At 45.0% G+C, this 114,822-nt stretch overlaps 2 protein-coding genes across 2 annotated transcripts; one reads left to right on the plus strand and one right to left on the minus strand.

The window, feature by feature from the left end:
- Positions 1-7,997: 7,997 nt before the first annotated feature.
- On the minus strand, positions 7,998-13,485 carry Pigp (phosphatidylinositol glycan anchor biosynthesis class P). The gene is given in 6 exon segments (XM_051150288.1): positions 7,998-8,222; positions 8,785-8,903; positions 10,958-11,030; positions 13,300-13,402; positions 13,404-13,451; positions 13,453-13,485. Coding segments are annotated over 6 exon segments (507 nt in total). The 3' UTR covers positions 7,998-8,091.
- Positions 13,486-26,146: 12,661 nt separating this feature from the next.
- Positions 26,147-114,540, plus strand: Ttc3 (tetratricopeptide repeat domain 3). Its single transcript, XM_051150282.1, has 45 exons — positions 26,147-26,299; positions 26,579-26,621; positions 27,447-27,597; positions 27,966-28,053; positions 29,884-29,937; positions 30,842-30,962; positions 32,855-32,940; positions 34,111-34,205; positions 35,110-35,172; positions 46,363-46,417; positions 51,731-51,893; positions 52,996-53,041; positions 54,015-54,138; positions 55,167-55,230; positions 59,353-59,413; positions 59,636-59,720; positions 61,417-61,551; positions 62,184-62,264; positions 65,246-65,358; positions 67,229-67,349; positions 68,996-69,118; positions 69,850-69,951; positions 70,805-70,897; positions 71,451-71,515; positions 72,470-72,606; positions 74,134-74,460; positions 77,327-77,578; positions 78,659-78,705; positions 79,679-79,735; positions 80,667-80,737; positions 85,848-86,012; positions 87,549-88,590; positions 89,715-89,780; positions 94,525-94,674; positions 98,895-99,034; positions 100,640-100,708; positions 101,934-102,030; positions 103,611-103,711; positions 104,475-104,565; positions 105,338-105,439; positions 107,398-107,735; positions 109,957-110,083; positions 110,228-110,362; positions 113,188-113,280; positions 114,145-114,540. Exons 1-45 carry the CDS (start codon positions 26,156-26,158, stop codon positions 114,217-114,219), a joined length of 5,958 nt encoding a protein of 1,985 aa, XP_051006239.1. The 5' UTR covers positions 26,147-26,155; the 3' UTR covers positions 114,220-114,540.
- Positions 114,541-114,822: the final 282 nt, after the last annotated feature.

Genomic DNA, 114,822 nt, shown 5'->3' on the forward strand with positions numbered 1-114,822 from the left:
GTCTCTGAGTTTGAGGTCAGCCTGGTCTACAAAGTGAGTTCAGGACAGCCTGGACTACACAGAGAGACTTTGTCTTGAAAAACAAACAAACAACAACAAAAAGTCAAAATAAAAGATGTTAATGGAACTACACTAAAGTTGCAGCTGCTGCCCCAGGAAGTCAGCAGTAGGCAATGAGGATATTTGAAGATGTCTTTCCTGAGGATATAATGAGCTAGAAGGAGAGAGATTTTAATTTAAAAATATTTTATGACATTTATAAAAATCTCAGCTTAGGCGGGGTGGTGGTGGCACACCTTTAATTCCAGCACTTGGGAGGCAGAGGCAGGCAGATCTCTGTGAGTTTGAGGCCAGCCTGGTCTACAGAGAGAGTTCCAGGACAGCCAGGGCTACATAAGGAAACCCTGTCTCAAAAAACAACCAACCAACAAACAAAAACAAAAAAGAAAGACAAACCCTAAATAAATAAATCTCAGCTCAGACATAATAATAAGGACTTTAGGAAGTAAGTTACAGAGTATGGAAAGCAGTATTAGATATTGTTAAATGGTTGCAATGCAGTGTCACATAAAGTTATAATTATTATAAAGGCATCACACTTTGTTAACTACACAGACACAGACATGTACATCCACTAAAAAGTGGTTATTTTGGGGGTGATTTTAGTATTACTGTTATTTGCTATAGTCTAAAATATCTATGTGATATTTCAAAACTAAATGATATTAGCAAGTGAATGACCATGTAATTGTTTTGAAATCAAGTCATATTATTCTGTTTATCACTTATATGTATATACTTAATATTCTATAATTATAAAATAACCTTTGCCCAAATCTTACAGACTTTTCATCGTTTCTTTTTTGTTTGGCTGGGTTTTTGTTGTTGTTGTTTTACGGGTCATTGTGTCCACAGACCATCTTGACGGATTTCATGTTATCTTTCAAGCACCACGGTTATTTGGCTCACGTCATCGTCGTGATTAATCTAGTGCAGAAGTCTGATTTCCTCCATTGCAGTGCCCACCACTAATCCCATGCTGATGAGAGGCCTTGATAAGGAAGAGCTGAGAGGTGAGCATCAGGGCGAGTTTGGGGATTTCACTTCAAGGGAGCCGGGCTCTTTGAAGGGTTGGATATTTGATCTGATTCCTTTTCTTGGGAGCTTTAATCCTCATGCAGGTGTACTGGGGTGGGGCGGGGCAGGGCAGGGGTGGGTGGGTGGGGGCTGGGAAGGTGGGGTTCGGTCTGGAAGCAGGGCTCTGTGGACTTGCTTTGGAGTCACTTATCGACTCTGCTGCTGACAGAGATGAGCATTTTCTAAGAGCCTGAATGAATGAAAGTAGGCTGGCATGGGGCACTCAAGCAGGCAACAGGCAGGACTTGGTTATTCCTCTCTGCTCATTTCATTGAGTGTTTGAACGAAGAAAGAATCCGAAATAAAACAGATAAAAGTCACCTTTCAAACTGTCATGCATTTGTGCCTAGTGTATGTGGGGGATCCTGCCCGGTGTCCAGGATGGCTTAGGGAGGGTATTTCCTCCGTAAAACAAAGTTCAGAAAGGCAGACATTGTCAACTTAGACCACACATTCAATACCACTGGAGACTGATGGGCTGTCTGTAGGTCCTGACACACTCTATGTTTTGGACAGGAAGGGTAGAGCTATTCTCAAGGTTAAGTAAAGGTCATCTCTGTCTGCCATCCTGCCACTGGGCAGTGATGGAAAAGCACACCTCAGAGTGGTTGCCTGGAAATTTCACATGGCCGGGGCAGTCTGCCTCTCAGGTCAGGTGGGCATGTTTCCTGTGATTGCACTAGGTCAGTAGCAAATGAATTGCCCGAGTTGTCCCTAATGGAATCGGTGCTGGGCCGACAGGCTATTGTTTCAGATCGCCTTTCATCTGTCCCGTAGCAGGTCATCTATCTTACACACACAGCCAACGTCCTCCTCAGCTGAGATGGCGATGCTCCAATGTCACCATCAGGCTTTGTGGGCTTTCCTAACTTCAGTGGGAAGTCACTGAAGTCTACAAAAACTGGAAGTAGGTAGGGAAGTAATTTAGGAATTGTAATTTAGGCTTTCCACACACATGGGGACTTCTAAACATCCACGTCCGTACACGGTTACTCCTGAAAAGGCACAAGGTGGCTTCACCTCTCAGCACAGATGATTTAAATCACAAGCTCTGGATTTCTTGGAGGGGAGGCTGATGGGAATCAAAGCCAGGGCCCTGAGGAGAGAGGCAAAGCTGGACACGGGTTAGCCCACCCAAGCAGACGTGATGGTGATGGAGGAGTGTGGGATGGGGACCGGAAGAGCCAGGTTCACTCTGCAGCTGTGGCACCACACCCACACTGTGTCACCCACTGTTTTGTTGTTTTAAAGATTTATTTATTTATTATGTATACAATGTTCTGCCCACCAGAAGAGGGCACCAGATCTCATTATAGATGGTTGTGGGCCACCATGTGGTTGCTGGGAATTGAACTCAGGACCTTTGGAACAACAGTTGGTGCTCTTAACCCCTGAGCCACCTCTCCAGCCCGACCCACTGGTTTTGAACAGGCCATGTTGTTTCTCTTAGACTCTCTGCTGAGCTGGTGTGACCAGGAGTATAAAAGCTTCAGAGATGAGGCAAGCAAATGAAGTCTGTCTGTCCTCTCTGCCCATCGTTTAGAGCCTGGTTCAGCAGCCCAGCACTCTGGATGGGAGGAGCCAGAGATGAGCTGTGCTTCCTTCCCCACTTGGGCTACTCCCCCAACCCCATGGATTTTACCAATGTTCTGCAGGTGACAGGTGAGACCCTGTCCTTGGCCTAGTGCAGCTTGTATACAACAAATGTAAAATGACTTCTGTGAGAAATGTCCAAAAGAAGGCAAAAATATGATGACAGGATGGGACTCAGTCTGAGAAACAGGAAAGGCTGTCTTGGGGAATCAGGTGTGAAGGAAGTAAGGGTGAGGGGAAGGAAGTGGAAGGAGGGGGAAGGAGGGGGAAGGAGGGGGAAGGAGGGGGAAGGGAACCCCTAGGGGACCCTAGGACAGCGCAGACAACCACGTGTGTGGGGGACCCTAGGACAGCGCAGACAACCACGTGTGTGGGGGACCCTGGGACAGCGCAGACAACCACGTGTGTGGGGGACCCTGGGACAGCGCAGACAACCACGTGTGTGGGGGACCCTGGGACAGCGCAGACAACCACGTGTGTGGGGGACCCTGGGACAGCGCAGACAACCACATACGTGGGGACCCTGAGGACAGCACAGACAACCACATGTGTGAGGGACCCTGGGACAACACAGACAACTACATACATGAGGGACCTGGTATGCTTATGCACAGCACATGGCAGACACAAAAGCGGGGTGTTAAGCTGGACCTCTCCTTCCCCTCTTCCCTCACTTGCTTTCTCTCTGTTTCCTTCCTTTCTTCTCTCTCCTTTTCACTTTCTCCTGTGTCTAGTTCTTGCCCAACATGCCTGCATTACTGCTCGGCTTCATTTGCCCTGTGACATGGAAAATCAAAAGAACAGTGGCTGAGCAACAGAGAAGCAAATTCTGTTATCCAAGTAGGTGACAGCCTTCGGGCTCTGCCTTTTTGTTCTGTCTTTGCATGGCTTCCTTTCCTCATGACACTCTCTAGCCCAAGGAGGCACCTCGAATTCACAGTTAAGTCCACATGCCAGTGAGCAGAAAGGAGAGGGCTGGGGAAGGGCACACTTGCCTTTGTTTTGTTTTGAGACAAGGGCTCACTCTGCAGTCCAGGCTGAACTGGAACTCATGTTGTCGCCCACGTAGCCTTTAACTTACAGCAGTTGCCCTCAGCCTCTCCTGGGTTATGGGCATGGGCTGATGTGTCCAAGCAATTCAGAGAAATTCATGCACTATTCCCCCTTCCCCTGACATGCCCAGAAGAAACCGAGGTCCCATTGCCCTGCTGCAAGGACGGGGCCTCTAGCTTAGGCTGTGGTGTGCCAAGTTATTTCAAAGGCGGGTGGAGATAGCAGAGGCCTCTAGACCCCAGCAGCAGGCCTGGGTCCTGAGGCTGAGTGAAGGACAGGGGCTGAGAGAGTGTGAAGTGTTCAGGCTGGAGACTTGGCCAAGGGTGGCCTGCTGGCCACCTATGGGAAATGAGCACCAAGCCTTGTGTGCTTAGAGCCAAGCGCAGAGGTGGACAAATGGGCCCTATTGGCTTGGAAGAGGAACAGTGGCAGCGTCAGTGAACACCACAGACTGAAAACGTGCGTTCTTGAGTGTACACACCCCAGGATAGGGAGGAAGCCCCACAATACATGATCCTGAAATCTTCACTACAAAGGCACAGTGGAGAATCAAAATACAGGCAGAGCTGGAAAAAAAAAAATGGAGCACTGTGACACTTGACCTACTCCACACCTGCAGACCAGGTATACTTAGCAAAGTTCATGTGCTGATGTGGGTAAATTGCCTCAACCCTTCAGAAGCTTAGTCTTGTGACAAACAGTAGCATCTTACAAATGCACTCCCCATCCTGTGATCATCCCACCCACCAGGAGTTCGGTCAGCATGGAGGGGGGTGAGGGGGTGGGGGGAACGACATGCCACCCAGGCCATGCCTATTGTCTCCTATTGCTGCCTCAGGGACTGAAACACTTTTACCTTCCTGGGGACAAATTGAGGGCGCCACCCTTGCCACAGTCTGTATGCCACACTCTGCGCTCCTAGGAAGACGCACACTTACGGGTGACTACAGGGCTGTTGTACCATCAGCTGTTCCCTTCCAGCTTCTTCAGCGTGCTGCAGTGGCCACACCCCCGGGGCTGTAGGCCCAGCTTCATGTCTGTATTGAAGGAAGAAGGTCTGGTTTTAGCTTGAGGTTTTACATAGCATTTGGAACCCTGGCTGTACCAGTCACTGGGTGGACACTGGGATTTCATCACTGACCGGTGTCTTCATCTTTCGCATGATGGCGAGGATGTGTTGACTCCTGGAACAGCGACGGGACAGCTAGAAGGGTTGGCACGGGAGACCAATGGCACAGGGAACAGAAGGACATCCCAGGACAGCGGGAACAGCTGATGCGGATGACTCACAGGTGCACGTTGTGGCAGACCCACATAAACAAGATTTCTGACACAGGTGGATAATTTTGCCACATGTGACAACTTTGGCTGACCATGGCGTGGTTAATGTGGCATATGGATACGGCTTTGGTTGGTGCTGTCCAGCTCTGACCTGTCACCACAGCTTATAAAGCGGAGTTTGGGAATCTTACCTTTGCAGAGCCAGGTGGCTGGACGGTGAGTTCTCTGATACCGTGTTTCTGTAGGAATCTTGGTCTACACACACACGTGTTTCAGAGCTATTTCTGTGAGGCTACTGTCTCTAATGCCCGACTCTCTTGGTCCCTAACTATATTTCCACCACATTGCCAGTGCACTGAGGTCCTTCCTTGGTCATGGCCATGTAGATGACCATGGACACATCTCCTGTTCTCACCCATGTGCACCAACCAGACTTGATAACCGTCTCATGAAACCATTATAAAAAACACAGCAAACCAAACCACTGTCGTGTCAAGCCACTGAAATTCTGCTACCATAGCTGGGCAGTCCTACATTTAGACTTTAATTTCATTCTTCCTGTGGCTTTTAACCATCAGAGGGGTTTTGTTAACATTTGTAATATGCTCATAGTTGACTTTTTTTTTTGGTGAGGTCTCATTGAACCCAGGTTACTTCCCAGTACTGGGATTATATACCTGTTCTACCATATCTGCCTTTCAAATGCTTTTCTTGAATTCTGGCCTGCATCATCCATCTTAACCATCTTAACCCCACAACATACACACAGTCTTCACAAATAAAAAATCTCTGTGGAAGGTCCGCTTATGACAGGATGTGTAGGCGGCTTATTGGAAAGTGATAGCAGGGAGCAGGAGTGGGCAGCTAGGAGAAGGAAGCAACAGGAAGGCAAGCCAGCACAAGCCTGGAGATACAGCAGTGCTGCCATGGCAACAGTGACTCAGTCCCACAGACCTTCAGAGAAGCTGCTGGGCTGTGGCTCAGAACTGTCTCCTGGGGGCATGGAGGGGGAGGGAGGGTGCTTATCTACTGAGGCTGCCTATTTTGGGCTTTAAGTAGTTCTGTAGGGGTTAACCCCTTCCTTCTAGGGAGAACTGCAAATGGCTCTTGTATGGATCAGATGAAGGCTTGCACAAGAACTGTTTGGGCCTCAGTCCTTGGGGTAAGAGGTGAAACAGTGTGAAGTGGCCAGGAGGGGTGCTGCCTTAGATTTGCTGGAACAAGCACGTGACAGGTTACGTTCTACTCCAGTCCTGCCCCTCCCCCCACATTAGCTGTTCTCAAGGTCTATGGTCTGGAGAGCTAGATCACAACGGGGTCTCTGAGGTCAAATCCCGAGATGCTCCTTCTCTGAGTGTGCAGCATCTCCCAGAAGCTTCCTGGCATGTGCTAATGTACGGACTGGCTGAAGAAGCAGGTACAAGGTCCATGTTCTTCCATAATCCAGGCATTAAGGAGATTTGCAAAGTTCTAAGATGATTCTTATTTGGGCCACAAATTCTGTGTTGGAAAATAAAGGTATTTTTCATAAAAGTAATTTGTTTTAAATTTCATTGCTTTTTGATTTGGATTATTATTGTATCAATGTTTTGGGTTGTGTAACAAGTAAGTTTTTGTGGTGTGTGTTTGTGTGGATGTGTGTGTGTGGGGGGGGGTGCATGAGGCCAGACATTTATGTGGTAAGGTGATGACTGGCAAAATTAACTTTATAACCAAAAAGGAACTGGCTTATTTTTCAGTGTGTCTGAGTACTCACTCACTGCATGGGTGTGAAAGTCAGAAGACAACTACAAGGAGCTAGTTTTCTCTTTATCACGTGGACTGTGGGGAACAGACTTGGGATGGCAGGTTCCCCACCAAACTATCTCACTGCCCCTGGTTCATTACTTATAAAAACAATATATATCACACAAGGTCTTTGGAGGCTCTTACTTTTCACAAAATATTTAAAAGGTCCTGAGATTATTTAAGGTGGAGAGAAGCCTCGGAAGAAATACCGGCTGTAAAGTGAACACCCCTGGTCTTAGGCAATCCCTTATGAGGTATAAAGACGATGCATTTGAGAGGCAGAATGCAGAGCAGGGCTTGAGGCTACCACAGGGGAGTACTAGCTTTGACTCCACGTCACCTGAAACCATGTGGGTTACTACTGTCCTTGAGAGGACAAGGGGACACTGTGAACCTGAGTGGCAGCCCTGACCATTTCCTGCTCTTTCCTCAGCAGCAGCCAGTCCTGCTGGACCACTGGCTCAGCTAAGGGTGAGTAGACAAGACTTTCAATGCTAGCTGCATGTTGGGAGACTTGGGAGACACCGGTTCGTGTCTGTTGACTGTGTAGTGTTCCTCGGCATGTAAGACATTTACTTATTTTACACTTGACAGGCCTTCCTCAATAACCCGAGTTCCTGCTGTGCTTTCTGGAACTACTCTACCTCAGCGCTCTACCTAGCATGCACTCACAGACAGGACCTGCTTGCTGTCAACCGACTTCAAAAACTCTGTGAGAGAGATTCTTACTACTCCTTCCATGCTTTACAGAGTCCGTGGTCACATGAAATGCTCACTGTTTATGTCAGGCTGGGGACGGCTCGGCGGGTGAGGTATATACGCTGTAAAAGCATGTGGACTGCAGTTCAGATCTCTGGCACCTACACAAAGGTAATGACAAGATGAGAGGCCGAGAGAGGTACAGCTGCCCTGGCTCAAGTGGCAGGTGAGGCCAATGGGAAACCCTGTCTCAAAGAGTTTCTGAGAAGAGGCAACCTAAGTTGTCCTGTGACCTCTATGTGCCCTGTGCATGTGTGCATTCACACTCACATGTTGCACACACAGACATGCACATTATAGCATAATGTGATTTTTATTTGTTGTTAATTAAAAACTCAATTGAAAACACTTACAATATCAATTAAACTCAATCTAGTACTCATGTCAAATTGAGTACTAAAAGCACAGTCAATATATTATGTTCCAAATTATTCAGCCCACAACCTATAAATGCTTGGACGCAGGATGTTTACACACAGCTCAGTTTTGGGTGTTAAGTTGTTTGGCTTTGAGGAAGAACATTTTGTTCACCTCACTAATGGGGATATCTCTTAATGCTGGGATGGCGTCTTCCTGGTGGTTCTTCCACTGCTGGTTTTTAGCATAGTTATCTGCAAGAAAAGAAGAAAGCTCCGCTGAGCCAAGCAACTCCTTTCTGTAATGTCGCGGCTAGAGCGCCACACTGCCCACCAGGCTGGTATGAGGGTGATGGCGAACAGCAGTGCTAGAGCTGCAGTGAAATCCCTAACAAATGCAACTTAAGGGACATGTGGACAGTTACGTGGATACAGGCCACCAGGGACGGAAGGTCTGTCAGCAGGAACAGGAGGTGACTGGTCACACTGCGTCCAGTCAGGAGGCAGACAGGGATATTTTCTCCTTTTTATTCAGACCTAGATCCCATGGAATGAGACCCTCCACACTTCAGGTATCTTCTCACCTCAGTAAACCTAACCTAGGTTAAGTCCCATACAATGCTCTGACTTGTATCTCCATGGTGATCCTAAACCCCTTCAGGCTGGCAGTCAAGAGTAACCATCACGCCACGTTTAACGTGACAGAGTGCTCTCTGTCGGTGTATGTCTCTGAGGCCTAGTCTTGACTGCTCTCTGGTAAAGGCGCTAACACGTCGCCCTCCTCCAGCCCTCATAACCGTGTTCTACATAAGCTTACCTGTGATTGTGTGAACGGAGTCCAGTGGAGAGGTACTCATCATGTTCATTCCAAACAGGAGCGCATAACCAGTCACAACAGCAATGAGGAGGTAGACGGGCAATGCCACTGCCCAGTACCTGCAGGCGAGGACGCTAATGTACTCACAAACTGTCAAGGCGTCAGCCTCAAGACACTCCTGGGTTTAGACTGCTATTAAAGGAGCTGAGGCTGATGGGCAGCCGTACGGGGGTCCACTGAGAGGCTGCAGTCAACTGCTCTGCCAGGCCCTGACCTGGAGGCTTGTTCTGCTCTGTCCATACCACGGCTGTTTCTTCGGGTGTTCTCTGCCTCAGTCCCACATGACAAACTTACATTATTTCTTGACTTCCATCAGACGTTTTCTCTACATGTCCTGATATGAACGTGAGGCATCTGCTTCTCCCGCATACCTTCTTATACGCTGCGCTCTCATTGTGCAGTAGTTAAAGAGAGCTGACTATGGCAATGGTATTTGCAACTGAGAACCTCAGTGTATTATATTTTATGATTTTTTCCCTTGAAATTATACAATTCTGTCTTCCCAGTATCCACTATCATACTGCAGACTCAGATTCTTACATGCCCCCAGTTGTCCTCTCAATACAGTTAACCCCATTAAGTGCGCTATCTTGCAGGTTTTATTAATAACTTCCTCCCTTCTGTTTTCTCTGGCTAGAACCTCTAATAGCTTTCCCCACCATTATGCATTCTTCTACTTTCCAACTCTGCTTTCTGTTCTACAGTCAACTTTCTAGATAACATTTTAACTTCCGTGCTTATAACTTTTCAATGGTAATTAAAAGAAAATATTCCCTTGGACAGCATACTGTTCAGGATTAAACTCCTTTTCCTTTGAGTCTCTTTTCTTTTGCTTTTAAGGACAGACTTTCTTTAAGTGCCTGCTATTCATGGCAGTTTATTTATATTTAAATCCAGGTGATAAGTTGACAGGAAGTAAAGTGACAGCAGAAAAATCACCCTGGTCAGCTTCCTCAGAAAGGCATCTCCCACCTGTTTCTGCGAGAAAACTTACAGCCTGGTAAGGGAAGGTGCTGGAGGAAGGGGACCTTTGTCACTTAGCCTCCCAGGCCCTTATGCTTCACCTTTACAGCTAATTCTGGTAACCTCCAGACTGCAGACCCCAACACTTTCCACAGGGTGGAACTATTTTCTGAAGGGGGCAGGGTCAGGCTCCAGGTTTAATATAAGGAAGGGGACTCAGCAGGTCTAAGGCATTTTGAACACATTTCCCGTGCAGTGCAGAGTTACCATTGCCGAGAGATGATGAGATCACCAAGCTCTGGGGCCTTTTTGAAATTCCAAGGCACACATACTCTTGATGGCTTCCCTCTCCTACCACACGGAAAGCACCAGACTCATCCAGCTCTAAGAACGCCCCCAAACTTCGCAATGTCTTTTTATCTGCTATACTACTTCATCGCTGTGCACACAACTTTTATACTTTTAAAAGCTTTTTCAGCAACAGTGTAATTTTAGCAAGATTCTAGGAGGAAATGGAGATAAATGTGTTCGCCCCACCATCTTTAATTACTGGCATTTTGTTTGTTTGTTTTGAGGCAGAGTTTCTATGTGTAGCCTTGGGTGTCCTGGACTCGATTTGTAGAACTCACAGTGATCCGCCTGCCTCTGCCTCCCGAGTGCTGGGATTAAAGGTGTGCACCTCCACCACCCAGCCTAATTACTGACGTAATTAAAAACCTCTAAGAAGCCTTCAATCCCTGCTGTGGTACATACAGCTCCCGGGTTAAAGTACTTGTCACTCCAGTGTGAAGACCACGGTTTGGATTCCCAGAAGCCACTCAGAAGGCAGACCCAGGTGAGCTGGCTAGCCAGACTAGCTACGCTATTGAACTCTGCGCTCAACTGCAAGACCTCGTCCCCAGGAATAAGGCAGGGAGCATCAAGGAAAACCCCTGATATCAACTCTGGGCCACTGTGTGCACACACAGACACATAGACCTGCACATGCGATGTGCAGACACATGGGACACAAAATAAAAACAAGTTCAACTGCAGCACAGTTATCCGGGGACTTTGAAGCAGTAGTAACTTAAGGCTTGGGTTTTAGAAAAGAGTATTACCCTTCAGAACAGTACCAGCTCCACCCTTACTGAAGAAATCTTAAACTTACTTTTGAGGCCAGTACGTCAAGCCCAAGGAGTTTAACCAAGATTCAGGAACAAACGCCCACACAAGATAAAGTACTGCAGGGTAAAGACAGTAAAGAGAGAGAGAGAAGAAACAAACATCAGTACAGCACGATCCAGTCTATAAGGTTCAGACACAGCGCTTCCCCAAGGCATGCCTGACTCTCAGAACACAGGCTCTTCAGCCCCGTATTTGCACCACTCTTGTCACTCTTACCATAACTACCATCTTAGCAAGTTGTTAGTGTCTTAGCCCTCAACTGTACTCTAAGCAGTGTAACGGCTCATTATTTCTTGGCACTATTATTTTCACAGCATTTACCAATTTGCTTCTGCATTCTATGTGGTCAATAACTCTCCACAGGGGAAGTGTAATTGCATTTCGTTGTTTACAAAGAAGCCTGTCCCCTCTGGTTCTGGCTGTCTACATCGCATCTTCCCCGAGTGTCCGGGCTTTGTGGCCTCCTTCCAGCTGTCTCTGTGAAGTAACAACTGATAGGTTCCAAGCTTCTCTACACACACTTAACCCTCAAGACGATCCTGAGACAGGCATGTACATGCATGTACACATTATATATGACAAAGTGCTCTTCGGTTACATCGTCCGCACAAGGTATGTGGTAAAGACAAGTTTCCAGCTACATCAGCGGTGATGTTTTTTTTTTTTTTTTTTTTCTTAAGAACAAAGTGTTACAGAGCTTGTCCAGACTGGAATACAGTAGCTCCTGAAGAGATGGCGGCTGTTTTCCTTATGTATCTGGTGCTGAACACCGATGGTGAGGCTGATCTTTTCCCTACCCTGTGGTAAGTGCTAATGACTGTGTACTAAGAGACAGCACATAGCGCATGGGAAGGGTCTCTCCATCTCCTCCTCACCCCCCTTCCCCATAGCGTGGCTTCCTTTCACTTATCTGTCTCCTCCAATCATAAGTAAAACTCAATGAAAGCAGACAAGGCTTGGCTGTTTTGTGATTCCCTGGCCCTGACACTGCCTGGTACATAATAAGTGCTCAATAAATTCTTGAATTAACTTTTGGTTTTATCAACATGCTTGTTTAGTTCCTAATCCTTAAAATCCTCTTTGAATAGGAAGTTACAGAATCAAACAGCTAAAGCCTATTTAATAGTTTCTTTGCATGCATTATCTGAGTTAACACAAGAGTCAGAGCACGGCTTCAGCCCCGTACAGCCCTCCAGACGCCTGACCTAATTCCAGTCCTGCTGCTTATCAGCTTTGTGGCTTTGAGAAGTTACTTAAACCAAGTGCTGCCATCTTTAAAGTGAGGGCAGCAACGCAGACCTACTTCACTGGGTCGCTTTATGGGAGCGTCAACAATGCGCATTCCCCTTTACACACGAGGACACTTTAGACCTGCGTGAGCTAACTGCTCTCAGGCCAAACGATGGCTCCACGAAAGAGCCAGAATGTGAACTCGGTTGTAACCTCCTCCACCGATCCAACAGGTACAGCCAGGCTAACACTTTTCATTTAAGAACTCAGCACACAGGTTGGAGACATGGCTCAGTGATTAAGAGCATCGCCTGTTCTCTTCCAGGGGTCCTGAGTTCAATTCCCAGGAACCACATGGTGGCTCACAACCATCTGCAATGTAATCTGATGCCCTCTTCTGCAGATAAAGCACTCATATACAGTAAATGAATAAATTTAGTAAAAAAGAATTCAGGACACCATCAGAAAGCTGGATTGGGGCATGTGGCTTTCTTCTGCTTGAGTGCCTCATATTTTCTAGACTTTTTGTGGAGGGACAGTGATCCTGCTGGTGTGAGTTGGCCATTTTCTTCAGCCATTATCTTCTTTCTTCAGCTCCAGCATGCTGCCCTGGGAACTATAAACCCCTCACTTCCAAGCCTTCACAGCCCTTCCCCTTAGGGACCCTTCCTGCCTTCTTCTCTGAAATAACTCCCTCAGGGAAGAGGATTTTTTTTTTCAAGACAGGGATTCTCTGTGTAGCCTTGGCTGTCCTGGACTCACTTTGTTGACCAGGCTGGCCTCGAACTCACAGAGATCCTCCTGCCTCTGCCTCCTGCGCCACCACGCCCGGCAGGGAAGTAGATCTTAAGCTCTACTAGCTGTGGGGTTATTCACTTAAGCATGGAGCCTGGTGCTGGATAAACACTGGAGATGAAACCTAGTACCCGATACACAAACACTCGAGCAAACAAGGTTTCCCTCAGGACTCCTTAAGAAGAGACATAGGTAGAAAGAACCAACACTGCATGCGTGTCCATTCTAAGATCCAATGCATTATTTCCTGGTCCTCCAATACCAGAAAACGGCCTGGCTGTCCGTCATTCCAGTACTTACTGAAGCCAAACTGAGAGCTTAGGAAAAGAACAAAGCCATAAATCGCTCTTTCTGGCAAAGGCGACGGTGAATTTTCCACCATCTTCCCTGTGGCTTTAGGCAAATCTGTGGAAAAGGAACACAACCGTCGTCAGACATCTCCCGCCCCCCGCCCCTCTTCACCACTGGTGTATTACATAATCTCATCACTGTGCTGCGGACACAGTCACTGCGGATGCTCGCGCGCTCCCGCGCGCCCGCCCCCACCGAGGGTCCCCTTCAGGCGCGCGCGCGGGCAGCTGACGGGGGCGGCGGCGGGAGAGCGCGCTAAGGGGCAAAATGCGCCGCTCGGACATTCTGAGGAGAAGACGGGCCCGGACTCGCCCCTCACGTGAGGCCCGCCAAAAAAAAAAAAAAAAAAAAAGGAAGCCCTGGGCCTCGCGTCGATCACCGCCGCCCACGCTTCCCTCCCCCCCGCCCCCACCTCTCAGCCCCCTCAGCACTCAGCCCTTTGCGCAGGCGCTGCCCAGAGAGCCTCAGCAGGGGCAGAAAGGAGATGTAAAAAACCTGAGGGAAGAGCAGGGGCTCGCAGGGGCTCGCGGGGGCCCCGCCGGTTAGCGCAGGCGCACCGCGGCCGAAGCGCGGGGAGCTGGAGCGGGCTCTGCACCTACCCCGCGGGGCCGAGGGGGCGGGGCGGCGGCCGCGCATGCGCGCACGGGGCCCACGTGACCCGCCTGGCTCCCGGAGCGGCTAGGCGCTCGCTCGGCGGGTCCGCTTTGACGTGGAGGGGCGGCGGCGGCGGTGGCGGCCGCGTCCGAGCCTCGCGGGCTGCGGGCCCGGGTGAGTGCAGACCCAGCGCGCGGCGGGGCTCCCGCCGCAGCAGACAAGCCCGGGCATCGGGGCGCTCCACACCTCCCTGCGTGGGTGTGTGGTGAGTGTGGGTTTTGCGCCTCGCTGAGGCGCCCGTGCGCGCCGAGGGGGGTGTGGCCGCCCCTGCCCCCCGGTGGGTGTGTTCCCTTTGTCCGGGTTGTCCCTCGGGTGTCCGTGGCATAGGAGTGGGCCTTTTGTGTGCGCATCCCCCGGCGCGCACATCCTGAGCGCTCGGGGGACGCACCTCGGTGCCCGCGGCTGGCCCGCTTTGTTCCCGTGCGCGCCCTTCCCTGCGACGGCGTGGGCGTCCTTGTCCTGCGTGGATGGGTGTCCCCCCGCCCCCCGGTCCCCCGGCCTTGGTCGCTGCCTCCCCTATGGTGTGCGCGCCCCCGCGGCTGCGGCAGTCTGCAGTGGCGGGCGGGCGCGCGCGTGCGTCTCCGCGTGTCCCCAAAGGTTCGGTGCGCGGGGGGCCTGCGGCGTGCGCGGGGTTTGCTCGCGAGGGCGCGCGGCCCCTGGTTTTGTGTGTGTGTGTGTGTGTGTGTGTGAGATGCGTGTGCGTGATGTGTGTGCGTGTTGTGTGTGTGCGCGCGCGCGCGTTTCCCTGCGTCCTCACCCCGGGAGGGATGCGGAGCTGCCCCCGCCTGCAGCCTTGTGCAACGCCTGCCCCGGGGGCTGCTGCTGCTCGGTGGTGGCGACGTCACTGTGGCCTGTGCTGCCATTCCTTTGCGGGGAGGGAGGGAGGGGCAGCCTAGGGGGACAAAGGACCCAAATGAAGCTTGAGTGCCACGGTTACCTTTTCCAGAAGCTTCTAGCTTCCAGAGGTCCTTCAGTTTGCAAGTCCTTTCCGAAGTATGTGCTTTATGCCTTTCACCAGGCAGTCTTGCAAACGGGTTATTTATTATTTTATAGCAGCCGGTCTCTGGATTGTGGCGGAGGGAAACGGGCGAAATCTTAAGGGCACTACTGCTCTCTCCGGGACAGTTTGATCACAACCACAGCTCTAGTTAGGCCACTTTATTTCAAGAACTCGGTGTCTTAGTTTAAGGAAAATGGGTTTGTGATAAGGACACTTGGGAGAAAAAGGTAAAACCCCCTCAGGGACTCAGTTGCTACTACTGTGCTTGTCAAGGGTTTGTGCTTGGCTCAAGGGCTGCGGTTTCCGTTTCTCTCGTTCAATTTTCTTACTGTTGCCTAATTTTCCTTTTTTATTTTTCCTTTTAATTTTGGGAATACTTCAAAGATTATAAACATAGGGGGATCTAACCAAACCAGTCCATTTTATTTTATTTGTTTATTTACTTTTGCCAAATTTACTTAAAGTTCTTACAAAAAAAAAAAAATGTGGAGATGCTGAGAGTTCGCCCCTCCTTACCTAGAGATAGCCACTGTGTTCAGGTCTGTGTGTATCGCTTCAGTGCACAGTTTACAACTTGGCAATGGTGAATATATAAACAATGCATAGTATTGGTTTTTAAACTAAAGTGGTATAAAATTGTGTCTTTTTGCAACTTGCTTTTGCATTCAGCATCACACTTTGAGATTTGAATAAATCGAATAATTGTGCTTTCTTTGAATTATAATTGTTGGTATAGTACTGAATTGTATGAATATACCGTAATTTATTTTTACTGTCTTCTCTTGACAGACTTTGGAATTGTTTACAGTCTTTTCTCTTTAAAGCAGTCCTGCAATAAACATCTCTGTACTTGTTTGCTCTGTGCACTTTGGAGTTTCTCTAGGAAATATACTCACTCACAGTTTTGCTGGGGAGTAGAGTACATATGACTTCCACTTAAACAGGTGCCATAGAAGCTGCCCAGATGGTTTCAGTGCGCACTGGTATTGAGAACACCCATTTCCTCACATGCTTGCTAACAAACTGCATTTATTTTTCCTTCTCTTTACTGACCATCTTCTTTACGACTTTAGCTAGCTGCTAAATTTGCATATAGCCTGGCTTCTGTCTAGCCATGTGACAGCAAATGGGTTGATCTCTTACAGCTAAGTGGTCCTTATTGAATTTGGTCCTGGTAATGTGAATTCCAACGAACATTTGTTATGCACTGTTGCTATGGTGGTGTAAAGATAGGGCCTCATGGTATGTTATCTCAGGTAGCACGTGGCCTGACCTAATGGAAAGCATTTCAAAGGCATGATGTTTTTCTTTAACTCCTTTCCTCCTTGATGATGTATTTGATTTATTCAGAGTACATGTAACATATATTGCAACAGTGAAGTAAAACCAATGAACGCGACGACCTCCCGGTGGATCCAAGACGCAAGCTAACCGACGCCGAGTGTGCGTCCACGCTCAGAGGTGATTATTCTGAGTTCATGTTGTTACTGCATTGTAAATGCTCGAATCAGATTTTTGTGTTATCATTCAACCCTGATTCGCATGTGTGGTTTCTATGTCTGAGGAAAGAACCCTGTTTTGGGTCTAGACTTCTGATGCTTGCTTTCACTCAGTGCTCCTAAGTAACTGATATTCAGGGTAGATGTAAGTCGTGACTCTTGGCTGCCGGTGTAATGAGGGGTGACTGCAGCGCAGTGTATGCATGTTCCTGTTGGGCGTTTGACTGCTCTGTTTTCCCATAAGAAGAGTAACCGGCACACCCTGGGAAGAGCTATGGTATAGCTGCAGGTAGGAAACCAGAAGAATAACTTAAAATGCTGTATTCACTTCTGGAGAGGCCTCTTTTAATCCCAGCACTTCCTCTGTCCGCTTATTCAGAGAATTGGCATATGTTTTTCCTTTTTTTGTTTTGTTTTTGTTTTTTTGAGACAGGGTCTCTCTGTATAGCCTTGGCTGTCCTGGACTCACTTTGTAGACCAGGCTGGCTTCGAACTCACAGTGACACGCCAGCCTCTGCTTCCCAAGTGCCACCACCCAGCTTTTTTCCTGTTATTTCTCAATGTATATAATTACTTTTATTCAACTCAATTGTATGGGTAAAACTAGCTATAAAACCTAGAACATTTTGACACCTATTTACTTGTGTGGGTGTACGTGCCATGGCACATGTACGGAAGCCAGCAGACAACCGCGTGGACTGAGGGATTGAACGCAGGGTGTCAGGCTTGGCGGCAAGTGCCCCTATCTATTGAGCCATCTTGCTGGTCCAGTTATCCATTTAGAAGAGTCACAGTTTTGCTTTAAAATGTCCTTATGATACTCTAGAAATTCATCCTTGGCTGTGCTGAACTTCTTTAGACTTTTTTAGCATGTGAAACATACATAATTTTCAAAAGCATTTTTGATGCTTTGTGAGCAAAAACTAGGTTGGAGCTGCTGGCATCGCCAGCTGCCTGCTAACTGGCATTGCTGGTGTTCCGGGGTATGAATGTTCGCATTTGTGCAGTGATTTCACACTGGTTCTGCAGTGGTTGTACCAATTTGTGTTTTGGCTAATAGTTTTGTCAGCTTATGTGTCTTGGTCAGCATTCTATGGGAGTTACAGTTGACCTGCCACCTGTCCAACACTTGTTATCTTAGATTCCTTAATATTTGCCCGGAGAATGACAATGGTGTATCTTTGTGACTTAAGTTCGCATTTATTAACAAGATTCAGAACCTGTTCATATATTTACGCATCTTGTGTTTCCCATGTTCTGGTGAAAAAACAGGATCGAGTTTTTCCACCCACTTTAAAAAAATCCTGAATTGTCTTTTAAAGCTGACAAACTGTTAGCACTTTTTTAAAAAAATGTGCATTGAAAAAAAAAAACAAGTGTATGAATAAATTAATAAAATATATTAAAACAAAAAACAAGTAGCCGGGCGTGGTGGCGCACGCCTTTAATCTCAGCACTCAGGAGGCAGAGGCAGGCGGATTGCTGTGAGTTCGAGGCCAGCCTGGTCTACAAAGTGAGTCCGGGACAGTCAAGGCTACACAGAGAAACCCTGTCTCAAAAAACCATTAAAAACAAAACAAAACAAAACAAAACAAAAAACAAGTGAAAGCGTTCCACTGCTAAACTAGATCCTACGCCCCAGTACTTAGTTTTAGTGTCATCTAATTGGAAATGACCCTTGCTCTGGACTTAAGATGGTTGCTGTGTTTCTAAACTTCATGATCCGCCTGGACAGTTCCATGCATGATGTGGGTTAGTGATCCACATTCATCTCCTCGGGTGTGGCTCTATATGCTGGATTTGCCTGCTGTTTATCAGAGCTGAGTTTCTGTGTATGGGCCTGTTTCTGGCTTGTCACCTAAATGCTATCTGTTCATATCCACACTCTCTTAGTTATTACCTCGCCATTGTGGCTTTTCCTGAAATCTGTTTTTCGCTTTTCTTAGGCATAGGATCACACTGTGAGGCACAATGTTTGTTTACTGGTGCTGGGATTCAACTCGGCCTTGTGCATGCTAGTCAGGCACCATGCCCAGAGCTGCAGTCTCAGCCCTTCAGCAACCTTCTCGCCAGGGAACTGTTGAGTCTCACCTGTTCCTGGACTTTGACCCTTAAGAGTTAGTCAAGAAAAACCCTTTAGGGCTTACTTGAAATCAATCCATTCAGTTTTGTGGAGAATAGAGATTGGTTATAAATAGCACTTCTTTCTGTTTGTTGTTGTTGGTTTTCATATTTGGAACTCCACTGGCATTTGCAATGGTGATATGTAGATTCCCCTTCCAGCGTACTGTGTGTGTTTTCATGTTCTGGCATGCCTTTAGATTGACGTGCAGTTGAAGTGGTGACAGATGTTCTTCAGAAGGGACTGTAGTGCTCCTACAGGTCTTGTTCCCGATGTCAAGAAGCTGTTTTCCCATTAACAGTAGCATTTGTTGGGGTGTTTTGTAGATTGTCATGTTAGCGGAGGCTTTGCCATTTAGTCATGTGCTTTTCTGCATTTTTTGAAAATTTTTGTTTCATCTTTTCTGCAATCCATTAAATGAAATTAATTACAAATTACATATTTTTATTTCGTATGTATGGTTGCTTTGCTTGCATATATGTTTTATGAACCAGTTCTGTGCCTGGTGCCTGCAGAGGCCAGAAGAGGGCGTTGGATACCCCTCTGATTGGAGTTAGAGGCAGTTGTGATTCATCATGTGGGTGCAGGGGACTGAACCCAGGTCTTCAGCAAATGCAGCAGAGCATTTCACTGCTGAGCCGTCTCTACAGCCCTCCAAATTATGGATGTTAATTAAATTTTTATTTTATTTTATTTTTTCTGGAGATAGATCCAAACTGACCTTAATAGATTGCTTTTGATTTTTGCTTGTTTGTCTGTTTAGTTTTGGTTTTGTTTTGTTTTGAGACAAAGTTTCTTTGTGTAACATTGGCTGTCTTAGAATTAGCTTGGTAGACCAGGCTGGCCTTGAACTCACAGAGGTCCGCTTGCCTCTGTCCCCCAAGTGCTGGGATTAAAAACATGAGTTATCACTGCCTGACTTGATATGTTTTATTCAGGACTGTGTACCTGTTTATAAACAGGGCCTCACCATCCAGCCCTGGCTGTCCTGGAACTCAAGGTCAGGCTAGCCTCAAAGAGTGCTGGGAGCAAAGGTGTGCTTTCACAGCCTCGGCCTCTCATTCTTCTTTTTGGCTGTTGATGTTGGTGCTGAGGGTACAGTAACCAGCCAAGTGATCTACTGAGTGATTAGTTTGCATTGGAGTTTCTTAAAATTTTGTTGGAACTTACACAGTGCCTTGGATAGTCTCGTGTGTGCACATTTAGGTAGTTTTAGAAATTTATTTCAAAAATTTAAGTTACTAGTACCCAATTCATGGCATTTTAATTACTTAATTTTTGTTTTATATGTTCTGCCTTTATTTTCTCTTTTCTCATGTTGAATATTACTTAAGCTGTGCCTCTCTCTTCTCTCTCTCGATTGTTTTTGTGACACTGGGGCTCATCCTGTAGCCTGGCCTCGCCTGGAACTCAAGTGTCCAAGGCAGCTTCAAACAAAGGATTGTCCTCCTGTCTCTGCCCCTGAGTGCTGAGATTACCAGCCTCAGTCTCCATCACTGGCTCTCTTTTTCTTGGTTGGACTTGCCAGGAGTTGATCTATTTTGCTAATTTTGCCAAAGGAGTAATTTTATCTTATTTTTTAAATGTATCATTGTTAAATACACTGATTTTTTTTTTCATTGTCTTTATTTCTTAACTATGGTGTCAAAATGTGGTCTTCATTTCACATTTATGAAAACAGTTTTTAACCCATGTTTTATGGTCTGTCTTAAATAGAATTTAATAATTGCTTGTGAGTTATTTTAATGTTTCATGTGCATATGTGAAGTTTATGCATTTGGTAATTGTTACGTATCTGTTAGGTAAAGATTAAAAATTGTATCGTTTGGTCTTGATTAGTTGCCTTTTCATCCTCCTCACCTAGGACTTCTCACGTCTCTTCAGTGTGCCAGGGTAGAGTCAAGCTGGTGGGCTTACCTTTGTTCATTGACCAGCCCGACTCTTGCCCGGCTGACACCCAGGCCTTGTTAGTAGTTGCATCAGTTTTTCTTGCTGTGTGTGTTGAGACTCCGTCATTTGATGTATGCGAGCCTAATATTGATTTCCTAGTGGATCCGACCTGACCCGTGCCCTATTGCTGTCCATCCTTCCATTTGCCTTAAAGTCTCATTTGACAGAAATTACCCAGAATATCGTTTTTCTTTAACTTTAGCTATTTTAGTTTCTTTACAATTTAGTTGTTTTTTACAGACAACCCTTCAGACAATATGTCTTTTAATTTTTAGGTTTAGAAATTCTTGTTTAGTTCAAATCTCTTGATTGGTGAGCAACTCATTTTTAAATCTAAAATCAATATTATTTTACCCTTTAATTGGAGAAGTCATATTGGTACAGTTCAAGGCCCTTAAAGTCTCTTTTCTGTTAGTATAGCAAAGATATGTAATATTTTACCAGCTTTATTTATGGTTTTTTTTTTTTTTTTAGAAGAAAATGCTGTTTTAGTTTAGCTACATTTGATTATCTTTGGGAGTGTCTCATTTTACCCCTAAGTTTAAATATACTATTTGCATTTTTTAAGGTTCCCTAAAGAGATGGAAACAGAACACAGAAAGAATATATATTTACCTCTCATGTTCTCTGTCTGTCTGTCTCTCTCTTTCCCTCCCTCCCTCTCTTTCTCTGTCTCTCTCTCCCTTCCTCCCTCTGTTCTTCCCTCCCTCCCTCTCTTTCTCTCTGTCTCTCCCTCCCTCCCTTCCCCTCCCGTGTGTATGTGTCTTACAGGCTGTGGTTCAGGTAGCCAACACTAGCTGTCTCCCAGGGGGAAGGGAGAGAACGTGTTTGTGCAACCCACCAGGCTGAGTCTAGCACTCCCTGTCTGGTGCTGGCATTCTACAGAGCCGCTGGTCTTCAGTCTACATTGGAATCCCGAGTGTGTAAGTTCTAACACCAGGGAAGGAATGCCTCAGTAACGGGTGGATGAACTTGTTGGTTAGAGTGAGAGCGAGCAGGCAAAAGCAAAGGCTTCTGTCTTCCATGTCCTTTTATGTGAGCTGTCATCAGAAGATGTGCTCCAGATTTAGGGTGGGTCTTCAATCAAGAAAATCCTCACGGCCACGCCCAGATGCTTGGGTTTTGGTTAATTCCAGATAATAGTCAAGTTTACAACCGAAATTAGCCATCACTATTTTTTAAAAAAAAAACATTTACTTAAAAATTTTTTCCATGTATGTGTGTGAATATATGCCACATGAGTACAGGTGTTGCTGGAGGCTGGAAAGGCTGTTGCTGCATTCTACTCAGCTGATGCGGGTGCTGGGAATTGAACTCTGGTCCTCTGGAAGAGCATGAAAGTGTCCTCAACCACTGAGCTGTCTTTCTAGTTCCTACTTTTTTAATATAAAATTTTGATGCATGGTTGATCTTCGTTCTGAATTTTGCTTGCTTGTTTGTTTTTGAGACAGGGCTTCTCTGTGTATCCTTGGCTGTCCTGGGCTTGCTTTATAGACGAGGCTGGCCTTGAACTCACAGAGATCCACCTGCCTCTGCCTCCTGAGCACTGGGATTAAAGGTGTACACCACCATGCCTGGCTAATTTTGTCTTTCATTAAATCTAGATTAAAAGATTATAAACCCTATGTTATTTTAATGATTCTGATTTTTGTCTGTTTTTCTGAAACTTTAATTGAACATGTGCATTCCTCTCTTCCTGGGTTTCTTTCCCTCTTTCGTAATTTTCATCTTCATTTCAGCTGGATGCTAGATAGTTTTCATGAGTTCATCTTCTAGGTAGCCAGTTTTCTTTATAACTGTGCTAGTCCTCGATTTGTAAAGATTTTTCACGCTTAACACCTACCCACCTGTCAGTCATGTCTCTGTATTTGTATTGAGACAAGGTCATCCTGTGTGGCTCAACTTAACTTTGCATGTGTACAGTCTTTCCACCTCTCCCTCCTGAGGTGCTGAGATTACAGGCGTGTACCATCATTCCTGGCTTATTTTATTTTTAAAAGTTCTACGTGGTTCCCTTTTAGTAATATTGAGTCATTCTTTTCGCCTCATGTTTGTGTTCATTTAAAAATCTGTAGCTGTTCTGTATGATGTACTTGGCCACCTCGATGTCTGAACTTTGGGGGGGTGGCTTCTAATGTTGCTTGGTTCCTGTTGTCTCACAATGGCTACATCCTTGTTTGATGATGATCGGCTGTAAACTATCTGACTCCTCTCGTGAGGGTCGCAGGTCTAACTTGGGAGTGCATTGTGTCAGTCTTGGCTGGAGGCAGAGCTGAAACCCTTCTTAAGTTGCCTATTGGGCTCCTGGCCCCGGGTTTACTGCCCTCCTCTGGTGTGGCTTTCGGTAGCACTGCCTCCAGCTCTTACGAGTCTGCTCAGTTCCTAGCTTGAGGTTTGTTGCTTTTGGAGGGAGAGGGTAGCTATAAATGTTTCCCTCTATCTATGAGTGGACAAAACATTAAAAAAAATTTTTTTAAATCTGTAATCTGCCAGACCTGAGGGCACACACCTTAATCCCAGAATTTGGGAGGCAGAGATAGGTGGGTCTCTGTGAGTTCATGGGCATCCTGGTCTGGTCTACATAGTGAGTTCTAAGCTAGCTAGGACAGCAATAGCGAGACCCTGTCTCAGAACGCCTCCCCCACACTGACAGAGTTCTTCAATATCTAGTAAATCCTTTATTTTAATATATAACTATGATAGTTTTAGTTTGTATTAGAAACAAATTATAAAATAGAATTTCTCTGTAAAAAATTTCATATTAAAACAAGTTTAAAATTAAGCTGTGTTAAGTCATTCTATAGAGAAATATTAAGTAACTTACACACATGTTGAGTTTGTTACAGTTGACCCTCCTGACCTATAGTGATGTAACAGGTAAACAGAGCCGCGATGATCGCATAGCGTGCAACCTGCCTCAGTGATGTGGGCACGGTGCTCCAAGCTTACAGAGAAGGGGTCAGATGTACACTCTGCAATGGGATGCTGAGGAATTGCTTCCTGAGCTGAGTGGGACTGGTGGGCACTATGGTGAAGACTGCTAAGTGTGCCCTGGAGTGGGAATATACTAGGCCTTAGCTGCAGGGACAGCGTGCTGTTGGGGTGCTAAAGAGAGGATGTTGAGTGGATTTAATGAGTGAGATACTGATCAGAGGATACTGAGGTGAAGGTGAGCGCCACTTAGATTGCTTGTTGTATTAGTTCAGAGGAGGAGAGCTGGTGTGTGCCTTTGGCATGGAGTTCCTGTTTTGTTTGTTTTTTATTTTTAGGGAAATGGTGTAGGTATATTGGATCAGTATGCAAGGAGAGTGGGGAGTCAGTGTTGACCTATATTTTTTATTTCCTTCACATTTTTAGTTTGGATAACCATTTGGCATTTAGAATGATTAGTTAATAGTATACAGAGAGAGGAAAGAACTTGGCTTCTTTTGAGAGTTTTTATTGGAGGAAAAAAACATGTTTGTTTTTGAGCTTCCTGAATTTGAGGGCCTTATGAGACATTTTGCTTAAGATCTAGTAGCAATTAACATGGAGGCTCTAGAAGTTGAGAGATGTGGCCCATCCTGGAGGGATTTGGAACTCTTCAGCCTTGGAGATTTGGATTACAGTGTTTCCAATAGTAGTACCACCTGAGCTAGCTTAAATGGTGCATAGATAAACATCTGAAAGGTTTTAATAGCAATTTAATGTGTGGAAAAGCTTGTATACTAAACCTGTGATGTCATGGATGTTATTGTTCAGACTAATTAAACCCATGAAAGGGAAATATTAAGTAAAAATTCATACAATAAATGGAGGTGGCAAAGGCCGTGGTGAAGCTCTGCTAGTGATGAAAAGTGCAGGAAGTGTGTTTTGAGCCACAGCGTGGTGGGTAAGGTCACTCAGAGAGAGAGAGTAAGGGTGAGAAGAGAAGAGAGCTGACATTTGGGTGGCGGGAATGGAGGCAAGCCCATGAAGGAGACTGAGGAAGAGCAGCCAGAAGAGTAGGAGGAGAGCCAGAAGAGGGGCTTTGCAGTCCATGTGACGCGTTCTCAGGAGGAGGAAGTGGCCCACAGTGTCAAGTAAGTTGTAAGCTCAGAAGTGCTCTTCAGACTTAGCAATGAAGGCAGACTATTCAGCCAGAATCACCAGAAACAGGAGATTTAAAAACTGGCCTCCAGTGTTAGTAATAGTTATCATTTACTGTGTTTCTTAGCGTGCCCGGTACCTTGAACGTGCTGTACGTGTCCTAGCTGGCTGGGCAGGACGGTGGTATGTGAAGAACGGAAGCACAGCAAAGCTAAGTAATCTGCCCAGGATCACACACCCAGGCAGTGGGAGCTCAGGCTTCCAGCCCAGTACCCTGGGCTCAGAGTCCGTGCTTTAACCGTTTTGCCACATTGCCCCTGTAGCTAAACAAAATGGAACATAGAAACACACACCAGCATTGTAATCACAGCGCAGTTGTTGCTGTGTGTGGTGTCATGAGGTCTGCCAGGCTTGAGTGACTAGCATCATGTTACAGTGGCTGGAGTGTGCCAGTTGTATTGTAAGCTACACCAATGGTGAGGTTTTTTGGGGGGGGGGTTGTGACAGTTCTTGTCTCTTTCTGTAAAAGCCCTCGGTGCAGTGTGTGCCATGTAGTGTGAGTAGTCGGCGAGGAAGCCTGCTTCACTTTTGACTTTGTTAGGTTTTCACACATCAAACTGAGCTTACCGTTTGCCTGCAGATACAGGTGTGTGTCCTAAGGACTGGTGGTCTACTTAGGAGTGAACCTGACCTAACAACAGTAGGCTTTGAAGGGATAGAGCAGGGCATTAATGGTAGCACTGGTGATGGAGCTAGAGTTTTCGTAATGTGCTCTGGGAAAAAAAATCCTCATTGTTGAACTTTTTTTTAGGGAAAAAGCCTAAAACTTGAGACTAGTTTTCCTCTTCCTCCACTTCCCTTTTGATAACGGGAAGAGGTGTTGTCTCCTTGCCGTCGAGCAGCACAGGCTGTGTGGAGCGAGTAGCAAGCGGGGTGCTTAGGGTGCAGCCGTGGAGAGCCGCTCCAGCCTGGCCCCTCAGCCCTAGACAGAGGCTTCCTGAGAGATGGACAGGAACTAGGAGCATGTGAGCAGCTAACAGGAGTGCTTCTGGGTAGAGTCAGGATGGCTGAGAACATAGCCGTTTGTATGCTGTGAGAGGGTGTATGTTGTGATACACCATGGAGCAGGTAGGGAAATACACAGCAGGAGAATGCAGGTCTTAAGTGTACGTTCAGCAAACACTTTTGTGAAGGCGTAGCTTGCTAGGCACACACAGAGTAGGATGCCCTGAGCCATCTTCTTCTACCCGTGAGAGACACGTAACCCTTACATTCAGAGGAGAGCTGGCGAATATGTGAGCCTAAAGAAGAGAAATAGATTAAGCTGTTTGAGAAAAGTCTGGGGAGGTGAGAACCTCACAGACACCAGTGTTCCGACTGGACTTCTTTCCTTAGGATGTAGGCCCCAAACGTGTTTCCAGTGTGCTGTAGGGAAGTGCTGCTGTTCCGACACCTCAGGTGGTGTGGCTGCTGACTTGAATGTCGCTGTCTCCTTAGGACTGACTGTGCAGCATGGACGACCTTGCTGAGGGAGGCCTCAGCTTGGCAGATGATGTCTTACTGGAGGATTACCCTTACGAGGAGGACTGTGTCTGTGTTCCTGACTTTACCACAGACGACTATGTCCGAGTGACCCAGCTCTACTATGACGGCGTGGTGAGTGGGCTTGCTAACTCTGCTTTAGAGCTGCTTTTGTGGCATAGGTACTGACAGCACCATGCTTCTGAAGAGATGATGCTGAAGGGAAGGGATGTGAGGCCAGAGCATGGTGAGCAGTAGTTACTGTGATGGAGATGAGCCAAGCTCCTGAGGAAGAGCTGTAGGAGCAGACTCAGAGCAAGCCCGGTGAGAAGGCCCAAGGTGATTTCAGGAACCACAAGTCGTGCACACTTTAAAATTTACCAGATAAAAATCAGAATAATTTTCTTCTTTTAGGGTATGCAATATAAAGATTATGCCCAAAGTGAGAAAAATTTAGGTGAGTATATTACTACTTTAATGCTGATTTGTCAAGGGAGGTCTATCTGTCCAGTCACAGCAACATATAAATTTATCATTAAAATGTATTTTAGCTTGATTTGGTGATACAGGTCTGTAATCCCAGCACTTGGGGAGGAGGCTGAGGCAGGAGAATTGGAAGTTCAGGGCCAGCTTTGGTCAGATGCTGAGACGCTTGTCTCAGACTAGAGCCTGTAATTTTTTTAAGCCAGAACTCAGCCAATACTTAAATTTTCTTAATATCTAAAAGTTTGAATTTTGTTTTGTTTTCTTTTTATTTTTTTCAAGACAGGGTCTCTCTGTGTAGCCTTGGCTGTCCTGGACTCAATTTGTAGACCAGGCTGGCCTCGAACTCACAGAGACCCACCTGCCTCTGCCTCCCGAGTGCTGGGATTACAGGCGTGCGCCACCATGCCCGGCTCTTTATGCAGTTACACTTGAAGTTGTTACTAAATTCTTTTTGTAACCACAGAAGTAAAGAATGCACCTTATAGATTACAGTAGTATAGAAAATATATAGCAAAGACCCACCCCCCCTCCTTTTTTTTCCCTTTGAGACAAGGTTTCTCTGTGTAACAGCCCTGGCTGTCCTGGACTTGCTTTGTAGACCAGGCTGGCCTCGAACTCACAGAGATCCACCTGCCTCTGCCTCCCGAGTGCTGGGATCACAGGTGTGCGCCACCACGCCCAGTTTAGGTTGAATATTTTAATCCTTCAATTTTTGCCTTTTTATACCTATTGAAACCCCATTAATGGTATTGATTCATTTAAAAGTAGTAATTAAAATTTTTTAAATTTAATTAAGAATATGACATCTGCAATATATGGTGCAGTAAGCCACTCTCCATCCTGCAAGAGTACTGTGACACCATTAAGCTGTACATCTTCTGGCCACTTCTCTTCCGACATCAACACAGTTCTGTCATATCAAGATTGCATCCCTGTGTAGAAGCCACGTGAGTTTCTACGTCATAACAATTCCTTAACAACTGTGGTAGCTTGTTGTACAGCACTGAGGAATACTAAGAGGCCTGCACCTCTTTGTTGAATGCTGTTTAATTTTATGTTTGTTTAATCAGAGAAGAAAAGCAAATACTTGGGATTTGAGTGTAACTGAGTAATTACAACATTTTAATGAATTCCCTGAATAACAATAGATTGTAAGCTTAAAGATACGTTGTCTGGTTTTCTTATTGAACACCTGTAAAGAGAAAGACCTTTCTACATAGTTGAAGTAGAGCTATAAGTATAAAGTTCATATAAGTGTAACGTTCAGTGAATCATTACGTTTGGGTTCCCAATCTCTACAAATCTTGACTTTCAGCCGTTCTCGAGCTGCTGAGATAAGTTTGAAGAAATTACAACATCTTGAGTTGATGGAGGACATTGTGGATTTGGCAAAGAAAGTTGCAGTAAGTGCTGGAACAAGTTTCCCATTGAATGCGAATGAACAGGAATCAGAGAGATGGCTCCATGGGTAGAGTGTTCGCTGTGTGGGCTGGGGGGTCCCGCAAGGCCAGCACTGTGGTGAAGACAGGAGCATCGCTAGGATTTGCTGCCCACCAGCCCAGCTGGGGTGGGAGACTGTCCCAGAGGTGGAAAGTGGTAGAGAACAGGTCATCAGATGTCCTCCTCTGAGCTCTACATGTGTGCATACATACACACGTAGGTGTGTGCTCCAGCACACACATGTTCATGTATCATACATGCACTGCGCTGTGCCCCCCTCCATCCCACACACAAAAGAAGAAAAGAGACAAGCAAACAAACAAGATTGTACGTGGACGGTGTTTGTCCTATAGTTCCAGTCCATAGCAGTCAGCAGACAGTGCATCCAGGGGCACGCTCAGTGCTGAAACTATAAGTAAGGCTAGCTGTTCCGTGCATCACACTGGGGTGGTGGGGCGGGCATCATAATTGAAAGCGAGTCCTGCTGTATCAGAGTGTTGGGCTATTTTGATGTAAAACGCCACCACTGAGAACTTGAGGGGGTGGTTTGTACTACACTGCGGATCTTGCATGTGGTTTTTTTTTTTTTTTTTTTCTTGTTTCAGTATTTGGTACTGTTCTCGTCAGTATTTGGTACTGTTCTCGTTGAAGCTTACATTTGGTAAAGGTGTCTCTTTTCCAGTAAGATCACTTGTAAACACACAGATGATGCATATACCTTTATTAAAAGTCTGGGTGTAATGAATTTCAGAAACCTGAATATGTACAAGTTACACAGTACAATTTTATCTAGAGCTGTATGGAAGACTATTTCTGAATTGCGATGTTAAAGGGACAAATTAATTCTGTCAGTGCTTATGGCAAATACATTGCTGTGTACGCAGATAGTGTAGTCAGACATCACTTAGTGATGGGCACGCATTGTGAGGACTGGGTCACCAGCTAGTTTCCCTGTCGTATGAATCTCATAGATTGTATTTAACCCTGAGCAAGATGTTGCTGGCCAGTGTCTCAGTGTAAAGGAGAGACAGGGTAAACATGGCAGGGTGACATGCTGCCCGTACACTGTGGCATGCTGTTCCTTGTAATATCTCTTCATCAGTAGAGACTTCTTTAAAATACTGTAAGAAATGTATTGTAGTAAGTACCCAGCCTGTGGCAGGGCTGCTTATCATGTGATTGTGCACGCTATCCCTGCAGTAGTGCAGTATGCGTTACTTAGGCATGAGCACAGAGAGTGAGTTGGAGAATTACCGTAGCTGGACTGTGATGTAGGTGATTAGGGTTCAGGTTTGTTATAGTCTTGGGGGACCTCCGTCCTGTCTGTGGTTCTTGTTAATTGTCACTGTGCCGCTCAGGACTTTCCTAAAATGTAGGAAGATGGCCGCGTGGAGAAAGTGCTTGCTGTGCAAGAGTGAGTCCTGAGGTTAGATCTTCAGTGCTCATGTAACGCTGGGCAGCCGTGCCTGTGTTCTGAGCAGAGACTGGGTTATCTGAGCGGGCTGGCCAGCCGGAACAGGGAGCGGAGACCTCCCGTCCATATGTAAGGTGGAGAGTGTCGGTCGTAGACTTCTGGCCTCCACACGCATACATATGCCCAGACGCTTGTGGACTCCACACACATACATGTGCACAGACGCTTGTGGACTCCACACACATACATGTGCACAGACGCTTGTGGACTCCACACACATACAACCCCACCCAATAACCAGAAAGAAAAAAGAATTCGAATAAAATTGACAGGATAAGGAAAAATGTGTGGTTCTTGTTCTTTTTTTTTTATTTTGCAGAATGATTCATTCCTTATTGAAGGCTTATTGAGAATTGGTTTTAAAATAGAAAATGTAAGTGTTACATATGAAACCCCAGCACACTCACTGCAGATGCCAGTCTCACTGCATGTCTCTCAGATAACGACTCCGTGTGCCCAACCTTTTACTTGTAGTATTTGCTAACACCAGTTTCTGTATATTATATAATCTTATTTTATAGATTTGCCTCATTTTAAAAATCATTTGTAGTATAGTTTTAAGCCTTTTACAAGTTATTCATTTGTCTACCATATATTCCTCCAACAAAATTAAGTCCTTGGTGTGAGGTTTTTTGTTTGTTTGTTTGTTTGTTTTATAAATGCTAGGTAATGTTCAGGTGCAAAGATAAGTCTATTTGCAATCTTACCAGAGACATGAATGTCTGTGTATTTCCCTCAAGCCAGATACCAACATTGGCAACTCAGCTGTTTATTTAGATTCTTAAAAGCAAAATGGAATAAAATAAAAGACTGCTCCTGGGACTCCTGATGAGCACTGTTGCCTTGCTCGCCCTTTTGCCCAGCATAGGCTTTTGTCAGTCTTCATGACAGGACATGTGCCCAGTTCTGAGCCTTGGTCTGCACCTCTACACCTTGTGGTCTGGATAGATCCCAGCCTGTCCTCATGCACCTCTGTGTTTCTGTGCTCTCCTGCTACCTCAGCAGCCCAGGCTTATAGACCTCAACTTCCATGTCTGTAATCCTTGCAGAAACATTCTGTAAGAGTGGCCTGAGGCCTCCTGAAGATGCCTTTGAGTCCACAGTGCCTGTTCTTACCTCGTATTTTGGAGTCCAGCTGTTTGCCACTGCATGACAAAGCCATGAGTATAAGTGTATGAAATGTGTATTAGTGGTCTGAAATTCTGTAGAAGGCAAATTCATAATGCCACATAATTTAGGATTAATGCTCATATACCCTCATTTCTCTTTTGAAACAGAAAATCTTGGCAATGGAAGAAGCTTTAAATTGGATAAAATACACAGGCGATGTAACAATTCTACCTAAATTAGGATCAGTTGACAGTTGCTGGCCCATGCTAAGTATTTTCTTTACCGAGTGTAAGTATAAGTGCTTTAAAAGTTAAGTCTTGGTTAAAGAAATGTTATTCGGGAAGGTGTGCATAGACGATACCTGACTTACCTTAGGAAGGCTAAACAGTGTTTTTCTTCTGGTATCATGTCCAAGTAAGATACTTTAACATTGCAGTTTGTTCTCTATCTCCTTTGTGGCATTACCCTCTTAAAGCTGCTGCTTAGTGGATGCCATGTGATTATATACTCCAAAGAAAGAACGCACGGCTGGGTCCTCGTGCATTGTCGTTACTATGTGAAAGGACAGAGCCTACCATGGTTTTCATTTTCCTGATGCATCTGTTCTTTGATGTGAGATGGAACTGCCTTCTATACTTGTGCTTTTAAAAATGTTGCCGGGCGTGGTGGCGCATGCCTTTAATCCCCGCACTCGGGAGGCAGAGGCAGGTGGATCACTGTGAGTTCGAGGCCAGCCTGGTCTACAAAACGAGTCCAGGACAGCCAAGACTACACAGAGAAGAAACGCTGTCTCAAAATAACAAACGAAATATTATACTTCAAAGCATTTGACTATTAGCGGTGTTTTTATTATATAGTTAAGTCTTAGGACAGAAAATCTTGGCCCTATAGTACATGATGATGAGAAACATGTTACCTCCACTGAGAAGGAAGCGTGCCTGCTTTGTCTGTTTTAGATGCTGTAAGTAATAGAGACAGAACCTTCTGGTAGGGTTGTTAGACACTGAGGTGCATTAATGTCCAGAGAGTAGAGTTTTGTTTTCATTGCTGTTTCAAAAACCTGTAAGCACAGTGAAGGAGCAGAGACGCACCAGTGTGGGCTCACTCCTGATTCTCCCTCCTGCTCTGCAGGGCGGCGGCCACAGTTGTCTTGTTTGGGGGCGATACGTCAGAAGTTCAGGGCTTAGATCAGTGGTTCTCAGCCTGTGGGTCGCGACCCTCTGGGTAGAATGACTTTCCCAGGGCTTGCATAAGACCATCTGCATATCAGATGTTTACATTATGATTCATAACAGCAGAATTATAGTTATGAGGTAGCAGGAAAATAGCTTTGCAGTTGGGGTCACCACTCCATGTGGAACTGTATCAAGGGTTACAGCGTTAGGAAGGTGAGAACCCCGGGGTAGATGATTTTCCTCAGCCTTGTGAGCCCTACAACCTAGGGGAGGACTCACTCACGTTGTCCTCTGAAGTCACAACACAGGCTTTTGCTTTTGCTCGTTTGTTTTGATTAAGCTTAGCTGTGTCCCTTGCCACTCTTTGGTCACCGTCCTAGATCTTGCTCAAATCTTTAATGCTAGGTAGTTCTTTAACCACAGAAATCAATGATGGGTTAGATAGAAGCTTAATTATAATTTTCGTGACAGTGTTTCTCTGTGTAGCCTTGGCCATCCTGGACTCACTTTGTAGACCAGGCTGTCCTTGAACTAACAGAGCTCTGCCTGCCTCTGCCTCCGAGTGCTGAGATTAAAGGCGTGCACCACTGTGCCTGGCTCTAAATGCAGGATCTTAAATGTGTTAGGTAATAACTGAATTATTGAACTATATCCTCGGCCCCAAGTTTTTATTCTTTAAATATTTAATATTTATGAAAGATTACAAAAATATAAGCTGGGCGTGGTGGCGCACGCCTTTAATCTCAGCACTCAGGAGGCAGAGACAGGTGGATTGCTGTGAGTTCAAGGACAGCCTGGTCTACAAAGTGAGTCCGGGACAGCTAAGGCTACACAGAGAAACCCTGTCCCCCCCCCAAAAAAAACCCATAAAAAAATATGAACTATTTAAAACGTTTAATAATAAAATGAACATAATAGATTTGCCTATTTAAGCCAAGTATTGATAATAGAATATTTAAATTTAAAACTAAAATTCTTTTCACTTTCTCCAAATACAAATTTCAGATAAGTACCATATTACTAAAGTTGTAACTGAAAATTGCAACTTGCTTGAAGAATTTAGAAGACACAGTTGTATGCAGTGCGTAAAGGTAAGAATATTTACTGTTAATATATTACACTAATAATTAAGGCTTTGGAAAAATAAAATACTGGGACTACTAAAGTAACCTGCTTAAGGGAAAATGTTAAGGAATTTTGATTTAGAATTTAAAAAAAAGAAATACTATCTTAATCTAATGATTTAAATATTAGATTTTTTTCAACTAGGCATGTACTGCCTTGAAGAAATACGATTTTCTTTGGTAATAGCTTTAGTGATATATAGACTGTGCGCCACAGGTCACTCAGAGGAAGTACCGACTCGTAGCTCAGTTTTAGAGATAATACTTAGGAGGTGTTTAATGTTCTATAGGATTTTGTAATTAAAACCACTGATAGTAATTTTCATTAATTAAAAGATATGAGTATCTGAAGTAAAAATTCAGTTGTACATGTAGCATTTTTCATGCACATTTTTGCTAACCTGCTACATTGTTGTTAGCAGTTAGTCAGCATTGCCTGTGAGCTAATGATTTCTGTGTATATAGTGACATTCCAAGGACTGTTGGATAATACTAGACTTTCTCTTTCTCTTTCTTTTTTTTTTTAATTTTTAGTTTTTTATTCGAGACAGAGTTTCTCTGTGTAGCTTTGGCTGTCCTGGACTCACTCTGTAGACCAGCCTGGCCTCGAACTCACAGAGATCTGCCTGCCTTTGCTTCCCTGAGTGCTGGGGTCACAGACATGTGCCACCGCACTCAGCAATACTACATTTTCTTTTCTTTTCTTTTTTTATTTTTTTTTTTTAATACTACATTTATAATAACCCAATGCTAGAATTTCACCATGCATCTTACATTTTATTTTTTATTTCTGGTTTTTCAAGATAGGGTTTCTCTGTGTGGCCCTGGCTGTACTGGAACTTTCTCTGTAGACCAGCCTGGCCTTGAGCTAACAAAAATCCGCCTTCAAGTGCTGGGATTAAAGACGTGTGCCACCACCGCCTGGCCTCCCAGATATTTTTCATCTGGGCAGGATTGAATCTACAGATACAGGCGCCATGGTTAGGGTTTCCTTAGTAATTGAGTGTATCGAGATACTGGAGATTCCATTCCTACTTTCTGCACTGATAGCAGGGGTGAAGTGCACGCCGCCTGGGGTCGGGCTCCTGCTGGTCTCTGCAGGTAACTGATGGCTCTCCTTTTACTTTGGTTCCTCAGCAAGGAGAACTAATGAAAATGAGAGGAAATGAAGAGTTTTCCAAACAAAGATTTGAAATAGCTGTCATCTATTACACCAGAGCCATTGAGTATAGGTAAGAGCAAAGTAGAAAAATAAAAACCCTTTTTATGTGGCGGATTAAGTTAGAACCTTAGCAGAAGTAGTAGCAGGTGAATTAAGGACTGTCTTCCATTTGCAGAGTAGGCTTTCTCCTCTGCGGGGATCAGTGGCAGTGCCGGCAGCCCGCACACCTGAGAGTTCACTCCATCATCCTGTTAGCTGACTCTAGGGAGCGGGCTAGCTTCTCACGCTGAAGATGTTACCCGTCAGCAAGCTTTGCTTTCTTGGGGGCCACTTTTAAGGGCGGTAGTTGTGGTTGCTGAGCTTCATAGCCTCCTTCTGGGGAGTCTTGTTCTGTTTTCACTACTCGTCTGAGCTGGGCAACCTGATATTTTGGCATATTTTAGGGGTGCTCTATAGACTGCCCCCTCTCTTACCTTGTTCTTCACAGGGTTGAGGGGATCCAGTGGGATGTCGCACCTAACACTGCTGCCCTCTACTCTGTGAAGGAAAGAACAAAGGGAAAAATTGTTTTTGACCACACAGAGTCAGACTATGAAAAATAACAAAATCTACCTGTTACTAGTATTACATGATGCAAGGTTTTTTTGTCTTCAGTCTTTGTTAGAGTGCCCCAGTGTGACGTCCACGAGCGCTCTTGTCATCAGCGGGGACAGACTTTGTAGTCAGTTAGCTCTCATAGGAGTCCTGTGAAATACATACATAAGTGATCTATTTTCATTCCTGTGAACAAGAGATCAAGAATGTTAAAAACCTCAATTTCAGTCAGTTAGGACTCTAAACCCTGGACTCTTTCTGTTCTGTCATATAGTTGTAAAGTTTTAAGAAGATTTTTTTTTTTAATGTTTTATGTTTTCAATGTGATTTTTGTTTCAGATCTAATGTGTTTTACTAACTAAATGTTACTTCTTTTTAAGACCTGAGAACCATCTTCTTTATGGTAACCGAGCTCTCTGTTTTCTTCGTATGGGACAGTTTAGGTAAGTTGGCTAATTACTAATTACTGAATTATTATACCTAATACCTATTTTAGGAAACGTTCATCTGTCTTGCTGGTATGCAAGGAAACCCCTGAATAGTTCTTTGTATGAAATAGTTAAATGGGTAAAAAGGAGGTTTTATTTGTAATGACTGTGGGAGAATGGTAACACATGTCACACATGTCATACAAGTCTCCAGCACCCTTAATGCTATGTTGTCTTCCACATTTACCCTTGGACAGCTGCACAGCTGGTGAGTGGTGATGCTGAGATTTAAACACAGACTGTGCTGATGATACCAACGCTGTAATGTAACATCTTCTGTCCTTCGCTCTCTCTAACCTGCACAGTGTACCTTCGCTGTTTATTTTGTCTTGTTACATAAAACTAAATAAATACCTTCACAAGTGAAAGAATGCACAGAAAATTAATGATATTCATGGAATAGAATCATAACTAATTTAGTTCCTTATGTTGAATTTGAACTTTGCTTTTATTTATGAGTTGAGAAAGACTTCTGTGATTTTTGTTGCCCTTTATTTTAAAAATTTTAGTATATAAATTATAAATGTTAATATTAAGCAATATAGATTGATGTATTCAATTATGCCTTGCCTTATTGTAAGAGAGTGGGTCCAAAAATACATCCTTGCAGAGAAAAATATTCAAAACACATCAAACTGGAAAACCCAGTTAGAACCTGGCACCCTCAGGGCAAGGCTGCCTGTCCTAAGGTCTGGCATAGATAGTAGTTAGAACTCACTTTTGCCTGTGACTTTCTGTTGCCTAAAATAAAGAAGGAAAACTTGAAAAGTCACGAAAGTCTCATTATTCACAAAGAAACGTTGGTAGCGATTGCTTGGTTGGAGGTGGTTTCTTCACACTTTACCTTAGAAAGTGTTTACGTGGATCAGTAGTAATGTGAGTTAAGTGATGGAGAAAGACTCCAGAGATGAGGGGGAAAACTCTGGAGAAACGCAGTGTGTGGCTTCACAAAGTGTTCCTGTGGGGTCTGGAAAGCTGAGAAGTCCTGTGCCAGCTGTTCTTCAGCAGAGCACTTCCCCGGGGCATGGGCGAGTGGGAGTGGGGGGCGGTGTAGTGTCTTCCAAGTTTGCAGCTTTAAAAAGTAACATTCATTGTGTTTCTCTTTTATTATAAACAGAATACATTCTCATGGTAGAAAATTTGGAAAATACAAGAGTATAAAAAGAAGAAAATAAATATCACCAGTAATCCAACCACCTTGGAAAATACCGCTGTATTAACGTTATGCAGCTGTTAGACGGCTTAAGCCGTGGATATCCGAGGCTGTCTAGACTAGAGGAATGGATGGGCTTGACAGTCTTCCATCAATACCACTGCTCTCAACTGGTTCTGACAAGAAATGAGCTACAAATGTCTAGGCCATTGTTTCTGGCTAGGGCCAGAGTTAACAGATACCTACTGTGTGATGGTGAATCTGTGTGTGTTCAAGATCAGATAAATAGGTTTCCGGCTTGGCTAGCCTCTCCTGAAAACTGGGGTATCTTGCCAAGCAGAGGGTCGTCTACTCTCCAGCTCTGAGAGCTGAGGGGCAAACCAGGCTGATTCTGCTTTTATGAGAGATAGACACATGAGGAGAATCTTCCTAAACCCAGCTGCAACAGGAGGTGACAGTAGAAACAGCCTCCAGATAGCATGAGCTGAAGGCTAAGAGTAGAGCAGTGGCCCCCTGCCCCTCACTGATGTTCTAGTGTGCAGCTGAGCACATGTGAGGACACAGGCAGGCTAGTGGACGGCCGAGTCCCTGGTTCTCACCAGGCGGCCACCGGCATGTATCTGATGCTCCTCCAGCATACAGAACGGTGCCACACCAGTGTCCTGATGCCGCCTACCTTCTCACGTGTGCTAATAGGATTTTGCATATTGTAATGTAGGGATGAGGTTTCTTTACCTCCTGATGCAGTGATTACACGATGTGACACAGGAACATGTGCCACTCAGTGAGATGTGCCCGGATACAGGAGTAATCTTGCTCTGAGAAGAACTTTTTACAGCTGAATTACCAAGGTTGACGCGTTGTGAGATTCTCATACCACATGGATGCCAGCTAGACCCGTCCTGGGAGTCTGGCTGGTCAGCTGCAGGGACGGTTGGAGATGAAGCACCCACCCACTGAGCCTGGGAGACAGAGTTGTTCCCAGTGGGTCACCAGGCCAGACTTCCTACTTGTTACAAAGCAGGAATTGAACTGTAGAAGAACTGAAATGAAAAGTGATTAAAGGCTTGAATGAATGCTAAAATGTACTAATGGTTATAAAATACTTTAATTCTAAAATATTAGAAAATGAAAACTTTCAGTTAAAAAAATGACTTTGACAAGATTACACTCTAAAAAGATAAAAATACGGTGACTTATGACAGGCTCTGTCCCGTGTTCTTCATGCATATTTGTTCCTAAAGACCTTTACAACCATGCCAGGTAGTTGCTGCTGTCTCTTTGAGATGAGAGAACGGAGGCGCATGAGGCCCAGCAGTGTCCAGGGCGCTTACATGGGTGCGATGCAGCCAGAAGTTGGGCCCACTTTACCTGCATGTAGTCTGTTGTTAGCCATGGACTGGTGACAGTAGGGTGCAATGGGAATTGTGAACGTTGGTAAAATTTTAAGACAGATGATCCAAACAGTCACAAATTTATGAGGACCTGCTTATCCTTAACAGCATGCAGATAAAAACTACAAGTTTCTCTTTCATACCCATCAGATTGGCAAAAGCTTAAAAACTTCGTAATATCACGTATTTGAGGATGTGGAGCAAAGGAAACTTTCCTACTCGGCTGGAGAAAGTGTAAACTGGTCCAGTCACTGTGGAGAGCAGTCTGAGAAGGCGAAGAGATGTACAGTCTGCAGTCCACGTCTAGGGTCATCCCTCCCCAACTGTCAGATGTGTGTCCAAGAAGACATGTGCGAGCTCATGTAGTGTTGTTTGTAAAGACGTGCAAACAGCATAACTGTCGGTCAGCAGGGGAATGGATAAATGAATTATGGTATATTCATACAAAGATGTTCTAAATAGCACTTAAAATGAGTGCAATGTTGAGTGTCAAGCAAGTTGCAGAATGATTTGTACAGTGTGATGCCATTTATATACTGTTTAAAGACATACAAAACAATGTATGTATGCATATTAATATGAAATATGAATTTCAAGACTTTAAAAAAATGTGTGGGCATGTTATAAACCAAACAAGTGGCTATCTCTGGGGAGAGAAGGAGGGGAAGGGCTTGGGGATGGGAGCGTTGGTACACAGTGCGTGTCAACTCTAATTTTCTGATAAGTTGGTACATGAGTGTTCATGTTATATTCTCTGAATTGTGTGCACTTAAAATAGTTGACAAGAAGTAAAACAAGTATGACTTAAACTGTACATAGGAGGGAAAAAAGCAATGAAAAGAGAGAACCATCCTCCTGTTATGATTAGTGGCAAGGAAGAAAGCCAGAGATGGAGGAGAATGGGCTGGGAAACCGATGCTCCACCCTGGAGTGATCAAGGACTTTGTGGTGGTTATAACTGGAATAAACTCACTCAGAGAGGCCTTTGAGAGGACAAGAGTCAGGCCCAGAGCATGTGCTCCCCTCCTGGGCCGGATGGTGGGCTTGTGAGGAAGAGAGCTGGGGGTCGCTGCTGCTGCTGCTGTTGCTACTGCTTCTTGTGCTTGGAACCCTTGAGTCTGAGGAGGTGTTTTATGAACCCCAGCACTCCTGGCGTAGATGAGATTCTTCATTGTTACATGTTATAGAAGCACACTTTTCAATACAGTGTGTAACCATTGGCCATTAGTAGGATGGTTGTAACTGAAGTAGCCAGAAACTTCCAGTTCTTTGCATATGAAAAGGAATCACGACATGCCTAATTTAGCTGGTTACAAAAGCTTACGTAATGTACGTGGGTCAATCTCGTCTACTCTGTCTAGTTCATTTTTGTAGAGCTTGTGTTTGGGGAATTAGAATTCTTCTGGGGGTATAATGAGCATTCCTAGGGGGAGTGCTATTAGAGATGGGGACATGCATACCTGAGTATCGAATCTGCTTTGAGTAATCCTCACCATTTTGATATTCACCTACCTATCATGCAGTATTCTTTTCCATCGCACTCCAGATGTGATTTGTCTATCAGAGAGACTAAGTCCTGTTGACTTCTTTTCTGAATTTCTGAGATCAGAGGTATAGCGACTTAACCATGCGTCTGTGAGAATTTCCTCCTGAGAGAGTAAGTGTGTGACACACACACACAGACTGACAGAGTGTGTGAGTATGTATGTGCATGTGCGCCTGAGAATTTACTCTTGAGGGAGTGAGTGTGTGACACACACACACACAGACTGGCAGTGTGTGAGTATGTATGTGCATGTGAGTCAGAGAATTTCCTCTTGAGAGAGTAAGTGTGTGACACATACACACAGACTGACAATATGTGAGTGTGCATGTTCGTCTGCAAGAATTTTCTCCTGAGGGAATGTGTGACACACACACACACAGACTGAGAATGTGTGAGTGTGTATGTGCGTCTGTGAGAATTTTCTCCTGAGGGAGTGAGTGTGTGACAGACGCACACACACAGATTGACAGAGTGTGTGAGTGTGTATGTGCATATGAGTCCGTGAGAATTTCCTCCTGAGGGAGTGAGTGTGTGACACACACACAGACTGACGGAGTGTATGAGTGTGCGTGTGCATCTGAGAATTTCCTCCTGAGGGAGTGAGTGTGTGACAGACACACATACACAGACAGTGTGTGAGTGTGTATGTGCATGTGAGTCTGTGAGAATTTCCTCCTGGGGGAGTGAGTGTGTGACACAAACACACAGTCTGACAGAGAATATGTATGTGCATATGAGTCTGAGAATTTCCTCCTGGGGGAGTGAGTGTGACACATATACACAGACTGACAGAGTGTGTGAGTGTATATGTGCATGTGAGTCTGTGAGAATTTCCTCCTGAGGGAGTGAGTGTGTGACATACACAGCCTGACAATGTGTGAGTGTGCATGTGCGTCTTGAGAATTTTCTCCTGAGTGTGTGTGTATGTGCATCTGAGAATTTCCTCCTGAGGGAGTGTGTGACACACACAGACTGAGAGTGTGTGAGTGTGCACGTGCGTCTGTGCACTTCTGCGAGGGCCCACAGGGTTTAGTTCTTATATGTGCTGTTTGAGTTATTCCTCTCAGTTCTCTTAATCACATAGTCTGTTTTTACTTAGAAGCCTTAAATTTGCTCTGGACGAGAACATAATTGCCAGTCTTGGGAAGTGCACTCCCATTTCAAGAGACTTGGTTTTATTTTCCACGTAGGCGTGTTTTGTTACATTTGTGTATGTGCACCACATGCACGCAGAGCCCGTGGAGGCCAGAAGCAGCATCTGGTCTCTAGGGACTGAGTACAAGACAGTTGTGAGCTGCCTCGCAAATTCTGGGGACTGAACCCAGGTCCTCTGCAAGAGCAGCAGATTCTCTTAACCACTCTGTTACCTCTCCAACCCCACACCCCCTTTTTTAAAGTAGAAGACTTAAGTATACATGATAAAATTTTGAGCTGAAAAGTATCTACTGACAGTTCTTGTGTGGGTATTTATTTCCTATTCTCTTCAGATCCTGTTCATGTTGAACCAAGTGGATTTTTATTTTTATAAATCAGAATATAGGCAATTTCAGCAGGACACAGTGGCATGAGTCTGTAGTCCCAGGGAGGCAGAGGCAGGTGGACTGCTGTGAGTTCAAGGCCAGCCTGGTCTACAAAGTGAGTCCAGGACAGCCAGGGCTACACAGAGAAATCCTGTCTCAAAAAAAAAAAAAAAAAAAAAAAAAAAAAAAAAAAAAAAAAAGGCAATTTGAGTTGATTGATGAGACACACCTTTTAAAAACCACGAGTGGAAACACATACTGTGTCGCACATACTGTGGTAAGCTTTGCTTTTTTATGTGTAAGTGTTAGAACTTGCATATCTGTTTGTATCAAGATCTTGTTCTTGTTTGTGGGCAACATTCTGTTGGCGGGATTCGCTGATGGCCCATCGGTTGTATTAACATAGTTTGAATAGGCCACCTGAGTTAATCTATGGACTACTTATAATTACAGCTCGTTAGGATATAGACTATTTTCGCTTAATTAAATACAGGTTTTTAACGACTTTTATATTCAGTAGGTACTAGTATCTGTAGGATAAATTCATGATAAGCTTCGTTTGCTCTGTTAGATGAAGGAACATTCTGCTCTGTTGATGGTTGTCAGTCCACTGTGTATTTGAAGGTAGCTCAGTGAATTCCGTTTGTAGTAACAGTAACATTAAGCTGCTTGGGAAAGAGTTAACTGTTTCTTTGTTAGTCTAGTTGGACCTTGAAATTAATGGCTGATAACACTAGTGGGGGAAGATCCTTGACAGCCAGCAGAGTTCTTGAACACTCCACGTGCACATCCATGTTGTAGTTCGAGAGTGTCAGTAAATAATGTCTCTCTCCATGCCCTGTCCAGAGGCAGTTAAGACACAAGTGTGGGGCATAGGCTACTGGTGACCAAATGCCGCCTGCCTCACTGATGCAGACGCTGGGCCTGAGGTCTTAATTTGATTGCTAAATGGTTTGTTTCCGATTCACGCACAGTCACAGGCAGAACCAGGCAGCCATGGCCCATGAACTTTAAGCCTATAAGAAAAGGTAATCTGATGTTCTGCCTGTGTTTTAAGGTCCCAGAATCAGAAATACAAAACAAAACAAAACAAAAACCCAATATTATATCTGAAGTGTTAGATTGAGGTGCGTCTGGGGGAAATAAACATGCTTTTGTGGTAACTATAGTAAGTTGGAACACTTGAGCTAAAACGTGGTCATCAATGGTTAATAGCAGTTGATGTTTCAAGTCTTCCCACTGTCACAGATTTGTACTGCACAATGTCAACCCCACTCTCCTGACTGAGAGTCCTGGGTTGTCACCTACATTGTTCATGCTCCAGTCGTCAGATCCGACCGTGTGGAAATCTAGTTTCACTTACATTCACACACTACCAAATGGGTTATTTATAGCAGATGCTGTTAGAACAATTGGTACACTGTTGTGGTATCACAATATTAACACCATTCATGCCGACTCAACAGATACCACCAGCATTCTAGTTACAGCTGACTGCAGGAATGGGCACAGATAGACATAGTCCTGTGTTGTAGCCAGTGGCCAGCCGTGTGGAGGCTGGAGTTGGAAGTGGTGTGGTGGTGTCTTCATGGAACTGATGGTGTGCCACTTGACCTGACGTACAGAAATGGCCATATGTGGTTAGGGTCTATCTAGACTTCGCAAGTTACATTAGGCTCTTGGCCACTGAGAGGGTAGTAAGATGCTAATTTCCGATGAACTGAGGCTGCTCCTGAAGGCTGGTAGTACCTTTCAACAGCTTGCTCTGGTTACAGAAAACCGCTGTAGAGGGGCTGCATCAAGACTGCTGGAGGACTCCAGGCTGGAGGAAGGTAGCTAGAGTACACACAGACACGTGGGAAGGTTTAGGATATTTAGAGGCGAAGTTGACAGAAATGGCCCGTGCTTTAGTGCTGGGATATGAGGAAGGACACATTGGCTTGTGTTCTTAGCGGATTCTTGGATTTTGGGCCCACTTATTAGCAGTGGAGACTCATTGGAAAAAGAGTAGATTTATAGGAGGTAGACACTGACACTCTGTCTGTTTATGTATCTTGAGCTATAGATACATGCATGCACACAAGCATGAAAATACACCGAATGAACACACACATACACGGAGTGGAAATGTCTGGGAAACATCCAGATTGGAATATTGTATGGAGGTGAAACTAAAAAGAGTAGATGGCATGTTTGGGACGGATGTCCAGGAAGAGAGAATTGGAGATGTAGTTGATACTGCTTAAGAAGATAGGTTTCACTCTTGCCTGAACACTGGAATTCTTTGACTCCCAGGCGCTGGTCTAACTGGTAGAGGGTAGAGCTTGCAGAGCGGACTCTTAGACGCGCCCGCAGGAGTTGATATCAGCGTGTACACAAGACTGAAACAACCTTGCAGTCTTCTACCAGAGCGCAGGCTAAGAGAAAAGAGGAGCCACGTTGAACCTCGATATCTCACAGAGAAGGGGGAAACCTTGTCTAGAAAGGCAGGAAGAGATGGTTTTATGGAAAGAAGTAAGAAAAGACAGCAGTGTGTGGCTGCCAACACATGTGAATGAGTTTGGACTTAGTAATATGAACTTCTTTCAGTAATTAGGGGAGCTGTTGGTAGAAGGCTTGGAGCAGAAGGTTGGTGTGAGCTGTTAACTGTGAGGAACTAGAGACAACAGGTGTAGACAGTTTCCAGAGGTGCTTGGAGGAAGGGACTTGACACCTGTGACAAATTGAACTGGCTTAAATGGTGATGAAATGCAATGCCCAGGCCCCTGAAGATGGTGGCTGTAGGGTGTATGTGCTGGCCTCAGCACTGTCATCTGGGGCCTAGGTTTTCAGCCTGAATGGCTTTGGTGAGAAAGCAGCCGTCCTACCCCTATGGTGGTAGGGTGACTAGTGACTGCTGTAGGCCAAGTATCACATTCTCCAGCAGAAGAAAAACCCAGCTATTTCTTGTGATCTTTTAAAAAGTAGTACATATCCTAGGAAACATATTATCACAAGGGTGTAGACAGAATCTTCTTCACAAGTCATACAACTTGAAAACAGCACCCAAATCACAGCAGAGCCCAAGCAACTCCGTGTTCTTTCAGTCACTGCCCATCTCTCTTCCAGACCAGTCTTTGCCCAGACTTCCACTGGGTAGTTTTGTCTTTATGCAGTGTAAATGGGATTGTGGACTGTGGCTCTTCTGTGTTTGGCCCTCAGCAGTGTTCTGGGGTGGCCCAGGTTGTAAAGTATTAACTGACTGCATGAATACACCGTAGGTTAGCCATTGTGTCATCGATGGTAAGCTTCTAGTATTTGGCTGTTAGTGGTATCAGGTTCTGTGGAGTGTGCGTTCAAGGACAGGGCTTGCCTGTGTTCTGCTGTAGTTCATAGCTGCCCTGTGATGGCATCGTTCCCGTCTGCTCGGGATAGGAGAGCTCCAGCCCATGTCCTCGCTAGCACTTCATTTGCTTGCCTCACTTCACAGACATGATGGCTGTGGAGGCTGCACACCTAGGATTAGTCTGCATTTGTAAGTGTTTCTCATGTTTGTGACTGTTTGCATGTGCTCTTATGAAATACTGGATGTCTGTCTCTATGGCACGTTCATAGTCTTGTTGTGAGTCACTGAGTAGCTTGCCCTTTCAGTACTTCCGGTTTTTTTTTTTTCTTGTTACCAAAAGCTGCTACCTTAAAAAAAAAAAAAAAAGATTTATTTATTTATTTATTATGTATACAGTGCTCTGCCTGAATGTACGCCTGCCCACCAGAAGTGGGCACTAGATCACATTCTAGATGGTTGTGAGCCACTACCATGTGGTTGCTGGGAATTGAGCTCAGGACCTCTGGAAGAGCAGACAGTGCTCTTAACCTCTGAGCCGTCTCTCCAGCCCCACTGTTACTTCTAGGAATAATGAAATGGTTCAGTGGGTCTAGACCACCCAGCTGAAGATCTGGATTTAATCTCCAGATTGCACGTGGTAGAAGGCAAGAACTCCGTCCTCTAAGTTGTTCTCTGACCTCTACACTTGACCTCCCTTCTACAATGCACACGCACACAGATACACACACACACACTTTAATATGATACAGTTTGTCAGGTATTTTCCTCATGGCAGGTCCTTGTTGTTTGTGTTTATACTCTTTGCTCTATGGCTACCAGAGTGTTGTGTGTTTCTCCTAGAAGTGTGGCTTCTTTCCTTACATTAGCGTTGCTACCTGGACTCCCAGCCTCCCAGCTTGGCTTTGCTGTTGAGCATGAGGCGGTGTTTGACATTTCTGTGAATGTCTACGTGTTTGAGCGGCTCTTACTAACAGTCTGTTTGCCTCATGCCCTGTGCTGTCACTTCTGTCACAGATCAGTTTGTGTAGAGTCACCTGCCCATTCCTCCGTCTTTTTCTGTTAATCTAATTGTCTATCTTTAGGAGATTTTGTTATTTTGGTTATTTCTTTTCTGATATTTTGCTGTATACCTATAGTAGGTATGAATGTCTGGCATAAGTTACCTCTTTTTTTTTTTTCAATTCGTTCCAATGTATTGATTTATGTGACTATATGATGAGCCAGTAAATTCACAGCAGACATTTAAAGCATGAAAGTGAAAAACAGACTAAGTGAGTTGGACAGTGAGAAAATACAGTGCGTAGGCCAGTGAGAAAGAGTATGTGAGCTTACGGGAGAGTGGGATGTCTGAACTAGCGCTTTAGCGTTTGGACGTTTGTGAGTGGTGCTAGGCTCCTCTTGGGTGTGGTGAGGACTCGTGAGACATGCTGTTGGGGAATGTCACTGAAGATAGATGCCCAGAGACAGACTAAGGCGTGGCTCCTCCAGCATCTGATGGTTTAACACTTTGTGTTTAGTATGCGCCGCCACAGAGCAGCCAGAGCAGATCCACTCTCCTTGTTCTGCAGCTGCTGGGAGAAGCAGCATCTAGTCAGATGTAACTGGGTTCTTGTTCTAAAGCAGCAGTTCTCAACCCCTTTGGAGTTCAGTGGACATTTCACAAGAGTTGCCTGAGATACTTACATAACAATGCATAACAGTAGCAAAACTGTGACGTAGCAGTTAAAATAATTGTATGGTTGGGGTCAGCACAGCAGGAGGAGCTGTATTAAAGGGTCGCAGCGCTAGGAAGGCTGAGAGCCACTGCACTAGAGTCGGCTCCGCTCAATGTCGCTTAACTGATGTGTTGTGTGAAGGGTTTAGCAGTTGCATTGTTGACAGCCAGAAGTTGTGTTAAAAGACTAGAACAGTGCAGAAGATCGTGTGAATGAGGAGTCTAACAGGTGCTGAGAGGATACATGAGGAACCCTAGAAATACTGCGCCTGAGTCCTACCTAGGTAGTTGTGGGGCTCTGGGTGACTACTCCCTTTTGTTTTGCTTTTCTGTGTTTTCTAACTTTGCTATTTGGATATTTATTGTATGGATTAATTTTTTTTACTGCACTATATTCATGTAAAATTCGTGACAGGTAGACACATGATACATAACACTTCTGCAGTAACAGAATGAAATGCTCTAATGTTTTATTTCCTGTTTTTCTCCTTAGAAATGCGCTCAGTGACGGGAAGAGAGCCATTGTTTTGAAGAACACCTGGCCAAAGGTAGGCCTCCTCTGTGCCCTACAGCGAGCAAGCCCCTGAGCCTTACTGCTGTGTGGAAATGGGTCTGTGGGATAACGTACATAAAAATACTGGGCGACATTACAAAGCCTCACCAGGAAATGGCTCAGGAGTTTACTGTCGGTTCAAGGACTTGGCTGTGGGAGGTGGTGAGTGGAAAAGCACCTCCTAGTGAGTTAGAAGGGTTAATGGAAGAAGCAATAATGGGTGGAGGGGAAGAAGGAAGAGTCAAAGGGAAGGGAAGTGGGCGGGAGGGAGGGGGAATTAGTGAGAGAATCTTTCTTGCCTCAAGATTAGAAAGGGATTGCAAAGTTCCCACGTTTTAGTTCTACTTTATTTAGGCACGTCCATCAGCGTGCAGGCTTCCCCTCTCACCCCGTTTTATTTAGGCACGTCCATCAGCATGCAGGCTTTCCCTCTCACCCCCAGCCCCTAGGTTTCTTGAGTAACACGGGGGAGGAAATCAGCAGCAGAAGCTGCTCCACTTGGTTATAACTCACTGTATCAAGCTTAGAACTTGTGTTTGTTGAGACATGCTAAGAGGCTGGGATGAGCTCATTTGTCATATAGATCCCATATGTAACTGATGGGATTCATATACTGACTGTGCAGCGTACTCTTAAAGCACGTAAGAAACCTGATAAGAAAGTGGACCAATAAAACGAGTAAGTTTTAAGCCGGGCGTGGTGGCTCACGCCTTTAATCCCAGCACTCGGGAGGCAGAGGCAGGCGGATCGCTGTAAGTGCGAGGCCAGCGAGTCCATGATGACCAAGGCTACACAGAGAAACCCTGTCTCGAAAAACCAAAAAAAAAAAAAGAGTAAGTTTTTACAGAAAACTAACCGTGAATGGCCAATAGAAATGAGAAACCAAGGACTGGTTAGGAGTGCCTGCTACCTGCAAAGGACTGGAGTTGGGTCCCTGCACCCAAGTCAGGTTGTTCACAACTGCTTGTACTTCCAGCTCCAGAGGAGTCAGTACTTTCTTCTGGCGTCCCAAGCGCGCGCGCACACACACACACACACACACACACACACACAAGAATTTAAATGTAAAAAAAAATCTTTTTGAGGTGCTAGATAGAGGCTCAGAGGTTAAGAGCACTGACTGCTCTTCCAGCACCCACACGGTGGCTCACAGCCATCTATAGTATGTGATCTGATAGCCTCTTCTGGCCTGAAGGTGTACATGCAGGCAGAGCACTGTATATATAGTTATAATAAATAAATAAATCTTCTCGAAAGTGTGGAACTTGACTATTTCTAATACAGTTGTAGGAGGACAAAAAACCAAAAACCGAGTGGAGCAGAGTAGAGTACAGGGCCTCACAGACGAGAGGGGATGTGACAGTGCTGAAGAGACTGGGGTACCCTTTGAGTACTCGCAGGAATTCAGTAAACTGGTCGGAGTGTGAATTGCTAAAAACTTACTTGGAAAGACATATGGTGTACTCACCCCATAAGTACTGGGCTCAGTATCTGTATGCCTTAGAACATGACTTTGTCCTTTGTGTATGTGCCCCAATAGCTACTTGATTTCATATGCATGCACCCATGAAATTTTTTTTGCATATTTACACCTGGTAAAATGTACAAAGCCAGTTACTGCAGCGTTTTCACTTTCATTTTTGGTGTCTGCATTAGTTGATTAATTAGTTGGGTGGGTGTGATGGGCACTGATCCTAGAGGCCATGTGCCTGCCACTGAGCTCTCCCCACTCCACCTTCTGCCTTCCTGTTTGAGATTGTGGCGTCACTGCCTTGTCCTTGTCCTCTTCCCACTTTCTCCTGAGTAGCTGACGGTACTGGTCTCTGCCTGGCCTGTCTTAGCGCATTCTTTTTGCCGAATTGTCTAGTGATAAAGCAGTCGATCGGTGGATGTGGTGTTTTTCCTTGATCAAAGTTAGTACTTTGGTTTACCTGATGTGTTCACTCTTGAATACCCTTGCTTTCCCCCCTCACTCTGGCCGTTCTTTCTCTGATTGACTCTGCTGTCCCTTTGGCCTGTTCACTTTCTTCAAACGTGCAGGACCCATTTCACTTTTTTTTTCCCCTTCTACCTTGAATGCTTTTCCTCATCATTGGCTAGCTGGTCATTTACTGGTCATTCTTCACTTAAGGTCCCTTAGTTACCTGTTTCCTCATCACATGAAAACACCAACCCTGACCCTTGTAGGCATTTCCTGTTCTTTTCTCCTCTTCCTTTCTCCCCTTTTTAGTATAGAACATTTTTTTAATATACCATGGGCCTAGTCAAGTAACATTCTAAGGCAAAGTTTCTGTGATTTATTCTAGAAACCAAACTATCTTGACACTAGAATTAAAGTTGTCGTGAGCAGTAGACAGATTAGAAATGAAACCAATAGAACAGGGAACCTCAGGTGCCGCCACGTAGTCGCCGCGACTGTTGCGGCCCAGGCAGGCACTCTACTGTTGCTGCTGAATAAGTTAACAAGTACTAGATTGTGTTGGAAATGAGTTGACTAGCCTATCAATATATGGATTTTAAAAACAGTATTAAATGAAATCATGTAATTATTTATTTGTTTTAAATGGGGTTGACGGGCAGGCAAAGGCACTTGCCATGCAGCCTGATGACTTATGTTCATATTGTGAGAGAAGAGAACTGACTCCTGAAAGTTGTCCTCTGGCTTCCACATGTGCACTATGGCACTGTGGATATGTGTGCACACAGACACAGGATACATAGACATACAGCAGAGACAGACAGACACACCGACATGACAGACATACACAGAGAGACACAGACACACAGGACACACACACAGGTATACAACACAGACAAACAGGCACACTGACATAAGAGACATGCACAGAGACACAAGCCGCACAGGACATACACACAGACATACAGCAGAGACAGACAGACAGACATAGAGACACACACACACAGACAGCACAGACAGTCACACTGACATAACAGACCTACACAGAGACATGCACACACACACACACACACACAGACATACAGCAGAGACAGACAGACACACCGACATAACAGACAGACATAGAGACATGCACACACACACACACACACACACACACACAGAGACACACAGCAGAGACAGTCACACTGACATAACAGACCTACACAGAGACACAGCTCCCACACACAGTGAGTGTTCTAGATAAGACAGATTGTCTGGAGCTGGATTCTGCCCTGGCTGGTGCTTGTGTTGAGGGTGCTCAGTGTCTGTTCTTTGATGGTTGCCATTCTTGCTTGAAATAGAACTTTGTTGATCACTGCAACTTGCATTTGGCAAGTATTTAATAAGTATTTTGTAAAACAAGTGTGTGAGAGAGAATTCTTAGCACTAAAATCCAGATCATGGTGATGATTTCCTAAAGATCTCTTACAAGTATTTTAGAAGTAGTAGAAGTTTTAATTTTTTCCCCACTGAGTCAAAACCTTCTGAGTAGTTAATGCTCCTGAGGAAGGCCTGGGATTGTCTATGGGCTCCTGCTGTTCCTGCAGTGTGTCTCCTGTACTCTTCCTGCTGTGCTGAGGCCAGCTGGAGCAGGCTTAGGCTTGGTGCTCCTCTCCCTTCTATGGCCAACACTCAGGTGTCCTTTTGTAAGCCCTGACTTCTTACCTTCTTGTCTCTGTTACTCTGTCTTAGCTGAAACCATAAAAATCAAGAGCATGTGCTCTTCCTATGCAGTAAGATCCTTAAAACCAACAGCTGTCGTCCAGGGGAAGAGAAGCCCTCGGTTTTCTGTGTGGTTAGCCTGAGGGAGCCCTAAGTCCTGATGAGGCTAGGTGCCTGCCTGCTGTAGACAATCACAGTGACCTGAATGAAGCCTGGCCAGTCCCCTGCCTCGCAGCCACGCCTTCTCTCAACTGTATTGTCAGGGTTCTGCCCTGAGGGATGGCCTCTACTGAAGGAACCGGAGATAGGCAAGCAGTGTGGTGATCAGTAACCAGGGTCAAAGGAGAACCGAACTTTAGTAATTGATTTTAATAAAGAGACACTTTTAATCTAAGCATAATTCAAAGAGATATGAGAAAACCCTTGCCAGTCATTAGGCGTTGAACTGAGTTTTATAGGAGTTTGGGAAACAGGACTGGGTAGAATATTTGAGTAGTGGGTCAGTAGGGGCATGATAAAAAATATTTACTGAAAGTATAGGGTGTGGTCTTATCATTTCTTGTCCTAGCTATGGCTTACTCTGTTAAACTCCAAAGTTGCTCAGTGTCTAGAAGTAGGATTCTGACCTTGTAGCTTCCCTGAGGAATCTCAGGTGTCCAGAGCACCCGCCCTTCGTGACAAGCACTGTCTAACCAGGCACAACTTGATTCAGCGTCTTTGACCTGAGGCTAGACAGAGCTCACAGACAGGTCCCCGGGACACAGCACAGACCCCGCTCGCACATGCCACTGACGTTCTCTAAAGGAACACTGTTTTGTTTTTGACTTTGTTATCTTTTGGCCTCTTGCTAAAACAAATGCTCTCTGTAAATAAGTGGTAAAAAAAAGAGACGTGGACAGAGGTGTCATGAAGTCGGGTTCTTTGCCTGGCTCCTGTGCTGTTGCAGGTTCCAGCTTAGTTTGCTGGTGAGTTAGAGGAAGGTTTGGGCTGCGCCAGGAGCAGGTGTGTGGGTAACGTGAAGAGGGCCTTATTGAGCCCTTGATCTCCACAGTACAAAGTTAATGTTTGGAGCCAGAAACGACTTTGGGTTTTGTAACAACTAAAATCCTTAACATTGGAATTACAAGTCAGCAATACCAGTGGCTTTCAGAAACTGTATTTAGAGATAACTCAGAGCAGATCAAAGGGAGGAGAGAGCTAAGAGGTAGCTCAGCCACAGTCCTCACTTGGAAACCTTGGCAAAATGGCGGGCATGCTGGTGGTGCCTTCCAGCTGTTGGAACCATTTGACTTCCAAAGTGGAGGGCATGTCATGGCTCAGAGACTGTCTGCATTTCAAATGTTTTGGAAAAAATTAAGTTGTTTACCTATAACTAATGACTGTTAAGCCTCATGTAGTAAAATATGTTATTCGAACTATAACAGGAGTTAGAGTCTTTTCTAGGGTTCAAAAGTCTCTTAAAAAACAATGGTTTAAAAAAAAACACAATGGTTTCTAGTTAATTATTTAAAATTACATGCTTATTTATAACTTTTTACTTAGTTCATAAGCCACTTTATTTTCTGGGATAGTAATATTTTTTTATTGATAGGCCTAAACTAATCCATTTCAACCAAAATATTTTTTCTTATCTTCTTTAACCTAGCATATTTTTTGAGAAAAATTAAATTTATCTTTTTGGAACAGGGTCATTATCGTTATTGTGATGCTCTTTCTATGCTGGGGGAACATGACTGGGCCCTGCAAGCAAACATAAAAGCTCAAAAACTCTGTAAAAATGACCCTGAGGGAATCAAGGATCTAATTCAGCAGCATGTAAAGTTACAAAAACAAATAGAAGATCTACAAGGTATTTCACCTAAGATTCTTTTGGTTACAGTCACATTCCCTTTAAGACTTCTGAAAGTGGATTTCCTGGGTTAATGGAGGGCCGCACTATCCTCAGGTGGTTTGTACATGTGCTATGCTGTCTTGGGGAAGTCACTCAGATTTTCTGCTTCTGGGTGATTGAAAGTCATTTGTATGTTTGAAACACTAATCAAGGTTTTATTTGTTCTGTAGAAAAATACTCCTTCCTGTACTTTCTGATAAGTTTTTAAAAGAAATTTGTTTTTCTTCTATTAATTTCCTAAGAAAAGGCCCTTTAGTGTTGCTTGATGTTTTAGCACCAGTGTTACAACTAATTATGCGGCATGTTGAGCATCATCACCTATCACCTGCCCATCTATCTAACATCTATATTATCTATCTTCCTATCTGTCATCTATGTATCCATCATGTCTGTCAGTCATCTACCACCTATCAGCCATCTATCTTCCTATCTATCTGTCATCCATGCATCTTTCTGTTAATCTATTATCTGTCTGTCTATCATCTGCCTATCCACCATCTATCTATCAATCATATATCTGTTGATCATCTAGCTATCAGTCAATCATCTACCTACCTACCTACTACCTACCTACCTGTCATCTATCTCAGAAACTGGCTGTGCAGAAACTGACTGAATTGCAGGTTCTCACTTAACACGCATCCCGCCCTTGCTTTCTTTCTCTGACACTTAGAATTCCTTATGCTCCACTTCCAGCATGTAGACCTTTCTCCTATTATTTTTTTCCTCTGGGTGTCTGGTGTCTGCAGAGCGGGGCAGTTCTGTGTATCCAGCAGAGTGTGATTCTGAGATTGTGAGCTCCTTGAGACAGGTGCTGCTGGTTCATGTTCATGTGTTGCTGACAACCTATCAGCCATCACATGTAATGGGGCATCTGACAGGATCATGGAGCAGTTTGTTGACACCTTGATACTAAAAGCATCTAAATTGTAAAAGTGCTAGGATTTAGTTTTCAGCTTTTAAACTTTAATGTTTTCAACTATCAGCAGAAAAATTTTAAATCTTTTAACATCTGTGGTGCCAGTCCATTGATCCCTGTGTGTGTGGTTGGCTTTTGTAGGTCGGACATCAAATAAGAATCCAATTAAAGCTTTTTATGAAAGCAGGTGAGTTAACACCAGGTCAGTGGCTGCTGCTTGGAAAGGCTTTGTCCTGTGAAATTAAGAATCACTGTGCTTTTCAATTTAAGAGCTAATAGCAACTTTAAATGGTGCTGGGAATCAAACTAGGGCCGTGTGTATGCTGGGCAGGTGCTCTACCTCTGAGCTGGGTACTCAGCCACATAGTGCAGCTTCCAGTTAGCATGGAAGAGAGGCTTGATTTGCAGAGAGAGAGACAGAGACAGAGAGAGAACGAGAGTGCGCACGTGCATGAGTGGAATGTGTTCACAAGTGTCAGTGTTGTGCATGTGTGACTGCACATTTGAATTAGTATCTTAAAAGCATGTGACTTAGACGTTGGTTCGTTGTTTTGTTATTTTACTTAACCTCATGGAAATAAATATATATGTATAGTATATGTCATATATATTACTAGCCTACATCTATGGGAAAGAGTAAAATAAGATTTTAAAGCTTGAGTGAGGACCAGTGTGGCCAGCGAGTTGCTGGGATGGAGCCTGTGCCTTTTCCTCCATCCTGGCACATGACTTCCAGCTTCTTGATGTCTTTCAAAGGCTTCAGATAGACTTGCGTGTGCTTACAGGTAAAGAAGCAGTAGCCAGGATTGGGGAGGGGAAAGAATATGATCAAAATAGACTGTTTGAAAATTTAAAAATAATAAGAAATGGAATCAAAATTAAAACAGCTCAAACTTTTTAAAAGGCTTGTTAAGGTGCATCAGATGTCAAAGCTGTTAAAGCACATAGATTTAGTTACTTTACTATCAGAACCAGAAACACTTGTCGTGAACCACTCTTAGTTTTAGCTTAATTTCAGATTAAAAGTACTGGTGGTGTGTAAATCCCGTCTCAGTAGTGGAGCTCTTTCCAGAACGTGACACTTGGCCTTGTCTGAACAAGCACTGCAGATGACGTCAGTGAGGGAATGACACGACCCCGTTGTTGTTTGTCACCTCCAGGGCGTACACACCTAGACATTCATCAGCACCTGCCTTTAGAACATCCCTTAACTTTGTGGAAACAGAAAGAGGTTTCAGGAAAACTAAGTACAGAATGGCAAGTGGTGGCAATCAGAATCTGAAGGTAAGCTTAGCTAAAATCTGTGATTATTTCTAGTACGCACAGCCTTGCTTTCACAGTGACACTTTGGTGGCAGATGTTTTGGTGACACATGCAATTTTTGTTGATACCAAGACGATGGCTCTCCACATCACTACATAAAGATAATGTTTTAGTGCCACATGGCTTACCTCAGAGTCAGACAGCTTCCCAGATGCTGTCTTGCCAGTTAGCTCTGCCTGCTTGTCCTTCATTGCTGTCTCTCAGCCAGTCTCCTGGGAGCAAGAGACGGGAAAGTCTAGCAGTTGAGTTTCCGCTGCTTTCTTCACAGTGACTTAGGCTTTTCTCTCCTCTTCTCTTGCCTGCAGTATAGTGGTTACTTGATGTTCTGCCAACCCTGCACCCAACTGCTGTTGTTGGGCTCCTAATTGGTTCCTCTGCCCAAGGTATATCTGTCACTTGGCTGTCCTTGGCAGCTGTGATCCCAGCCCTTAACTCAGTGCTGTGTGCTGCAAGTGTCTTGGTCTGATCCCCCCCCCCCCCCCCCCCGATACCACAAGGTCTCTATCCTGACTGTGAGCAGATGTGTTAGGTGCATATGTCTGAGCTTTCTTCAGACTTGTGGTATAGAAAAGCTGAATTCATATTTATGTTTGGCTTCCAGCTTTGAAGAAAAGAATAAAGGGAGGTTGATGTTGGTTGGGTGATAGGCAGAGAAGGGAATTTTCCTAAACCGTATATGTAGTCATTTTGTGGATAACACAGAGAATGTCCGGAAAGTTTCGTTCAGTTAGAGGGAGAAGCAGACAGGCGTTGTTCAGCAACTGCTACATGGGGCGTCAGCCGAGCATCAGAGAGAGGATTGCCTGAGACCTTGTCATTTATCCCCATTTCTCATTGCCAGTCATCATCACGCTTGCTCATACGGTTAGGCATCAGAACCGGCTGTATATTTTAGGTGCTTGACCATATTCCAGTTAAATTCTGTGTGACTGCTGATTCTTTGGCTGTGTTGTCTTTTAAAACCTCACTGGTGTTATTTTCACGGGCAGGTGGCAGATGGGGCTCTGAAGGGAGACGATTGTGACTGTCATCCTGAGTTTCTGCCACCTCCAAGTGAGTAGTCTTTTACTCGTTGTTGCCTCTCAGACCTCTGTGCCTGAAAGCTTGTTCAGGCTTCACTGGGTTTTCCTCCAGTTCTTTCACGTGGCGGTGCTTTCAGTAATGTCAAATGCTGAAAAGCAGTAACAGTACTTTGAGTCACCTGTTCATCAGCTCAGTGAAACACAGGATGCAGGTCAGCGGCGATGTAAAAGAGAGGCCTGCTTTACTCAAGATTCTGGAGGTCCCTAAAGCATGCTGCCTATGTTGCCTTAGTTCTGGTGAGGGCTGCAGGTGGTGGTAACATCAGAAGTGCGTATTAAGCAAATGCTCGTGTCCTTGAACAGGAAGCAGTGAGAGAAAAGACAAGGCTGAGGCCCACAGCTCCTCCAGGAGAGCACCTGATGTGACATGAGGCCTTTCCTTGGCTCCCTCCTACTTCCTCCCCCACCCTCTCTCTTTATTTCACTCTCTCTTTCTTATTTTAAAGATTTATTTATCATTACTTATACAGTACTCTGGCTGCATGTACACCTGCACACCAGAAGAGGGTGTCAGATCACATTATAGATCATTGTGCGCCACCATGTGGTTGCTGGGAATTGAACTCAGGACCTCTGGAGAAGCAGCCAGTGCCTTAACCTCTGAGCCATCTCTCCAGCCCTGGGTCCCACTTTCTTAAAGCTTTTCACAGCATCCTCACTCTGCTACCCTGGGGACTTTGTGAAACTGAACTACAACAGTTTCTGTTTCAAGAAAGCATTGAGGAGGCTGGAGAGGAAGAGCACGTGCTGCCCTTGCAGAGGATTTAGTTTCCAGCACATTTAGTAACTGCAGTCCAGGGGCTTGACGGTGTTCTCATGCTATGTCAGGTACTAGGTACTCAGATGGCAAACAGACATGCATGCAGCATGAATGTGTGCACATATGTTCATAAGCAGGAAGTAAAGCCCACATTGAGGGCTAGGAGGATGGCTCAGTTGACGTACAGGGTTCCCTAGAGGAGCAGATCCGCTGGGGAGACTTATGTGCTAAAGGGATTTGTTACTACACGGAGGTACCTGATGTGGTCTGGGTAGTCCAGCATCTGCCCTCACACTGCACAGGCTGAGTGCCTCAGCAGTTCCAGTCTGCAGCTGAAGGCTGCAGGATTCCTGGAGAGCCACTGGTCCCCATGCACCTTGGATGGCTGGAGAAGCTGCCTTCTAGTGTTAGTGAACAGTGTTAGTATTAGCAACAGCGGAGGCAGCAACAAGGTAGATGAAGTTGCCAGCGTGGCGGGAGGCAACACGAAGGCAAGCAAAGTCCCTTTGTTCTGACTGTCACAGGGAGGTGCTGCCCACACCTAGGGTGGGTCTCGTGGCTTTGCACAGTCTGATCAGGAAAGCCCTTTACAAGTACACCTAATGGCTTGTCTGTTAGTTGATCCCAGATCTAGTCAGCTTGACAGCCAAGGTTAACTGATACAGTTGGTAAAGTGATTGTTGCACAAGCATACGGACCAACACCTATGTAAAAGGCAGGTATAGTGGCATAAGCCTGTACTACTACCACTGGGGAGGCAGGGGCAGGAAGGTAGCTGACTAGACGTGTCCAGGTTCAGTGAGAGATTCTGTCTCAAACTATGGTGGAACACGATTGAAGAAGACACCCAGTGTTGACCGCTAGCCTCCACACACAGATGAACAGGAACACACAAGCAAGCAGAAGACATTGAATGTTTATTTCAAGTTTTATAAATCCTGTAAAAGTAAAGATCAAATACATTGCTTTTCCTTCAGCCATTGTTTCTACAATGGAGAGTTCTTAATCACTATCTTGTGTAACAGCAAGAGTTCTTTTTTAAGTCATTTTTCCTTATTACAACAGTAATTGCTTTTGATTTTTGAGACCCTGTCACATGGTAGGATTATAGGCCTGAGCTACCACGGCAAGCTTGGATCTGCCTTTCATATATAAGAAATACTGTTCGTTGTTTTCATGTCAGAATATGCGCTTCTGACCCTGTCAGGGGCGCTTTTGCCTTGTTGAGAAACCACAAAACCGGGTAGTCTGTTCTGTAGGTGAGAAGCCCAGGGTCCTGCTTCTAGCACACTAACTGTCTGATGAAGCTCTTTTCATGGTGCACAGGCAGCTGTGTTCTTGTGTGCTCAGTGGTGGAAGGGGCAGAGCAGCTACAGGTGTTGATGTCATGCGTGACCTGAGCTCTGCCTTGAAGGTCCTACGTCCTAACATTTGGTCTCCAACCCTTGACTTGCACAGAGCAGGGTGTTCAGACAGAGCGGTGCCTCACTTCCCCACACCTTGCCTCGGTCTAACTGCGTGGGTTGTCCGCATGTGCTCGTCTGAAGACGGGGTCTCGCTCTGTGCTGTGTTCTGATGAAAACCTCCCCACAGTGGGTTTGTGTAACTCTCTGCTTCTTACGGCTGACTCTAAGAACATACAGATTCTTTTGGTGGTTGGAAGTTCCGTCATGCAGCAGCGATTAACCGCGAGCCTCCACGGCATTGCTTGCAGGGCTCTAGAGATGAGCTGATTGGCCTTGCAGTCAGTACACCATCCCATCATGCACTTTTCTCTTGTTCTGCTTTTTTTTTTTCTTCTCAATTGTTTGGCTTCTGTCATCCATTTTTGTCTTTCCTGCCTGCAGTTCTGTCTCCTCTTGGCCTTCATTTCTATGTAGTCACGCAGTGCCAGGGGTTTCTGTATGGTTAGCATGTTAAACTTGGAGCACTGGGAATTCAGGCTGTTGTCTCCCCTAGTGTAGTCTAACAGCATGTGAAATGCCTTTTAGGACAACACTTTAAAAGTCTGTAAGAAGTTCTTATTAGGTAGCACATGTAAATAATTTGAGTCTTGTCCATCCATCGGCATGTATACTCAGGCAAAGAACTTGAGGCCCCAAGAGTTACACTTCCGTAGTACTGTCAGTGCCCTCCCAGCAGAAATCAAGTTCCTAGCACCTACATGGTGGTTCACAACCATTGGTAACTCCAGTTCTAGGCGTGTTATCACTTTTGGCAATAGGCACATGTGGTGCACATACATGCAGGCAAAACTCCTACACACATGAAATGTAAATAAAGAAATCCCATCATTTAAAAAAAACAAAAACACAACCCCACTTTTCTAGAATGCTTTTTTTTTTTTTTTAACAGGATCTCTCTGTGTAGCCTTGGCTGTCCTGGACTCACTTTGTAGACCAGGTTGGCCTTGAACTCATAGAGATCTGCCTGCCTCTGCCTCCCGAGTGCTGGGATTAAAGGTGTGCACCACCAGGCCTGGCTAGAATGCTTTTATGCTGGAAGACATCACAGTTCTGTTCCCTTCATCTGATATGTCTGTTGCCATCTTTCCATCCTTCTGTCACGGATACCCTGTCCCTTTACCATATTAAGTCTTCTAACACGGCCTTGAGTATGTCACTTCTGAGCCTCCTTGAAAGAAGCAATAATTTGGTCGTGCTAGTGGAATAAAGACTGGTTTACAGAGCTGGGGATCTGCATGGGGGGTTGGGGGGATCTGTGTGGGGGGTGGGGAGCAGGTTACAGACCAGCCCCTGCCCCCTAGTCTCTACTTTTGTCGCTCATTTCTGCTCTTCTACCCTGCCTGTTCTTCTACCCTGCAGAACTCTCTGGATAACATACTTCCTTAGTATTTCTGAAACAAATGCTAGTCTTGGGCTTTTTCGCGTCTTGCTTTTTCAAAAACTAAACAGCATTTCCAGAATATTCTAGCTAATGTGATTTTTCTCCTTTCTGTGAGCCAGAGAGGAACTACTAACTATGAAATTAATATAACAATGGCAACTTAGCATTTTTTTTTTTGTAGTGGTTGCTTACTAAAAGTTATTTGTGTTTCTTCCAGTCTAGTTGGTAATTGCCTGCAAACAGGAACTGTTGCCTACAGACCCAGACAATAACTGCCATAGTTTTAAAGTGTCCTAACAGCCCTGCACCGTCACCACCTTGTCCTGAATTGTTTGATTGCACTCGCAGACACTGGCTTCTTTAACTCTTCTTCCAGTGTTTGTGCGGTTTGTTGTTCTGTTTTGTTTTGTTTGCAGTCCAGTTGACAAACACAGTTTTACAGGTTTTATGTACCAGCTTCAGAAACAAATGCTTTTATGTTCACAGGTCAGCCTCCAAAACATAAAGGAAAACAAAAATCACGAAACAGTGAATCAGAGAAGCCCAGGTTGGTTCTTCTTAGTTTTACAGGGATTTTGATGGTGGCTGCTGTGGATTTAGTTATAATTCGGGGAAGAATCAGCATGTTGACTATTTTGGTTCAGGAAATTGGGTGTTTATCTGTTTACTCCGTACTTAAAGTGGCATCCGTAAATGCACTCTTTTCTTTATGTAAGTAGATCTGCTTTACTTGACAGTATTTTTCAACATGCTTTCTTTTCCTCTTCAGTTCCAATTCACAAGCAAATTTACCAGTAGATTTGAAAAACATTTTGGAGAAACAGTTTTCAAAATCTTCCAGAGCTGTGCACCAGGTAAGAGAGAAGGCTTTTTCTGCGATAAAAGCAAATTGTCTCTCAAAGATTTAATAATAATTGTAACTTCAAAAGTTTCTTAAGTATTTAATAAAGTAATTGCTTGCAGTTTTATTTTGCCTACTGTAAAAATCATTAGAGCCATCTCTTCTTTTGAATGATTTAACGTAAGCCAGATAAATGCCACCTATAAACAAAGTACGCTTTGTACGCACATTCTCTTAAGTCACTTGGTGATGAAAACAGCGTATTAATATGGCTGAGGATTTTCTTCTAAATATGTGGGTCAGTTACAGATTTTGTCATTTTAGATCTACTTAAAGCATATTGCTGAAGCAAACTTTTGCATACAGGTGTTTAGAACTTGTCACAGGTTTGAGTTATGTGTTAACTGATTTTACTGAGTCTAAAAATCCTGGAGGACTTGAAGCAGGCAGTAGGCTTTGAAGACACAAAGACTCGTTAAACATACATGAGAGTCACGATGAGAAAATCGAGTTTGTGGTGAGACGTTTAGCCTCCTCAATGGGAACATTCAGTCCAAAGAATCTAAGGTGGACTGTATTGAGGGAAATAATTTCCAGTTGTCTAGCTTTGTTGATCTGTTTTCTCAAGTAACAAAGCAATTAAAATCAGATCAGTTCCTATAAAGCAGATAATGGCTATTTTGAGGAGAAGCATTTTTTACACTGTTAAGTTCATGCTCTAAATATGGCTGTACATTGTGTCTTCAGCATTATCAGCATGGTGTTTGCACAAAGGCCGCTTTTTCCTTGTGTACCTTGGGAGGAGAAATCTCTTATACTGGGTTTATTGCATAGAAATCACTGGGAGGATTTGCATGTGTGTCACCAGGGCATCCCCATGGGATGAGGTCGTCTCGGTCTCTGTAATGTCACACCCTCAAACCTTGTCTTTTCTCTCCAACTGGCTGGCTTACAGCAGCATGGCTTATTGTAGTCTTAACCTCCAATCTGTATGGAACTTTGTAACTTCTTACACCCATTGCCATGCAATTAAAGCACAAGTGTAAGTGATAGCGTGCACATTATATCACCAGCTCACAAGGTGTGCTTGTGTGAGGGTGCTTTGCCGGTCCCTTTCATTTTAGCTTTTTCTTTGTCTTTGCTTTTGATCGTAACCTACTGATTCATATCCTGATACATGCGTACATGCTAAGCAGAACTGGAGTTAAAACTTTTGCTTAAAATTAAGATTTGTTTCAGGGCAGGGTGACGGGTGTTAGACATCTGAGCGTGATCAGTGCCTAGAGTGCCTGTTCTCGTGTGTCCAGCTGCAAAACTCACCTGTGGAAGTGGTGTCTTGGTCTTGGTAGTCTGTTAAAACTTCAAAATACTGTGCTGGGCCTGGAAAACCAACAAGATCTACTAAAATGAGCCACCTTTTCTTGTCATGAACAGGAACCCCATTAGGGTGAATGTGGTGACATAGTACCTTTTAAAAGTATGCTGCTGACAAGAGAATTTCATTATAAGGGGGTATTTTAGGTATTTGCTCAGTGTATTTGCTTAGATATTGCTCGGTGTATAGGTTTCCTTTGACCTCCATGTGCCTGTAATGACAGTTGTATCCACCTGCACACAAAATAAAGAAATGTAATTAATATTTTGAAACTTTTCCTTACTATTGATCAACTTACCGTCATAAATTTATGGCCTACTGAATTTCCCTCCAGGATTTCGCTAACATCATGAAGATGCTAAGGAGCTTGATTCAGGATGGGTACACAGCCTTGTTGGAGCAGCGCTGCCGCAGCGCTGCCCAGGCCTTCACGGAGCTGCTCAATGGCCTGGATCCTCAGAAGATAAAGGCATGCTTGGTGGCATTGTATTTTAGTGATGTATTTTATTTGTGTTGCATGCGCATCTGTGTGAGGGTGTCGGATCCTGGAGCAGGAGTTATAGATAGTTGTGAGCTGCTCCCCCAGCCCTGCCTGGACGGTCACTTCTCTAGCAGCAGTAACTCACCTCAGATGGGTTTACAAGAGGTTCTGGCCTTAACTTCTGTAATGCCCCTGGACCTGTGAGATCAGGCGACTCCTCCGTGTGGGAAGCAAGCGGTGCTCCCAGTTAGTGTGTGCTCCATGTGGGTGCTCACTCCTTGGGTATCGTGTAGGTTGAGCCCCTGGCTTTTGTCAAATTTAGGGTTTGGACTTCTTTCTGTCTTAAACAAGGTTGTGTGAGCAGGCGCTTCAGTCTGCCTCCAGTCTTGTTACATGCAATAGCATGCAGCCTTTCTCACTCACTGTGAACTGTCTCCTGAGACACTGAGTCCCTGTGTTAGAAGCCGTGAGAGAGAGGCAGCTTATTTTGTATCCGTGTTTCTAACTCATTTGTTCTGAGTTAGAGATGTCATTGTGCTCCTGCTGAAGCTACACAGTTACCCTGGTGCGGGCCGACCAGATCATGTTCAGACTACTAACTGGTGTGCTTTCATTGACAGCAATTGAACCTGGCTATGATTAACTATGTACTAGTAGTCTATGGACTGGCTATTTCTCTCCTTGGAATAGGACGGCCTGAGGTAAGCTTATAAAGAGACAAACAACTGGAATATGACATTGATTACAGGGGGCGGGCGTGGGGGTTAAAATTGTTTCCTTGTTTTGGCTCATTCTTGAAAGACAGAAGTAGCTGGGTTTAAGTTAGGGTTTTTTTGGGGTGGGGACATTGGACAGGGTCTTGCTGTCTACCATTCGGCTTCAAGCGTGACATCCTCTTTCCTACCTCTGAATACTGGCATACGTAGGCAGATGGGCTGTTTTAGAGGAAAGTTTGGCAGGGCGATGATTCATGCCTGTAATCCCAGGCATGAACCAAACCCGAGTCCTAAGCTTGAGACCTGCCTGGACTAAGACCCGGTCTCCAGGGAAGACATTTCTCTTTGTATTGCTAGTTGGAAAAGGCTGTACTTGGCAGTCGCTAGGAGTCTATATTTTATGAACTTAAAAGTAAAATTTAGCATATCAGGATAGATCACTTTAAAAAATACAGTGTCGAGGGGCGGGGCAAGCTGGAGAAAATCAGCACTGTGATTCTATTGCACGTGTGACTAGCAGCGCGTTATAGTTTGTGTGGATATCCAAGCATATAGTCTGTAATAGTGAAAGTGCCCCAGACCATCTCTACGTCACATAAAGTAGCCATTGTGTATAGTGACAGAATTGGGGGGGGGGGGCAGTGCACGCCTTTAATCCCAGCACTTGTGCTGAGGCAGGTGGATCTCTTTCAGGCCAGCCTGGTCTACAGAGTGAGTCCAAGACAGCGAGGGCCACACAGAGAAACCCTGTCTTGAAAAAAAAACCAGACCAAACAAAACAAACACAAATAGTGGAATGGGCCTAGGGAGGTTGTCAGTGTTATAATGTGATTTTATTTTATTAGAGAAATAAAAAATGAAGGTGACGCTGCTGATGGGGCTCAGGCCTGGGTGGCGTGAGCTCCTGGAGCTGAGCTCCTGATATGTTGCAGTTATTTCATGCCTGATAATGTTTATTATTAGGCCTATAATTATTATTATGGCAATATTTTCTAACCCACTAGCAATCAATCAAGACACAGACACCTGTTATATTTAAAAATAGCACATATTAATCCCCAAAACCACTTCCCATATTGGGGTAGGCATCCATACCTCCCCAATCCCATGCCATCTGCTTTCTATCAAGCTACCTCCCATCCATAATCCCAGATACGTGTTAATTATCATCATCTGGGCCAAATCCTCCCTCCACACCAGCCATGTGCTTCTCCTACACCTAACCCATGGTGCAGCTGCCTTCAGTCACGCTTCTCCTCCCAAGATCCTCTCTGTCTCCCCAAGCCCTGGACCCTTAGCCACGCCTATCCCATTTGCTCAGGTGTGATGACCTTTTATTGGTCAAACAGCTTAGGCTCTTGGCAAAGTATAGGTGGGGCACAGAGACAGCAAGCAGTAATTAGCATCAAAATATACCAGACCAACCTCCAACAGTGATGTGTGACTCCAGGGGTCTGTACTGCTTAAATGCCTATGCTTTCTTGGGATGCTTACTTAGAGTGTGGTTTGGTTTTACAGTCTTAGTTTCCATGGTGAAAGCTGAAATGCTTGCAGATGTGTTCAACTTTTTTCACATCTCAGCGAGAAATTGAGTTTTTAAAAAAATCTCAATATTGGATAACTGTACAATTTTGTATGTGGCTGTATTTATAGCTGTCCTTGTCTACATGTGGCCTGTAGATAGGACATGTCTGCAAAAATGGCCTCACATAACACACCTGTGTAATATAGCCTTTCTGCCAGCCTGGGTCCTACACTTTTCTAGTTACCCAAGAGCTTAAATTATCACTTAATTAAAATGAATTTATGATTCACTTCCAAGGTTTTACCCTTGTTCTTCATGTGGCAGCTGAGTTGTCGTCCGTCACTGCCTGTCTGATTCCACTTTTTTAATAGCTAGTTGGAAACAAGACTTTATATTTTTAACTATCATAGAATAACATGTTTGCTTTATCAAAATTGAAGTTGTAGCTATGATTTACTGTAAAAATAGTGAAGCTATTTTAAAGGGAAAAAAGTACAGTGGAACTTACACATTCAGAAGATTCTCACCAAGCTAGTACCCTCCTTTTTTCTTTTCAGAAGGTTAAATGGGATATTTTAATTCTTCAGGGTGTCAATGCACATGTGCAGTGTCCTTTGCTCACAGTCACCACCACACCACACTTGTCTGTAACTCTCCCTGGAACTGCCTTGCAAGAAGGCCCCTGACGCCCGTGTGCAGCATTCCTCTGCAGCACTCCTGGAATGCCTCCTTTGGAACAGACCTCAAGGCAGCAGAAGTTCCATTTGTTCTGGCTTTCTCTTCAGTCACAATGTGGTGGTTGTTATTTCTCACAAGTGTGAATCTTTTCAGTTTTATTTCTTTCAAAAACAGAATTTATCTAAAGCATAGAGATCACAATGGAGATTGCTGAGAATGCTGGGGCTCGGCCCCTATGTTCTGTTAAGTTCGTACATGGGGCAGAGTGTCTTTCTCGCCTTATAAGCATCCTGGTGATGTCATTGGAATGGCAGCTCCTCCAAGGGAGCCATGTAGCCCTGGCTGTCCTAGACTCATTTTGTAGACCAGGCTGGCCTCGAACTCACAGAGATCCACCTGCTTCCACCTCCCCCAGTGCTAGAATTACCTGTGTGCGCCCCTGCACCCCACTATCAGTTGTTTTTAAGCCGTGAACTTGCTGCTGTTTGTACTGACAGCAGGCCGGCACATTCTAGCAGATGTCTGTTGTTTGGCACTCTGTTCTCAGCACGGTTGGTTTTGTTGTTATCTCTGAATTTCCACGAGTGCCACGTTGATCAGAAATTCATATAATTTATACGAAAATAAGAAATATAAAAGGTAAAACTTTACAGTAGGAACTTCCTGATACAAGGAGCTTTTCTAAAATTAGACAAGATTCGGCTTTGAGGTCACCAGTTGAGCCTTTCTCGCATGTAAGTGCCTGTTCTTGCTGCCTTTGAAGGAGCTTTCTGAAGCTGAGAACCAGTTTAAAAGGATCATCGAACACTATCCCAATGAGGGGCTTGACTGCTTGGCCTACTGTGGAATAGGAAAGGTGTACTTGAAAAAAAACAGGTCAGTAGAGACCGTGGTAAGCACAGGTTGGTGGTCTCTGATGGCTAACTCGTGTATAGAAGGGGCTTGGCCGGGGGTCGGGCGTACGTGTGCTTACATGTGGGCTGGAGATCTTCCTGTTACTTAAACATTACTGTTTTGTTGTTGTTGCTTTGAGATATGGTCTCCCTGTGCAACCCTACTGGCCTGAAACTCAAAGAAATCTTCCTGCTTCTGCTTCGCGAGTGCTATGGCTTAAATGTGTGTACCACCCCCCCTTGGCTAAAGATATATTTTATTTTTATTTTATGTGTATGGGTTTTGCCTTCATGTAATTCTGTGCACCCCATGCATGCAGTGCCTGAGGCCAGAAGAAAGCGTCAGATCCTCCGCAGCTGGAGTGACAGGTGGTGGTGAGCTGCCACATGGATGCTGGGAGCCAAACCCTCACCTGCTGTGAGAGCAGCAAATGTTCTTAGCCACTAACTATCTGTCCAGCCTCTGCTTTATTTTATTTTAGGTTTTTAGGGTCTCAGCATATAACCCCAGCTGGTCTGGAGCTTGCTATGTAAATCAGGCAAGATTTGAACTCACACAGATGCGTGTGCCTCCCAAGTGCTAGCATTAACAGCATGCATCACCCCACCCACATCCACAGTTTTTCTCTAATGAAATGTTTCTGTGTGTGTGCTACAGTACATCATGTGACCTCAGCCACAACCTGTTCAGCTCTGTGCATCCGTGTTCACATGGGTTCCAGGAGACTCTAGGCACCAGGCTCTGTGTGAAATGCCTCTATCCTCTGAGCCCTCTGGCTCTCTCTCTGGTCCTTCCTTTCACCTCAGTGTTTGAGACACAGTCTGTCTCTGAACCTGGAGCTTGCTGTTTCGACTGCTCTGGGCTGGCTGGTGAGCCCTGGGAGCCACCTGTCTCTTTTCACTGTCCCACCCCTCCCCCAGCCCTGGGATTTCAGATTTGGGCTGATGCACTGGACATGTATGTGGGTGCTGGGAATCCGAGCTCCGGTTTCATTGTGCTGCGGCTTTGCCACTTTCTGTGTGGTTTGCTTTCGGCACTGGCGTCCTCGAGGCATATAGGCAATGAGGAGTTGACATGCTCAGAGACTAGGAGTCAGGCTAAGAGGCTTCCAACCTTCCTGTAGTTGACATGCTCGCTCTGCGTTCACTGTGGTGTTCTTGCAGTGTTTCCTGTTTCTCAGTCTTGGCTCCCCAAGTTGGCTGTGTGGCCCATGATATAGGCCTGGGACTTGAGACAAGTGTGTTTGGACCCTTGCATTATTTTAGATTATTTTATAGAGGAAAAACTCTTGATAACTGAATATCATTTAAAATACTTAGTTAATCTCAAATCTTTTTAGAAGAAGTTTCATGATATACTTGGGATCTCTATCTTAGTGTGTGCCTACAACCTCTTTGCTGATTTTTAAGACTAAGGAAAGTTCTTTTACTTTCTTGTTACTGTCTTGTTGGGATCAGGGATGTAGGGGATCCCAGGACATAGATAGATATGCCTCATTTACATGTCTGCATCAGAAAGTTACAATAACACCTTAATGTTTAAAAGGTATTACATTTAATATTTATGTCTGTCAATGTATCATGTGAGCTTTCTTTTTGTTTGTTTTTATTTTTAGAGACAGGGGTTCTCTGTGTAGCCTTGGCTGTCCTGGACTTGCTTTGTAGACCAGGCTGGCCCAACTCACAGCGATCCTCCTGCCTCTGCCTCCCTGAGTGCTGGAATTAAAGGTGTGTGCCACCACGCCCGGCTGTGATCTTTCTTTAGTAGGCTTGAGGTCTTGATAAGTTTTGCTGTGTAATAAAATACTACGTCATATCTTTAATGTCTTCTTTCTTCCCAATTATGTCTTTAGATTTCTTGAAGCTCTTAATCACTTTGAAAAAGCAAAGACTTTAATTTATCGTCTCCCCGGAATTCTAACTTGGCCCACAAGTAATGTGATTATTGAAGAATCTAAGCCAGAAAAAATCAAGGTAACTTTATTTGCTCAAGCATTTCATGTTGGCTTGAGAGCCCATCTATGTGGAGACTTGGGATCAGAGGGCAGAGGTCACTGTGCTCCATCCACACCTCCCTGGATGCCCTGAGTGCGCCTGTGTGTGTGTCACCCTTCTGTTCAATGTCAGTTTTCCTTAAAGCAGCCCTGGGAGTGGGAACCAAGATCACTCCTGTCTCAGCATGAGGAAGCTGAAGTTCAGAGGGTTAAGTGCTGAGCACAGGGTTAAGCAGGCAAGGAAGCAGTGGAGTTGCACATTAGTGTGCATCCTAGGCCTCAGTATGGCATTACAGTTATGTTACGGCCACTGCAGTCAGTGAGACAGGAGGTCAGAGTCCTGCCTTGGGCCATAAGGATTCATTACAAGAAGAGTAACCCACGTGAATGTTGTGAGACTTTATTTCTGCAAAGAATGTATGAAAGTAGCCAGTTATCCCAGTATCAGGGAAATACAAGTGAAAACCAGAGTGAAAGGCTACTTTGCACCTACTAGGCGGCAGCACGGAATAGGAACAGCAGAGCACTGATGGTGCAGTATAGAGCGGTGCAGCTGCCGTGTAAAATAGCCCGGCAGCTCCTCAGACTTACAGGGTCACTGGGTGGTGCAGCCATTGTACACCCCAGTGTACAGAAAAAGGAAAGCATGTTCTCAACAGAACTTGCTGTGTGAGTGTTCATACCAGCATGGTCTGTAATAGCCTGAAGGGCGTGGGATCTGGAGCCATGGCCCCGTGGTTAAGAGCATCTGTTGCTTTTTGGAGGGCTGGGGTTCAGTTCTTATCCCTGACATGATAGTTCACATCCATCCTTAACTCCAGGGGTCTGGTGATCTCTTTTGAGCCCAACAGGCACCAGGCACACACATGGTGTGCATACACGCATGCACATAACATAAAAACACAGAGAGAGTTTAAGAATTACAAAAGTAGGCCGAAAGGGGAAATGACTCCAGCGTGTCACGTGGATACACAAAAAGGACTGGCACGTGTCACCCCTTGGATGAACCTTGAAAACGTGATGAGGTAAAACAAACATGAGTTCGAATATATTCCAATACTCTTGTGTGAATTGTCTGCTATAGTAGTTACAGCTCAGGAAAGCTGCTCGGAGAAGAGCAAAGCCAAGGAGTGTTAAGTTGTTGTGTCGTCGTAAACACTGGGGATAGAGACAGAGGAGCGATGTAAGCAAAAGCCAGCACTGCAGGTGTGTCATGGCTCTTGTTGGAGCTGCAGTATGGTGGATGAGTTCCTCAGGGTATAAATACAAGTACAAAGCGCCTCAGAGGCTGACTGGAAGCGTGATTCCAGAGGAGTGATGCTCAGACCACCCGAAGGTCCACTCCACCTTCTGTGAGTTCTCTTAGGCCTTGGAGGAGATTTCTACGAACTGAAGAGTATGAAGTGAGGGTCCACAGTTACCACAGTGTAATGTTTAGATGCCTGCTGAAATTCTAAAGATAACTTTCCTGCAACTGTATTAACATTTTTAAAGGAAACACATAGCAAGCATTTACAGATTGTCCTAGGCTGACCGTGTTTGATGGCAGGACATTCTTGCAGTCACAAGCATTTTTGGTACGTTGGTGCTGTGATAATACTTGTCATTTTTCTTAATTTGTTGTAGGTGATGCTGGAGAAGTTTGTCGAAGAATGCAGGTTCCCCCCAGTGCCGGATGCTGTTTGCTGCTATCAGAAGTGCCGTGGATACTCCAAAATTCAGATATACCTAACTGACCCAGACTTTAAGGTTAGTAGTGAACTCACTATATTGCAAAGGTGTCTCAAAGTGTTCTCTGGCTTGGTGGCACTTCCATGTCCCCTACGTGTGTATTGCCTTACGTGGCCAAAGCAGATGGCGGGGGTGGGCTGGCTGGTGGCCAAAGCAGGTGGCGGGAGGGTGGGGTGGGGGGGTGGCTGACTGGTGGCCACAGCAGGTGGCGGGGGTCGCTGGCTGGTGGCCTGAGAAGGGGCTGGGCAGCTGCAGTTCACCTCCAGCCACTGAGACACAGGAAGCAAAAGGATCATTTGCTCCGATTGCTCGCATTTTAAATGTGTTGTAAAATTTGAACATGAGAATTGAAAGGCGATTGGTATGATTATCCTGTGTGTAATTATCCATGACAGACCTAAGTGCGGGCAGATTTGTCACCTAACTGAATGGTTACTTAGTTTATTTAAGAAAGTAGTAGCTGTAGGGCAGATGAAATTATGTTTATACAACATTTTATATATTAGGAAGGACAGACATAAAAATGAAAATGTCAAGTTCACTAATGCCACAGCCAGGTTTTGGGGAGCAGAAGTGTATCACACCACAGGGAAATGCTATGTCTAGTTATATCTGCTGGTGAATATAAGATTTATCCATATGGATATCTCATAGAGCCATAGTCACCTCAATGGATGCTATTGTGAGAATATATTGGCATAGATATTTTTTAAATGTATTGATTTTATTTATTTATTTTTGAACCCCAGGGTTTTATACGGATTAGCTGTTGCCAATACTGTAAAGTAGAATTTCACATGAACTGCTGGAAAAAGTTAAAAACAACAACTTTTAATGATAAAATTGACAAGGTAAGGCATAAAGTTAGATTTTTATTTTTATTATGCTTGTGTACTGACTTTTTTTCCTCTGAAAAATATTTCTAAAAATCTTTAGCAAATGTATATTCCCTTTCCATGCATTATAGTCAGAGTTAGAAGGTTTACGTTACCCTGGTAACCCAGGAGGAAAGCAGTGACTGTAAAGCCAGCACTTAGCTTTTGCATTGTGATCAAAAGTCAGTGTCTAGGTGCTTGGTCTTCACACCCACATCTTACGTTATGCGCTCCAGTGTTAATTCTCCAGAGAGTGTCCGGTTGGTCACCACAAAGTATTAATGAACAGTCAAAGTCTCAAAAACTCTACTTTCTGCCAAAATTTATGAAACCAACTTAAGAACCAAGTGTTGGATTAGTCTAGTTTCCCTTAGTGTCTTAAGCATTTCCGGGCTTCTAGATGCCCTCCACGGAGCTTTCAGTCACTCTGTCTTGCAGTGAGAAATTTATCTTTTGTTTATTTACTTTAACGTTTTCAGCGGCCGATCAGGGTTGAGTGATAGCAGCTCCGTTCTGTGTGCCCCATTCTGTTTCTGCACATGAGGTGAAGAGTGGCCTTTCCTGGAACATGTGCCCGTGTCAGAAGGGAGCGTAATGGCCAGTCCCTGAAGGGCCTGAGCTGCTGCTTAGACATGGTCACGTCATGTCAGCTCACTGTGCTTGATCAAAGCCAGACACGTGCTCAAACAGGCACACCCTCTGAACGGGAACTTTAGGGCTTGCTGAAGAAGGCTTTATGCTCTTATTTTAACAATTCTTTGTAGTTTTGTGATGTACACGTATTAGCTTATCCACTGTAGACATAATTTTCTTCTTTTAAATCAAAAAGGATTTTCTGCAAGGACTCTGTCTCACACCTGACTGTGAGGGAATCATTTCTAAGATCATCATCTTCAGCAGTGGTGGGCAGGTCAAATGTGAGGTGGGTGTCTGTAAGGAGCAGCCTGTGACACTGATGAGCCATTGCATGTGCACACACACGGCACTGAGACATTCTGGGTTTAAATGTTCTGTGTGCAGAGTGGTCACAGCACACGGCAGCAAGGCATTCTGGGTCTCAGTGATGCTTGGGGGAGTGGTTTGCGTTTAATTTGAATTGTTTTTGCTCTCTGATCATATATTTTTGTTAAGCTCCTTAAACTTTTGGGTATTGGTATGGATGTGGCTTTAGGGAGCAGGAGAGTGGCTTAGATAACCCTAAACTTTACAACCTCAGGGAACCACAGGGAGTGGCTAAAAACACTCATAGGCTACTGGCTTCTCTGCTTGGCTGTAAGTTTTTAAGATGTGTTCCTAAAGCACTCTTCAGGAATGCATGTTCCTCTTTCTGGCCCTCTGGGGTGTGCGTGGGTCAGAGCACCACACTGCTCTGCCAGTTAGTGCCGCTGGGCTTCTGAAATGCTCCTTGCTTGGTTTTTGTGCTTTGTGTCACGGGAGGACGAGAAACATTTCAGATGTCTTTGTTTTATTTAAAGTTTGAACACAAGGTCATAAAAGAAAAGGTTCCTTCAAGACCTGTTCTGAAACAGAAATGTTCCAGGTAAGATTAAGATCAAACAGTAATTTTATGGTGTCCTGTAGAGTATAATCCTAGTAAATGCAAATCATGCTGTTTTTTTAAAGTTGTGCACACAAATAAATACTTGAAAATGATACTTAACACTAAAAGAACTAAGCTGGAGTGGTTAAACACTACAACTCCACCCCATAGTAACTGGTGATTAGAATTATGACATTTCATGTTATGATGCTATGTTTGGTAATAAGATTTGGCACTTAGGTACAGATGGTATATTTTATTCTCAATTTTTTAAAAAAACTCTAATTTCAAAGCACTTAAAATTTTTTTTCATCCCTTCAGCAAACATTTTGAACCAGTAACTAGTTTTTACATTGAAAATCTCAATGTATTGTCTAAACTTATTTACCTCTATTTACCTTTGTTGGACTAATTAATTCTAGTCTTTTTTTTTTTTTTTTTTTTTCTTTCTGGTCCTGTTTCTTCTCATCCTAAAGCCTGATTTTTTTCTCTTTTATTTGTACCCACTTGTGAACATAATTATTTGGTGGAAATTTTTCACTGTAAGCATGTCAACCAGATTATCCCATGTGGGGGTGTTACTGATTTATTATGAGATCTGGCTTTTCAGTGAGAAGTTCCTCATGCGATCTTACAGATGACGCTTTTCCTGTGGCACTGGCTGTACTAGTCTGTACACCTGGACATAGCAGCTATGGTGTTACATATTGCATCCTTAGTTAGACAGCACTTACGCACTGAGGTGCTTGTGTTCATAAAACAAGTTCCCTATTTTGATTGAACAGATGTTACAGATTAATAGGTTTTGGGGTGAACAGAAGTTGTAGGACAGGTTCTAATTTTTAAAAAGTGTATTAGCTTATTGATTGGAGAATGTTTCTGTACTAGACAAAGAAAATAGTGTACTGAGCTTATAACAAAGATAAATTGTCACAAATTGAAATTTTCTATCAGCCTAGAGAAATTGAGACTGAAAGAAGACAAAAAATTGAAGAGAAAGATCCAAAGACAAGAGGCAAAAAAATTAGCACAAGAAAGAATGGAAGAGGATTTAAAAGAAAGTAATCTACCCAAAAACAAAGAGCCTGAAGGTATTTGGAAGTTCAAGTCTTGAGAATAGTGTTCACTTGTTTAAAGCTACAAATATGATATTCATTTTATGTGACTTCATATGAATTTGTACGTTTTAGTTAACTATTTCAATACCTAAAAGCCAGATTGTTGTTAGTATGGTAATGCTGCCTTCTACGCGGTGGTGCCTCACACCTGTAACCCTGGCGCTCAGGAAGTTACAGTGGGATGATGTGACCTTGAGCTAATTTTGAATATATAACAAGACTATGACCCATAAAAGTGAAACCTAAAACCATATAGAGACGAGGAAGCTGATGTAGAGCACACTTCCTTGCTCTGAGCAAATCCCTCCTGGTGGTAGCAGCAACCCTGAGCTGCTGCTGACGTGTCTGACGGCAGGATACATGGTGCTAGGAGGTCTAAGTTCCAGCATTCCGAACGAGCTCAGGAATCGGGGAGTAGTGAGACACGATGCTGAGTTCTAAACTTCAGTTTATTACAAGTCAGAGTTTGGCAAGTTTGCCCTTTTCCTCGACACCCATGTTCTCGCTTCCTGAGCAGCACAGCTTTACTGTTCCTGTGAACATGCCAGTGCTCGCGCACATGTGTGTTTTCAGCTTTGCGTTGAAGTGACGTTTCCCTGTTTTCTACCTCATGTTCCTCAAATGAACGTACGATAGAAAGCCAAGCATTTGCTGTTTGACTTTTCACCTGCCTAGTGTTTGGAAAGTGCCTCAAAGTAAATCAAAATTATCTTTCATAACTGAGTTTTTTCAGCAAATGTATGAACTTTGCACACAAGCTTCCAGACAGGCCATATGGCATCTAAAGTTTAGTGAGTACAGGGTAGAATATTTGAGGGAAGAAAGCATATTTTAGAGGAAGTAAGGTTTTAAATGCTGGTACATAAGTGATGTGAAAAGTCATGAACTACTTGCTCTGCGGGTCTGTCGTGTGGACTGAACCCAGGAACCTGGCTAGTGCAGTAAGCAGCGCTGAGCCCCCTCCTTGTTGTGTTTTGAGGCTGTTTCACTCAGTTGCTCAGGTTGGCCTTGGCTGCTGACGCAGAACTTAGAGCAAGTGGGCCTTGTGCTTGTGATGATCTTCCTGCCTCAGTCTCTCAAATAGTTCTTTCCTCAGTTTTGGGCTTAATTCAAATGTTCCTGCCTTTCCAGGGCTACTATTAAAAGTACACATATCAAATTTAAAGTTTTCTGAGTTGTTTGTATAAATAAAACCAGAAACCAGTTACCTGGCAGAGGAGATACCATGGTCACAAGTCACAAAGACAGTTTTTCAGGCCAAGGCTTACTTGCTGCATTCTGCGTGTGCTGGCCCCTGCAAGCTCCCCACAGGCGAGAAACTGGACAGCATAATCTGTGGTAGTGGGGCCCATGTTCATGTTCTCCTTATAGAAAATAAATAAGATTTAAAGGGAAAGCCAGCCTCCATGCATTGCTGCTACGTGGCCTGCATCTCCTTCCAAGTTTGTAAGGTAGGAAATGAGTCCTGCTGACCCCTGTAACCTTTGTTACTTTCCTTAGAAACTGTAGACAGTGCTCAGAGTTGTCAGTTTCTTGACGACAGAATCCTGCAGTGCATAAAGCAGAACGCTGACAAGATAAAATCTGGGATATTGAACACGTCCACACTTCTCAAAGAGCTGCTTTCCTGGAAGGTTCTGAGCACAGAAGACTACACAGCGTGTTTCTCTAGCAAGAACTTTCTCCGTGAGGCTGTGGACTATGTTATCCAGCACTTGGTTCAAGAAAAAAGCCGAGTAAAGACACGGATATTTCTGCATGTGCTGAGCGAACTTAAAGAGGTAGACCCCAAATTGGCTCCCTGGATCCAGAGACTCAATAGTTTTGGTATGTACCTTTAAATTCTAGAGTGCTGTTGTTCACAAGGAAGAGCAAATGCAGGTCTCTGAACCCTTCTTACTTTCTTATTAATGATTTCTTAAGGGCATGAGTATGTTTTTGTATGGTTAAAGATATTCTCCCCCCCATACACCTCCATGGGTGTGTTTTGAAGTGTACTAGGATAGGTTTTAATATACTCTTTCAAAAGATGAAAATAACAGAAAGGTCAGTCCATATGGAGAGTCAGAGCTAACGATGCTGAACTGTTTGTGAATGTGTGAACCAAGTCAGGAGTAGATGTAAAGCTGTGCAGAGACGTGCTGTGGTGTCTGCCGTGGGAATTTGTGAGGTTTAGCTTCTGCACTGAGAAACAAAACCAGGAAATTCAGATTCTGTGGAGAGAAGTTTAAAAGGACCAGTAGGCGAGGCTAGTTGTTGTAGCCTGGGGAGTGGTCGCTGGCTGCTGTGAGTGGCAGATTACACAGCTGCTCCCATTCTGCTCTGACCTTGCACATGCAGGCTCTGTGCAGGCTGCAGATGCCGGGGCTGCCTAGCGCCGGAGGAGGATGCCCTTGGCACTTGGGAGAGCAGCACTAGATGACGTCTAGGATGGCAGCTGGCCTGGCACAGTGTGCGCTTCTGTTAGCAGCTGTGGATAAAGACTAGGAAGGGATCTTCAGAGAAGGGAGCAGTGCCCGTCAAACCAGTCGAGTTCATTTTAAATGAAAATCCCAGTTGTTCTAGTTTACCAATAAAGACTCAGGAGCCAGATGCTGGCCTGCTAGCTTAGAGAGGCAGAGGAAGCACCCAGCTGGCCTTCCTGCCCAAAAGGCTCACTAGCTCAGCTGGCAGCCCAGCAGGAAAAGGCTGAAAAACCCAAGGCCACAGGCTTGCTAGCTTAGCGCCCAAAGAGCCAAAGGCCAAGGAGCTCAGGAAGCTCAAGCGCAAAACCCAAAAGCTAAAAAAGCCCAAGAGCCCTTCTACTCTACACGCTGTCTTAAACACCCCTCAACTCAAAGTCCCTCCTGCTCCTTAATCCCCATCAGCTGGTTTCTTCCTCCGCCTCTTAACCTGGAGTTTAGTAAACCCTGTGTAGAGAAAGCTCTCGGATCAAAGGTGTGTGCTAGGGCTGGCTGAGCCACACCTTAGTCACCTCTTTCCACTGAGCAGAAAGCTCTCGGATCAAAGGTGTGTGCTAGGGCTGGCTGAGCCACGCCTTAGTCACCTCTTTCCACTGAGCAGAAAGCTCTTGGATTAAAGGTGTGTGCTAGGGATGAACCACGTAAACAAAAAGACAGGCCTCCACAGTTCACAGTCTCGGGGTCACAGTGGGGTCAAACGTCCTGCAGCAGTGTGGGGCTTGCCCAGCCTCCGACAGAGACCTCATGGGTGACAGAAGGTGCCAGGAAGCTTGGCAGAGGTACAGAGCTAAGCACCTGTGTCTATCCAAATAGGTCTACATTGGGGCTCGGTCCCAGAAAGTTACTCTAAATAGTCTGTCTGATGAGTGGGCTAAAGATTAGAGGACAGACTCAGGAGTTGGCGGCTTTCTGGGTTGTGCTACAGCGCCAGCACCACAGTGAGTGCGTCGTTTGCGGCTTGCAGTTAGTTCCTCACTAGCAGGGAACGTTAAGTCCTCGTGATGGAGTCCATGTGCATTCTGAAGATAGGCAGTATGTGTGTATACTGCCGAAAGCTGTAAAATGAGCTTAAGCTTTTTTTCTAACCTGAATTAAAACACATTTATTTAATAAAGGAAGTAATTTCCAATTCATGAGATTCTGCTTCCTTCTCACAGAAGTCCATATAGTAAAATTGCTCATGTGTATATTTAATTTAGAAGCCAATGTATTTGATCAGTTGTGAAGGGGAGGAGGGGATCACCTGAAGAGAGAGACAGTCAGCGTTGCATGAGTATTGCTTTCATTCCTTGTGGCACACACAATTGGATCAGAGACCAGCTAGGAAATGTGAGTGTATTTCTTCACTGGCAGTTCTCTTAAACTTTTTATTAAAAGTGTAGTTTATGTCACCACGGATCCTTGTGTTTGAAGATGCATACTTCTCATGCCATATGTGACTTCTATAAGCTAAGCATTTTGTCTGGAGGAATCAGCCATTGGGATAATTTTAAAGAGTGACCTCGTGCTGGCTTGACACCTGGGCCTATGCCATGGTTGCCTTTGAGGCATGATGGGAAGGCGAACCAATTTCAGTTTGCTCTTTGGGGTCTTAGTAGGGGCTAAACTTCTTTGTCACAGTGTGGGGCTTATGGGGTTGCACCATACTGGGAAGATAAGAAACAAGTCTTGGGGTGTTGGAGAGGATCTGCCTAGCATAGTTCTTTCCAGGCATTTGGAAAGATCACTGACTTGTTGGTATGAATGCGTATAGGGAAACATTGTAACATCTTGGCATTCAATTAGAAATGAAAGCCAGGAATTAGTGCAGGCCAGGCAGGGTGGCGCACATCTGTAATCTCAGCACTCAGGAGGCAGAGGCAGGTACATCTCTGTGAGTTCAAGGCCAGCCTGGTCTACAAAGTGAGTCCAGGACAGCTAAGGCTACACAGAGAAACCCTGTCTTGGAAAAAAATAATAGTGAAAAATGATGTTACGTTTTAAAGGAAATGTAGTGTCATATTTCAATGATAGAACCATTTGGCTCACCTTCCCCAGCTACTAAAGAATTGTTATAATTGTCATCTCAGTGTTAAATCTTGTTTGTGAAAATGCATTATAATTTTACTAATTTATCAAGTGTTTAAATATTTTCACTGATAATATAAACAGACTATACATAGAATTATTCCCAACAGATGCTATATGAAGTAAATACTTGGCCTTGGTGACGGGGCTTTGTCCTTTTGCAGGCTTAGACGCCACGGGACCCTTCTTCACTCGGTATGGAGCCTCTCTCAAGGAGCTTGATTTAGGCGCCCTGACTTCCCTCTGGGATGAACAGTTCGGCCACAGACTGGGCTCTATAGAAGGGAAGCAGCTGGATTACTTCTGTGAGCCGGCGGCGGCGATGGAGGCCCGCTGTCTGATATGGCTGTTGGAGGAGCACAGGGACACGTTCCCCGCCCTGCACAGCGCCTTAGACGAGTTCTTTGATATAATGGGTATGTGAGACAAGTTCAGGTGCTTATCACGTCTAATTTTATGGGCCGGGAAACAGCTGTAAAGGTCCTAGCTTACTGTAATACTTAATGACAGAAACAGCCGTTGGGTTTTCTTGTGGAGTCGAGTGGGGAATGGCCCAGAGCTCGTTACTGAGTGGAAGTGGGAAGAGTAGTGAGGACTTCAGGGAAGGGCCCAGCCTTCGACTCCTCCTGAGAGGAAGTCTGTGGAGCAGGCATGGTTGGAGGCCACTGCAGACATGTGGAACTTAGAGACCAGGGTGGGAGGAAATGCCATAGAGGTACGCCTGGCACAGGAGCCAGATAGGAGGTAATTTATTTCGCTTCTCTTGGACTTTTTTTCTTCACCAGTATAATGATTTGATTTCATCTGTGTGATTCTGTTTTACTTCAAAATTATAATACTAGATTTTAAATGAATTATAGCTTGTTATCTTTCATCCATATTTCAGCCTGTGCAAATTGCTTTGTTCTCCACTTTTCTTAGCATCAAAGTCTGTGTGTGGGTAGGCCTGGGCTTTCCGACTTCATGTTCCCTGTTTGTAAGGGAATATTTAGGAGGTCTGACCTTGTAGCTTTCTCATAGGTCAGGAAGCTTAGAGCAGTGTGAGGAGCTTCCATCTGTTTGGTGTTTAGCCTGAAAAGGACATGATGCTTAAGTTTCTTGCTGCCTGTTCACGTCAGGCCTAACCTGCATGCCTTTTAGAGCCCTCCCTAGCCCTCTTCGGCTTCTTGCCAAAGACTTAATCCTCAGCTTCACTGATGCTCTGTTTCATTGAGGCACCAGGCACCTCTGTATCCCCACCTCCTGGCATGGATGGCACCAGGCACCTCTGTATCCCCACCTCCTGGCATGGATGGCACCCGGCACCTCTATAGTTGATTTCTCATTTAGTCAGTTATTTTGCCCTTAATTTCCAAACTAAATTGTCAGAGCCAAGTAAAGAAAGAGAATAGATTTTTTATAAAATCCGGGGTGGTTTTATGAGGCTTCAATATGTGACTTAAAAAGTACAGATGATTGAGTCACCTCACAAAGATTCCTGCTCTTCCTTCCAACAGATAGCCGCTGCACCATACTACGGAAACAAGATAGTGATGAGATGCCAGTAAGTCCTTGCAGCTTGGTTTTGGTTTTTTATGTTAGACAAAGATGCAGAGGGGAAGCCGGGCTAGCACTTACCTGTTCACAAAGCAGAAGCCTTCGCACTGGATGGACTGGAAATGCCGCTCGGTTGGTAGAGTTGCATCCCCAGCAGTGCATAGTTACGTGCAGTGGCATAGACATGTTACTCCCGCACTCGGGAAGTGGGAACAGGGAGACCAGATGCTCAAAAGCATCCTGAGCTATGTGGTGAGGTCAGGGGGAGGCTAGGCTACATGAGACCCCATCTAGATAGACTTCCTAAGGTTCCAAGTTAATAAATGCTCACTTTAGAGAGAGGAAAGGGGGAGCTCTTGAGTCAAGAAGGTGATGATGTTTTGTTCTAGAGGGAGTGCGAGGAAATCTGCCCCCAGGAGCCCTTGTTGGTCTAAGCTGAGGTGTTGCACAGCTGCCTCTCATGGTTGGCGGCTGCCTTTTATGCTCTCCAGCAGTCTGGATCGTGATAGTGAGGAGACACAGGCGTGTTTGCCAGTGTGGAGGATCAGCTATCCTTGAAATGTCTCTTAGACGTCTCTGGTAGTCAAGTGGAGCACAGTGAGCAAACCTGTGAGCCAGCGGGCCTCTCGCTCACTGTTCTGCCAGTGTGTGGCCACAGGCAGGACATCTGGGGCGCTCACTTGTGAGCAGAGAATCTGTAAAGTGCAGTTACTGTGCACAGCAGAGTCACCTAACAGTCTCATTATTTACATGAAACAACACAAGCCCTGTTGAAGTTGAGGACATTTTAACCTCATTATGATGGAGCAGTTTAATTTTAGTTGTCGCGTGAAGTGTCACTGAGCTCAGTAGTGCTTGGACTGCATCTCTGTTTTAGACACTGTACTTTCAATGTGTGGCTGTCAGGGAAAAGGTTTTTTGGTGGAGATTTATGATTCTGCTATACGAGAATTCATTGATGTTCTTTTTCATTTTTTTAGGTTGGTTGTATCAAGGTGAAAAACAAAGGCAAAAAAAAGAAGCCAAAAGATTCAAAGGTAAGGAGTGCTGCCGTGGCTGTTGCTGAGTCTCCGTGACTGTGCTCAGCAAGGCAGTGGGAAAGAAATATCTCTTGGCTTGTAACCTGGCTTTTTAGACTTTGAAGATACTTAAGTACTCCTTTTAATCTGTATGGCCCTTTATTTTCTTCTGCATGAACACGTACAAGATTCCATGGAGGGACAATAGAGTAGGCAGGAAGGTCTGGGGTCAGCCAGGTCTGGGTTTCCTAGTTGGCTATTCAGGATCCGTGTAAAAGCCAGGTGCAGCTGGTTCCCTGAAACTTGTAACAATCTGTGGCCTGTGCACACATGCACACCCATGTGCTGGGCACCTGCAAAAACCCATACAACACACACGCCACAGAATCCATGCACTTACGGGGGAAAAGTTAATGGCGTATAGCTAGTGCACGCTTAGTAATTAAATCGCTTAACTGAGTTTTATGTGCAAATAGGAAAGAATATTTGTTTTTATAGTGTTTAGAGCTCCTGTGATAGTTATTTTTGTTCAGATGTTTATAAAATAGTCAAAAGTCGGGGGGGTGGCTGGCAGTGGAAACAGGGCAATGTGGAGTAAGCAAGTGATAGAAAGGGGTACAAGGAACTTCAGAAGTTTCTGCAGAACTTGTCTTTGCCTCTCTAATGAAAATGAAATTTTTAGTTAGAGTAAGTCATAGTCACATTTACAGCTCTTGGAACATTAGACACTACCCTAAGTTGTAGTTACAGTCTGTTTCTGCCTGTTAAATTTTCTGTTTGTAAGAAACTTGGAGTAGGTTTTTTAGTGTTGACAGTTGGCATGCATGTGTTCATGTAGATTCATTAATTTCAATGGTGGGTTTTTTCTTCCATGGAATTTTAGAGCAGAATGCTGTTGTTTGTGTCATTTATGTAGACTCTCATTGTCACTTTGTGTCCTTTACACCAGCCGATGTTAGTGGGATCCGGAACAGCATCAGTAGCAGCAAGTAGTGAGACTGTCACTCCAGAAGACCCTAAGTAAGTATCAGGCGATCCGTCTCGTCGTAACTCATGTGTTTGTACTTTTAAAGGTCATGCCAATTTACCAAAGACTTGTATTTACTTCCTTACTTCCTTCTGTCCGTCCTTATCCTCCTAGAGAGATAAATCTATTGTGATAATCCATAGTGAGTTGGCGACATGACTGTAATAATTATATAAGAATTCGTTCACGCAGGAGTAAGACAGATAAAACCAAAATATGTGGTATAAATAGGAAAATTTCACACTGAAACCCATTATTTTGCACAATTAGTGGGGCTTGATGGGCAAAGTGCTTTCTGTGAATAAGCATGAAAACTTTTTTTTTTTTTTTTTTTTTTAAGTTTTTTTGTGTAGCCCTGGCTGTCCTGGACTCGCTTTGCAGACCAGGCTGGCCTCGAACTCACAGAGATCTGCCTGCCTCTGCCTCCCAATTGCTGGGATTAAAGGTGTGAGCCACCACGCCTGGCATGAAAGCATTTCTTTGAGTGGGGGAATTATTTTAGTTTGAACTAATAAGAACCTGTCTTAAGTCTACTTGACTGTCAAACAAAATGCCCTAAAATGAAATACTTTAAAACTATAGAAAATATGAGCTGGCGGGATGGCTTAGAAGTTAAGAACACGTGTTGCTTTTGCAGAGGACTCGGGTTTTCCGATTCCCAGTGCCCACGTGCTGGCTCACAACTGTCCATGCTGGGGTCGTAGGTGGTCTGGAGCCCTCTTCTTACCACAAGGGCCCTAGGCACACACACGGCGCACATACACACTCCAAGGGCGCTAGGCACACACACGGCGCACATACACACTCCAAGGGTGCTAGGCACACACACGGCGCACATACACACTCCAAGGGCCCTAGGCACACACACGGCGCACATACACACTCCAAGGGCACTAGGCACACACACGGCGCACATACACACTCCAAGGGCACTAGGCACACACACGGCGCACATACACACTCCAAGGGCACTAGGCACACACACGGCGCACATACACACTCCAAGGGTGCTAGGCACACACACGGCACACATACACACTCCAAGGGCCCTAAGCACACACACACACGGCGCACATACACACTCCAAGGGCGCTAGGCACACACACGGCACACATACACACTCCAAGGGCCCTAGGCACACACACACGGCGCACATACACACTCCAAGGGCCCTAGGCACACACACGGCACACATACACACTCCAAGGGCGCTAGGCACACACACGGCGCACATACACACTCCAAGGGTGCTAGGCACACACACACGGCGCACATACACACTCCAAGGGTGCTAGGCACACACACACGGCGCACATACACACTCCAAGGGTGCTAGGCACACACACGGTGCACATACACACTCCAAGGGCACTAGGCACACACACGGTGCACATACACACTCCAAGGGCACTAGGCACACACACGGCACACATACACACTCCAAGGGCACTAGGCACACACACGGTGCACATACACACTCCAAGGGCACTAGGCACACACACGGCGCACATACACACTCCAAGGGCGCTAGGCACACACACGGCGCACATACACACTCCAAGGGCACTAGGCACACACACGGCGCACATACACACTCCAAGGGCGCTAGGCACACACACGGCGCACATACACACTCCAAGGGCACTAGGCACACACACGGCGCACATACACACTCCAAGGGCGCTAGGCACACACACACGGTGCACATACACACTCCAAGGGCACTAGGCACACACACGGCGCACATACACACTCCAAGGGCACTAGGCACACACACGGCGCACATACACACTCCAAGGGCACTAGGCACACACACGGCGCACATACACACTCCAAGGGCGCTAGGCACACACACACGGTGCACATACACACTCCAAGGGCACTAGGCACACACACGGCGCACATACACACTCCAAGGGCACTAGGCACACACACGGCGCACATACACACTCCAAGGGCGCTAGGCACACACACACGGTGCACATACACATTCAGGAGAAACATTAATATACATAAGTGAATCTCGAAAATTAATCAATTGAAGAACAAGGAAGCAGAAATTTATCAGAACAATGTCCTCCTACATTGTTTAGCTGACAAACAGTGGAATGTTCGCTACAGTTCTAGAGCCTGAAGTCCTGTTTCAAAGAGTCTGCCTGCTTCCTAGTGTATTCATGGCTGGCACCGTTGTACCGTATCCTCACATGGTGCGAGAGTGAGGCAGCCTTACATGCTTCCCTAAAGTTACTACAAGCACAGATCCAGTCTCAGTTGTGTATCTTCATGGCCTGGTAACTACCTGAAGGCCCCTCAACCTAACACTATCAAATTGTCGATTAAGTTTCAACATAAGAATTTGGTGCTAGTGGTGACACACACATGTAGATCGTTACATGTCCTTGGCTGAAATTGATACGTACCAGTTTCTGTTCTAGGACTCTAGACATAGAACTGATTTAACCATGCAGAGACCTAGACACAGTAGAGGGAGTGACTTGCCCAAGATAAAAGCTGGCAAGTAACAGACCCACTCTTTAAACCATGCATTCTGGTTTTGAAGCCCACACTTAAACTATTAGTGACGTACGCTCTTTTCCCACAAAGCAGCAGAGTTCTTGCACTGTTAACAGCATGCCTTTAAGACTTGTTAAAGCCAGCCGGGAGTGGTTCTGCCTGTGTTTAACCCCAGTCCTTGGGAGGCAGAGGTAGGCAGAGTTCGAGGTCAGCCTGGTCTACAAAGTGAGTTCCAGAACAGTCAGGGCTGCACAGAGAAACCTGTCTTGAAAAAAAACAAATACATGAATGAATAAGTAATAAAAATTTAAAGAGCCTTGTTAAAGTCGTGTGTTAACTCATATGTAAACAGTGCTTTGGAGACTGAGCCAGATTTGCCAAAAGCTTGAGGATAATCTGGGCTGCAGTATAGATCCTGTCTCAAGAGCAAAAAGATTTTGATTTAAAAAAAATTTTAATCTATATTGAAATATGCTGTAATCAAAACTATCCACACATCCTTGCCCTCCAGAGCTGTCAATGTACTGCAGGTCTGTTCTGCAGTTCTGTGGGTTCCCGCGTCTTTACCGTCAGTGCCTCTGCTGTTTGCAGGGCTCAGGCTCCAGCCCTGAAGGAGCAGAGGAGGAAAACCTGGGGCGTTTCTCTTGTTATGGGTTCAATAGCCACTCACTGACCACTGGAACACCAGACTCAGACTGATGAGAGTTTATCAATGCTGAGCTAAAACTGAGCATAAACTGACTGGTCAGGGCCATAATGTGGGCTCGGGAGCCAGACTATGACGATGGTCTCTTTCTAAGGCAGACTTTTTATTTGAAAAACTGTAACCAGGTAGCAACCAGGTAACCAGGTGGGAAGCAAGGGGAGGGCAGCATTTCAGTGTTGTGACCAGTTAAACACAAGAGGTGTGGATTTTGTTCTGAGCACAATGTCCAGGTGGCTAGACAAAGCACTTTAAGCTGATTGGCTGGAATTTAGCAAGGGGAGCTCTGGGGGCTTTCCAGCTCTCTGGGAGTAAGGAGCATAGCAGGAAGTTGAGATCTTAACTCTAATAGAACATACGTTTGTCTTAAACCCAAGGAGAGCTGCATTTATCATCTATTGTTTTGTTCTAAGCAGCCAGCCTTGAGCCTTCCCGGTTTCAGGCACGCAGGGCCTGAGAACTTGAACTTAATTTCACCTTATAATGAAAATGGAGACTCAGGAGTGAAATGACTTCTGATGTGCTGACAGTGACAGTGACAGTTGGTGTTACAGAGGAGCCACAGTTACACTAGGGACTAAAGCAGGTCTCAGTGGAGGGGCTGTAGAGTGTGAGCAGGCTATAGCACTCTGCGGCTGGCCTTTATCCTGACCCTGCCTCCTTTAGCATCCGCTGCAGACCGTCTTGAGCCAGAGGTGGTCACTGCACATGTGGGCCCTGAATTCCCATGAATGCTGTGTGGTCAGGGCTGGCTCTGGCTTTTCCTACTCATCTGCTGTTGCACACATTTTAAAGAAGGTTACTATTAATAGCTTTAATTCTCTTAACCTTCCTTAAATGCATAGGGTTATAATTTTAAATCTGCATTTGTCTCTAACTCTTTAACATGTTATAATTAATGCAGCATTGACTTTTGTTTAGCTTTTTGTTTGGGTTTTTTTTTTTTTTTTTTTTTTTTTTTTTTTTTGGGTGGGGGTGGGTGGAGACAGGGTTTCTTTGTTGTAGATCAGGCTGGCCTCGAACTCACAGAGATCCATCTGACTCTGCCTCCCCAGGTGCTGGGATTAAAAGTATACACCCTCATGCCCGGCTGTTTTTTTGTTTTGTTTTGTTTTGTTTTTTGAAACAAGGTTTCTCTGTGTAGCCTTGGCTGATCTAGACTCACTTTGTAGACCAGGCTGGCCTCCAACTCACACTGATCCGCCTGCCTCTGCCTCGCAAGTGCTGGGATTATGGGTTTTTTTGTTTTGTTTTTTAAGACAGGGTTTTTCTCCATAGTTCTGGCTGTCCTGGAACTTGCTGTGTACACTTGAGTAGCTTTGAACTCCCAGAGATTATGCTGCCTGTGCCTCTTGAGCACTAGGGTTTAAGGCACGTCCCACCATGGCAGCCCTTGATTTTTCTGTTTTAAATACAGAGTTTGAAAAAAAAAACTGTGCTCTTACTAAATAGAAGTGTTTAGTCAGAATGTAAGCTGTAGTGTTTCTTGACCATGGTTGTAGGGTTTTTAGAGTTTTGTTTGCTGTGTCAGTGTTTTGCCAGCCTGTGTGTCTGTCCTACGTGTACCTGTAGGGATCAGAAGAGGCCATCAGATCCCCTGGGCCTGCAGTGATAGATGGTTGTGAACCACCATGTAGGTGCTAGAAACTGGCTCCTCTGGGTCATCAACAGGTGCTCGTAACCACTGGGCCAGCCCTCCAGCCTGGTCATTGTAGCCTTTCTGTATTCTTTGCACAAAACGGAGATTATTTGTTTTATTTTGATTATTTTCTTTTATTTTAATTACATATTTTCTATGGGTTATTTGATTTCCCTGTGCTCTAGTATCTTCACTGCAATTAAATATTCCTTCCCAAAAGTTTATTTACAAAACTGTTTTAACCCAGCAGGCGCAATTCAGATTCCGCGGCCCCGTTTGCAGTGCCTGAGCACCTTCGGCAAGATGTGGAGGAGTTTGAGGCGCTCTTTGACCAGCACAGCAGCGAGTATGTTGTCCGCAATAAGAAGCTGTGGGATATTAACCCCAAACAGAAATGCTCAACTCTGTACGAGTAAGTAGCTTAGCGCTCCCATAGCTCACTTAGGAGGCTGTCTTTGGAGCACAACAGGCTGACTGGTTGGTAAGCCTCCACCTGAGTCAGAACCACGAGGGGTTGCAGGTCCCTTCTTCAGATCGGCAGCTCATTGTCCCGTTACTAAGAGCCTTTTCCTTTCCATGTGGCTGTAGGTTTTCAGTTTGCACATTTCAAATTGCTTTTTTCTTTATTCATTCTCCCCCAGCCCCTCATGTTTTTGTTGTGGGTGCAGTTGGTGCATGCACCCAGAGGCTGTGTCACAGGTCCTCGTTGTTTGCACAGAGGCAGGACCTCAGTTGAACACAGTGCTCATCTGTATGACTAGTCTAACCAGCCAGCTTGCTCCGGGAAGCCACCTTCCAAGTGCTGGGATCACAGCTGGGCTGCCACACCCTTTGGGCATTTGCCTTGATTCTGAGGATCTGAATTCTGTTCCTCAGCAAGCTTTTTACTCACTGAGTGGTCTTTCCAGTTGTATTTTAGTGTGGGTATAAAAACACTGCTTTTCAGTTGTAAGGCCGTATTCATTATGGGAAGCAAAACTGTATCGTCTAACAAACACTTTTTAAAAGTAAATTTGCATATGCTACTCAGGCTGCTGCCCTGTTACTTGGTGTCCGCTCTTTGTCCACTGGAAGGCGGTGTGAGCTGATGTTGTTTGTACCAGTCACCAGGTCCTCACCAAGGACTACTGTTTGAGCCTTTGACCTTACCTCCCCCAGCCCGTGTGACAAGCATTTGGGGTAGCAGTGCTGACAGAAAAAGTGTTACAGTGAATGGCAAGGCTCATGTGTGGAGGAATAATGTTCTTTTGCTTTAAAACCTGTTGTCCTGGTCGCACTGTTTACCGTGAAGCCCTCCATGGAGTGGTTTGTTCCTGGAAAAGCTTTCAGTGGTATTTAGTGTGCGTACACGTAATATTTTGATATAAATACAAAATTTAGTTGGGAGAAGCCACTTCCTTGAACAGAATAAACCCAGACCTGCACTGAGCAGACCCGGCTCACAGCGGGTGTCACACTAAAGGCTCAGGTCCCGGACTGTGGCTCAGGTCCTCGGATGGATTCTAGCTCCTTCCTCACAAGCAGTGAGTTGGTTGCAAATGGAATGGTTTTGCTTTTAAGAGTTTATCTTTGCGGGCGTGAGTTGAGGCTAGTCAACAGCCATCTCATGGTGACGTCTTCCTCTTCTCGTTTGGTATTTTTGTTACTAGCCTTATTTTTTTTCCTAAATAAAATGATTTTCCGTTCTTTTAAAATACAATTTATTGGTTGAAATGTTAAAAATAGCCATCTGAACATAACTTTACCCACAAGGAAGCATTAAGGGAGTGATTTCTTCTCAGGGCAAGTGAAGCTCCGGGTGTTGCAGCTTGGCTTCCAGTCAGCCCTGCGCTTGTATTGTTGGGAGGATTTCTTACCAGAAGTAAAATATCTTTGCCTTGGGAGGGAAAGTAGGACAAGGCCAGGCCAGCACTCTCCTGTAATAACACAGCGTAACGTGCTCTTTTAGCTACTTTTCTCAGCTGTTGGAGGAGCATGGCCCCCTGGATATGAGCGACAGGATGTTCTCTGAGGAGCACGAGTTTTTCCCTGAAGAGACTCGGCAGATCCTGGAGCAGGCGGGAGGGCTGAGGTCGTTCCTCCTGGCCTGTCCTCGCTTCGTTGTCATTGACAACTGCATCGCACTGAAAAAGGTCGCCTCGCGACTCAAGAAAAAAAGGAAGAAGAAAAACATTAAAACTAAAGTTGAAGAAATGTCGAAAACAGGAGAATATTTACACGTTAAACTACCACTAAACCCGAGTGCTAGGGAATTTAAACCAGACGTAAAGTCTGCAGCGGTGTCTGAGGACGCGCAGTCCATGCCAGGACCTGCCGAGGACTCTCCAAAACCAGCTGCCGAGGACCTGAAGCCACAGCTGGACTCTGACAGCTCCTCCGGGTCAGCTTCGGAGGACAGCAGGCTGGAAGTGGTCTCTCCTGACTGTCCTATACCACTCTGTGAGGACGCACACCGCGGGCCAGCTGCTCCTTCCCCCACACCCGCGCCTGAAGATGCCAAACCAACATACTGGACTCAGTCACACGTGGTCACAGGATTCTGCACTTACCTTCCTTTTCAAGGATTTGACATCACCCAGCCTCGGCCAGCGTACATTAACATGGTGCCAAGCCTGTCCCAGTTCACTGGCATTTACACACCTTTGGCCAGCATTTCCTCTGAGTACTCCATGCAGAGATCCATGCCAGTGATGCCACCTTTTGTAGCCAGCGACAGAGCAGATAAAAGTGCGGCTGCATATTTTGAAGGTCACAATCTGAACACTGAGAGTGACCCTGGTAAGCAGATTGCCTCTGAAACACAGAGCCTTGAGAGTTGTCTGGAAGAGTGTGTAAAGTCCCAGAGCAGCCCAGCTGGTGATGACGCGGCTCTGAGTGACCCTGACAGGAACAGCAGGCATGATGGGAGCTCAGACAGCAAGCGGGAAGCTTCTCTAGAAAGTATCAGTGGAGGAGCAGATGTTCCACACGCACCAGCAGCTGCCATACAGGTAAGGCTTAAAGAGAAGAAGATACTTATAAAAATGTGTTACCATTTTGTGCGTGGGTGCAGGATACGTGTGTTGGTCAGGTGCACACGCGCCACAGCATGCATGAGCATGTTAAAGGAGTCAGTTCCCTCATACCATGGTGCTTTTACCAACTGAGCCATCTCAGTGGCCTGAAGAAGGTGCTGGTACGGAAGCTAAATTAGCCTTTTTATTTCTCATTGCTATTATATTTACTAATTGAAGTAGCTGGCTTCATAGTGGTCGTGAAATGTCTCCATCTTTAAATATGGACGCTTCCTGTAAAGCATCACAAGTGCTTTTGTTGTCAGGAAGAAGTTTGGATGAAGTAATACATAATAATTTGTGTCCCGTGTCAGTTTCGACATTGATAAAAAATAAGGTAGCAGTGTCAGCAGGTGGAGTCAAAACTTCATTGTCGTGACTAAGGAAAAGAAGACCGGCAGATGAGGCTGCTTCGGCAGGGCAGCCCTGTGCTGCGGGTCATGGTGGCTTCATCACACTGGCTCAGGTAGCATCCGTGGCAAAAGCAGAACAGAGTTCTCCAACTTGAGCTGATTGCCCCAGGGCTCAGTGTTCACGCTGGCTGCGCCCCAGAGAAAATAAAGAGAGGGCCTGAGTTGGAAAGAGCTTGCTTAGCGCGTGCAGAGCTCGGGCTCCAGGCAGGTCACTGGATAGGTACAGGATAAACACGGAAAGGGCTGGACATGCATGCCCATGCGCTCCAGCCCAGGGTACAGTGAGCGCCGTGCAGAGATGGCAGGTGAGAGCGCGCAGTGCTGTGTAACTGCATCCCAGACAAGTGTGTGGACACATCAGGTTCTCTGCAGCTGTCCTTCTTGGTGTGATGTCGTCAGAGTCCTTAGTGAGTTTTGCTCCCCTTAAATTTTCTGCTTTCTATCAAGCATTGAAAAAAGTTAACATTAATTTTGCTTATATTCTAGGCAATAGTGTTTTTCTAATAAGATTTTTATATAAAGAAATAGAATCTAAATTTTTAAAATCCTTAGAAAAATTGTGAACAAGTTTTCAGCTATTACCCACTGGGCTTGTTTTACTAGTGTTTTAAGGTCAATTAAATTTTAAGCAATTCTTTTTCTCCATAGGTGTCCAGGAGTGTGATCCATCAGGAAGTTAATACTGAGCCATATGAACCTTTTGAAGTCCAGCAGGTGAGTCAAAAGTACATTAAATTGACTAACATACATATGAATTAGAGCAAGATAATCCCAAAGTTACCATGGAAAAAGCTCTAAAGTACAACAAGGAATATTCTTATTGAAATTTGAGACAAGGAGGCAAAGAAAAAAAAAATGATTAGACTTTGTTTCCCTTCGTATTAATTCAGAAGATGCAGAGACCTGAGCAACTTTAAAAAAGATTCAATTAGGAAATTTGTTAATATACTATAAAAGTAATTTAACCAGCTATGTAGTTTCAAAAGATAAACTTCAGGTACCTTTTTAACCAAAAAATGCTAATGAAACTCGCTTGGGCTGTATCTCAGCATGCTAATACAGTTCTCTGACAGTAAAAGCCGTTACCTTGTTTAGAGGTAAAACATCACTGTTGCTGTTTACTGTTGCTCTGCCACTGTCAGGTGTGAAAACAGAAAGGAGGAGGGATGACATCAGAGTTTACAGAAATTAAGACCCGGGTAATTAAAAGGTAATTACAAGCAAGGTAAATACTTTCCATATATTAAGGCCAGTTTATTAACTTACTAAGAGAAAATACTCCGTTTTAGTGACAGAAATCCATTTCAAGATAGGTAAACTGCTATTGAGAGACTTAGTGAAGAGATGAGACACCCGTGTACTTGGTGGATAGGATGCAATGGAAGATTGATTTTTTTTTTTTGCCCCCTAGTTTTGTTTCTTATTCAGGACAATCTTACTACACTTGCGAACCTGAACAGGGTTTAATAGTTACCTATCACAATACCACAGGTTACCTCAAAAATCTATTGGCTTAAAATAGCAATAAACATTTGCTGTGCCGCACTGTCTCTTGGTCAAAAGCTCAGGAACAGCTAAAGAATTCTGGGTCCAGAAGAGTAAATAAATATTCTTAATACAAAAAGATTTTGCCAATCAGTAAAGAAAAGACAACCCATCAGGGGGCAAAGGGGGAGGAATTGGTGTGAATATACAAGCTATAATAGAAGAAATGTTGTTGAGTTTTAGGCATTAACAAAGCAGTTCCGTGTGCATGAAAGAAGCAAAATTCAGCTTGCTGGGGAATGCAGTATACAGTTACCTGCACTCAGGGTGTGGAGGCCAATGGACAGTTCTTAAACATTTGCTTTATGTTTGTAACAGCCAAAAATTAGATGTGACTTGAACACCTGCCACTAGAGACTGAAATGTGTGTTGCCCATGCATGGGCCTACTGTGCTGCCTTTAACCCTGAGGCGCAGCTGTAGCTAAGTAGACAGACGTGTGTCGGGCATGCTGTCTGAACGATTCCGTCATAAATTAGTTCTTGGCTTTAATGCTTTGAGACAAATCAAGGTGATTGGTGACTTTTCAACCATTGAGAAAATGGTTGTTTTCTTCTGGGACTTTGAGAAGTTGCTTCACATCTCTCACCCTGGGTTTCCTGGCCTGTAAGAGGCAAAAATATTACAGATTTCTTATAAAAATTTAATGAAGTTTAATAGTCTTTTTTTTTTTTTTAATTTATTATGTATACAGTGCTCTGTCTTCATGTACACCTGCAGGCTAGAAGAGGGCATCAGATCACATTATAGATGGTTGTGAGCCACCATGTAGTTGCTGGGAATTGAACTCAGGACCTCTAGAAGAGCAGACAGTGCTCTTAACCACTGAGCCATCTCTCCAGCCCTGTAATGAAGTTTAAATATAATAACCTAAGCTGTCATTTAAAGTTTCAGCTATCTCTGTTGGTGACTTGGAGTGTAGAGTAATTTGTAATACCATATTCACTCTGATTTTTTTGCCAAACTGAGAAAGAAAGTAGGAATGATTGGAATCTTTACCACCGTGTCTTGCTTGTGTCTCATAGTAGTTAGACAGTTGCCTTTTTTACACATGGGCTACATCCATAGTGCTAAAACTTCAGTCTGGACAGACGTAAGCTGAGGCCCTCCCTCCAAAGCTCACTGCCCTGTCTGCTGTGCTGGCTGTAACCCACAGATCTCTGATAAGTTCCGTAGCCTGATTTCTTGCCTCGTTAGTTGCAGAGTGCTCAGCTAAGTCGTTCTAGACGCGGCGTTTGTTCCACTAGGATTGATTTCTGCAGCGTGACTGTCACAGGAGGACGGTCCTCTGCAGCAGGTTTCCACAGTGCTCCATACCCGACAGTGTTCTCATCAGACTCAGTATGTAGTTACCATTCGTCCTGGCTGAATGAGAGCTTTTTAAGAAGCCTCACTTAAAGTGATATTTATTGTTTCCCAACATTTCATGTACGTTATTACATCTTGTTTTTCTTTTTTTTTTTTTTTTTTTGTTGATTCTTTATTATTGTTGATATTGTTAATATTTTTATTAATTTATTCAGATTACATTTCAATCGTTATCCCATTGCTTGTCTCCTCCTGTTCTTCCCTCCCTCCCTCTTACACCTTATTCCCCTCTCCCACACATCTGTGACAGAAGGGGACCTCCTCCCCCACTATATGGTCACAGCCTATCAAGTCTCATCCTGGTAGCCTGCTTATCCTTTCTCTGAGTGCCACCAGGCCTCCCCACCAAGGGGAAGTGGTCAAATATGGGGCACCAGAGTTCATGTCAGAGTCAGTCCCTGCTTTCCACACAACTGTTGATAATGTCCTGTCCTTTGGCTAGATCTGAGTAGGGGTTCAATATTTACTGCATGTATTGTCCTTGGTTGGTGCAGTAGTTTGAGCAGACCGCCCTGGGTCCAGAACTGCCCGTCATGATGTTCTTCTTGTGGGTTTCTTCTGGATCCTTCTGTTTCCCCGTTCTCCCACACTTCTCTCACCTAGAGTCCCAATAGGAAGTCCCCGCATCTGTCCCAATCTCTTAGTAAGTGAAGACTTTCAGGAGACATCCCTGTTGGGCTAGTGTCCCGTTATAAGTGAGTATATACCGTGTGAGTCTTTCTGAGTCTGGGTTATCTCATTCAGTATAATCATTTGTAGTTCCATCCATTTGCCCACAAGTTTTAGCCTAAACCTCATAAAGACCCAACAAAGAAAGAGAATTTCAGCCAATTTCTCTTATGAACATTGATGCAAAAATACTCAATAAAATATTTGCAAACCAAATACAAGAACACATCAGAGATACTCACCATGACCAGGTAGACTTAATTCCAGGCATGTAGGCATGGTTTAATACACGGAAATTCATCAATGTAATCCACCATACCCTATAAACAAACTGAAAGAACCACATGATAATCTCCTTAGATGCAGAAAAGGCATTTGACAAAATCCAACACCCATTGATGTTTAAAGTTTTGGACAGATCAAGGATACAAGGCACAAACCTAAACATAAGAAAGGCTATATACAGCAAGCCAATGGCCAACATCAAATAAAATGGAGACATACTCAAGGAAATTCCTCTAAAATCGGGGACCAGACAAGGCTGCCCACTTTCTCCATATCTCTTCGATATAGTTCTTGAAGTTCTAGCCAGAGCAATAAGACAACAAAAGGAGATCAAGGGATCCAAATGGGAAAGGAGGAAGTCAAATTATCCCTATTTGCAGATGATATGATAGTGTACATAAGTGACCCCCCAAAATTCCACCAGAGAACTCCTACAGCTGATAAACACCTTCAGCAAAGTGGCTGCATACAAAATTAACATCTTGTTTTTCTAACTGTTTTCATTTTAATCTAGTTCATGGTAGATAACAGAAAGCAGTTCATTGGTAACAATTTCTCTTTTTTAAATTCCCAACACCTTACCAGTGAAAATACTTTAAGAGTTATGACAACACTAATCTGTTCAAGTTCTCTTTAAAATATATGTACACGCAACCTTTAAAATCTAACAATAGTTCCTAATGTTAATTATAGGAAATAACAGTAAAATTAAACTTTGATCTAGTATTATGTTCTTAGGAAACAAATTTTCAGGACTAATTATAATGTATAGATTGAAAGTTTTATTACAAGCTGGCCCCAAGATCAGGAGAGCAGGCCTTGGCCCTGGCCTGGGCAGCACAGCAGAGTTGGTTCTGCTGGTGTGGGCATGGGTGAGCTGGCCCCGCGTGAGTTGGGGAGCTGGAGCTGCCCCTTTCTGGCCACAGCCTTGAGTGAGCGTTCCCTGGAGGTGTGAATGTGGGAGAGCCAGCAGGCTGACCAGCTCAGCTACCACCCAGGCCCACATGCAGGGCTTTGAGTTGGCCACACCATCATCATCTACCCCATCTGTGACCTGTTGCCATGAGGGAAGGAGCCAGTTCTGCAGATGCTCAGCTGCAGGGCCTCCGTGACACAAGGCAACAAACAGGATGTCTGAGAGGAGTCCTGGTAGGGATGCAGTACTGATGGTGTAGCAGAAGCCAGAGGCCTCGAACCAGAGCAGTGGCTCACGGCAGGAAAGAAGTGTGGGCAAAAGGGTGTCCTGTGGCGCTGCAGCTTCCACAGTGAAATCTTTTTTTTTCCCCTTGTGGAGGATGTTGCAGGGGCGGAGAGTGGGTATGAGCGGACAAGGAGACGAGAGGGACTGGGGTGCCTGATGTGAAATTCACAAAGAATCAATAAAAAGTTAAATTCAAGTTTCATTACAAAATTCAATAGTAAAATAATCGTGTAAGAAGAGCCGGCTCTGTGAACAGTATTTAGAGGTTTTACCTTCTGGATGATTTCATTTCCCGTTAAGTTTTCCTTTTCCTTTTCCCTCCTTTGAAACAGTTCAGACAGGTCATAACTTTAAATGGCTGTTAACTGATGTTTTTGTGATTCACTCTTAGGGAGACCTTTCCCAGATTGAAAAGGAGTACTACTTGTTAAAAGACCAGCTTGCGGCAGCTTGTGAGAACTGTGAGGAGACAGAACGCAGGAGCTCAGAAGAGACCGGGGACCTGGAAGAAAAGCTGAAAAGGCACGCCGAAGAAAGCAAGGTGAGCCCGCCTGAGAGACGTGAGGGGCCAAGTGCCTATAAGCCCCGGTGGGCCGGGCTGCACCTGAGCAAGGAGCTCTTTCTCCATCCCCTTTTCCTGTGTCCTGTGGAGCTGCAGAGCTCTCACCCACTGCTCTTGAGAGGAGGACTGTAAATCTGGAGTTTCACTTACCTTTAATTCGCTTGTCTGCTTAGCTAAAGCTCTTCCGTGTGAGGCCGGCAGCCAGGCTTGCTTCTGTTCTAAAGGTTCTGTGTAGAACTGTTCTGGTACAGCCGTTGGGTCACTTCACTTCCTCACTAAATTTTAGTTTGTTTATCTGAAATTTTTGGGGTGTAATTGCTCATTTTCTGAGTTTCCTTTAACCCTTGTAAAATTCTCTGGTACGTAGTCAGGGCTGAGTAAGTGTTGGTTCCTGTGCTGCTCTCCCCCGTCATGTTCCTCAGGAAGTGTCAGAAGGAGTCACAGAGCCCCTGCCGCGCTGTTACAGTCCTCTAAGCCATCTGCTTTAAGTTCTAGTGATTGAGACTGACCGCCAGCAAGGTAGTGTAGTGCTACCCATTAGCAAAAAGGTGTGAGGAAGTGATGTTCCCTTTTGAAGAAACTACTGCTTCCTATTCATAAGGGATCAGATATTAATTTACTTAAGAAGTCTGAATTTACAGCTGGAATGACACATTAAATAGTAGAAAATTACCTTACCTAGGAAACTCACCTAGTGAATTGGAGTACCCCCGGAAGACGTGGCTGGTTCGTGAAGAAGGCCCCCTGTGGCAACACTCCCAGGACCCGTTTACACAGGGTCACAGGATGAGAAGAGTCAGTCTTTCTCCTCAGTTGTTTTTCTGGGAAAAATAACATGGTAAAAGAAAAAAATTAAACCCTGCTTAGCCCATGATACAAGCTTGAATAAACTATTGAGAGAGATACAGATGTGGTATTGGCCTCAGGAAGATTTGAACTGTGACCCATGTGGTCTCCCATGTGCGTGACAGGCAGATCCAGGCACATAGCTGCATCAGGTAGTCATTTGATGACTGGCATTTGTGACAGAGACTTCCCAGACTGGTGGTCAGACTGGGCACTGTAGCTCTGGTCCATCCAGCCCGATGTGTGTGCTCGGGGCAGGGCGGGGCGCTGACAGCAGCAGTTCTGACAGCCACTCTCTAGGGTGGGCTCAGACACTCGGTCCTCGGCCTCATTGGACATTAGGGGCATAGGCGGGTAGCCTTCTACCAGATTGCTCTGGTGCCTTTTTTTTTTGTGTGTGTGTGTGGTTTTGGATCTGGGGTCATATCAAGTCCAGCTTTGACATCAACTGGGAAAAACTGAGGTGGGATGTGAATCCTGTGACTGGCTGCTGACCTTGTAGACTTTCTCTGAGGGCAACCTTCCAGGCCGGAACTGCTAGTCACTGGTGAGAGCGTCCACTGATGGTGGCAAGCTGGGGCTAGAGTTGACGGCCCCTAGCGGGGCTTCCACACACACACAGTCTTACACTTGATGACGACAGACTCCAGCAGGTAGGTTTCAACAAGCTGCTTCCTGCTTTATTTTTCTCCCACAGTTCATGTGCCCTAGCAAAATCTTTTAAGCAGTATAGATAACACAATGTGGTTACATTCTATTTCTCTATAAATAAATGATTACAACGTGTACATGTAAGAAAATCATGTTCCCCAATATCTTCACATGATCAAATATCTTACGTGTTGTGGGTGAGAAACACAGGAATAACGAGTTATTTCCAAGAACTCACATACATTTGTAACTAAGCAACTTGTTACATATTAACAGAGTATAAGCAAGCAAGGGAATTTCTCAGCCAGCTTTTCTTTACTGGCAGGCTGCAATTTGCAGTTACAAAGAAGGAATTATCTATCGTAAGAAGTAATCATATAAAGATCTTAAAAGAATCACAAATCTAATCTTTATTTTTAAAAAAAATCAGCCATTTCTACCTTAAGTCCTAAAGGTGCTCATCTACTCATAAATATGCTTTATTAAATCATATCAGGAAGCTGAGGACAGAAAAATAGAATAAGGAAGTCAGTCGTCATCTCAGTTGCCAGCCCAACTTGACAGAGTCACGTTGGGCCATTGTTCTTGCTTTGCCAACCTCAAAAAGTCCCTAGCGTTACTAATGAGAGTGTACTTTCTCTTAACTTCAGTTGTCCCCAAAGATTTCCTGCATCAGGACCAACAGCAAAAACATCTTTACCTTACTTTGCTAAGCGATCTATTCTTCCCTAAGACTTTCCATGTCAGAGCCACTAGCAAACACATCTCCACCTGACCTTGTTGGACAGTGTTTTTCCAAATCCTTTCTAAAGGTAGTGGTCACTGCTAAGTGTACATCTCTAAATTCTATTTAAGGGTGGTGGTCACTGCTAAGTGTACATCTCTAAATTCTATTTAAGGGTGGTGGTTGAATCATTAATCTGCCCCAGCAGCAATGCCTGAAAGAGACCAAGCATTGTTACTGCGTATGTCTGTGATACTGCCCAGTGAGGGGCTGGAAGCCCCCTTTATAGTGCTCACACAGTTCACATATTAAGAGGATTATAAGGATCACAAAAGTTACGAGCAGAGCTGTGCTCCATCACAACGTGAAGTTGTCAGGACACACAGTTCTCAGGCTCTACCTCAGCGAGACACGCCCATCGTGGGTTTGTTAACCAGTGGGCCACATTCCATGAGTTCTGGGCCTGCTTTGCTGTTCCTCTTGCACAGACCCTGGCATGGTCACATGATTGTACTCAAGACCATGGTAAGTCCAGTTATTCCGTCCCTCAAAGGACAGGCTTGTTCAGTTACTAGACTTTTTGGTGACTCGTGTACCCTCTTAAGTTGTGAATCTGAATTTCTATGGTTGTATCCTGCATGAATAGGTGGGAAGTAATATGATCGGTTCCTCATTAACTATGCAGCAGCTCGGTCATTAAAGGGTGGTGAGTACAAACAGCACATGAAGTCGGGCAATACTTTGACTGACAGAGCTGAGCGTGTGCATGTGTGGGTGCAAACATACATGTGATTATAATCCTTCATCCTTTTGTTACCTGAGCTCCTGTAGGTACCTTTTGCCAAGTAGGTTCTCATGCCCTCAAATAACCTTGCAGTTGCACAGAATGGTTCAAGTTGAGATTGTTGGCCCAGAGTTGGCTTCTGTTGCACAGCAAGCACAGTTATATTGATCTTGGAAATAGAAGTGAGCATGTAGAGTACAGGAGCTTATAACTGAGGTGGGCATGGGATTATCTGAGTCACAGTAATGACGAGGCAAGTCTGGAATCAGCAAGGTTTTATTCACATGGAAGATGTGGACAAGACTCACCCCCAACCTAAGGGGCACACACAGAACTTCGGTTGGTCTCCTGCCGCTTTGGAAGAGAGGGCCTCTGTGTCATCCATACAGACTGCTCTCCCCTGAAGTGGGACTTGGGGTTACAGGAACTGGACTAGTAAGCTCGCCCCTCTCCAAACGCTTTGAAACCCAGGGTGTCTAAGGCTGAAGACAGGAGGTTAGGCTGCTTGGGTCCGTAACAATTTTGGCTTGAAGGCTGTTACTTCCCATTGTACGGCGCATTGTTCATTTGTGGGGAAAGCCCATGTTTCTGTAGCTGAATCCTTGTTCTCAGCATGTTCTGAGCTTAAGCAGGGAATTTAGCTTCTGGAGCTCAAGTAAGAATTTAGCAATTCAAGTCTAACAAATAGAAGTTCATTAAGCAGCTGTTGGCAGTCACGGAATTTGAGACTGATCACTGTTAACATATTTCCATGTTTCTCAATTCGGATACTTCAAAAATCAGCAGCTGCATGCATAAGGGAGCTGAGGCGTGGCACTGAGCCTCGCCCAGGGCAGACGCCGAGAGTGGCCAGCCACAGGTATCACGTTTCTATCTCTAAAAGCAAATGAATGCTGTTGGACTTGCCAGTTAAGACATATGCAGATTACATCCAAGTTAGAGAACTGTGTGGACAGGTGTCGGTGCTGTGGGTGCACAAGGCTCTTCAAAGAACTTTCCTACAGTCAGTGCACAGTGGCTGATGTGTGTCTGTGCTGTGTTGGCTGTCTCTGGGGGCTGGAAGTGGTGCGCCTGCCCCAGGGCGCCAGCTCCCCTGTGCTTGAACTGCTGCATATGCTAAGACACTGCCAGGCTCTAGTCTTCCCCTAAAAGGTATTGCTATGATTATTCAAGTATTTCCTTAAATGCTTTTAGATTTCAAAGACGGAATTAGACTGGTTCCTTCAAGATTTGGACAGAGAAATTAAAAAATGGCAGCAAGAGAAAAAAGAAATCCAAGAAAGATTAAAAGCCCTGAAGAAAAAAATTAAAAAGGTTATAAACACCAGCGAAATGTAAGTAACAGTTGAGGATATCATTGTCTTTACTGTCCTGGGGTTTCTGGTTCTTCCCACATCCTTTGTCCTTAATTTCAAATATATTGACATTATTGTTTTTACTATTCTGGGGTTTCTGTCTTTTTTGCATTTTTTTGTCCTTAATTTCACAAATATATGGTTCATACGTACTATTTTCACAATGGTTTTACATCATTTAAAAAGCAGCCATTGAAGAGCTCTCTCACTGACCTGGCATGTTTTCAGACAAATTATGTAAAAGTGAGAGAAGCCTGGAACTGAGTCAGCAAAGGCCCAATTGGCTTCCAGCTGACCACACTGTGAGCCTTAGCTTGTTCTTTCTTGCTAACCATTGACTGGGTAGGACTAGATTCGAAGCTGTCCAGCCTTAAGGCTCAATCAGGGGTGATGATTTTATTCTTACGTTTATCCTAAATCTTCAATTCAGACAGAGCTGGCCTTTGCTGTGCAGGGGTTGCTAATAGTTGCAGGTCTTGGGCGTAATTGTCAGAGGGGCTGTATCTGAGGGCGTCCCAGTTGGAGCATCAGCGTGACCGGTGGCCCGGACCTGTGACTGCCCTCCCTATTCTGACCGGCACCATCCCTAAGTGCACAGGGCTGGACTGTGTAAGAAACGCAGCTCGGTGTGAGCCAGAGAGCGAGGCAGCAAGTGGCTTTCTGCGTGGTGTGTCTCATGCTTGAGCCCCTAACCCCAACGCTGATCGACTCCCGCCTAGAACGGGAGCTGAAACAAACCCCTTCCCTTAAGTGCAGTTTGCTCGTGCTCTGTATCTCAGGGTCTCTGTTACAGTCGTGTTGCTGTGTAGAGACACCACAGCAGCTCTAATGAAAGAAAGCATTTAGTTGGTCATGCGTACCGTTCCATGGTGGGAAGCGTGGTGGCATGCCGGCTGGTAGGTGTCGGAGCAGCAGCCAAGGGCTATGTTCTGATCCATGGGCAGAGAGACAGAGAGGAGAGAACACTGTCCCTGATGTGGGCTTTTGAAGCCTTAGTGTCCACCCCCAGTCATGCTTCCTCCAGTATGGCTACATCTACGCCAACAAGGCCACACCTCCTAACCCCTAATTCTTTCTAATAAGCTCCACACCTCGGTGACCAAGCATTCAAATACATGAGGCTGTGGAGGCACACGCAGCGACAGAACACAAACTAGAACAGGGCCAAGATCCTCTGGCCTTCCTAACCTACTCCTGCTCTCCGCAGTAGCATGTGATCCCTCAGTTTGCTTTCTGCCGCTCTGTAGCCAGACACCAAGCTCAGCGACTTGCTAGCCTTGTGTTTGCTCACGGGCTGCCATTCTGGACTGGAGCCCAGCTGAGCCGTGCTGTTTAGCCAAGGGTGGACTGCATACGACACCAGCACACCAGAGTTACATCATTTGATTGCATACAGAGTGGTTTCATTGGTTCAGCCCGTCCGGGGAAACACTAAGTAAAGCTCTAAGCAGCAAAACATGGCAGCTGTAAAGCTGGGCCAGCCTGAGCTCACGGGGTGCTTTTACGGGCGTGTGTGTGCTTTACTGTATGAGGTTGTACTAAACAACCCTGAAAGGTGACGAAGCACTGTGACTGCTTTTCCAGGTCTGCCCAGAACAGCGACGGGTTAGATAAGGAACGCGAACCCCACGTGGACCAGTCCCTCGGAGTCAGGCAACCAAACTCTTTGTTCTTAATACCTTTCACCAGTCTCACAAGACTCATAAGTATATCATTGCTTATCTTTTTCTCTTAAATAATTTTCAAGGCTTGAATATGTATATATTTCAGGTATCTACTTTTATTTCCCATTGAAAATATAAAAATGCCTAGCCTTAGAACTGTCATTTACTCCTTTTTTTGTTTGGTTGATTTGATTTGGTTTTAAGTAGGGTCTTACTGTGTAGTCCTGGCTGGCCTAGAACTCACTGTGTAGACCAAGCTGGTTTTGAACTTGCCATAGCTCTGCCCGCCTCTGCCTCCCAAGTGCTGGGACAGTGAGCATGTGCCGCCATGCCTGGCTCATTTTTTCTTTTCTTTTTTTTTCTTTAATTAACTTGAAACTAAAAATGTATTTGAAGCACCTTTCTAAGCCGGGGTGTGGCTCAGAGGTGGCTGTGCTTCCCTGGGTGGATGAAGGGTGGGTCCATGGGAGAGAAAAAAGATTCTACAGGTTGAAGAGTAAAATGTATCTGATAGGAAAACAAAAGGAGAGTGATGAAGGTGGGGGGGTCACCTGGGGGAAAGTCTGAGGCCAGGAGGAGCCCCGAGACGGGAAACGCTGTCAGGAAATTCAGCATTCTGTGCTCTGGTTTACAACTGTGGCTGTGAAGCGCTTGTAACTGTTTCGCAGTGGGGTTTCTTGCTTAGAAGATAGTGTTTGAGAACAGTTATCAACTCACTACTTGTACCCCACTTACCCTCAAAAAGCCAGTGAAGGAGAGCTGGGGAGAGGCCATGTAAACGTACAGTCCACACGAGTCCATGGCTGCCATGGCGCCCACCTTTAACAGCAGGGAGCTCACTGGCCAGGCATTGCGGCCGGGTTGGTCAGATCCAGATCTCAGTGAGAGTCTCTCAAATAAAGCCAAGTGGACAGCTCCTGAGGAGCCACACGCAGGGGTAACCTCCGGCCTCCACAGACACCCCCCTTCATCCGTACCTGGATGTGCATGTGCGGCCATGCGCACGCGCGCGCACACACACACACACACACACGTCAGCTGCTGTAGTGCCCTCGTGTGCGCCTCTGCACTTACCCCACACACCCCCTTTTTATTCCTCACCTTCCTTTGCTCGCTTGTGAAATGCAGAGAGCTCAGCGAGTCGGAATTGCGTGGTCACACACGAGGCAGGAAGTTGTTCTAGAATGTGCTATGCTTTCTTCTGATGTCCACAGCAGGGCGCTCACAAGTGAGAAGGTGAAAGTGGAAGAGCGCATCAAGAAAGGGAAGGAGCGCTTCGAAGAGAGTCACCAGAGAGCTGTGGCTGCGGAGGTGAGTCCAGGACACGGAGGAGCACTCTGACACAGGGCCCTGGTTTGCTTTTACGTCTCTCCACATGTTAGAGTAAACGCTGCTGTGGAAACTAGGAAGCTAAGACATAGGCATCGTCAATAACTGTTAGTTTTTTTGCCTAAGAATGTTTAGTTTTCAGTACGGGGGCCTCGTGTTTGCCAAGCAAGCACACCACTGCGTTATCTCTAGACCTAAAATTTTACGGTTCTCAAACTTATTTCAGAGATGTGCTCATAAGTACATATCAAATTTTGTAACTTGTTTAACATAATAATTTAGCTATTTTTCATGCTTTTCCTTGAATATCTTTATCATATTTAATCAGGTGACTCACCATGAGATATGCCAGTATTTACCAATCCTTCAAAAGCAAATTAAAAGTGCCCCTGGGCTGGAGAGACACCTCTCTGCTGGTGAAGTGCTTGTGCTGAGCCGCAGTGAGGACCTGCGCTCTGTTCCTAGAGCTTGTGTTTGTTACGGAGCTGGGGATGCCGAGCAGACAGGCCCCGAGGCTCGGCAGCAGCCAGTGATTGTTCTTAGGACATTGCAGGCTAGTGAGAGAGATGGCGTCTGAGAAATGACACCAGAACTTGTCCTCACCTCCGTATATGTTTACATGTGTATGTACACATGTATGCCAGAACCTTCTTAAAGTATATTCCCGACTAGGGTAATGACTTACAGTTCTAATCTCAGATATACCAAGAAGCAGAAATGGGGAAATCCCAAGTTCAAGGCCACTGAATCCTAAATACAAAAGAAAAAGGAATATATGTGTCTATTTGGGTGTTTGCATTTTTGTGTATTCCTCTGTCCCCCTAGAGAAATACACATTAGTGTTGAGATACTATTTGAAAAACTGAAAAAAGGGAAAATGGTTATTTAAGTTCTACTTATTATGACATGCTTATGATTTTTCTGGGAAAATTAGAAAAGGATTAAATTGGACAGTCTGGAAACAGAAGATGTCCCAGTTACTCGTCAGCCACGCAGCTGCTTCTAGAAAAGCTGAGTTAAGAGCCACTGTGCAGTGCTTGGCAGCAGGTTCAGTGGGAGGGCGTGTCCAGTCATGACACCTGGATTCCCTCTCCTGCAGTGACTGACACAACAGCCAGTCACGCTGTGGGAAGCAGGCATGCCCTGTCTGGCCAAGGCCTTTGGGGGTTTTAGCCTCTGGGTCCTTACATGGCAGAAGATGGATAGTGTGAGCTCTGCCTGTATTGGCAGCTCACTGGCCCTGTGCTTGTATGCAGCTTCAGGTTCACCTGGGGAGATTATGACTTAATCATGTTCTCATGGGTCTCATCATACTTTCTTTGCTGGGGATGGCTCAGTGGCTGCCCTTCTAGAGGACTGGGGTTCAATCCCCAGTGCCTACATGGTGCCTCACCACTGCAGACATGAATGCAGACAAAAACACCAATACTTACAAAATTAAATAACATATTTTTTAAAAAAAGAAATGGAGAAGTAGTTTATAATGTTCCCATATAAATGTTTCAAATAGCTTCACATTTTTTATCTGCAAAATATTTATGTGTTCTCTCACGTGCTGACAGGTGTCTGTGCTTAAGAACTGGAAGGAGCGAGACATCCATAAGCTGCAGGGCGTGGCCTCCCAAGCAGAAGCCTGTCTCAGAAACCTCCAGCAGATGAGCAGGTACCATGGCCTCCTCAGGGCTCCTCCTATCATGGCATGTGGGAAATGAAGTTAGAAGCACTTGAAGAAAAAACATTTACTTAAAGTATTTTCCCCTCCACCAACTCTTCTCAGAACCCTCCCTCCCTGCCCACCCAGCCCCTCACCTCTTTCCCTCCCTCTCACGCAGGTGCACACTCACACATGCTCAGACACACACAAAGTTGAGACCAATATGACTAAAAAAAAAATAACAAAATAAAGCAAAAAGTCTTAAAATAAAGACTTTGTGTTGGCCAGCCACTCCTGCCCTGAGGTGTGGATAAAATGCCCAGTGAATGCCGTTGGTGACAGCTGAGTTTTCTCTTTGAGACTGGGTTTCAATTGCAAATGGCTTCTTGGTTAGGGGTCTCTGCTTACTGAGTGCTGAGACTAAATTGTGCACCACCATACCACCATCATCATCTTCTTTTTTTTTTTTTTAAGATTTATTTATTATTTATACAGTGTTCTGCCCACATGTGCACTTGCCTGCCACAAGAAGGCACCGGATCTAATTGCAGATGGTTGTGAACCACCACGTGGTTGCTGGGAATTGAACTCAGGACCTCTGGAAGAGCAGGCAGTGCCCTTAACCTCTGAGCCATCCCTACAGCTCCCATACCACCATTTTCAAAGAATACTTTTTATTGTGTGTTTTTTTCCTGTTTGCCTTTAAATGCTTTTGATTTTTCTGGTCTGTATAGTGGATATTAAGCAGTTTTCTCCTTGTACAATTTCTCAGTGACTCTGCAGCGTATCCTGACGTGGAGGGTGATGCACGCTCATGGGAATCATTTCTCTCTAATGTAAGAGATGAAATTGAGAACACAAAGGTAAGCCAGAAACAGGTTATAATTCTACCAAAATCAGTAAAATGGTTTTAATTATCAGGAGACTATGGTCATATTTAAATCATTCCTTTTTTTTTTTTTAAATTTATGTTATCTATGGTGGTGGTGGTGGTGTTGTTGAAATTATTAGGTATTTTTTTCATGAAATCAGTGATATTTCCTTTTTTATAATTTATTTATTTTATTTCATATGTGTTGGTGTTTTCTCTGCACCTATGTGTGTGTGAGGGTGTCAGGTCTCCTGGAACTGGAGTAGCAGAAATGAGCTGCCATATGGGTGCTGGGAATTGAACCTGGGCCCTCTGAAATAACAGCCAGTGCTCTTAACTCCTGAGCCATCTTTCCAGCCCCTGTGATATTTTCTTATGCTTAGCATGCATAAGGCCGTGGGTTCACTCTGAGCACCAATAAAAGGAAAAGAAGGAATTCTGTGAGGCTTCCCAATATCCCGTGGTGATGCGTTCTTCCGAGCTCACCTCGCGAGGAACAGTTATCCTGCCCGGCTGATCACCAGGCCCAAGGGGGTGCTCTGACGGTGACCTCTTCTGCTTCTCCCTACTTTAAGCTTCTCAGTAAAATGGTTTGGTTTGGTTTTTTTAAACAAAAGATTACCTTAAAGCTTTCATCACACTTATGTTTTTGGGAAACTCTTGGTCAAATGAATTGTCTGATAAGAAAAAAATATTAATTGCAAGTAGTGGTTTTCTTTTGGAATTGATTTAAAAAACCTTCATATTTTCCCTTCTACCCACAGTCTCAGTTTGAAGACCAAATTAAGGCCATTAAAAACGGTTCTCGACTTAGTGAACTTTCCAAAGTGCAGATTCCTGAGCTTTCATTTCCTGCTTGTGTGACGGTGAGTGGTTCATGTGTTTTGTGTGAGGAAAGATGTGTCCAGGACAGCTAAGGCTACACAGAGAAAAACCATGTCTCGAAAAAGGAAGAAAAGAAAGAAAGAAAGAAAATCAGTAATTTTATGTTGTGGATTTTGGAGTAGAGCCATGTAGACCCACCTTACTGGGTTTCTATAGTTCAGACACAGCATAGATTAGGCTGTGAGAATCCTACCCTCTGCTGAAGAGTTGGTTAGAGGTGGCTTCAGAGTGTTGGCGTGTTGCTGGGGTCCTGTTGCTGTTTTCCCAGCGCCTGGCTTGCACCTCCTGCTCCAGGCTCTCTGGTCAGCCTGTGCTGTCCTAGTGCTCTCCTCTGGCCTTACCCAGGGCTCACCGGGTGCTTCCCTCACCTGTTGCCTTGTTACTTTATAATGAGCAGCAGATCACCTCAGTCTAGATGCCTTGGTGCCTATCCGTGTGGCTGCTCTTCCAGAGGACCTGGGTTTAAATCCTGGTACCCAGGTTGTGGCTCACGACATCTGTGACTTTAATGCCCATTTCTCGTTTCTGGGGTTATAATTGAGTCACATGGTCCACAGACATACATGCAAGCCAAGCATTTGTGCACATAAAGTAAAATACAAATAAATTTATCTTTAAGTGTCTTAGGGATGGAAGGTGTCACTCCATGATCTACACTTCTCTACATTGACTTGAGTAAGAAATAAAAGTCTTTTATTTACATTTAAAGGCCACTTATTTTTGTTTTTTACAAGTTCCTATAGAAAATACGGAAGGAAAAGGATATTGGCTCCTAGTAGAATATTTTACTAATAAGTAATAATTTTGCTTTTTATAATTTTATAAATCTTCAAATTTTTTTCATGTTCAAAATTCGGAGACCTTTCAGTGTACCAGAACTTGTGTCAAAAAGTATCCTTGGAGATTTTATTGTCTGCCTCATTTCTCTCTCATTTGTTCACTGAATATTTGGTATTGATCAAGGTTAAATGTGGGCTGGACTCTCAGAGTGCTGTGGGCTTTGGGAAAAGACCTTAAGGCCACAGTTAGAAAGAAACACGCTGACTTCTCCAGCCACTAGTGGGAGTGCTGTGGTCACAAAATAAGGCATAAGCTCTGCAGAGCCATCCAGGGCCACAGGACCAGAGTCTGGGCTGTTCTGTAGGTCGTTGGGAAGGCTGTGGGTTAGGTTTCAAGTCAGGGATTGTGATCAGATGAACTAGAGGGAGGAGTAGACAGGGACACAAGGCTGGGGTGAGCTCCACTTGGCTTTACCCTCAACCCTGTGTGGGGCAGGGAGACTGTGTGTGGCAGTGCCACGGAGGAATCCCTGTGCTGCTCACGAGGCTGGAGCAGTGCGGGCGGCTGTTTGAGAAATCTAGGCTGAGGGTGGGATGAGGAGGCTCCTGCTGAGGCTGGTTTTGAGCACATTGAGTTTGGGTTCCCCAGATCACCCAGGTGGGTGTGTGCAGATAAGGATCTCAGGGAAGTACTCTAGTCCAGGAAGTAGAAGGTAGCCTGGGGAGAGACGCGCCCTGAGGTGAGGTCTGGGTCTCCAGCATCATACGGTGCTGCTGCGTACAGAAGGTCTACAAAGGGCTTGGGTGGAGCCTACAGAGACGATGTGGCCAGCACTGCTAGGTCTCCCTGCCTTAGATGGGTGGAAACAGCTGTGGGGAGTGTTTAGGAAGGTAGTTCTGATCAGCGGGCAGGCGCTCAGCCACCAGGGCAGAGTGGAGAGAGTGCTGTCATTTAGGCTCTTTTCCTAGCTTCACGCGGGCTCACGACAGTCCTTTACAAGTCACACATCCGTGTGTGTTCTAGTGAGAGTTTATGACTGCTGATTCTTTATGTCCGCACTCACCGTGTTCACGTTTGCTGATGGAGCACTAGGTTGTAGGCCTGCATAGTCACTATCAGGTAGTCTTCCCCGGCTGACCCAGCTGTTATGGTTTTACAGACGCACCCTCAGTTCCCCTCTGAGTCTTTTGAGGACCACGGGCTGGCGGCTTGTGTAGACAGCGGCGCGGCTGGAGCAGTCCACACAGGTTCTCACACAGAGCCTGCTAGCGGCTGCCCAGAGGAGATTCCTGAACTGTCACTAGGATCACCAACCCATCAGCCTGAGTCTGTGCAAGAGTTGGAGCTCAAGAGAGCTAGCCAGGTGTCTCCATCAGAGCAAAGCCCTGAGGCTGATGAGAAACAACCTGGACAGGCTGCGAGGTCAAGCCAGTCCCCACAAAAGCCTTCCAGCAGTGTTATTGAGCAGCTGTCGGTGATATTCCCATCTTACGCCAGGTGTGTGACTGTTAAATAGTGCACTGACTGTTTCTCTGGGCTGTGCTGATGTCCGTTTGAGGCAGGTTCCCATCACTGTATTCCTGGCTGGACTGGAACGCACTGTGTAGTCCAGTCTGGTCTTGGATTTACAGAGGTCCACCTGACTCTCCCCGAGTGCTTGGAAAAAGATGTATGCCACCATGCCTGGCCGTTGGACTGTTTCTTGGCCAAATAAAACATGACCAATTAAGGACTGATGTGAAAGGGACTGTGTTAATTGTTATTCTGAGAAAGACATGCATGCCATTTCTTGCTTCTTGTGCCCACAGTAGTGTGATGCTGCGGATTAACCCAGGGATTTGTGCATGCGAGGCCACGGTTCTAACACTTAGGTGCACACCCAGGCCACAAGTAAATGTTGTAATGTCCATATCAGGATGGAACGCTTTGGCCACTGAGTAGCCCAGCAGCAGATGGCACCGCCAGCTTCTAGGTCAGAGCAAGAGAAGCAGAGTTGGGTCTGGGGACAGCTAAAAAGGCAGGGCCTCCACAGAACAACCCTTTGTATCTGCATTATATTTTCTTACTCAGTGTTAATGATAGGCTGTGACATTTAGGAACAAAGTAGTGATAAAAATGTCTGGAGCAGCTGATACAGCGCTTGTTCTGCAGGCATGAGGACCAAAGTTCAGACCCTCTTTGCCCTCATAAAAAGGCAGGCAAGGCCGCTAGCCATGTGATCCCAGCATAGCAGTGGCAGAGAAAGACACATGCACACACACACACACACACACGCACACACGCACACACGCACAGGATTGTTTCTCATCTCAGCGGAGTCCTCGCATCTGAAGTAGGTATATTTTGTACACGAGTATGTTTTGCCCAAACTACATTTCAGAGATATTGGGAGTTCTCCCAATAGCAGTTGTCACATGAATTTCTAAAAAATATTAAGGTTAATTAACAGGAAACCTACAAATAAAGTTGCCTCGGACTTATTAATTTGGCACTTGAAGGAATCAAACAGAAAGCTGGGCTTAGTGGCACAGACCTTTAATCCCAGCATGCTGGAGACAGGGGCAGGTGGCTGTCTGTGAGATCAGGGCCAACCTGGTCTACATAGTGAGTTGAGGACAGCCAGAGCTATATAGTGAGACCCTGTCTTCAAACAAACAAACAAAAACTAAATAGAACAGAAATCAAACAAAAATATGCCTGAACTTCTGAAAGCCGGACTATTTGGGCTACACAGAGCCCATTTCCTAAAACAAGGATGGCTATCCCCTGTGGATCTTCTGGGAATATGTATTTTAAAAAGTAATGCTGGGGGCTGGAGACTTTACTCAGGGGGCTCGTTGTTCTTGCCAAGGTCCTGGGTTAGCATCCCAGTACCCATATGACAGCTCACAACATCTGTAAATCCAGGAGCATCAGGCACGCCCATGGTATGTACATACATGCAAGCAGATCACTCAGACATACAAAGGAGTAAATATACAAACCTTTAAAAATAATAAAAGCAGCCGGGCGTGGTGGCTCACGCCTTTAATCCCAGCACTCGGGAGGCAGAGGCAGGCGGATCGCTGTGAGTTCAAGGCCAGCCTGGTCTACAAAGCGAGTCCAGGACAGCCAAGGCTACACAGAGAAACCCTGTCTTGAAAAACCAAAAAAAAAAAAAAAAAAAAAATAATAATAATAATAATAATAATAATAATAATAATAAAAGCAATATAGAAAGAAGGTCAGGTGGTGGTGGCACATGCCTTTAATCACAGCACCTGGGAGGCAGAGGCAGGCAGATCTGTGAGTTTGAGTTCAGCCTGGTCTACGTAGTGGGTTCCAGGTCAGCCAGGGCTACACAGTGAGACTCTTGCAAAAACAGAACATGTAATATTGAAAACTTTAAAGACCTCTTTGCTTAATTTTTAATTCCGTCTGTCTGTATATGGGCATATGCGTGTGAGTGTAGTACCCAAGGAGGCCAGAAGGTGGTACTGGATACCCAGAGCTGGAGCACCAGGTGGCTGTGAGCCTCCTGGTGCTTGCTGGGAACTGACAAGCTAAGCGCAGCACAATTCTTTACTTGCCGAAGCACTTCTTGAACACCAGTACTGAAACTGTGTTACTCAGTTGGGGAGAGTCTCACCCCCGCCAGAGGTTTCTCACATTAGCTGTGCTCGGCTGCCTGCTTCTCCCTGCTGCTGAGTTGATTCTGCCATTCACGTTTCTCTTTCAGCACCGAGCTTGCTGGCTTCATTAAAAAGGTTCGAAACAAAAACAAGAACTCAGTCTCAGGATTAAGTGTTGAGGAGATTGTTGAGAGAGTGACAGAGCATATTCTAGATGAACAGAAAAAGAGAAAGGTAAGATTTCATTTTCCTGCTTATTTGTAAAAATGTGAGAATAAAAAGCTTCAAACCAAGCCCCGGTGCAGAGAGCAGCTGACTCAAGGCAGGTGCTTAGTAACTGCTCTTCCTGATCCTCTTTCCACCCCATCCCCTCTGCAGCCAAGTCCAGGAAAAGACAAGAAGACCTCTGAGGCTCACTCCGCTGCCTCTGTGGCCCAGCCCTCCCAGAGTCCACAATTGGCAGTTGCTGGACCATCATCCAAAACCAAAGGCCAGAGAAAAGATGGCGTCCCTGTGAGTGTCACCTGGAATACTGCATAGTTCCTTCTCCTCTTTCATCCACAGTGTAACCCTTTTCGCTTTAAAGCTTCCTTTTTTGAGACTAAGATTAGGAACCAGATTTTGCTGTATTTGAACATACATTGCTATCTAGGACTCAGGACAAAGGCCAGCGAACAGGTTACAGCTGACTGTCCTGGGCATAACGCAGCTTCATCCTGCGCCCGTATTTCTACACTTGTATTTCTACAAGTGTGTTGATTTCATGTAGCCAGTGGGGAAAGTGTTTGGATAGTTTTATTCTGTATAAGTGGGGGCTTTGTATCACTCGGCTCTCCTGTGAGCAGCGCTTGGGCGCAGTGAGCTAACGCTTCCCTTTGCGTCTTCCCTGGCGTGCCTGGAAGGAGAGACTGAAAAGGGCTGAATGTGCCTGAAATTTGACATTGCTATTTAAGTCTTGTTTTCCTTAAGAAAATAAGAAGTTCTTATGTTTACATAGCACACGTGTTATTGTAACTATATCTGAACTGGAAATGTGCTACAGTTGTTCATGTCTTACAGTAGACTATCTCAGGCATGTGTGTCTGTGAGCGTGTAAGCTTTACCCTGCGTGAAGCTGTGGCTATCTTGCTTGGCAGGAAGCAAGCAAGCCCTGTCTTTGCCACATTGACTGGCTAATGCTAGAGACTCACTAAGGACACACAGGTGGTGAGGGCACCTGCTGTTTCGATTGCATTTTGGCGTAGACAGAGTTTTGCCAGAGTCTCTTGCTGTGCTGCAGAGGTGAGGGTCGTGTTGTTGAAGTTGCAGGCCTCACAGTCTCACCTGGGTTTGGGATGCCAGCTTGTTGCCTGGGGTTAGTACTTTATCCTTGTGAACTTGTCTTTCTTCTTCTTGAGCCTTTTTTTCCTACTCCCCTGTGGAGCCTTTTCACTCCTCCCCAGCTGAGCTCCACTTACCCAGTGAGATAGAGCGTTCTGCGAGGCCTGGCTCAAGCCCTGACCTCCCAGGGGCTAGATAGATCACATCCTCTGTGCCCCGACAGCCGCTTGCAATGTTCCAGGCAATACTGCCCACGCCCCACTCCTCAAGGAGGGAGCTCTTTCTGCAAGGACTAATGTTACTTGTGGTGCCTGCCGGCCTGACGAGATGGAAAGGCACCTGGGAGACAGGCCTCTGGACCCCCCTGTAGGGCCATCCTGATGAAATTCCATCTACTCAGGAGGCTGATTAGGAGGACTGTGGGTTTGAGGTGGCATGGGCTCCTGTCTCAAAAAACAACCCTAAAACCTACCCTTAACCAGAATTACCATGCTGGTATTTACTTTACTAAACTGGTCAAATGTATGGGTCCGTCTTGGTTGGATTGATTTCAGGCACTGAAGGCTCAGTGGTTAAAAGCACACACTGTTGCTGCAGAGGGAAGATCTAGATTGTTCCCACATCCGGAGCTTTGCTCAAGTTCCAGGAGGAGCTGATGCCGTGTTCTGCCTTCTCACCTGGGCACATGCATGAACACACCGTAGACAAAAGCAAGGCTTGGTAAAAGACTCCAGTCTTAATTCTTATGTCTTTCCTGTGGGTGAGAGGGAGAGAAACAGAGACAGAGAGAGAGTGAGAGAGAGTGTGTGTTTACTTAGAAATATGTATCTTTCTACACTGGAGTCAAGTTAACTGCAGGATTTCCCAGGTCAGTCTGCCCTGAGATTTTCAGACCTTACTCTGTTCGCAGGGCTAATCCTTGCATTTCTTCCTTAACCCTTGATACTGGACAGCACGACAGCACATATCAGCCTGGACCCTGTCAGCACCTCACAAACACAGCAAAACCCCACGAGCAGCTCCAAGTGTGCATAGTGTCCAGGCTCTACCTGCAGCTAGAGCCCTGGTCAGTCACTTGCAGGTACCTTTGAGTCAGTTTGGGGCTACGGTCCTTACTTGTTGCTGAAAACCCACAGAAACAGGGCTCCTCTCTTGCTTCTGAGATGCATGGAGTTAAGAAGTAAAGGTAGAAGCTAGTGTCAGCTGTAGGGTAAGTGCTGTGAGCCAAAGGCGCTGCCCAGTGCTGTAGGTGGACTTGGGGTCTGCCGGCCTATAGAAAGCATTGTGTGCTCACAGTCTGAACACAGGAGGCCAGAGACCTCCTTACTGCACTTACTGAGTGAGCCATCAGTATGTCCTAATACAGATCCTTTCCAGGTCTATCTGTAGATACATAGTCTCTTTATTTTAAAAATTGATTACATAATAAATACTACCATCATCTGCTTTTATCTGTCAATTTCAAATATTATAATTGGCCATAAGATAGTATGTTGTATAAGGATACGCCGTAGTTAAAGTCCCTGACTGATTAGTGGGATTGAAACGGTTTCCTCTGAGAAAATTAGACTTGATACTTTCCTGCTGTGTAGACTAGACTGACCTTGAACCCACAGAGATTCTCCTGCCCCTCCTCCTGAGAGCTGGGATTAAAGATGTGTTTACTCTTTATTTGTTATTTTCTGCCTTTTTTTTCTTAGAAACTATTTTAATAATTTGTTTTTATTTTATGTACATTGTTGTTTTACCTGCATGTTTAAGGGCATTGGATCGCCTGGTGTAGGAGTTACAGACGGTTGTGAGTTGCCATGCGGGTGCTAAGAATTGATGCACTAGGTCCTCTGGAAGAACAGCTAGTGATCTTAACCACTGAGCCATCTCTCCAGCCCTCTAGAAAGAATTGAAAAATAATCTGCCACCCTTTGTGACAAACCATCCTTAGGCCAGTCTTTTACTAAGACATGAGAGCTCAGGTCACATTAAGTCAGTTTATTATTCAAACATGTTTTTTTCCACAGGTACCAGAAGGAAATTCCTGTGAGATATGTCATGAGGTATTCAAGTCAAAAAACATGCGCGTGCTTAAATGCGGGCACAAGTTTCACAAAGGGGTAAGAATTATCTTTGCCTTTTTATCCAGCATTTTGAAAATAAAAATAGAAGCTTTTTTTCTATGTGTTCATATTCGTGTTTCCAAAACTCTTCTCAGTTTGTAAATGTCCATACACCTATGTAAAAACAGATGTTGAAGTGGGTGGGGTTCTTGGACCAGGAGTGTTTGTAACTCTATGGACCACTCTTTCTGCCCACCATGCTGTGGACAAAGAATTGGCTCTGCGACCCAAAGCATTATTAATTCCTTGAAAGGTAGTTTCTTCTATGATTCAATAATACATAGTGCACAGTGTCTGCACACTGCACTGTTAAAGACAGCATCTAGACTTGGAGTGTCCTGCCTCGGTGTTCCGAGAATTGCTGGGTTAGGACAGATCAGGTCTCTAATGTCTTAGCTATTAACCTAAGGGTATAAAACACTCGGTAGAAGGAATTGGAAACCTTGCAGAGCCTCCTTCAGATATGGTACCACTTGCTTTGTCTTCCGGCTTTCCATGCCTGCCCAGCCATGTGACAGCAGTACGCCAGCCAGGAGCAGCAACACGGGGTGTGTTCCACAGGCGGGTGAGGCACTGGGAAAGCAGAACAGGAGCAGACATCCTGACAGCCTGTGTAAGTCAGTGAAGAGGCTGGAGGAGCTTAGACAGGCCTGTGTGAGGGAGGACACGGCCCTTCATGCAGCCATGACTGTGAGAACCACAGAGTGGAGCACACTCTGTTTCCTGAGGCTTCTTCATCCATGCTCGTGTTGTGAGCACACATTGATGTATCTTAAGTGTTGCGCAGCACCAGGTGACGTTGGCTGAGCTCCTGCCTCTATGGTCCTGAACACACCAGCTGATTGTGTTTCTCATTTTCAGTGCTTTAAGCAGTGGCTTAAAGGGCAGAGCACGTGCCCCACCTGTGGCAGCGCGGACCTGCTGTCGGAAGAGTAAGCTGCTGCAGCGTCGGTGCCAGCGCAGCAGCAGACGGGCTGCCTTCCTGTTGCCGTAGGTAGCCTCTGCCTTCACTTACTTGATGAGTAGAAGTAACAGCACTGTCCTGTTCTCAGTGTAAAACAGCAAACACTGTGCATCACAAAGCTGACCAATGGCAATCTTCAGAACAGTGACAGCCTCGTGTGCTGAGCTTCTCAAAGCAGTGCTCAAACTGAGAAGATTCTTAGCCTGGAACTGTAGGATCCTCTTCATCAATCTTTAAGGTGATAATGAACCAGTTGATCCACATTTTGGAAATCAGATATAAAATTGTTTGTTTTGAGACAAGGTTTCTCTGTGTAGTCCTGGATGTCCTGGGACTCACTCTGTAGACAAGGCTGGCCTGAAACTCACAGAGATCCATCTGCCTCTGCCTCCCGATTGCTGGGGTTAAAAATGTGCACCATGACCACCAGCTTTATAAAATACATTTAAATTAGTATCAGCTAAGAGTTTTTTTGTTTTTTTTTTTGCCCTGGAAACAGGCTGTTTGCTCACAGCAGCCCCACCCCACACTTGACACTATGGTTACCATGCTAGTCTCGTGAGTCAGTTAGCCAG

The sequence above is a fragment of the Acomys russatus genome, chromosome 8 (genome assembly GCF_903995435.1).
Source record: "Acomys russatus chromosome 8, mAcoRus1.1, whole genome shotgun sequence".
NCBI lineage: Eukaryota > Metazoa > Chordata > Mammalia > Rodentia > Muridae > Acomys > Acomys russatus.

Coding starts and splice junctions, on each gene's coding strand:
- Ttc3 (XM_051150282.1), top strand. CDS start 26,156: ATGGACGACCTTGCTGAGGGAGGCCTCAGCTTGGCAGATGATGTCTTA. Junction 28,054..29,883: donor ATTTGGCAAAGAAAGTTGCA/GTAAGTGCTGGA, acceptor TTTATTTTGCAG/AATGATTCATTCCTTATTGA. Junction 55,231..59,352: donor TGAGTTTCTGCCACCTCCAA/GTGAGTAGTCTT, acceptor TTATGTTCACAG/GTCAGCCTCCAAAACATAAA.